Here is a 144,179-nt window from a genome sequence, read left to right as displayed (position 1 = left end):
TTAGTGCAGCTGTTCAAACTATAGTCTCTTCTCAGAAACAAAATATAAAAAGGAAATTAATCTAGAAATGCTGAAACTCTACCATATGCTTTGGTTATTTTGACAAAACTTCAACTGCCACTGCAAAGGTCCGTTTTTCAAGGATTTGTGAACACACCATGAATATCTACAGTTCAGAAAATAGCTAACTATTATTCTGGGAAATTACATGGTGTGTTGACTGCCCCAATAATATTCAGTTGAACTGCTGGTTAAAATGGTTTCCAGAAGTACAATTAATATTTAAAGTCTTTCTGCAGGCAAAAAATAGAGTCCTACAAAAATAAAATCTTTTTTTTTAACATTCAATCTAAACCAGATATTTTGTCTTGTGTTGATACAACTAGTTTTTATGACACTTGTCCAATTATTTCTAAGATAGGTTCTTCTATACAAGCTGGCATAAATATGTGCTCTCTCTACTCGGTAGTAAGAATTATATACCAGCCATAGACGAGGTAATAAACCCTGGAAAAAAATTCTTATATATATTAGAAGCCATATCAGTGCTATTTAGCAGTACTTTAATTAATTAAAATTTCATTAAATCTGGTGTAATGAGATTGGTGTAGAGTGTATGGCTAAATTCATGTTTCACTAATTTTGCACAAAATACTAGTGTCTGGACAATATAAGGCAGAGTGCTAGGAAGCCTGGCTGAGGAGAGAATTCGTCACTCAGACCTGAATGTGTTTTGGGCATAGCCATACCTGTATTTCATAGAGTTTGTGGTATAACAGGAATCCTGGCTCACCATGTTTCTGAATCATAGCTGGGGTCTAATTAAGGGTAGAATATTGGCATTTTGATGGGTCACCAGCTGGTCATGGCAGGGAGATTGGTGCAGCTTGATTCCCTACCTATTAACACCATCCTACATGGGATGTCATTCTGACCTCTCCTTCTCCCTTGTATATGCCTGAGCCAAACGTATTCAGAAAGCAAGCTTTATAAATTAGAAAAATTGCACATCCATATCAAGGCTAATATTTGAAACAGGAGAGACTGTGACTGTAATTTACATTAAATACAGTATGGAACAAAGCAGTTAATGCATTTCTGCTTATGCCTCTGTTTCTTACATCTTCCAACAAAAATTGGAAACTTTTGTTCCATCAGAAGTGCTGCAAACATATATGAAATTACCTTTGCCATCTCTAGACAGCTGACCATTTTTACAGATACTGCATCAGCTCCTTAGCATGTGAAAGAGTAAAAGATACTCAGATTTTAAACATTTGAATGTAACTTAGGTTAAACTAAGCAGCAGATCAGATATCCCCCAAGGCCAATCTAGAATTTCTAATTATTTTCCAATTACATTTATCATTTCCTTCCTGAATGTGAAATGGAATCAAGTGCAGTAGGTCAACAGTCAAACTATTATTTCTTGAGAAAGACCAATTCCTTGTCATCCAACCCAAGCATTAAAGAGACTATTTGAATGCACTTTTTAACTTATTTCAATACCCTCCTATGCAGATTTATTTTATTTTTCATTGCTTCATTTGTGAAACCGAGGATCCTAGGACCTTGGTTTTCTCTCCTATGTTCCTTCAAAGCTCTATATGTTTGCATATGTCTGATATAAACAGATGTAACCATAACTTTCTGCAGACAAGATTATAGAATGCACGTTCTTACAGAAAGTCAACTTTTGCTTGGAGAAATGTCCAGTTACTATAAAAAGATTCTTCAGTGAAGTACAAAATACTTCAGAGACACTACCTAAATTGTTGCTTTAAATCTGTAAATTCATTATCAAATTTATACACAAGGTCTTTGGTCAATAATTTCTGTATCTTCTACTAGCCAAAAAAATCCAATGTCAAGGAACTTAGACCCTCATGAAACTTTCTCTGTTGCTGAAGACGTAATGTTATTATGTCACTGCAAAAAGCCTTATGGATCAATTTTTCCTTTAGTTTAATCCAAACTGATTTGGAACAAACAAAAAAAAAATTCTGCAATAAGCCATTCTTAAGCTAAGCTATTCACAGAGGTTTGGATTTATACAGATTTGAGAGTAGAGGGAAAATGCTGAGACAACTAGTACAAGTTTTATTAGAAAGTAATCTCTAAGAAACTTTGATTTATTTGGGTTAGAGCATATGGCACACAATTGCTCATTGCTTAGATTACAGGGAGGAGGTAACCTCTTAATGTGTTGCAATTTTGAGTATAGGAAACAATTAAGAGCAGGCAAGTGTTGAAACCTCATTGAACAAAGGCTAGGTAGCAGAGAAGAGATTAGCTCTGTTTGAGTCCAGAGATCTTCTCTGCTGGTTCCCCCTTACTTTTAACTTTGCCATAAGAAATGTCAAGTCTCTGATGGGCAGAATGGTTTCTTCTTCTGAGTCTCTTCACAGACTTTTTCTCCACCAGAAGTATTTTTAATACAAAGTTAAATGCAATTCTCATTCATATAGCTTTGGCAAAAGCAATCAACAAATATTTAGCTAACAGATCCCATATCACTTTTAATGTATATTTTGTGTGTACACATGCACGCCTATTTATACAGATATAAGCGAAATGACTAGTTGCTGGGTCTAATCCAATCCTGGTTCATATTCACAGAAATATTTTAGATCAGACATGGACTTAACCCTCTAAATATACTAGATTTAAGATGTTAGAAAGAGTCTATGATAAGTAAGGACACATTTCGTTGCTTGCCATGGCTACTGCATAAACTTGAGTAAGGACAGCATCTCTAAAATAGGAAGAGAAGAGAACACTGTTCCCAGCCTTGCTAACCCAGGCCTGTAGGCAAGTTTGTTTGGGAAGATGAACACCAAGTTAACTGAGTGATAACTGTTGGATACTAATAAAAACAGTTGTCAACTTGATGTGAGTCAGCTTGAGCAAAAGACAAGTGCCAGAAGAATCTTAGGAAATAAAATTTTGACTACTTTCCTCTTTTTCCACATAGTTTCACAAGCTATAGTTAATTAATTAGTTAATAATTCAGAAGCCACACAAAACTTGAGAATGGTTTGTATTAGTAATATATGCACTAAACATCATAAAGGTCTTGTCTAAACAAGGAGTTTTAAGAAATATAGGGTAATCAATTAAAGTTATTAATTTAACATGAAAGTGCATTAAGCTCTTGTTCCCTTTAGAACATCACATTCAGTGGCACAGTGGTTTTAGTTCAGTTTAATCAAATACTATCCAAAAAGAATTAAAGTTCCTTTACTTCTGTAAGAGGTCATAACTAATGGGTAAATCCATTTGTGATTTGTGCATTAGCTCTGGTTGAGTCCTCCTAACTTTTCTTTTTCATGTATAGACCAGCCTGAGCATAATTTTTGCCCCCCCGCCCCAGTCAGCTACATGATTCAGGTACCTGATCACTACGTTGATTTCCAGGCACACCTGCAAGGTGTGTAGGTTAGAAGAGTCCCAGAAAAAAAAGCAAAGTTTCTAGAAAGCTTGCTATAGAGCTGTCCTCCACAAGATCTCTTTTCCATTCCTGCAGCACTGGCATAAATCTATGTGAACTGTAAGTGGATACAAATCTTAGGCCTGCTTAAAATAACAGCAAAATAGGTATCTGTCAGCAATATGTTTTGCATTACATTGGACAGAACATAAAACCAGAAAAACAACATAAATCACTGTATAACATAAGAAGCATTGTAACAGTGCTACAATTTATGTCTGTTTTTCACAGCACTTGATTTCATTCCTGCTAGCCTTCATTTTCTCTTTGCTATGGTGCGTATTCTGCTTTGGAAACACCTTGCTTATTTTAGTATCAGTTTAACAATTAACCCCAGAGAAAGAAATGGCAGTTAGATGCATAAGAGAGGAGCTAAGGGATGGCAATAACAAGGTGAGCCATAGGAGAAAAGAACAAATGCTGATGGATACAGATAGAAAAGGTCCATCTCTTTTGTTTCTCCCCCAGTGAAAGAGAGAAAATGAGAGTGATGAGGAAAGAAACAGGAATAGAGGCATGGAAAGGGCAGAACATACTAATTTTGTTAAGTCTGCATGTTAGGACTTCACCCATAGTTCAAGAATGTTAAGCTGGGTCTACCAAGAAAGTGAAGCACAAAGAGCAATCCTACAAAAAACAGACTAGGTTAAAAGCAGGAATATTTTTCTGAGGGACAATTTTTCTTGCACTTGCCTTTTGGTTTTCTGTTTCCACCCACATTGTCTTAGTGCTTGGAGACAGGAATGCAATGGAATCACAAATTGGGAGATGTTCTCTGATAAATAATATGGCATTTTGTTTTGGAGTTATACATGGAGCAGGAAAAAACAGGAATGAATGAATGAATGAATGAATGAATGAAACAACTAAATATCTAAAGCACACATTTCATTGCAGTTTGGTCACACAAAAGTCACTTCCAATCATGGATACTAAAGATATGGTTCTTTTCTAACACTCTCCAAGATATACTTCATATCTATATATGAATTACTGCTAATGATTCTTTTAGTAACTGGAAATTAGTAATTCCCTACACATTGTTATTTTCCTTCTGACAAGTAACTTTTCACCCTTTTCATAAATTTAACATGCAGCTAAACTTAAACTGTCCTGGTTTTATCTAAGGATGCAGTTTGATGTTACAACTAAACTGATCTAACTGTAAACTTCTGTCAGAAGTAGCAGTCTTACTTCCTCTTTTCTCCTACCAGCTATTTATTCCCACCCCTCCACCCGCCCTTTGTACTAGATTTTCTTTCTTTTCCTTCCTTTTTCTTTTTCCTTCCATTTTCTCTTTCCTGCTTTTTCCCTTTTTCTTTCCTTTCTCTTTCTTTCCTTTTCCTTTTCCTTTTCCTTTTCCTTTTCCTTTTCCTTTTCCTTTTCCTTTTCCTTTTCCTTTTCCTTTTCCTTTTCCTTTTCCTTTTCCTTTTTTTTCTTTTTCTTTTTCTTTTTCCCTCTTTCTTTCTCTTCCTCCATGCCTCCCTTCCTCTTCTCCTCTTCTCCTCTTCCCCTTTCTCCTTCTCCTTCTCCTTCTCCTTCTCCTTCTCCTTCTCCTTCTCCTTCTCCTTCTCCTTCTCCTTCCTTCCTCTGTCTCTTCTTTCCTTCCTCCCCTCCTCCCCTTTCTCTCTCCCTTTCTCCCTTCTGCCCGAACCGCCCGGCGGGGCCGGGGTGAGCGTCATTGCCGATGCCAGAGGAGAGGTGGGAGCGAAGCGGGGGCACGGATGGGGACCCCGGCCGGGCTGCTGCCCCGCAGAGCGCGCCTTGCTGGGGGCGGCTGCCAGCAGAGGGAGCGCGCAGCATGGCTCCGCCGGGGCCCTCGCACTGAAACCTCCCTGTCCGCGTTCAGTGATGGAGTAATGCATGGAGCAAGACCGGGATTGCATGTAAAAGTCCTTTCCCATCTATTACAACATCAAAACTGGGATTTAATGGCTTAACCTGAATACCAGCTTTCGCCTTGTCCTCATAGCAGGTTTCATACTGGTCAATTAGAATAATCACTGTTTATTTAACCATTTGGTCAGAATTCAAATCTGGGATGTGCCGTAAACACACATGAAATCACTTCTAAAGAACAAGGAGGTAATGGAGTAACAGCTTTGGGAGAGACAAAAGTGGCCTTGCAGCTCTTACAATGTCCATAAAGCAAGTAAATTTACGTAAGAAAATACTAGCTGGCTAACATGAATAAAGCAACATGCACTCAAAAGTCAGGAAAGCCAAATGCTAAGCTTTAACTTCCTCAGTTTTAACTCTTCACATTGTATATCCTGTAGTTTTTATGGTAGACCGTAAATAACAAAATGATACATTAAGGTTTCCATTTAATAAGGAAACCAGGAATAGAAAATAACACGTGTACAACTTGGCCAAGTAAACACTGTGGAAACAGTCTTAAACTTTAGTGTTTCCTGAGTCTGGATTGAGGACGTTTTAGACCCACATCTGGATCAAATGATGTCACTTGAGTCCTTCTCAGATATGAAACTATGGCATAAGATCTTTTCTTATACTAGTAAAACTCATCTCCAATGGTTTTGGTTGGGTGGGTGGTTTGGTGGGTTTTTTTGTTTGGTTTGGCTTTTGTTGTTTTGTTGCTTGGGGTTTTTTTTCCAAATTTTAGTGTATTTACATTGAAAAGCAACAATTATAAATTGTACCACCAAAGTCATTCATTCGGAAAAGGTGCAATGCACTGGAAAAGGAGTGAGAAGGTTAAGAAAAAACATCCTGCACTGAGAGAAATTGTGCTTCTTAAGATACTCACGTTCAAACAAGAGAGTGTGCAGTTAATTGCAGCTAATAATGATCTGTCTTGCATGAAATTACATCAGAACTACATCAGTTGCAAGCGAATTTTTCCTCATTTATGCAAGCACAAGTGCAATTAAACAAGACCTTTGGTTACATTTAAAACACAAGGTGATACTTTCCAAGAGCCTACCTTTTTGACATAATCATTTGCTCTGCTTTCATGGTACTCATAGCAGAAAAATCCCAAGGTGAACTCCAGTTATCTCTTTATTTGTATAAAATAACATTATCTTTTTTAGGGCTCAGCTGGAGTCTCTGGAATGTGCACCTCTCACTTTGTTTAAAGCTCTAACTTTGAAAGTGTCTACAGTCAAATTTAAAGAAAGGGCAATATAGGTGCACAAGAGCATAAGTACTGATGAGTACTTGGAGCATATTTTTGAGACACATGTAAGAAAAATCAAGATCTATCTTGTGTACTGTAAGTACACTGTAAAGTATCCTGTGCAGGTAACAGTCTTCAGCAGCTGCAGAATCCCTGAAAAAGGGTCAGACTCAGTCAGTTTTGAACTGTGAGATACTCAGAGTAGGCACGGTTATGGTGACAGCCTCAGATGTGTTATCACACCCACCTTGGCGCATCATACTTTCCTCAGAGAGCGGGACCAAGTAGGATTAGAAGGAACAGTATCTTTCAGCTTCCCAGTCCTTTCCCACCTGGGCGCCAGATGTCCTCCAGGGGCCTTGCAGGTGTTCAAAGTTACACCAGCTTCACTTACAACACAGTGTCCAATATATCATGTAGGGAACCAAGTATATAGCTTCAGCCATTCCGGCTGCCCATGTTAATAGCTATTTTTGCTCTAAGAATGAGGGGTATCTTCCACAGCACCTGCAGGTCTTCTCCATTAGAACATGGGGTTTAATTCACAACAGCCTGAGGACTCTCCAGTTCCAGAGTATGTGTCTTTGATTTGAGACATTTGCTCTAACATTCAGTCACTCAGATCTTTGCTCAGACGTTTTGTCTGAAGGCCCAAGGGTATTTCCATATATACACAGCCCACATTTTAAAACAAAGGCTTTACTCCTACTGATCCAGAACTGAAGAGCACTAGGCAGTTCCAGTTGTCTGGTGGACTGGCGGTTTGGAGATGTTAATGTTTCTGCCTCTGAAATTCTTGAATTAAAGTTCTAACCACATACGTTTCTAAAAGGAATTTGTTTGAGGTAGCTATGAACATCAGAGATTGTACAAAGCTATGAAATACTCACCACTAAAGTTCACTTGGAGCTTTAACTGGATCTGGAAAAAAACAGTTGCAAGTGTTCCAGGAAAATTGGTTATTTCTTTGACATATGGTATGACCTCTCACTCAGTTGGAGCTCAGAGCACGTAGGGATATGTCTAGAACAAGGGTGGGACATGCCCAGAGGCACTTTCCTGAAAGGAGCACCGAGTGCTCAGCCTCTCCAGGCCAAAAGCCTGCAAAAAAGTTCCCAAATACCAGGATGTCTTATTATACCTCTACGTGCACTCTGAAAGCACGGTCTGCTGAAAACAGGACACATGCACAGCAGAGCGCTCAGCATTGATGCACATTTGTCCAGCTACCACAAGCAAAAATCTGCCTGCAAAAGACCACAGCAGTGCAGCTGTGCACACATGCACGTAATACACGCTAATCTTGCCTCACTGCAGGAAAAGGACCCCAAAGACCTCTGGGGAACTGCTACATTTTATGTAAAAATCAGGAACATCTTGTATTCTTTTTGTCTGCTTACTCATTTCTGTTCTAACCAATATTTTGAGTAATTACTTCTTTCTCTGATCACCACAAAAACAGAAAGGCCCTTGGAAAACCTGTCAGCTTGTTGTCTTTCTGTATTTTTCAGATCAACACATCACTCTGATACAAATCAAAACTTCATTATCATTTCACATAAATTCTCTCTGCAGATACTTTCAGGTGGTTCTATTCCTAAATTACTGAGTCATATAAAATATATCCGTGGTGATGCCTGCCAGAGTCTTTGTAACTCAGTGGATAAGCAATGGTTACCCACACTAAAGTTTCCTAAGCACAGCTTTGGCAGATCAGAAGTGCTGAGATTATAAACAAGATTTCATAGTGTTTCAGTGAATAAACGATTTGTCTGGTAGATTTACTACACTATATGCTTCTTGCTTATATTTTTATTTTCCTATATGTTCTGGCAAGGTTCCCAAAATATTAAATAGAAAAACTAAAATACTTCTAAATGGGCAAATATTTTTTCGTCATTTCTTTTTTAAAGCACAACATTCAAAATGAACGCATAGGGTAACTTCCATTTGGATTTTCCTGCTGTTAATAGCTGATACTGTGTGACTTTGATCCAAAGAAGGGAGAGAATCATCAGGGAAGAGACGCAGACCATGCAGGCCAAAACCACGACAGTTTTGCAAGAGTTCACTGGAACCAGTGATGCGTGGTGCTGTTAGGTGGTGTTGGTATGAAGGGGGGGTTTCCCACCCTAACTGCATGTATGCTCCTCCTCCTCTTACATGTATGAAAATTATTTGTTCTTAAGTCTGAGAGGGCTTAGCCCCTGGGCACGTGCCTCGCAGGGTAGTGCACAGAAGATGGGGCTGGGGAGAGGTAGATGAGGAGTCCATGGGTGAGACTGCACCAGGAAGCCCAGAGGTTTCTCCTCAGTTGCACATGGGGCAGCTGCCCAAAGCCCTAAAGTTCCCTGCAGCTTCCCCCCCCCATAAAAAAAATTAACTGCCAACTTCACTATGATCCATTTCAAACACATCATTTAGCTAATTAGGCAATATTCAAGTAACCTCTGAGGTGCATGACAGGATTCATTCACTGTCAGTAAATAATAGTTTTAGCTGCAATTAAAAAGCAATGAGTATGCTAGTGTATAGTAACATAAGATTTATATAAAATGTGACGGAGAAGGAAGGAAAACATTTTCTGGTAGCCAAAACCAACAACAGAATAAAACTATGTCAAGGAATTTCAGATTATACGCAAGTGCTTTCTCAGAGTATGGACACTAACAGAACATATCTCCTGGATCCTCCAGCACCAGCTTGCAAGAGCAGATGGGACAGACACCTCTAGGAAGGACACACACCCTGCCTGGGGTGGTGAGCAGAGGTCTCTCTGCTCCTGCCAGCACTACTTTCTCTGGCTGGAGGGGAGTCCCTACAAAGAGCACCCACCAGACCTATTGCTACCCAATCTTATTTGCCAGGTTATCCACTGTATTACAAATTCTATTTTTATGGGGTCTTCTGTTATTTTTAACGTATACTGACAATGTTCTCTGCAGTATTACCACAGCAGAGGGACTAACCAGCATAAAACAGACATGCACAACTCCATTCTTTTAACTGTGGTATGAGGCATTGTCTGGCTACTCAGCATGGCCTGATTTACCTTGCTCCTCCGGTGGGTTAAGTCTATTCAGAACAGACATATAGGAAGAATCTGTATTTTATTCCCCTTTGAAAACTGATTGGGAACCATTAACACCTACTTATCATGGCTTTTTGTACAATACTAATGAGGTTGCATTCTCAGTAATGTTTCTGAAAAGTCATGAAAGGTTAAAACAGGCTTCTTCAGCAAAACTGCAAGTGGAAGGTAGAAGGAAAGGGAGTATTTTAAATATACAATTGCTTCAGGACTCCCTAGTGCCAGTGTTTCAGAAACGTATTCTGCGTTAGTCTCTCTCTCCCCAATAAAAATTGGTGGGAGTCCAAAATTCCAATCTTTTGTTTTTTAAAAGTATGCCCTTGTTAGACTATTTTACGTAATAAAAAGTTTAAACATTTATTAATAAATAAGCGTTTGGGTTTTTTTTTTCCACAGACACAGGGGATCTTAAGGCCTCAGTTTCACACTCAGTTTTCCATCAGTAGATTTTTGCATCTACCCCAGGAATAAAGAAAACAATAGAAACAGAAAACATATACAGGAATGAGGTGTTGCAGAGCAGCTGTCAATTCTAATGACCAATTTTTGGTGGGTTCCACATAGGACACAAATAACATATATAGTGTAACTAGAATACCAAATATGAAATACCGCATAATGTTAAGTCAGGAAATTAAAATTATGCTTCCTGCAGTAAATTCATCTGTGCTGCAGATAGATACTTACTGAAGGTTTTGGAATTGGTCCATATATGTCAGGTTTAGCACAAGAGAGGAAGAAGGAACGTGTTGCTGGGGACAGAAGGAGAAGGAGGAAAGTGTTTAATTGTTTCAGCCACAGCATTAGAGTAAGGCTCTGAATTTCAGGAGTCGGGGAAGCAGGCAGGGTCTAGAACATCGCAAAGTCCTTTCTTTAGAGTCAGTCCAGCAAACCCTCACTGACACAGTCATAAACACACTTCACAGTCAGAAAAATATGGGTTAGTAAGAGCCCCTTACTGTGGCTAGAGGGGATAGTGATTTTTGTTATCAGCTTTTACCTGTCTTGGATGTCCATGACATTCGGGATGATTTCTCAACTTTATTTCAATCACTCTGTTACAACAGCCCAGAAAATTCAGACACCAAGGAGTGTCAGGCAAGGTGAGATGAAATGGAAATTTTCCATTCCTGTAGTCACGAAGGAGCTGGGATCAGATACTCAAGCAGGTTTATAATCTTTAGGCATTTAGTACTTTAGTTTATCTAACAAAGGGTTGGTAACTCCACTAAAAGTACAGTTTTTTAATGGGAGGATTTGTCCCCTCCTTTTCATATATGAATGGAAAAGTGATAAATCTCCTTTAGGTTTCTTTTGGCTGAGAGGCTAATATGGGATGTTTCATCACATTTTAAGCAACAAACATGTTAAAACAAAGAATTAGGGCAGTTCCAAGTTTGCATCCCAAAAACATAGCTTTTACCACTGAGCAAAATGCATAATGTAAAATAATGCAATTTGTTATCCTGGACATACTGTGAATATTCATAATATAACTGTCTCTGCCAGACCAAAAAATCAAAAAAATATTTTGCCTTTAAAGGTCCTCTTATACCAAGTTCTTTCAGAGTCATATCATAACCAATTTTGACAACAGAAATCCTGAGAGAAAGCAAGAGGAAATTTCAAAAGCTCATTTTTCCAACAGAGTTGGCTCATCATAAGCAATTGTTTCAACTACAATTATTTGACTTATCTGAAGACCAGAACCTTAGAAAACAGGAAAAACTGATATAGCAAAGCTTATATTAAAGAATCTTGTTTGTAGAATTATGGCCTATTGCTAAACCGGGCATATCTTGCAACCACTGGATGATTACCCAAGAGAACTCAGTCATTAACCTGAATTTTTCTGCACTCAACTTTCATTCGTTTATGCCAAAACCCTAAATCTAACTAAACACGTAGGAATGCCTGTTGAGGAACAGACTAAACCTTTTTAACTCCTGCTTAATACATTTTCCTAACCTGTTATGACTGTGAAGTCAAGTAAAACTGCCCAAATCAGTATCATCAGATTCACAACAGGGTTCATCATTCCTGGCCAGTGACCCTGAGTGTCTGTCAGCAAAATAATCACTCATTTGTCCAACCTCTTAATAAAGTTGGAGTTTTCAGTCCTTATTTTCACATTATATTTGGCTCAAGAGACAAAGACACATACTGCTGAGTTGGCAGGCCCTGGTAGATGAGCAATATGAAGTTATATCAGGAATCCCTGAAGAGCAGAAGCAGGACCAACAATAAATAGGAAGGGTATCATTTAGCTTTTTCAGAATAGATTTTAACAAAATAATTTTAAATGTGGTTGCAGGAACACACATTCATTTCTGGAAAGGCTCTTTCCTGTAATTTATGAGCTACAGCTCCTCAGGGGCTGAACGCAGCCCATGGTGGATGAGCTGTACTTGCAGCATAAGCTGTTCTCAGAGAAGGCTTCAGAGTGCCCTGTCCCCCTCAGGAAGCGGGCAGAAGGACATCAATGCCATCTCAGCTTTCTGAGCTACAGATCATTGCCAGTCATCAACCTCAGTGGTCACCCTGCCTATTTCTTCCATGACCAAGCATCAGGTAAGCAATTGCAGCCCTTCTTTTCTAATCTGTCTTGCCAAATCTACAATCCATGTGTTTGGTGTGATCAGTGCAGTTGAAGCTCTCTGCCCAGTCTCAAAGGGAAATTAATATATTTTAACATCATGGTTCCATAATATTATTTTTTAAAATATAATTTTTAAAGTTACAGTCATGTTTATAAATATCTTATGTATGTTATAAAATATAATGTTATATGCATTTTACAAAGAAATATCATAAATGCAAAATAATAATTATGAAAATTATATACAGCATAAACTTTTTTATTTGGTAATTATTTATCTAGAAGGTGAACAAATGTATGCTATTTCACAGGTAGGTATTTACAGGATGTCCTTCCAACACAACTAGGAATTCCTACTTATAATATGATCCTTCCTGGAAATGTTTGTACTAGGTAGAACCTCATTTTTTATTCTTTGCTACATTTCTTCAGTGTCACTAAAAACACATATGTTAAAATATGTGTTATTTAATATATTAAAATAACACATACATTAAAATATGAATTAATTATATTCATTGTAATTAAGAGCAGAAGTGGTTTTCCACCTTTTCTAACCAAAAATGTGTCTAACTTTAGAAAGTTAAATATTGAAAATATTCTGTGAGTTGTTTTTCACCACACTATTGTTTGGTAACTAAGGAAATAAATCGTAACTTAGTACCTAGGTAAATGTCATGGTAACATTTTAAACAATTGTAATTGTATTTATTACAATGAATATTTTAACTATTGATATGATTTTAATTATGAAACTGCAGCTACTAATCCATTTATGTGGCCTTTAAATCTTTCAGACAGATAATGCCAGCGGTCAGGATTTCACAATCACTTTGTTTAGCTAATAATTTCTTGCACAGCTAGATAATGCTGATTCAGGACTATAACACTGGCTATCCAATCTGGGAATAGCATAGGGCTAGTTACCCCTGGGTGGGGTAGCTCTCACCTGACAATCAACAGAACCCATGACAGGTGAGGGTCTTTTAGAGTTTGGGCAAATAGTAAAAGCCATCATAAAACAGTTGGCCATGAAAAAAGAAGCGATCAGGACTTGCTTTACTTTAAATGGAAGGGCAAACAAAAGCAGATCTGCAATGGAGGCTCTCAATTTCCCATAGGCAAACTAAGAAACTCTGGAAGCTAGTTAATGAAGTCAAATGGACTAAAATGATGAGGAACTATATGGGAGACCTGATTTGGTTTTAAATCAGAAGTGCAAACAATATTCATGGTTTGCATTACAAATAGGTAGACCAGTAAACTTAAAGAAAGGGATGTTCATATGTAATCCAGTGAATAAAGAGCTGAAAAAGAATATATGTTTATGGGGAAGAGTGGGAGGAAAAAGACCGGCTAAAATAAGCTCAAAATTCAGAAATGGTAAGTCAAGAAATATCAAAAGTCTACAAGCTATTCTACAGAAGACTAATAGAAATCATAGGAGGTTCTCTAGCCACATAAATGAAAAGGAAATAAAAACCAGAGGAGTAGAAATGCCATGACACAAGATAGAAAATAAAATAAAAATAAAAGTCTATGTAACAGCTCCAAAAATAAACATATACTTTTACTCAGTTTCCAGTAAAAGTTTTGGTGCTGATTACCAGAAAAAATGCACAACCAAAATGAGGGAACAAGAATGAAAAAGATCACAATCCAGGTAGACTAAAAAAATTAATTGAGTTTAATATCTTTTTTAATGGGAAGAAAGTAATCCACAGAATTCTAAAACTGAGATAAAACAAATGTTTTGATTAAAAAAATTTCTGATGCACAATGTATACCTAGTCATCCAGGCATTAAAGTTCTTTCCAAAATATGCAGTATTTTGACTTATGTCCCTGCTTTGTGTGACCAAATTTGAAGTTGATTATATGGCTTCAGTAGAAAGGGTTCCCTGATCACTGAATTATGACGTATTTTGGCTTGGTGATAAAGAATAGTCCCAGTCTGTCATTTCCTCCTTCAGAATCAGTAAGTGAATTTGGAATGAATTTAGTTCCCATTTTGGGACACTGAGTGGAATTTGCTGAGTGGCAAATATTTTGAACAATAAATGGTGGTAAGTGTTAAAACCCCTAGTCCTGAATGCTCTCCACTGTAACTTGACAGTGTCTATGTACTTGTGACCATCTTTTGGCATTTATGTCGTACTTATTAAGTTGGGATTAATACTGGAAATCTCTGTGACTCCTTGTCATGGTTTAACCACAGCAGCAGCTCAGCCCCACACAGTTGCTTGCTCACTCCCCCACAGTGGGATGGGGGACAAAGAGTAGAAGTGAGAAAACTCATGGGTTGAGATAAAGACAGTTTAATAGGTAAAGCAAAAGCTGCACCCACAAGCAAAGCAAGACAAGGGATTCACTCACCACTTCCCATGGGCAGGCAGGTGTTCAGCCATCTCCAGGAGAGCAGGGCTCCATCACGCCTAACGGTGACTTGGGAACACAAACGCCACCACTCCAAACATCCCCTCTTCCTTCTTCTTCCCCCAGCCCCTTATACGCTGAGCATAATGTCATACGGTATGGACTATCTGTTTGGTCAGCTGGGGTCAGCTGTCCTGCGGTGTCCTCTCCCAACTCCTTGTGCACCCCCAGCCCACTTGCTGGTGGGGTGGTGTGAGAAGCAGCAAAGGCTTTGGCTCTGTGCAAGCACTGCTCAGCAGTAATGAAAACATCTCTGTGTTAGCAACACTGTTCTCAGCACAAATCCAAAACACAGCCACATACCAGCTACTATGAAGAAAATGAACTCTATCCCAGCCAAAACCAGCACATTCTCTACCCCTTATTCAATACCATTTGTGTCATGCTCAGGTACAATGCTATCCAATACATCTCATTAACCACCACCCCCCTCCCCATCTTGAAATAATACACAGATATCATTTTCTTTATCTATGTAACATCCCTGTGAAATGTCTTTAAAATGGCCATAAAATGTCCATTGAGTTCATTTCGCCCATGACTTTGGGCTCCATCTGTTATGGTGGTCACTCAGAACAGGAGAGGTGATGTGACGCATGGGAGTTATTGAGCACCAAAGCCAGCTCAGGTGGGGTCACTGCTGCACTTCCACTTCTTCTTGTAAGGTTTGTCCACCATTGGTTCAGCTGGTTCCTGCTGTAGTAATTCCTATAACATGCAACTCAAATCGTGGGTTTAAAGGTATTTCCATCGCAGCCTCCACCCTGGTTCATTTGGGCCAGACCATCAGGTTTAACATTGCAATGAACTCTTCCCCTTGTTCCTAGCCTGGCTGTTTTCAGCACAAATCCAAAACACAGCCCCATAGTAGCTGCTATGAAGAAAATTAATTTTATCCCATCTAAAGCCAGTACAATCTTTTAGGCTAGATGAGATGTACTTAAAAGAATCACTTGCAAATCTAGAAATATGTGATCATTACATGGCAATGGGCATTTGAAGGCACAGTTTTGATTACTATTGAATGATACAATGACATTCAATCTGAAGGCTCCTAGTTCTAGATCAAAGATCCTGCAGCCATAAAGTGTTGTCACATTATAAAATAACCCAGTACTTCAGGTGCATTCCAAAATATTCCTTAATTAACTTGTTATCCATGGAGTTTATGCCAAATGCTGTGTTTCCACAACTAGCATAAGAAAACAAGGCGAGCATACATTCTCTCTCTGTGTTTTGGCTGATTTGACAGCAAGATTCTGTGCCTGTGTCTGGTCTAGAACCTATCTATATTTCTAGGAATTGGACTGTAAAGGCATAGTATGCCAAAAAGACTCATACACAATGATCAGAACAAGATATAGATTCATAGAATCATGGAATGGTTTGGGTTGGAAGGGACCTCAAAGACCATCTACTTCCAACCCCCCTGCTGCGGGCAGGGACACCCTCCACTAGACCAGGTTGCCCAAAGCCCCATCCAGCCTGGCCTTGAACACTTCCAGGGATGGGGCATCCACAGCTTCTCTGGGCAACCTGTTCCAGTGCCTCACCACTGTAACAGTAAAGAATTTCTTTCTAACATCTAATCTAAATCTACCCTCTTGTAATTTAAAGCCACTACCCCTTGTCCTATCATTACACACCCTGATAAACAGTCCCTCTCCATCTTTCCTGTAGGCCCCTTCAGGTACTGGAAGGCCGCAATTAGATCTCCCCAGAGCCTTCCCTTCTCTAGGCTGAACAACCCCAACTCTCTCAGCCTGTCCTCATAGGAGAGGTGCTCCATCCCTCCAATCAGCTTCGTGGCCCTCCTCTGGACTCGATGTAATATGTGATATGATGTAAGCCAATATAAAAATAAATAAGTAAAAAAATATAAAAAAAAAAATCAAACCCTAAAACCTAAAAAAATATTAAAACCTAAAAATAAAAAAATAAAAATAAACAAAACTCTGGGAAAAAAATCTTGATATGTTTGATTGTCAACTCTGAGACAGTACAGCCAAGCCTCACTTTTTCATTTTATCTAATTCAGAAACCTTTTGTGTCTATTCAGGATACAGAGTTACCCCAGTAGGTGTTTTGATTCCTATTAGCTTTTTGCAGTATTTTGCTGCCAGGGAACAGTTGAAGAGATCAGAAGTGCAGGTTGTTGAATATCCAGACAAATTCATGACATCAGGTAACAAAGTTGCCATAGTTATTAGTTTCCAGTATTGCATTTACAGTTAAATTGGAAAAGCCTTTCAGTGTTATCCATCTCTGGAACAGTGACTGGCAATTAAACCAGAAAATTTTATGGGCCTGTAATTTTTGGAAAATTAGTGAAATCAAAATTGGCTTAATGAAATCCTTGTTGGAATTTTGATTTGCACTCAAAGTTTATTTTTGTTAGATTTAAAAGAACATCTGGCTCCTGAAGTAATTCAAGGAATGTTCATTGTAGAAAATAAAATGCTTTGCTACCTCAACTTAAAAAAAATTATATGTTTAGTTTTCTACTTTCTAATATTTCAGTTTGTGTTATGTCTGGAACCCAAGAAGATGAATCAATAGTATCCATTCTTCTCTGTGTGGGAACCCAGAGATAACATACTGCACCAGATGTTATTATGAACCAGCTGCAGAAGCAGACCAAATGCCTAGTTTGTCAAAATTCACTGGAGCAGAAGCTTTCATCAACTTATTTAACCTAGCAGGACTTACCAAGACATGCTTCGGCAAGAGTTACTTAGGAGTAGCACAAGTTGTTCATTCTAGTATTCTTCAGCCACGTTAGTACTAACACCAGTCTGATGATGTAATGTGGAGAAGCCCTGCTACCACTGGATAAGATGATTTCACAAATATCTCAGTGAGAATCATACACATATACATGCTTTTATCTTCTAAGCTCATCGTCAGTCTGTCTGTCAATTAGAGTAAAATGGTTTTAAGCCTCCAGCTTTCTCTTCCAGTTGGACTCTAGTCTCCCTGACCTAGGTAAAAGCTTCTGCTTTACATCAAAGAATAAGCCAGGTTCTGAACTCTGTTCTCATACCTGAAATCAAGTAGTTAGACTACAATAAAGTAGGTGCCAAGGACAGTAGAGAAAAGTAGCTGCTGCCATGAGTCTGTAAAAACATGTCACTTCCACCAAATAACTCTTCAGAGGATGCCAACAAATCCCTCTCTCTTGTCTCCCACTCGAATGCTGTGGTGCCTGTTATGAGAAACTCTGTTAGGAAGACAATTCAGAAGTGAGATTAGATTTGTTGCTGCTTCTTAAGGTATTTGAAATGGTAACTGGAAAACCTGAGCTGTAAAAAGTTGAACTAGCTACTGCTTAGAGACTGTTTGATCTGTTCTGCCTATTATCCATGATGGCAGCAAACAAATTCCTCTCTACATTAATTCTGATGATGAGTTCTCCTGTGATTATGAAATCCAAGGAATGTTTTCACCACACAATTGTCAGACTTAATTTAGTGTAACTCTTTCTTAAAAAAAAGGACTCTCTTTTCTTCAGCTAGCTGGACACTAGTTGTTTCAAATGTACTTACACCCCTGTAAATCATGTTCTGCCATTTTTTGTTGTTGTTAGGAGCATCATGAGCTCATAAATCAGTGGACTTTTCACATTTTTAGGATTATCTCTAGAAAATCTTTATAACCCTTAAACTGACTCCCACAAGAGTGTTTACCACACTTGAATGCCTTATGGGATAGTCTGCCTCCACACATTTAGATCACATGGCCAACCACTTCAAATGTACATTAGAGAAATCCCTGATGCATTTGCTCTTAGTAGGACTTCAGTGTCTGCTACCTCCTGCCACTAGAGAATTTCCATGGTCTTTGAGGCAACTTAAGGAGAAGTGAGAGTTTCTTAATGTGGCTGTGTGACAACACACTGGAGATGTTACAACATTGTAGGACTTAAGTTTTGTTCTCAGTTTGATGCCTCCTCTCTTCACAGTCTCATCCAGAGTCTTCTAAAACCCTTAAAGCCTTTGATAATCTGTGGTTTATTTCATCATGTGGGCGTGCATCCTATAAATGGTGCTTCTTAGTGTATTACTTCATCCAGTGCAGACAGCAAATGCCTAATGGTGATGTTAGCTAGCATTAACAAGGGCTGGTTGATAAGTGTTTTTTATCTTTTCTAAATGAAGAGTAATAACAAAGTTATCACAAGTCCTATGGACCTTACAGCTACCAATAACACATTTTTTTTCAAGAGAGTGTTAGGATCACCTGGATTATTGTTATGTGGAACCAATGGATCAGAAAAGGAGGAACCTAACACTCAGCTCATGAGAGAGTGTTGTTAGTAAAACAAGAAAGGTCTTCAGAGAGACCAAGGATTTCATGAAAGACCCTGGGCTGAAAAATCTTGCTGGAAATGGAGACTAGGTGAAGACAAAGTGAAATTATTTCCCCATTTTGGGGAAGAGAGTGGATAAATGAAAGGTGATTCATAACATAGGAAGAAAGGTAAGATAAAGGAAAATAGTTAAATCAAAATGAAAAATTGCCCTCCTTAAATATTTATGACTTAGATTGATGAGACTCTTATTCCTAATGGACAACTTGCAGACTAACGAGCTTTTAATTGTCCTTGATGCAATTAAGGGTGATGGTCTTTTGCTAAATCCTGAGCTTCAGCCATAGTTTATGTAAAAGTCGTTCACATTACTCAACCTATAATGATGTCCTTGGCTTCATTGTTTGTGGTCTGGTTCTCATTTGTCTGGCATTACATTCTAAGATTGCAATGACTCAGATTTCCTTTAGTTTTACAACAAAAAGCACTAGCATGTATTGCATGAGGCATCTCAAATTTATTCACTTGTTTGTGGTCTTCTTGTGCAGGCTTCTCAAGCAGGTGTATCCAGATACATACCTATGCATTTAGAGGATAAATAGGAACTCCCTGCTGTAGTGTCACTACACTCCCTCACTATATAAAGACTAAGTTATATTTGAAGTCTTTAATGTAATTTGAAAATTTTCAGTCCAGGATGTTCCTGAGAAATGATTTAAACATAATCCTTTATTTTTAATAGAGATTGAGATCTATTTCTTCTTCAAACTTTTTTTTTTTTAAAGACGTGGCGAAGAAGGCTATACTCAAACTATACTATGTAGGAGAAAACAAAAATTGCACATAATCTACTTGGCAGTACTTCCAGCAAACCTTGCTTAACCTTTTTTCAGACAAAGCATTGCAAAAGTTGATAAGTCTTTTACCTGGAGCAGGAAGGAGATGGCCACTGTGGTGTTACAGTATGTTTTCATTTATAAAAAAAGAACAGCTATAAGTATTAATTGGCTTTGAGTCAATTAGTATTTTTGCTGAAGCAATAAAAAGGACTATCCAAATGTTCATGCTGATAAAGTGAAACTGATTCAAGAATTTTAACAGACTTTGGAATATGACTTTTATGTATATTCAGACAGCAGAAACAATGGTGTAAACTTAAGCATATGCTAAAAAAAGTATGTACTCAGATTCCCTCAACAGTCAATACTTAACTTTTTCTGCATGCCCATGGCTTCAATGTTACTGGGTCCAGCTAGGATTATTAAAATTTAAATTATTAAAATTAAACCAGAGAGTCAAGTGTATTCTGTCTTACCTTCACTTTGTCATCCATATACACAACCAGAATACAGTATGTCCAGGAAGAAGAAGCCTAAAGAAAGAAAGGATGAACCATAAGCAGGTACAGAGATTTTGAAAAAATAGAATGATGAGGTTTTTTGCTAGGCCTGGAAATAAGATATTATTCAAAGGGACATTGAATTTAATTCCTGGGCTCTAGGTTCCTGTGGATATTCCTTTGGGTCTATCACTCCAAATTGTTAGGTGGCGGGGAAGAGAGTAGAAGAGTACATTGAAAAGACCTAGCAGAGACACATGATTTTTGAGAGAAGCATGCACGCTTTTCTACTTTGGATGGAGAACATTCTTCCCAGGATTTAAATAATCAGTAGGACCTAGGTTATAGGCTGAGCTCAGAGGCACTGTATAATGATTACAGAGAACTCTGGATTTGATTGGCACTGTGAGAAGCAACCCAGTGAAGCCCGAGAAGTCACATTTTTGTGAAAAACAGATTTTCTTTGCACTTGCAAAGACCCAGTCACATAATATTTTTAGTTCTACATATAATTAAACTGGAGTATTTAATCATTCTCTATTATGTTCAGCTATATTCTCTAAATTAAAAAAAAAAGTAAGAAAAAAACCCCACAACAACAAAAAACCCCAAAGAGATGACCTTGAGATTCTGAACTACAGACTGCAGCAGCTGGATGTGGAGAGCCAAAATTTTGTGGTCAGGGTCTGCAACAGCTCATCCTCTGTGATTAAATAAAGGGACAAACCTACACAAAATACTCACCAGGAGGTTTTGAATAAAGTCTATGTTGAAATAGCTCGATCTTAGTTATACATGGAAAGATTTATCATTGACAACAGGAATTAAAAAAAATCTGTAAGATGATCTAATGATCATTTTGTCAACAAAAAAGACAGTCTTAGACATTTTTGTGTTCTCCGAGTATTGCAATGGTTTTAATAGAAGTTGTGTATTTCTTCAAATATCAAACCATGTTCTATCTTCCTGCAGTGGCCAAAAAATTAACTAGGAAATCATAAGTCTTCCTGACCATGGAGAAAGCTTGTGTGTATGCCTGCAAGCTGTTGTTGGCTTATTCTCTTCCTTTTTATTTTCTTCTTCCATGGTACCCTCAGCACTGACCCCTGAAAACCAGACACAAAAGCCCAATTTATTTTTCTTTTCTATGAAGAAATGGCCAATAACAAAGATAAATATAGAAGACTGGATGGCCATTGCACTGATCCATTATGGCAGTTCATAATAATCTTATGTAAAATTCAATTGGTTCCTGGAGTTTGTATGTCATTATTGATGCATTCCCTGGGGTCCTAGCTCAAATGTGCTCAATCAACCCCCTAAGCAACTCCAAGGATTCCAGTTACTTTCTCCAGGGCACACTGTTCCAAACCCAGTATTTGTTTTCTCAGAAATTACTTTAGTGGCATATCAAGAGAAACTTTACATCCCTGCATGTGAACGTATAACATAGATGATCCTGAGATTTCAATAAGCAATGCAAAGTGATGCTGATGAAAGCAATCAGCTTTCAAACTGTTCAAGTATAGAACACAATGGATTTGCGGCCAGTGGAAAGGCTTCCCCTTCCCTTTCCAAGGTCATTTCAGTTGGCTTTGGATTAGGCATCATGATTATTATTTTCCCATGAGGACAATGAGGAAGGTCTGCATTCCTCATTGCATTATGCAATTCACCTCAACATGCTTTTTACATTTCAAACTGTCCCAAAAATGTAAAATATGATAGTCTTGTTATATATATGTTTTATTTTCAGAACAGCATTAACAGGAGCATTAGAGTTTCAGGAAAAGCAATAAAAGTAAAAACAGTCATTACATAATGTAGTTTAAAGAACCTGCAAAAAATTAGTTGGAACTGTAAATACACTCAGATGGACTGTAATAATTTTGAATCAGATGGAGATCACTAAGACTCAAATTTTGTATGGGCAAAACTCTACTTTCCTAACTCAAATGAGTAGCCCCGCAGGAATCAGTGAACCAAGAGAGGAATAGTTTTGTTTACACAGAGCTTAGAGAGTAAAGAAACATCTCCTGTCTGCATATTCAATGTTTTTTCTTCTTAGGACAGACATGAAAGCTATCCTTCCAACAGCAATTATTTAGAATCCCATCTTAACCTTCCTCCTTCCTGAGCTGACTGATTTGCAGTAGCAGGGGCCAAGAATGAAGAAAATTGAATTGAAAGGACCATCAGTTACCCCAAGCAAAAGTGTAGGATTAGGAAACTACGGCAGCTTCATCCTAGGAGATGGAGCACCTCCAAAGCAGAGAATTTTGTGCAAAGACCAGTCCCAAAGGCAATGCCACCACATTGTCATAAAATCCTTCTCATTTTCTGTGATTCTGCACTCTACTCCATACAAAGTCAAGACTGAAAAAGATACCATGTACTGCTAGCTTACAGGTACCATTACACCCAGGTGAGGATCAGAGCTCCAGTGGGTTTAACTGTGTCTACACTTCACTTAATGTGAGGTCTCCACCCATTAATAGTGTCGCCCACTGGAGAGGAAGCCATTCGAAGATTTAGATCTTTGATCTGAAACGATGGAATTTAAAAAAAAAAAAACCAACAACAAATTTAGTAATTAAGGATATGTTATGTTCCCTTCCCATAACTTTAAGGGGGGTTTCATATTATACAGAATTCTAATTAGTAGCAGCTTGTGGACGTTTTTTTCAAACTGTATCTTTTTGCACGTTTTCCCTTCCTCTGTAACACCAGATGAAAACATGCAATTTTAAATACATTCTGTAACTCTATGGCTTTTCCAGCTAGTACCACAAAAGAACCATTTGTAAGATTAAAAATTAGTATAAATTCTCAGTCTAGCAAGATCATTTAAAAGAAATTATCCTCTTTACCTTATCCTTTATCAAACAGTCAAAGTAATTATTGAAATTAAATTCTTATAAAAATTTATCATATTAAGTATACAGCACACAAGTGCCAATAAACACCAAAAATATAGAATGCCTCGAAAACAAAATAACACTCTCCATGTTGAAACTCCATTACAGAATATTAAAGACCAGAAGAAGAGCTACCAATATAACCTGACCTGCTCTTCAGAGAGAAGGAAGCACTGGGGCACTCGGCCGGGCGGGAGAGGGCAGGGGGCAAGTGGTTCTCTTCATGAACAGAGTTCATCTCTCAGTCCTACAGATTTTGAAGTGTTAGTGGAAGGGCCAAGGTCACCCTTACAGCACTTGCTCCTTGGCTGCAGATCTCTGACTTGAAAGCCCCTCTTTAACAAGAGTATCTATTGCAATTCAGAGGAGATACGGGAATGTATTATCCCTTACTCTAGTCCAGGATGCTGACAAAACCAGCATACCCTGTTCTCCTTGGGTGAAGCTTCAGGCACACAGAGAAACCTCCATGATGGCCTAAGCACAAAAAAATAGAAGAAAAAGAACACCGATCTGAAAAAAAGTCTCTCCCTGTATCATGTGTCCTCCACACACAAAACCATCATAGTCCAATGACAAAGCAAAGATGAAAAAAGGTGATCTTTGAAGATAATACACCCACGTCAGAAAGGGAATACAGAAGTAGCAAACATACAATTTTCCCAAAGAAACACACATCAAAAGTGAGTCTCTTTCTGACAGTATAGAATTTCAGCAGAAATACCAATAGCAAAATATTTTGATACCTATAAGATGTCAGTAGGCATACTGGTCTTCTCTTTCCCCTTTATTTTTGTCAAGAGACAGAGATTCTTAGGGATAAGAAGCAGTGCGTTACGAAAAATAAAACTAACTGAAGAGGTCTGCCTAAAATAAAGTAGCAGCACAAAGCTGAGCAATCATAGGCTTGAATGCTCACAAGGCAGTTCAACTTTTCCAAAGCCAAGATATGAAAGCCTTATTTAAAAAAAAGAAACCAAACAAACAAAAAAAAAGAAACAAACAAAAAAAAAGACACCAAAACCTAATATAGCATCAAAAGTAGACTTGATTAAATTTGTTCATAAAGCTCTGAGAATGATTCTAGCTGGAATCCAAATCTCTAAGCTTTTGGCCCAGAAGAGAGAAGACCAGTAAACCCATGCTAGCTTTTGCAGCATTTTGCTTGTACAGTCTGATCAGAGTTTCATTTGTAGGATCCAAGCACAGTTGAGCAACATTTGATTATGATTATTTTATTTGATTTTCTGAAGTATTTGCACAATATTCTTGTTACTTTGAAGATACTTCACTTCAAGCTGTTCAGCTTTTATTCAACAAAGCCAAACACAATTTCTTTTCATGAAACACTAAATATAGAAAGCTGTAAATTAAGTTGCTTTGGAACAGAGAAAGCAATTTTAAGAGATGTCAAGTGGTATATCTAGCTTTGAAATCACTCTCCACGGGAAGGAACAGGACTTTCCCTATGCTCCTGCCACAACGGGAAACAAAAAGGCTAATTCAATTTCAGGCCAGAAAAAAAGAAAATAACTATGTGTTTACATTATAACACATACCAGTAGATAGAAGAGATACTTAGGAAAAGAAAAATTGTGCTTATGAGCACAAAACTTAGGTGCTAACATAAGTATTAGCAGCACAGTCCAAATTTTTAAAGTTATGAATCAATTACTGTAGTACTTATTAGAATATACACTTCAACTGCTCCTTTACCTAAAATAATCACTTAAAAGCATGTACTATTAGTTACACAAGACAGTGTTTTTGGAACTATCTTTATAAAACTAATTGAATAATTATTCAAGAAAGCACATATATTACAGTACTGCTATCAGTGGGTCTGTTCATGATACGAGCTATTCTTGCTGTTAATATGCCTTTCGTACGCTGCACCATCCAACCATTTCACTCTAGATAGACCTGAAAGGTATTCTTCTGTATGGGCTGAGAACTATTAAAACCTTACCACAAGCAAAGATTTTGGAGCAGAGGATTCCAAATTGGTTTGCTGAGCAAAGAGTTCCCCAAAGAACACTTGAAGCATTCCCCAAACAATGGTGATGGATTACCTGAGTTGAAGCACTTCCACACAAGCAGTTCCACCTCATCCCTACTATGCCACTGCTGCGTGCTGCAGAGGTCACTTCTTGGCAGCCTGTGTAATTTGCAGCTTTTGCTGCAAGAATACAACCAGCACTGGAACCTGCTCTTCAGGCTCAGCACATGGGAGCAGGGCCATGCTTGGAGGAGGGAGTCAAGATGCTCTATATAGGCTGAAGGGTACAATAGCCTTGGCAAGGCAACTGAGTCTGAATGGGAATGCAGAATGAGAAGGCAGGACCTTTGTGGTGGGGTCCTGGCTTTAGGGGTTTGCAGGATAAAGATGGCAAGAAAGGGAGAGAGATGTTGGACTTCCATTTCACACACACATCTTGCATAAAACAGGAACAACCAGATTTTTAAAAAGCCATCTGGTAAAAGGAAAAAATAGAAGGCCAGTTTGGGGATATATGTACTTTTTTTTTTTTTTTTTCCAGAACAAGCTGTAAACCAGTCCTATAGCATGCTGGTCAAGTGGGTAAACTCCTGAGAGGTAAGAGCCCTAGAAAATGTATCAGCTTATTTCCACAAAAATTGCAAAGAAATTTTTATTCTAAGCTTGTCATTACAGGCTATGTAAGTACAGGTACTTGTTGTGGTGGGTTGACCCTGGCTGGAGGCCAGGTGCCCACCAGAGCCGCTCTCTCACTCCCCTCATTCACTAGACAGGGGAGAAAAGGTATAACGAAATGCTTGTGGGTCGAGATAAGGACAGGGAGAGATCACTCACTAATTGTTGTCACGAGCAAAACAGACCGAACTTAGAGAAGGAATTCATCTAATTTATTACTAGGCAAAACAGAGTAGAGGAATGAGAAAATAAAATCAAATCTTAAAACACCTCCCCCCACTCCTCCCATCTTCCTGGGCTCAACTTCACTCCCGGCTTCAACCTTCCCCCCCTCAGCGGCACAGGGGGACGGGGAATGGGGGTTACGGTCAGTTCATCACATGTTGTTTCTGCCGCTTCTTCATCCTCAGGGGGAGGACTCCTCTCCGTTCCCCTGCTCCAGCATGGAGTCTCTCTCACGGGGTGCAGACCTTCAGGAGCAAACTGCTCCAGCGTGGGGTCCCCCACGGGGTCACAAGTCCTGCCAGCAAACCTGCCCTGGCGTGGGCTCCCCTCTTCACGGGTCCACCGGTCCGGCCTGGAACTTGCTCCAGCGTGGGCTTCCCACAGGCCACAGCCTCCTTCAGGTGCCTCCACCTGCTCCAGCATGGGGTCCTCCACGGGCTGCAGGTGGAATCTCTACACCCCCTCCTCCTTCCTCCATGGGCTGCAGGGGGACAGCCTGCTTCACCATGGCCTTCACCACAGGCTGCTGGGGGATCTTTGCTCTGGTGTCTGGAGCACCTCCTCCCCCTCCTTCTGCACTGACCTTGGTGTCTGCAGAGTTTCTTACATCTTCTCACTCCTCTCTCTGGCTGCAAAAGCTCTCTCTAACTGTTTTTTTTCTTCTTAAATATGTTATCACAGAGGCGCTGATGGGCTTGGCCTTGGCCAGCAGTGGGTCCGTCTTGGAGCCGGCTGGCATTGGCTCTATCAGACACAGGAGAAGTTTCTAGCAGCTTCTTGCAGAAGCCACTCCTGTAGCCCCCCTGCTACCAAAACCTTGCCACGCAAACCCAACAGCAAAGTAAGTGTTCAAAAAATTCAGTAAGAAAATGTGCCCAGAAATTGAAAGTGATTGCTGAAAATCCAACTCTATGGACCCTCATATGTATGATTCCACTGTCAGTGAAAAGTTCCCGTAGGTATATACTCCCTTCCAATTATCACTGGTATTGTTCGTTGTGCTTTCAATCCTTCTTAGACACATTTTTGGGGGGCAATATAAAACAGCCAGTCATGGTCTGTAGATTAATAACATATCTAAAAAATATATACATAGGCCTCCATTAACCCAGTGCTCAAAAGAGTATTGCTGTTCAATTTAAATAGATATTGAGTGCAAATCAGTGATGATAGAGCTAGAGCGTTATACTGCTCTAGCAGCATATGCATATAACCTCAGAAGTTATCTCCTAGTATGTTTATGAGTCCTGATGATCAATACATCTACATAATCACATCTGACACCTCTAAATGCTCTACTATTACAGGCCCATACTACAGAGCTTCCTTACTGGAATGAAATTATTCATTAGGACATTATGAGTAAGCATCTCATTAGCACAAGCACATTTTAATCTCCTTCTACCCAATCTGAACAGAAAAAAAGACATACTATGAAAGATGAGAGTGTAAAAAAATGGTAGATTTTGATACCTGGACTTCTGATTACAGCCCATTTTCTACCACTATTCCCTTTCATTTAAACAAAATTATCTACAGAAGTTTTATTTGTGTCCAAATTTGTGAAATCCAAATAGCTGTCTCCTGACTAGGTTTTGCTAGGTTTCTGCTACACTTCTGGTGGAGAGCATTGCTTGATCTTTGACTGAGATTATCAGCAACTTTTAGCCAGATCTGTCAGCTGCAAGGAGATATCTCAAGCCCTGAGCAATTTCTCCTCCTGTTGGGCATAAAACTTGCAGGGATAGTTCCAAATTCCCTCTTCGTCCCTCTGGGATGTTTCTTAAATCTCTTCACCAGGTCCTCAACAAAGGAATGAGCTCTTGGGTTTGGAATCAACAAGAGTAAACTGTTTAGTTTCTTAATTACTGGGCTAGGCTCTCTCCAAAAGGGACTAAGTTTGAATTCTTCTCCTGGCTACTTTTTCTAATCAAGAGCCAAGCATTTTCTGCTCCCTGGATGGGCACATAATTCTTTTCATTTCTTTTGGGCTTCTACTGTCTTTACTTGCAGCTGAGAACTGCCTTATATTCAGGAATACTGTGCTGAAGGCACAGATACAACACCACCGCGATGACAGCTACCTAGAGAGGACTCTGATAATTATCTTTGCCTTTTTGTTAAGGCACAGGAAAGCAAAAGTGCAAAAATAAGCTCTGGGAAAGTATTGGATAATAGAACACTAGCAAAGACAACAAATGTTATTTTTATATTCTGGCATTTATAGTCTTCACCAAGACTTTAAACGTTTAATTTGCAGCCTCCAAATTCCGCACCAATCAAGCTCAATTTATTCAAGTGCAAATCCCACAGCAATTTTTAGCATTGCTTAAAAGTAATTTCCCATACAGAAGCCGAAAGTGACTAGGATCAATTTGGAAATTTAAATACAATCTAGTTCATAAAAATCCTTTCTTCACCAATTCAAATCCTTTTTGCTGGTCCTCTGTCATAAGTCACACAATTATTTCGTACAATGGCATGGCCCACTCATCCAAACTGTATACAAGTCTTCTGTACTCTCAAACCAATGAATTTCTTCCAGTCTTGAGGAAATTTCTTAGCCCTTTCTAATGGTCACTTCTGTAATTGGAGGTGCAGGAGCACCGGTGGCATTTCTTTAAACTTGCTTTCTCTTCCTGTGTGTTGAGGTGTGAATTCTAAATTGGGAACACGCATTTGGATAGCTTTAGGATCCTGCCAGTTCCTACCAAATAGCTCTCCTCTATTCCTTATAAACATTTGAAGTAATCCAATTACTTGAGAACATCTTCCATTCGCAAAAACTTGGGTTAGATCACTTACTGCTGACTGGTGAATCCAAAGAGTGTTCCACAGTGACTTTTTCCTTACTTTAATTATAGCCAGAAACAAAATATATTACCTATTTTGCTCCCAATGTTTTACATTGTCTGCTACAGGAGAAAGCTGTTAACTATCTTGAACTACCTGTGCGTCTGGGATCAGGATCAGCAAGTGTCCTCCAGTTTCTGTCATACTTTTGAAATTATTACGATAAAGGATGTCTACTCAGCTCGTTATTTAGTTTCTTTTTTCTTTACGTGATACACCATAAAATCCTACAGACTGACTTTCTGTCAATAGCACACTGTGGTTTAAGCTTGTCTTAGTAATGCACCAGATGAAATCTGCCAAATTTTCTGTTATTTTGGAAAATATAATAGCGTATGTTGAGAACCGTAGTTACAATTGCTGCTTCCTACTTTTTCATTTCTCTCTTCCAAGGTATCCTCTATATCTCTGACTCATGGCAGGTTCACAGCTCTTGTTCTGCGATTAACTTTGCAGCATAAGCTGCAATGAGCCCAGTATCCTTTGTCTGGTTTCTGGCTAACGGATTCTTGGTCACCTCAGTATTCTCAACCATACATCCCCCAGGAGTACAGGTCTCCTCTACAGAGCAAAAATTTTCATTTCAAACGCCAGTACATTCACTGCCACAATCCAGTGCTATTTTTATGCATTTGCATTTCTACTTCATTTACTTTGGTTTGAGAAACCTTCTCATGTAGAGTTGACCTTTTCTGTATGTTGTCCCCACTGACCCTAGAGGATCATTTTGGCATGATTAAGCAGTATTCTGTATGTGTAATCGCTGCAGAATTCACCTCTGACATGTTCATGACATCCTTCCTCCCCCACCCTGTGTTTTCTTTTATACCTCATGCACCCTGTAAGCTACTGAGCTGCCAGCCAGGGGACAAAAAAAAGAGTCAGCACAAGTATTCTACATACACTTAGACCTTCAAAAAGGCTAAATCATCATTAAACAGTATCCCAAATGGTAAGATTTATGGACACCATTGATTAATTTAGAACTAGACGGGACAGAGAAATTGCAACTACATGAAAGCAACCCCAGGATAAATCTAAAGCTAAATGCCTTAACTAGATAATTTCACATCATTGCTTTTATTTGGTTTAATCAAATCTGAAACAGTATCAGCCAAGAGTGTAAGGACAATAAGAAATTCAGATTCCTTTCTTAAAACCAGCATTTTTGCTAATTTACCTTCTAGGAAGCTTTCATGCTTAGAGAAATCAGATTCTTAGAAACGGTAAGAAAAATCTTGTTCCAAGACTCCGTTGGCGTACTGTTTTCAAAAAGATCTTGGAGGACCAGGTGTCAAGCACTCAGTTTAGGTAAGCTAGAGCCAGTAAGTGTCCTCTGTCAAAGGAGGACACTTTGACCATCAGAAATTAAAGCATTTCCAATGTACTAATAGATTTGCAGGAAGTCATGTTTGGTTTGTTTGGGGTTTTCTTCCCTAGAAAATGAAATGCTTTTGCAAAAATATCCTGTATTTGAAAATTAATTTTCTATGGAAACTAAATATGACCAAACCCACTTGGTTGCTTTTGGCTGCACACATGGTGACATGTAATGAATCTGTTTCTGAAGGCTTCTGACTTACTGTGTTGCTCCCTTGATCATCAAATCTTTGCAGATATCCATTAAGTAATAAATCTAGACATAATTTTAAAATACATTCCTTTAAAAACAATGAAAAGTATGTAGAAATATAAACAGGACAATATTGAATTCTCAAGCATGTAGAAAGCAAGACTTTTTTCTGGGCATTGCCCTGCAAGAAGAAAAACCTCAAATATTCTCTGAAGCAATTAGAAGGATCATACTTAAGAAAACTATACACTCATTCTGTTTAATGTATGAAGTCATCACTTATTCAGAAACAGAAGCAAAGTAATCCCATGTCAGAAAGTTTAATCTCGTCACTATTTACTATTGTTGTGTTCTCTTCATTGAGGCACTAACAAGGTATTTTATCATGCTTAATAGTTGTATTATAGTTACATCCACCACCACAACTGCAATTTAAACTCTAGTGTGCTTGGTGCTGCACAAACTTTAACAACAATACAGTTCCCTTCACAGTCCTACGGTTTCATAATTTGGATAAGATCCTAAGAATACAATTCCCATTTAATTCAATGGTAAGCACATAACTAAAACCCTGTGCAAGGCATTGAACATTTAGCACAGTATTCACTAAGTAGATCCAGATGATGGGCCAAATCCAGCTCTGATGTAGGTGGGCAAAATGCCATTGAAATCATTTGAGTTGCAACATTAGAGCTGAATTTGACCTTATATTTTTTGAACATGATGCCAAATGACCACAAAAACAATGTAGTTTTTGCTCAAGTGCAAATGAATGCGGTGGTTTCATTCTAGCCCCTGGAGAACATGTACTCAGAGCACAAAAGAAGCACACAGTTTGGCACAGCCTGTAACTGCTTTTCCACAAAGATCCAGGACTAGAGTGTTCAGGGCGTTGCAGGTCATGAGCGAAGGAGGCGAAGCAGGATAACTGCATGGACATGGCTGCACACTGTTTGCCTCCTGCTAACCTCTTGCCTGCACTCGTTTCCTCATTTTCATCATTCACTTTAATGTTTCAAGAACAACAGCAATTTGAATTATTTTGAAGTCTCAGTGGATGTGCATTGTTCCTCCCCTGGGCCTACTGAAAGGCAACTCTATAACTTTGTATTTATGCTGATAGAACTACAAGCTGAATTTGTCTTAGAGTGGCTATTAACACTTGGCCTGTGTAATGTTTTACCTTCAAAGATGTCAAGGGACTTTCTGAAGGCAAATTTATAGAAGGCAGTGATAAATGGAACCAGCATTTATAACACATGTACTTGTTAGCTATTCATATTTTCATATTTAGACATCGATTAACAGAATTAGTAAGCATAAGGAAATTTTATTAGCTTCCTTGAGAACTTTATTCACCTTATGCCTCCAGGGACCTCATTCAGGATATAAATCCAAGCCTTTATGGTCTCCTTCAAGTCAGTGGCAACATCTTTAGTTAGCAGAAATAAGCACAAGACAGGTAACAAATGAAAAAACAACCCAAATCTAGATAGCTTGCAAAAAGACTGCCTGGATCATGAGATTCAGCAACTATGTAACAGGAATGTAGTCAAGAAAGCTCAAAATGCTGACTTTAACTTGTGCCTTCTTACTGCTTGATGAGAGTGTTGTGTAAATTTAGAGCCAACATCCCCTGACTGCTGCTTTTCCTATTTACCGTTTCTGTCTTAAGGGTAATACGGAAAAGCAGAAAGATTTCCATAGAAGAAGAAAAAAAGGCACAAAAATATCATGCCTGGGAAAAATTCCTCATTTTGAATATGGAGGGGAGATTGGTGTCTAACAAGTTCAATATTCAATAGAGGAAGAAGAGACAAGCCTCCTGGTTTTGCTGGTATTTCATAAGAACAACTTTTGTTCTGCTCTTTGTTCATCTCATTTGTACTCTTCCAAACTGTACTGTCATCAAATAAACTTCCCTGAAAGAAATCACAAGGATAACACCCCAGGGCCACAGAATAGCTGAAGAAATAATCTGCAGTAGTACTTGTTCTCTTCTCACACAGCAAATGTGAAAGATAATTTGTTCCTCACCACCTTCTCCTCCACTCTCTTAGCAGTTTTTATCACCAGTTTAGTTCTTCCTTCCAGCATTCTCTGATCTGTCCAAATGAAATATTATAGCAGTGTTCATTTTGCAGCTGTGTGGATCCCAACCTGCAGACCAAATCTACAAAGCAAGCTAAAAAACTGAAGTAAACCCAAAGCAGGCAGTACCAGTGTGAAGTGAGCAGAAGCAACTCTTTGGTCATCTAGTTAGACTGTTAAGGAGCAATTATGAAAAACACAAACAGAAGTTGAGGATTTATTGGGAACTTTCCCAAAAGCAAATGAAATTAAAAGTCTAAATCTATTAACCCTGTTTCAACCATCTTGACTCACTGCTCTTCAGGCTTCTGATTTGGGATTTTTTAATTAGGAATACATGCCATTCAATGTTTTCCAAGATATTCTAGAAGACAAAGGTTCAGATCTCACAATTCATTTACACATCTTTCAAAGAGTTTACTCAATCAACAGCACGTAATGTTAAAGCTGCATAAACTTACTTCATCTGGTTGCAGTGACATCATACTTAGATTCTTCACAAAAACTTTTAAACTGCTGATGAATAAATATTTTAGATTTATCTTCTGATAGGTGGCAGATATACTTTTTCTTGCCCTTTTCACTCCAACAGGTATCAGGAAATAGATACAAAAAAGATCATGGAAAACAAGTAAGGTATTTCTCTATGAGCCAAAAGCTAGACTTTTAAAATAAAATTATGTGCAACATAGTTCTTTTTAAAAAGCAATTTACAACCTTTTCTTTTTCTCTAACTCTTTTTTTTCTTACAGCTGGGATGTCTGGAAAACTGTAGTAAACTGGCTTCCAATTCCAGTAACACACACCTCCCCCGCCCCCCCCCCCCCCCAAGAAAGCAGCTTTCAGTTCCAGGAGAAAATTTTTACTTAGTGGGTAAAAGACTTCCAAGTTCATGATCCAGAACAGTCCAAGAGCACTTAAAAGTCAACAACATCATAAATTATCTAAGTAAAACTAAAGTACTGAAGTGTCTGAGGTTGATTTCAGGGATATCAAATAAGAACTTCACTCAGACTTCCAAACCCTATTTAATTTTCTTATAGAAATTCTGTCTCAAAAAACAGTCTGTACCAAAATACTACATCCCACAAAACCCACCACTGAAACCTTGAGTAGGCTTTTGCATTACAAAGGCCAAACATTTTTTTTTCCTTGACCATCTTTTTGCTAAATCAAACTTCAAATAGAGAGCTTTTCTGGGAGGAATTAAAAAACTCACAAACTACCCCCATTTTAGATTGACTTTGACATTTCATAAGGATGTTAGAGCTAAGATTAGCCAAGTCTTTGGTGGAAGACTTCCAACCCAAGACTCTGCAGAGCGTAGGGCTGGTGGATAGGTCAAATTCTTTCCACCAGCCATACAAATTGATGTCCTAATATGGTCCTAGGTGGCACTATTTTGTGAACAAATTATTTTTCAAATAAAATTTAACTCTTCATCACTAAATACCACTGTACTGTTTGACAGAAGTATGCTGTTAACCCATTCTTTGACAAATCCAAGCCATGAGCTACCTTAGTCCCATAGCCATTTCAACCAGCCTGTTTTGGTTCAGTTCAAACAACAAACTTCATGTGCAGCTGCTGTTAGAGAGGATATGGGTCTTCAAGTATATTTTAAAGATGCTTTTGCTTTCAAAGTATGGTCTCATTAAAGTTAAGGAAATCTTTGAAAACGTTCAAAAGAATATTCCTTTGTAAAAACTCTGTGAGATCCTTTAGAAGAAAGGCTCTAGGTCTATATGACGAATTATTAATGAAACAAAATTTAAAATCTTTGCCTTGTGCTGTAGGTAATTCAGACTCATGCTGCCCAACTCCCTAGTCTGCTGATTACTGCAAGAATATATGGATCACAGAATCACAGACTCACAGAATGGTAGAGGTTGGAAGGGACCTCTGGAGATCATCTAGTCCAACCCCCTGCTAAAGCAGGATCACCTAGAGCAGGTTGCACAGGATCATGTCCAGGCGGGTTTTGAATATCTCCAGAGAAGGAGACTCCACAACCTCTCTGGGCAGCCTGTTCCAGTGCTTGGTCACCCTCAAAGTGAAGAAGCTTTTCCTCATGTTCAGATGGAACTTCCTGTGTTCCAGTTTGTCCCCATTGCCCCTTGTCCTGTCACTGGGCACCACTGAAAAGAGTCTGGCCCCTTCCTCTAGACATCCACCCTTTAGATATTTGTAAGCATTGATCAGATCCCCTTGCAGTCTTCTCCAGGCTAAACAGCCCCAGCTCTCTCAGCCTTTCCTCATACAAGAGATGCTCCAGTCCCCTCATCATCTTTGTAGCCCTCCGCTGGACTCTATCCAGTAGTTCCTTGTCTTTCTTGAACTGGGGAGCCCAGAGCTGGACACAAAACTCCAGATGTGGCCTCACCAGGGCAGAGTGGAGGGGGAGGGTAACCTTCCTCAACCTGCTGGCCACACTCTTCTGAATGCACCCCAGGACACCATTGACCTTCTTCGCCATGAGGGAACACTGCTGGCTCATGATTAACTTCTTGTCTACCAGGACTCCCAGGTCATTCTCCACAGAGCTGCTTCCCAGCAGGTCAACCCCTAACCTGTACTGGTGAATGGGGTTATTCCTCCCTAGGTGCAGGACCCTACACTTGCCTTTATTGAATTTCATTTGGTTCCTCTCCACCCAACTCTTCAGCCTGTCCAGATCTTGCTGAATGGCAGCGCAGCCTTCTGGTGCTCCCAGTTTTGTGTCATCAGCAAACTTGCTGATGGTACACTCTGTCCCCTCGTCCAGGTCATCGATGAACAAGACTGGACCCAGTAGTAACCCCTGGGGAACACTGCTAGCTACAGGCCTCTCACTAGACTCTGTGCCGCTTATCACAACCCCCTGAGCCCTGACATTCAGCCAGTTCTCAATCCACCTCACTGTCCACTCAATCTAACCCACACTTCCTAAGCTTGCCTGTGAGGATGTTATGGGAGAGAGTGTCAAAAGCCCTGCTGAAGTCAAGGTAGACAACATTCACTGCTCTCCCCTCATCCATCCAGCCAGTCATGCCAACACAGAAGGCTATCAGATTGGTCAGGCATGATTTCCCCATGGTGCATCCATGCTGAGCGCTCCCAATAACCTTCTTTTTCTCCACATGCTTATTGATGACCCCCAGAATGAGCCATTCCATCACCATTCCAGGGATGGAAGTGAGGCTGACAGGCCTATAGTCTCCTGGGTCCTCCTTCTTGCCCTTTTGGAAGACTGGAGTGACACTGGCTTTCCTCCAGTCCTCAGGCACCTCTCCTGTTCTCCATGGCCTTTCAAAGATGATGGAGAGTGGCTTAGCAATAACATCTGCCAGCTCCCTGAACACTCGTGGTGTGTCCCATCAGGGCCCATAAATCTGTGGTCATCGAGTTTGCCAAAATGATCTCTAACCTGATCCTCCTCGACCAAGAGAGAGTCTTCCTTTCTCCAGACTTTCTCTCTTACCTCCAGGGTCTGAGTTTCCTGAGGGCCAACCTTAGCAGTGAAGACTGAAGCAAAGGCAGCAGTCAGTAACTCTGCCTTCTCTGTATCCTCCATCACCAGGGCACCCACCTCATTCAGCAGCGGGCCCACATTCTCCCTAGTCTTCCTTTTGCTGCTGATGTACTCGAAGAAGCCCTTCTTGTTGTCCTTGACATCCCTTGCCAGATTTCGTTCCAAGTGGGTCTTAGTCTTCCGCATTGCATCCCTGCACACTCTGGCAACGTTCCTATATTCCTCCTAAATGGCCAGTCCCTTTTTCCACATTCTGTAAACTTCTTTCTTCCCTTTGAGTTTTTCCAGAAGCTCCTTGTTCATCCATGGAGGTCTCCTGCCTCCTTTGCTTGATTTCTTACGTATAGGCACGCACCGATCTTGAGCTTGGAGGAAGTGGTGCTTGAATATTGACCAGCTGTCTTGGACACCCCTATCTTCTAGAGCCCTATCCCACGCGATTCTTCCAGGAAGGTCTTTCAAGAGGCCAAAGTTAGCTCTCCTGAAGACCAGGGTTCGTTCTTTGCAGTGTACCCTTCACACCTTCCTTCTTCCTCTTTCTTTGTGGGCATCACTGCTGTACAAGGATCCATGAACAAGAATTCACTGAGACAGGGCATCTATTTCTGTAGGGGACTGAAAGCCAGAAACTTGGACTGCAGTACCAAATGTACTGTTAACATCTTGTGAAGCTTTAATCCCTGTGCCTCAGTTTCACCTAGAAGAAAATATACGGCAATATTCTTCCATGCTTATAACATGTCTTGACATAAGTAATTGTGGCATTCAAGTGTCTCTTATTATCCCTTCCATATTTCACAGATAAACAGAATGTATGTAGGCAAGCAGATTTGCTTTTCAAAAAAAGGTAAAACATCAGTGAGGGGAAAAAAAAATCCCACCTTCTTATCGTCCGATCTTCCAAAATTTCTTTTGTGTCTTGGTGTTGCAGTCGCTTAATGTAGTATTGCTCTCAGATGACACTTCCATCTGTAGTAACTTGTAATTCCTACGTCTCCCCAGAATACCCTTGGGTTTACCAATCTCTTGTATTTAGCTCAACGTCTTACTATAGTCCAAGATTTTTAAAAATAGCAGCACTTGGGACCTCTAATAAAAGAGAAGCTATTTTACATTTATTTCTTGCCATCCATTCTTACTGGCAATTTGATGACATTCTGAAAACATTTGGCACTAGCAAGCAATGTGATTGGGCTAATTAACAGTGATGTTCTTAAATATTGCACGTTACTGAAAAAATCCTCTAATAACATACAACTAGTTTTCATGACAGGAAAGCCACAGAAATCTGTAGACATTAAAGTTATATTTTCCCAAGCATTTCAGGTTCAGCTTATTATAATAGGATATCTGTTGAAGGTGTATTCCCAGGTTTAGACTGTCTTTATAAATAGTATAATATGCTGCAATAGAAAGGTATCAGATTTATCATGAACACATTTCATGGAAAGGAGCCTCTTCTTTATTAACCACCAAATGAAACAAAGAAATAGTTCAAAATCGGGGGAGTGAGGGGGTGGGCACAGTGAGTTTTGTTTTGTCCTTTCCCCACCCCCTCTCTCTCTTTCTAGCTTGGCTATTTTCCTATATATTCTATCCTGTGGAAAGGTATTTTGCATTCCTCTTCCCTGGTCTCCAATTTGTCCATCTCACATGAAAGATAACAAGAATGAGCCAGGTAGCAAAGGCAGAGCTTGCTGTGGGTAAGACTGCAGAAGAATTAGCGGGCAGCACGGGAGCAGAGCCATGCCTCCCCTCCACAGCGCTGCAGCCTGCACAACTTCACCTCCCTTTTAGAGGGGCAGGTTATGGCCGGGAGGAGGGGCAGCCCCCAAGAGATACACTTTCACACTCCAGTCAATTTGCAGACATCAAACAGCTCCATGGGGTTGTTGTACTAACAGTATCCCATTTGTTGTCGTCTTAGGCTCTGGAGAAAACTTTTGAGTAACGCTAAGTTTACTTAGCTGCAGAAAGTTTGGTGAACTTCAGTTCATTCTGAGGCCTGTTAACAGCAGGAAAAGTCCAGCCTACAGCTACAGAGGATTCACTGCTTGATGACATTAATAAGATCCAGATCCAAGAGGTAGAGACAGCTGTGATCTTCCGTATCCTCTGCCCTGCAGGGTGAGTATGCTAAACCTTTTCATCCCCTTTATAATGTTCCCTTGCCCCACTCAAGTGCTCCAGGTGAGGGGAATAAAGGAGAAATTAGTGCCCTAATTTTGTATTGGTAAGAATTTGTAAGCCTCCACTGAGCAGATAAAGCTTAGAGAGACCGCTGTAAAGGTACTCCAGCCTCACCAACCTTTTAAACAGACACACTCATTAAGACCAGAGAAACAGAAGCTTTTTACATATAGCAAAACCAGGAGAAGGTAAACATACACATAGGAGGCTGACACAGGGGTTTCTTTGATAAAGTCAAGATTCTGGAAATACAAACCACAGCAAAAAAGCTGAGGATGCATTAAGCTCTGAACATACTTCATAAAAGTGATTTCTAAGTCTAGATTGTGTATTACATTAAAAACGTGTTTCTCATGAATAGACACAGATATTATCACAACGTTTAATGAAATGTCTTTGTAATTTTACATAATATCAGCATCACAGCTGAAAAATATAACAGAAGTATCTGAGGGAGAAAAAGCAATGTGCCACTTTAGCTTTTTTAGCTTTGTCTTTTCAAAAAAGTCTTCCATTTCTTATGTGAGCAATTAAATTAAGGGCAACAGTCTGCTTAGTGTCAAGTATCATTTATATATGAGTTATATATGAAGCAACTGCATACCATAAGCTATTTAGACTAAACAATTTACATTCTCTATTCAGAAAACCCAGAGGGCCCTATTCTGAAAATCGTGGCTTGTGGGTAGCCACTGATAACTGTTGGTATTTCTTTGAGCAGAGGTTAGCAGGATTAAGTCCTAATCTGTGCACCTGACATCAAACCATCAAGGAAAATCCGCACAGACAACAGATGTTTATCCTTAAGTTTAACGGCAATACACACAAACCACATCAGAGAAAACACACGAGCCCTTTTGAACTGTATTTGTTATTGTCAGGAAATATATATCTTTCATCTCATGTAATGGAATATTTTGGTTTATTAAATGTCACTTGAACAGGTGAAACAGTAAGAAATAGTTCAGTTAATAGCTTATCTTTTAAATTCAGATGACATTGCTATAGTTAAAGGGAATATCAACAGATATCAAAAGATAAAATGAACAAAGTTGTAAGAGGCTGAAAGATACAGTTGTTCCTGCTTTAGACTGTGGCTTCCACAAAATGGTTACTGACAGATGAAAAACTATTATCACTAGAACCCTTCTAGTCATGGGTTGGTTTACTTTCCTTATAAACATGATTAATTATCTGGTTTCAAAATAACTTTCATGGAATACACTGATTTTACTGTATAAAACTTAAGTTCAGAAGGAACCATTATTTCTAAATTGGTGTATTGTCTGTGTGATTTTTGTCTCCCTGCTACAGTACTTGCATTTCCAAACTGTGCATGAGCTACAAGGAATTTTAGCAGTTGTGTAATTCAAAGTTGCTATCAATGCTTGGCCTTGACTTTAATTATCCGAGTTGCATGCCTGTATCATGCCATAGAGTTGAGATGTCATTTAGGTGCCACATTGTTAACATTGGTAAAAAAAGCATTGCTTTCAGCATGAAAGCAAAAGAATAAGTAAGAATTTGAACATGCAGAAATTTCAAATGTTGCAGATGGTTCCTATCAAAAGACCGATACCTGGATATATCTTTATTGGAAAGCTAAATATTTATAGGATAATTTGGGCTTGTATGTAAAGGTCATCTAATTAAACAAATAAGTAGCATTAAATTAGTCACAAACATTCTTAAAATATTGGTTAGTGCCATTTACAATTAGCCAATAGAAAGTTGACTCATACTTCTCACATCTGACAAAGTGTCACTTTTGATTTTTAAAGCAGTAAAAGGTTTTAAGCTGTATCAGGCTACTAATATTTAAATGGGAATTGAGAATTGGCTTTGAGTCATATTTGGCATGATCTCCTACTTTTCCTCCCAAAAGTAAAAATTACTGCTGAGTTTCTCATTAACTTTCACAGCAATGTTCTTTGGACATAACCGGACAAATTCTACCCAGATTTACACTCTGGAATCCCAAGCACATCCAGTAGAGATGCAAAGTATGACCCAGGAGCTATCTGCCAAAAGGTGACATGCTGTGATGTGTCTGTTTGCCATCAGGATACTGCTGTGGTAAAAACTAATATTACAGTTATCCCAAACACCTTTTCAAAGTCACTGCTCTTACTTTGAACATTTAGGCAGTGTTTACTTCAGAGAAACACTAATCTGAATGTATGGAGAGTTAATTTGATCCCTGCAATTTAGCACTTTGTAGTACAGAATTTGTAAAAGAACAGATAACTAAGTGGTTTCAGAGGAAGGATTTTAATAAGACAGGGAGACGTTTGTTTTTTAAAAAAGGATGGCACCAGTTGTATATAATCATTGTAGTACCTACTATTCTTCTGTTGGTGTTGACAAAGGCTATTGCAGCTTTATTTAATACCTTCTTGATTTTTGCTACAGAAAGGGTGATTGCATGCTCAATTGTACTTGATTCCTCTTTTCCATTCTGGACATAGCTCTGCTCCTGAAAAAATTAAAATTACAAGGAAATACAACATATGCCCAAATATTTTTCTGTAGCATATGCCAATAGTAATATATGGGTTCCAGTTCCTGCTTCAATGATAGTCTGCAGCAAGATTCCCATGGGTACAAAACCGCATTGCATCGTATCCTCTTGACACAATATATAACAATATCCAGCAAGCTTAATACTCTACATAATATATTTCAACATCAGAGCCACAATTATTTTTAGACATCCAATTCTCTCAGCCTTTCTGTGTTATTGTAAGGAACTTTGGCCATCACATATGCCCCCTGCCCTGGTCCCCCAAATGAGCTGGAATAATATCTGTTAAGAGCTCAGAATCTGCCACAGAGCAGACTGGGAGATTGCCATCAACCCCAACAGTCTACAGAGTTCCTCCCACTAGTGTCATGCAGAAAGAGGCTGAAATTTTCAGTATGGTACAAACTTAATAGCCTTAAAATATTTGTAAATGTGAATTTGAATGCCATTTTAATTCACCTATTTAATACAAATTTAAATCCATGTAACACAGCAAAATATGCCTACCTATTAAGGTCATGTCCTTCTTTCAAGGATTTCAGTCCCTCCCTAATTAAAGGAAATTGCAAAACTCCTGCCCATTTCACTGGGACAAGAATCAGATCCTTTCAGATCTTTACCAGGGCTACACCCTGCTATGCATGTTTTCACATGAGAATCATCCATATCCAACAGTATTTTTGCAAAGTGAATTACCACAAAAAATGAGGCCCATAACACAGAATCCAGAGTAGACAGTCAGTACTCTTTTCTCAGCCCCTAGCATTTGGCTGTCTTATGGAGTCCCAACAGGCTAGTTATAATCCATTGCATAGGCTTCAGGATGTAGGAAAGATCCAACAGTCAATAACATTTAACTGAAAAAATAACAAAAGTGCGAGTGGAGCAGGGCATCCCGCTTGCTTCACGAGCAAGCCCTAAGCATACATGTGCTCAGCTGAGTGTCACGCTCAATCTCCCTGTTGGACATCATAGCAACCAAAGCAGCTCTCACTGCAGCTGCTTTGTGTCCTTCTCAAACTGTGCTGTTCCTTCTTCCCAGTAAAAATAGTCAAATTCTCCACTTGGGCACACCTTACAAAAGACTAAAGTCTTGGTGTACAACCATTTCTAACACTTCCATAATTAGCTTGAGCTCTGGCTTTGGAGGGGGGTGGAGAAAGAGCAGGAGGAGAGAAAAAGCTGTGTGTTAAATATTGTAAGACTTCCGCCGTTTTATATGTAACATCAGAAAGAGAGAACTTCTGCATAAGGTTGTTCTCATGGTTTTCATTATCGCATATAGTTAATCAAAAACACTTCAACCCCAGGCAACCAACACACTGCAAAGAGAATATTAAGAGGATATAAAAGCATCCTACTCACTTGGAAACTAATTAACTTGGTTAAAAATGAATCAGTTTTTTAAAAAGTACTGTAGTGTCAGGAAGGGCTTGTTGATACCTCAGATTTACTATGTGTGCACACAAATGAAAGCCAATTTTGCTTCTGTTGAAGGTAATGGCAAAAGTCCATCTCCAGTGGAGGCAGATCAGGCCTTTAGCATTAGACTTAAATCTTGAAATAAATAGGATAGCTATATAGTGGCTCAGGCTTAAAAAAATAGGCTTTAGGTGCCTGATGCTAGTTTAAGAGTAATTTGGGCACTTAATTCCAAAATAATAGCCCTGAAAATCCTTCTTGAACAACTTCCTAAACTTTGCAGTGCCTCTGTTATTGTGAATATCTATTTCTAGTTTGGCAGAGACTAAACAGCTTCTTTCTTAAGTGTTATACTGCTCCCTACTTAACTTACCACTTACCCATGGCCAGATGTAGGCTCAACGCTCTGGGGCCAAGACCCTTCCACTGAACTGCAGGGGTCTACAGTGTTGGTGCCCCATTCTGACATGGTCAGCAAGAATCTTTCTATGGTCAAGGGAGATCAAGTCATTGTAGTTAATGGAATTTGGGACACAACTCACCTTCTCCCAAGCTTTGCTCGGAAGAATTATGGTATAGATTCCGCTCACTCTGTCGTCAACAGGACAAGTCCCTCAGACATTGATCATTAGAGGTAGGTAAGAAGAGCTCTGCATTTGGGGTCAGTCTTCCTATTTCTCTTATCAAGCACTCATTCCCTGAGCACATCTACTGAACACCAGCTGAAGCAGGATCTGCATAAAATGCAGTAGCAATTCCTTTCATTTAGAAGATGCCGGAAAGAACTGCGTTGCCTTTTACACCAAGACATCAGAACACACATGCAGATTATGAAAGGAAAGTTTTGTGTCTGAGGACATTTGAATTCATGACCTCAGATGTGCCAAAGCCCTCCAGGTATCAGCTAGTCTGATGACTATGTCAGATAAGGAATTGATGGTTTCAGACCCTCTTGATGAAGCTGTCCCACTAAACAAACAAAAAAACAAACAAAACTTATCAAGGTGGTTGAAGACAGCAGGAAAGAGCAAGTCTTCTTGCAGCATGGTGTGCAAAACTCCAGTCTCCTGAACAGACTCCAGAAGCAAGCGAATGTATACTTGCTCTTCTGCAGGAAACCTACCTGTCAGCGTGAGCTCATACTCCCACCTTTCATGAGATGGCCGTGCTCGAGTGTCCCACCCACTTGGCACCCCACAAGCTTTCCAAATGGAGATTCCTCTCTGAGATCCTGAATAAAATATATAAAACATCCATGAACAGAGCAAAACCCACCTCTTTTCACTGCATTTCACCCAGACTTCCTTAAGATGTGCTCAGCTTCCTTAAGATGTGCTCAGCCTTTGCCAATTTCAGTCCTGACCTTGCACTGAAAGCTTCCTGGCTAGACCCTGTATCTATATGGGAAGCCAATGAAATTCTCAGGAAGTGCCTTAATATATTATGGGACTTTCTGAAGAATGGAGGCCCTAATTTGAAAATCTGCCCTGCTGACATGGAATAAAATTAGAATAGGTAAAATGAATAAATATTTCTGTTTAAAAAAAAAAATCCACAAAAAATCCTACATTAGAGTATTTTTAGACATAGCTTCACAACAATTTAACCACAGAGCTCAAAAACTTAGTACAGAATAGGTCATGAGTCTTTAAAATTTTTACCGATGCCTATTGTGTACTGGGATATTTTAAGAGTTATTCTGTTGCACTGATTAATAATAGATAGGGCACATTAGGGTGGTTTTATTTACTCAGCTTTCTCTCACATGAAACTAATCCACACATACATTATTGATAAATAATGCACACCTCTCCAGTTCACAGCATCTAAATTATGCAGAATTAGGAACAGCTGACAAACTAATACACATAACTGTTAATCCTAGTAGATATCACTGTATTTTTTGCCAGCATACTTGTTGAACCTGCAGTTTTATATATAGATGGTATTTTTGCATAGATGTGACAACATTTAGCATTCAGATTGATAATATTTTAATATTTGGTCAGATAAAATATATTAGAATTAAATATATACAGAAGTATTATTTGAAAGCAATAATTCAGCCTTATAAAAATAAAAAGTTTTGCAGTACTTTAGAGTATATTAACTTGCAAATGTTTCAGTACTGAATTGCACTATAGTTGTTCCATCAACAATAAATAACCTTCTAACAATGCTCACTCCTGCCTTGCTTTTACAAAGCACTGCTTATTTTCATCTAGGAACTAAACACAACAGTGTCAAGCAACATCTCTCAACAGTCATGAAGTATTTAGCACAATATTCACCTGAGAGCATCACCTAGCACAGATTTTCAAAGCAATAATCTTAGGTTACATTTGTGCTGGGTTTCCAAGAGGAAGTATGAGTTTTCCTATGTAGATACACAAGGCCAAATTCACCTCATCAGTTCACTTAATTCACGTCTGGAATGAATTTGGGCTATTCTCTATTCAACTGCATTGAATTAGACTTTGCATCTTCAGCTTTATTTAAATGGAAGTAATTACCTGAAAAAAGCCCCACAGAATATTCATTGTTTAACATTACAGTATTACAGAGAAACATGCAAAATTTTGCACAAAATTCATTACACATTTTGTGTTCTGCCAGTTATGACTGGACAGGTTAGATGAACAATTCATAGGGCCAACAACGTACACTGTGGGGTTTGGGGTTTTTTTGATCACTGGGGCAATACAAGTACGAGACGAAAGCTTAAAACCCTAAAAGCAAGCCATTCTTCAAATACTGAAATCTAAATCCCATTTTATTATGCTGTCAATGAACTGCTGAGATTCTCCTCTGCTTGTTAACATGATAGCATACAGATGAGAAGAAATAAAAAGTACTGGCCTGTGAAAGGCAAATCAAAAGGGGAGATTGAAGGGATTTCTCGAGTTACTCAGGTGAGTCGTTACGCCCCAGCCAGTGACCCAGCCAGTGGTCAGAACGGTGCAGGTTCCGTTTGGTTGCTCTGAACGCTTAGACACGGTATCCAACTGTCTGCCCAAAAGGCTGAGAACTTGCAGTTTCTTTGTAAGCTTACTGCACAATAAACAAAAGAAGGGAATTTGATACTAACTAAACAGAGAATGAATAGTCAATAACATTGTATAAACTTTTTCAAGTCACAAATCTTTATGCAGCAGGAGCGACTTTGCATGTTACTGGAGTCTTTTACTGCAAAGGTTGCTTTTTTTTGTACCCTCCCCTCATCTTTTAGGTGTAAAATGTATTTTTATAAAATGAAACACTCACCTGTTGGCAGATAATGGCATCGAATCTAACGTCTACAAAAGAAAAGGAAACTATAGATTAAATAGAGATTAAAGTGAATGAAGAAAATGGAGAGCACTATGGTTACAGAGATACTTAAATATTCTGCAGAACTGCAAAATAATTACTTTATGACTTTCAACGTGGGTGGCATAATGTTTATGAAATAAACGATTCCAGTAAAAAAATGTATATTTTTTTCCATTGTTGGATCTCTAACTATTACATTTTAAAAAGTATTTAAAGTACCATAACCAACATTTTGAATAAAAAAATAAAACATGTAACAAGTTCCATGCTATCATAACTCAACAACTATGAAATGAGGTGGCACGTGAAGAAGAAACACAGAGAACAAAATGCAAACACAAGGATATTTGTACAACAATTTTAAGTGCAGTTAACTAGAGGTTATAGACCTAAACCTGAATTTTCTTACAGTGGAAACATTATTGTATGCATCATGGTGTATATTTCTCAGAATGCGTTAGCTGTCAAGTTTAAGTAATACCTTACATGCCCTTTTTGTAACTTGCAGAATTAGCTTTATGAAACCCAGCTGTTCAAAATAAAGCCTGGACTAGCAGTGCCATCTAGCATCTTTAAAAAAAAAAAACCCAACAACAAAATCAGAATTGGTAGGTTAACATTTATTAAGACTATCAATCTTTGTAAAAGAACTATGCATCAAGTCATAACCCTCAAGTGAGCAATAGGACATGTTTTGATAAATAATGTTACCAAATGTAACATCTGCACACATCACAAAACATCTGGACAATAAAAGTGTCAGACAAAACTCTTTAGCCTTTGAAAGAGTTGAACTGAGACTGGGAAGAAGAGAGCTGCATTTACTCATGCAGTGTTGGGTTATGATACATGGACAGCATGAAGCTGTGATAAAGACGGGAAGAAGGAACAGCAAGAGGTTTTCTTCCTTAAGCAATATAAAATACGGAGAATGCTTTAGATGACCAAAGAAAATATTTGCTTATGCCAGTAAAGAGAAACATCTGTTTTGCATGGCTTAATAAATGAATCCCCCATTCTGAAATCTAACAGACTTCTGCTTTTCACAGGTATATATTGACATGTAACAATGCATATGAAATATATTCATTTGGTCCCCTCTATATGGAGTTAAAAGGCTTAAGATTTGCAAAAGTATAACAGTGAGCGAAATTTCACCCACTTTTATTGTTTGTTGAAGAGAATGAATTGCTTGGCATTGCATAAGACAAAACATGAAAACAAATACTGCCTCTCAGAGCCTACAGTATAGAAGACAGGCTCTGAAATGACAGGATGTACTGGGAAGCCTTGAAACACAGTCATTAATTATCGCCATTGTTAGGAGCGAGCCTTTAGAAAGAACTTGAGTGCAAACAAGGATGGGAAGACACTGTAGCATAAGGAGCTCAGAGAAACAGAAGTGAGATGAGTTATTATTACAAGCTCAGTCACAGCAGCTCCTTGGCACAACACAGTGTATAGATACAGATATAGGCACACACCTTTGCCCCATAGCTAAGAATCATTTCTATATTGCATAAAACAGAGGAATTAATTACATCACAGGCATGATAAGTAGATTATGAATCTTCCAGTCGAAAGCCCCTGAAGAACCGGTACAAGAACTGGTGAAAAATTAACATCTTGGTGAGTTTCAAACATCTGCCACTGTTTTCCCCTGTTCCTGTGCATTTTTGTGTGGACATTCCCTGAGAAAAGTTTCATTGATCTCGAACTGTAAATTGCAATACTGATTATGCTGTTCACGACGCAAAATTCTTCTCCCACCCCAGCTAAGTTTTCTTGGGAGAGAAACAAAAAAAACGTGCAAAGCTTTAAACAAATACCTCTGGAGCAAAACTAGCCTCACTGAGTCTAGGTACCCAGTCACCCAGCTCAGATAACCAATGTCTCCAGTCACACACCACCAACAAACTTTGTTTCCACACAAACACATACAGAGCAAGCCAATCGAGACAATTTAATATAACATTCTGCATCCAGCTTACATGTTAAAAATAAACTAAGCTATGTCAATGTAACGGTTTGGCAGCCATTGTAAAGTAACCTGCAACTATCTCAAAATCATTGTTCTGTTAGCAGCCCTATTAGAAAAGTGTTACATCTAGATATTTATTTAGATATTTATTTAGGTGATTTTCTTTCAGGGAACAGGTGCATTTTATCAGCCAAAAGCCTCACTTTATTACTATCTGCTTATTACAACTGCTATTACATAAGGTTTTGTGAGCTTTAACTATGGCACAGCATTCAGCTGAGTTAGATACAAACACTAAATACCTATCCATGATACTGTCACTTTCCATGTCAGGGCTTGCACTATTTGATCGTTTATTTTTCCAAACCACTTTTTTTCCTAGATAGAAATGCTACTTCGTAAGAATAGTTATTTTTAAAATACAATGGCGGCAGTACTTTCAAAAAGACCAGCAGATTTTACAAAGAGAAGTGGAAAAACAAACTATAGTCTGATAAAATGTTTTTTACCTTTGTAAAAAAATACACAAATGGCGGCAGCATGCCATGTGTTTTCCAGTATAATCACCTTAACTTTAGACCTACTAAGAAAGAAACAAGATGCACTTTGAAAGACAGTCAAAAGCAAATGTGGGAACATAGGCATGGCAGATGTTTTACAGAGCTCCCTTCTGCCTTCAATTGCTTATTTCAAGCTTGCTAGAAAGGAAATACTATGAGGTGGTAACCCAGAGAATGTTTGTAGGGTTTTTTTCCCCATACTTTTCAACTTTCTGTTTAAATGCAAGTTAGTATCTTACCTTTTTGATGTGTTCTAATTAAGAAATTTTATTTTCCCTTCTTACTTTATTTCTGTTATTGCAGGCTGGTGTGATTCAAAATTCACACCCACTGTGCGAATTTCTGCTTATAGACCTAGGGAGGCAAAGTACCTTATATACACTAGTACAGTTATTTATGCAGATCACAGCAGTTTATTCAGAAGACTCATCAGACCTCTGCAGAGCTCAGGGCTTGATATAAGAGTGCTCCCATTTGTTAAGCACCATTCCTTTAATGTTTACATAGTAAGAATGTTTCCAAAAGAAACCAACAGCAGAGAATAAAAGGGAGGGAAAACATATTCAAACTAGACATCCCCCACAACTAACCCAGCAGCACAAAACTGATTTTTGCCTAAGGCCACTGAGAGCATAGGCACAGGATGTTTTCCTAAAGGGAGGAGGGGCTAGCTTGACCTTTCAATTTATAAAGGGAAACCACACACCCAGGTGTTGCAGCTCTGCTCACGAGGAGCAATTAGGGCATAATCTGGGTTGTTTATTTTGTTGGGTTCAGAGGTCCACGCTGAAAGATCAAAAAAGACTTATAGTCATTCAGTAAACTCTACGCATATGATGTTTTTCAACTGGCTTTTGTATTGGTACTGTCTAGTTATTTGTTTGGAAAGAAAAAACAGTCTCTTTGAATAGGAAATCCCACTTGCGCTACAACAAGGCAAATTGCTCCTTGAAGTTAAAGTTGGATTTTAAAGGAAAAGAAACTTGAAAGGAAATCTGTGCCTGTACAGTCAGCAGCAGCCATTCAGTTAAAGGTGTATTCTTAAAACTGATACAGCAAATCCTTTCTAGATGAATCCACTTTTGCTGAATATTTTGTGACTTAAGATATATTGTTATAAAAAATCTTAATAAAGGGATTGATTTAGTGTATTTTAAACCAGTAACAGGCTTCAGAGACAGAACAATTCTGCTTGTTATATATACAGATGTATAAAAGAAAACATATAGCCATCAATTACAACAGGTGCTTTAATGCACTTTTCTGGACAACAGTGACAACAATGTCACAGCCAAAGTTGCACAATTACCTCTGCAACTTTCCTAGAATGAAGGAGTCAAGCTTGCATGGTTCTTCTCACCCAAACTGTGCCAGTGTGGCAAAGAAAGTTGGGCAGTATTTCAAACAAGCAATAAAAAAAAATGTTTCTCAGGCTGTCAGCACAGAACCAATAGTGAGAGAAATATAGAATATGCTGTGGTGTTCCCAACCTCTGGTCTCTTGAATGTCTCCAAAGATTTACAGGTGTTGTCCTAAAAGTGCAGCCCATTAGTGTGGTCTCAGGTTTCTTTAAAACAGTCCTGCATCGAAGATGTGCATGGTAGACCCTTTGGCCATGATATTGGTTCAAGGGTAAATCCGACTGTAACACCTTAAGTCACTTTTTTTTTTTTTTTTTTTTTAATTGGAGGTGAAATATAGTACTTAAAGGACAATTGCTTGTGTCATCCGCCCAGGAAATGCAGGTCCTTCTGTGGGACAAGACCTATCATTTATTATATGGATATGCAACTTTTAGCATATTACAATGTCTTGGACAATCTTCAAGCAGGAAAGAGATTCTTCCCCTCTACTGAAGTGCTTGGTAGTTGATTTGTCATCAACTACCCACAAGAGAGAAGGAGGGTAAAAATAGTCATTCTTCACAACAAATTCTTTTCCAAATCTTTCAGATTCCCTGTCAATGCCTTTTCTGTGGCTACTGTTATTGCAGCTACAGGGGACCTTGGCCAACAGGATGGCAGGCCAGCCATACAGTGGAAATTCTCTGAAATCTTGAGACTGGCACAGAAAGATGTCAAAACTTGCCAACAGAGTTACATTACTGCAACAACAGGCTGGGATACACCAATCTGGTCCCTACTCTTGCAAAGACTCGTACACAACCTCAAATTAACATACTGTTAGCTTGATCCAGAACACACTCATATTAACAGAGACCTTTTTCCAGCTGACGTGACAGATCTTTGGCTCAGGAATTGTAAACAGCCGCCTTTGTGTGTAGGGTTTCTTTCAGTGTGTGAACGTAAATCGTGAAGGTTATGACAGCAGCACCTACCTGGGATATGTTGGGATACGGCAGCCAAAAGCATCAGAAAGGAATTAATACAGGGTACTTTTTTTCTTGAGATATTCTATTTATTTCTAATGTTTGCTGACTTTTAATCTTACATCAACAAGAAACTTTAAATAAAGACAGACTGGCTGTTTGGTCTTGTCTTCACTATTTAGAAGTTTCCTCTCTAAGATGTTCATGGAAAGAAAATAAAATCCAAGTCTAACATCTCAAACTTCCAGAGCAGCCCATAAGCCTAGGCATGTCCATTTATTTTATTTTTTTTTACCCATGAAAATGAAGCAAATATGTTTTTCTAAAGGAAATAGCACATGAAAAAATTGGCACTGTAAGATCTGATTCACTGCAACATCTTCTTCTTCCATTCCATTCTGACTAACACAAAGACCAGTGATGTAGAAATGTCGGCCCTCATTTTATATGACATTAATATTTTCCACAGCTTTGATACTCTAAGACGAAAATTACAACAGAATCAGTTCTGCTATCTTTAGCTTCAATGAAAAAAAACCTACAGCATTCTGTAAGAGTCACAAAACTTTTTCTTTCATCAGACCTAAAAGCTAATTTGCCATGGCACAAACAGGAAAGAGAAAATCTATTTCTGAATGCATCTGTTGGTTATGAACACAAATTAAGCTGAGTTTTTGTTCTTTTTAACTGATGGAAAAGTTTAAAATCTCAAAAAATAGTTAGAGCAGAAACTAAAATATAGAAGTTTTAACATTTCATTTAAAAATAAGTGTCCTGAACTCAGACAGCCATTTCTTCATTTTTATATAACTGGAACATTGTTTCATTTTTGTTTTCATTGTTTCAATTTTGATTTTTTGGGGGGGTAAGGCTGTTGTACAGATTTGTGAATTTCTAGTCCATAAGCCAGTGGTTGTCATACTCAGAGCTTGTTCCTCCTGACAGTGTTGACTAGAATCCACTGTTGGAGGCTTCTGAAAAGTTACTTTTAACCACAAGTTACTGTACCAGCTGCAGGAATTGTGTGGAAGATAGACACAGGAAAGAGGAATTCTCTGTAGTATATGTTACAACACAAGATGGATCTGATAGCCATAATAGTTATTTCTGGCTTTAGTGTTTATGAAAAAAATAGAATCTTTGTTAATAATAGATGCAAATTTTATTCCATATTTTAAAGAAAGCCTACCATGTACAAAGCTGGTAGTAATTAAAAAAGAAAGGCAAGATGTAATTGAGAAATAGAGAAGAAAATTCAATGGTTTATTTCTTAAAATGTTAAAATACATCAGATGAGCAAAATGGCAAATGAACAAATAAGCAGATGAGCAAAATCTTATTTTGTCAGCTATTTTACAATCCAAAGTAAGTTGATACTATATGTACGGAAAAAAAATGCTGCATAGATGGAGTAGCAGACCCGGATTCTGGAGATTTGGCTTGTACTTCTGCTCCTGGCCTTCTGGGTTGCCTTCAGCAAGTCACTTCCATAGCTTGTACCTCAGTTTTGTAGTATGTAATGTGGATTTCCTCTGAAAAGCATTTTGAGATCTCTTGGTAACGGTCTCATCATTAAATTGTATTGGTTTTGTATTTTACTCTGATCTTACCCTTTTTGAAGGCAAAATATAGTTTGGGCATGTGGGATATAATTTATTCCACAGCACTAACCTTGGGCAACTAATGTTAACCCAGGGGTATTTGCAGTATCCAAAATGGGATTTAGGGCAGCCTTATTCATCTAATCAACTGAACTTTTGAAAACCTTGGCTCAGACATTGTTTAAAGTTCCTAGGGGCCTCAGGCTTCAACAAAGGTGCATTTGAACCTACAGATCAACTTCTACTGTGTAAAAAAGCACCTAAACTTGGACAGTACCAAGCAACTCTGCACACTAGTGCCTACTTTATATCATGGTGTAAGCACATGTCCTGCTGGAATTCTGAAATGAAATCTGCTTATTTCCATGAGGGATTCAATCCAGTGGGTGTTATCATACCTGTGAGAAAAGAGACTTGAATTTCAGTGCCTGCTTGGACTGCTGCTATTTATTTTGCATTAGGCATCATAAAATGCATAAACATACCGTGGAGCATTGACTGGGACCTAGATCTTTATTTTAAGAGGAAAGCTTTAACCCTAGTTAAACCCTTTAACCACAGTTGGTGTTTTTCTGGATATGAGTGCATGCCAAGCAGAAGAATGACATTACAACTGAGTGAAAAGAAGAGAGATTATTTTACCTAACACGGCTCAAGCACTTTGTTGGACTGGAAATGCGGACCTAAATCCTCTTCAGGCACAGCGATTTGAACCGAAAAGTCCCGTCAAGTTAGTAAGAATCTGTGGATGAAAAGTGATTGCCACTTGTGCTTTCACCTCTGTTTGCAAGTACTGATTCCTACTTCATTTGAACAAAGAAGATTTACCTGAAATGTCTATACATTCAAAGGAGAAGGCAGCATCTTCCTCTAGTAAGGAAATAGCACCTAGGTCTTCAACAGAGTGGTAACCAGGTGAGAATGTTTTCTCTTAGATATACAGACAGCAACCTAGATGAAACAGGCTGGGGCTTCTTCTAGAGGAGCAAGCATCTGCTACTTAGGGACTATGATGATGAACATCACAGTGCCGAAATCCTTTCTTATGAACAGATTCTTATGGCAGTTATATTGCACAGAAACAGGAGCTCACTTGTAGACATGATGATGTCTCCAGACACCCAGCAATTTTTGGCGGTTCTTACAGTGTTTCAGTTCAGACTCCAACTTTGTAACTCATACATTTTCTCCAAAAAATATGTAGGAAGAATGTTTTAGACATCTTGCACCTACCCATAAGAAATGACATTCTGACAGTCATGTGAAGGCATAATCAGTAACTAGTCCGACATGAGTCAAACACTGTCCAGGCCTAGTTCAGGTCCTTAGTACCTCAACCCACTGTCATATTTATTACAGCTAATTTCAAGAATGTTGCAAAATGATGTCAGTGAAGGGATAGGGAGGGAGGACACACATTTCTCAAGAGGTTGATTCAGTCAGGATTTGTGGCACTATAAATTACAACTTCCTTAGTTTTTATTATTGAATTATTTGTCTGAATGCTGACGATCTGAGGATATCATTCTTAGTATAGTTCCCAGCTTTCCACATCTTTTATCTATATAAAAAATACCACAAAATCTGGCTCAATAAAAGACAAAGACAAGACTACTTCAAACTGATGGATTATTTACACAGTTAAATCTTTGACACAATTAACATGGTTAAATTTTTGACACAACTTAAAACTGGCAGTAGCTCTACGAGTAAAAAAAAGCTGCAGAATTGGTTAACAATCTGGATTGTTAACGTAGCCTTGATTAAGAGTGACAAATAAACAGCATCATGACAGACTAAGCCCTTCCGAGTCAGGTAGCTTCTCGTGAGATTTTTTTCCCCCCTTTCCATGAAGGATGATAATATCACCAGCAAAAGATTCCTTCCTCTAATGCAGCACCAGAGGAGTAAAAGGAACTCAGTCTACATATTCTCTGCTACCACCATCCCCAGCAAAATACCTTGGTGCACAAAGCACGTGCACACAAAGCTCCTACGCCGTAGCAGACCAACGTCCAAGACAGAGGAACAAGGGTAGCTGAAGAGGTCCTCTTTTTCTCAGCTGTAAGGATGCATTCTTCAGGCTAATTGGTTACAAATGTTCGCTTAACAAGCAAAGTTATTCATATGTTACAGTAATGCAATAGTGAGTCTTGAAGACTTTAAATGTTGTTCACTTGTCTTTCTAAATCAAAATCACCCAGCAATTATTATGGGAAAAAAAACATTACTTAAAGCAAATGTCATTTTTAATCTAGGGGAAATTTGTATCCCAGAATTTAATGGATTGTTAGCATTCTTTTATGTTTTATGTTTCTTTTTTTTTTTTTTTTACCAGATAGCAAACCCTCTATATGAATGGAGAACATAGCTAAAAATCCCCAAGGATTAGAAACAAAAGTAGAAGCCTTTTGCTGCAAAGCAATTGATTTTTTCACTCAGATGTTATCAAATAGTCATACTATCTGACAGGTATTCAGTGCACTGTGCAAAACAAACTGCTAAATCAAACTCCTAGTGGATGTGCACACAACACAAATATACTACACTGGAAAAAATATAGGAAGAATGAAAAAAATCAGCACACACTGAATGAGCATTAATTACTGTCTTCCTTAGTCTACACTGGGAATTTCCAGGGAATTTCTAGAATTGTCACACCCTCATGTATTTTCAGCAGTTTGGTCAGCTCAGGAAAATCACATAGAAGTCAGCTGCCCAGAATCAACCGAAATTTGAGTCCTGTTTATTCTCTAAGTTTTGCAGAATTAAGAGTTTTAGAGAGGATCCTCATAAAAAGAAATGGAAAATAAATTATTGTGAAAGGATGGGAGAGCTTGCTCTGTTCTTCCTTATGCTGTAGTTTCGCAGGAGAAGTCACTTAGTAATGCAAGTATTTTGTTAAGCTTTTAATCAAAATCTATTTGTTTTCTTCAGAATCTTGAAAACTATAGGAGAGAATCTAGCAACCATCTAAACTCATCCCTGCACAAATCAGGTCCACCTAGAACAACCCAACAAATTTCTTTCTAACTTTTGAAACTTCCCATGAAAAAGCTCATGCAACCTACTGGTTCCTTGTAATGCTCATCAAAACCACCAAACATTGTGCCATAATAATGACCTTCTCCTGAAGGATATATAATGGCTACTTTGGTACCATTCTTTCCAGTTATGAAAATGTTAGTATCTTTCAGACTTGGAAAAGTGCCATGCAAAAATAGTTTTTTATTCTCACATTTTGGGTAGGTTTTAATCCCTTAAAAATCTTCAAAATCTCACTCCTGATACCCAGATTTCTACAAGAAGAATTTCACACCTAAGGAACTGTTTATAAGCCAGCTGAAAGTATGAGTAGGAAAAGCTCAATAAACCTGCCCTAAGAGTACTTAAACACACATGTAGCTTTGAACATATGTGCTGTCATATTGAAATTTATTGGAATGTGCAGGTGCTAAAGCACAGGCATAAGAAATTGTCTAGATGGCTGGCAAAGGGCCCAAAGTTCTGTAGGGCCAAGCCCAGTTTTGCTTAAAGATTGCTAACTGATTAGAGGGTCTTATTTATGGATAGTGTTTTCTATGTCATGATTCAGTGAACTGACTTGCAGTTTTCTCCCTGACATTAACCTCAGTAATTATCTCTTCATAGATATGACTTGCACATTCGCTCCTGTTGTAGAGGTCAATACTTTTTACACATTAGCTGATGTTGACTGATTTGCTTTTGTCAGAAATCCAGGCTAGACACAGTCATTCTTGGTGCCAGGTCTCTCCCTACTCCCAGTTCCATTCAGCGTTCAGAAAGGAGATCTACACATGTCAGTCATCAATCAAAAAACTGGGGAGACAGCATCCCAGCCATTACTTCTCTGCAGATGCTCCATGTCAAGAACAGTATAGGCTATTTTCAGGGTCCACAACACTATCCATTTCTGAACAGATCTTCAAGGACAAGTTTCCATTGTAGAGGATGTATGGCTTCTCCCTAGCTCCCATTTGAGGATACTAAGCAATTGCAAGAATGGAAGAACATTTCTTCTGGAGGCCACCAGGGAGCATTTTGTCCAGTGGAGCTGTGCATAAGCTCCCAGTCTTAGACTTCTGAAGGAGCACCTTTTACTGCAAACTGTAGAGAAAAGAAAAGCTTTATTTCCTTCATTCCCCTCTCCTCAGAGGGGTGACTTGTAGTGGCTTATCCAATGATGTGATTTGTTGACAAATTTGAATGCATGTCCATAGGGGACCAGGAAGACAATTTGGTAGTTAAATTGTATAGTCTGAGTTAATACAGTATTTGTAAATGCTTTTTAATTTTTTTCTGACTAATTGCCATTCAGTAACTATGAATCTAACTAGCTGTCTCTCATCCCTAGAGTGTTTTTGTAGGGAGCATTTACCTGCCACTTTACTAACTAACTTACTAGCTAAATAAATAAACAAATAAATAATGGAATTGTTAATTAATTGAAGAGTTTCCTGCCTTTTGTGTATGCCTGACACAAGCACCAACAAACGAAGCTGAAATGGGGCAGGCTGAAGCAAGGGTCACCACTGCTTTGTTAAATCGTTCATCAACAGACTCACAGAAGTTCAGAAGACATTAGAAGAACTAGTGTTGAATGCCTCAGAAATTAAGCAAATATTTTTACGCCTGCATCATCTGTGGATATTGTAGGTTGGCCTATCGATAGAGCCCTTCCATATGCTCTCCTCTGCTTAGACAGCATTTTGTATTAAGTAGCGCTTTTCCACAGACAACAGTCAACATTTGCAGTAACTAATTTGCTTTTTGTTGTTTATATTTCTATCATTCAGATACACAAACAGGGCTCCAAGATGATATTGTTTTCCAAGTGATCACATGAATAGGATACCTTGGTGATTCAGGGCTGGAAGGAATATCGGAGGCAAGGCAGCACCACAAGTAGAGTAGAAGAGAAGGACATGGAGGTGTCCCTCCTTCTTTGGCTTCCTCTCTCCATTCTTTGGGTGCAAGAAGCTCTTGTATGCTTTTGAAAACTGCCCAGAATAAGCTTAAACCATATACACAGGCTTCTACTGCTTGTGATCGGTAATGTCTCTTGGTTTGGCGAATTCCAGCCTGGTTTATGGAGTACATATTCCTGAGCTGCACTGAAAAAAACTACAGCAGGTTTTTTTTAGTATTTAGAAATATCCAGGAAAGGTATTTTATCAATTATTGGCGTGCAAAAAACAATGTGTGTCATTTTCAAAGTTCTTTGCTTTTAACTACATGTAGGAAACATGAAATGTGATGTCGAGTTTACTGAATCTGGCGTTTAGGAGCTAATCATTATCATCAGTAACTGGCAACATGGTTAAAATCTGCAATAATTTGGATCTGTGTGGCCAGTTGTTACCCATATGCTGTAAAGAGAAATAATCTCTTTAAGCCTAACAGAATGGATGACTGGTCTTCAGAGAGTTACTTAAACCTTTAACATGCTGTAAACATTTTAAATAATACTAGAAAGAAGATACCATATTGTTGTTCTTTGACTCTGTGTTTTGATCTCAATAAAAAGCTAAACAATCTGTTAATAAATATAGAACTAATTAAGCTGCATTTCCAAAATCATAATCAGCAGCTGGAGAGTACTTCTATAACAGAAGAAAATCATCTTTAAAAAGATCACAACTAAGCAATAAGCTGACTTTGAGGGACTTGTTCTTTGATACAGAGCCTAGAACAGCAGTAGAGCCTGGCTGTTCCTTTTTAAATCCAGGACTAAACAATAAGAAGAGTGTATCTAGCTGGCAATTATATCTGAGTCATGGTGTTCTTACTAATAACATTAAGGGTACTGGTATGCCCTAAGCTATAAAGTGCTTAGGAAAAAATCCCGTATATTTGAGCTGACTCCACATTTGGTGTCTTCAATGAGATACGTTTGTCACATATACGTGAAAAGGTATGGTCATAGGTGGTGTCCAACACTGCACAGCGCTTCTGTGGAAACACAGGTGGAGTGCACCCTACAGGAGCTACTGTGCTACCTATCTCCCAGACGATGCCATACGTAGGAAGGCTGACAGGTGCCCAGCCCAGCTTGCAGCAGCTCCGGCACTGCCCGCTCAGTGGGAGGCACGGGGAGCCGTCCTTTGCTTCCCAGCCCTGCCCCACACCTCTCGGCTAGCAAAGGGCTCACTTCCATCACCCTTCCTCACAATGAGAGGTGCTTACTCACAGAAGTAATTCCCGTGACTGCTACAAATTAACTGACAAAGAAAAGGCAATGTGTGAGCTCCCCCTGCAATGTGTGAGCTATTAACTAGCTCAGAGGGAGCCCAGCTGGCTACCCTGGTTGCCTGTGGTGAGGCAAGCATGTTCAGCTGTTGGGCTGATGTTCCTAGCTGTCAGCTCTGTTTCAAATAGCTCCACAAGCAATGCCTAGAAGTGACTTCTTCGCTCCCTTCCAGTAGCACTCAAGAAGGATGGAGCCTAGCGGACCTGTGGAGTTTTGGTTTGACTTTGTTACCTTTCTAAAAGGGATCTTGTTTGGATCCAGGAAAACTACCATATAGTTAGCACCTTTCAGGGTACACAGCCCTGCTCATAAAAAAGCGTGTATAACTTTTTTGGGTTTGTCTCAGTTACATGCCACACAAAGACCTTTTCCAGTAAATTAATAGACACAATTCAAAGATGCAAAGATGACATTTAAGTACCAAATTATGTCTATTTCTGGAAAGTTTCCTCCAGGGAACAGGAGCTTCAATGTCACAAATAAGCCAACACCTTGTTTCAGCTGAAGGTTTGGATCCTAGGAATGATTAGTGAAAATATAGTGTATCTTCAGAAGAAGATGTATAAACAGTTAGAATAACCAGTATGGGGAAAAAAAATTAATTACAATCACCATTATCTGTTACAAGGAAAACTCACAGTTATATAGGTTTATGTGGACAGAGGGTATATCAGAATTCTCAAAGTACTTCCTCAGAGTCACAGTAGGTTTCCACATGGAAAAGGTAGGCTTAATGAGATTGAGTGGGGGAAAAAAGAAAGAATCTGCAAAGACCTGACTGACATTTGCTTCTTCCTGGCAGTTTCTGACACTTTTGTCCTCAATCACATATATTTATAGGAGTATAAGTGGCCTGCATTCATGGTAGTTCTGTATGAATTGAGAAAGAAAAACAAATCCTCTAAGATTAAAGTAACTCCTTGAAAATATTGCCTTTTTAATTATGTTTGTGCTGCAGAGTATGCAAAACTGGCTGCCAGCAGACCATTACTAAACATGGTCAGTGTCCAACCCATGCACATAGCTATTTATGGCACCGCAGCTCAATGTCTGGGGGTCTGTAGTCTCCTCTAGCTGACCTCCATAGAATGCATTTCTTTACTCATTTCTTCTTCATTTTTTAATAGTTGTATTTATCAAACAAAAACCATACACATATTTTCAAATGTCATACATCGCTTTGTAATTTCTCTGTCAGCCGTAGCATAACTATAAACATATTCTAAGAGAATAGCCATAATTAGCATTTTAAGAAGAATAAACAATTTTCTTAATTGTCTGCTTGAAGCACAGCATTCAGACAATCTTGCCAATACATCCACGAGAGAAAAACATACTACTAATTTAAGTAATGGGGTAAATCCTGCCTGGTCCTGCAATTTATATGTCTGTTCACAAGAAGATGACCTGTGTGGTCCTAAGAGCTGCCATATTTTGATTCTGTTCCTTAAAAGAAAAACATAAAACAGGGTATAGTCCGGCTAATCATTACTTATCACCAGTGGCAGTGGTAGCCCAGCCAACTCTTCATTCTTCCACCAGAACGAGTACCATCTTACTCTTCCAGAGGCCTCAGCCTGGGCTGGGCACTTGGCCATTTTCAGTAGTGACTCTGTAGGCTGTGTAGAACCAGCTCTGGCTGAACTACATGTTGGTTATCTCAGACTTGTTTTGCACGTGTCTGTTGTTATGTCTGACCTAGAAACACAAGTGGTTTTGAAATAAAAAAGAAATGCTGAAACAAGCATTTTATGAACTTCTGCTAAACTTTGCTCGAGTTCTTCTCTAGTGTCGGAAGCTTAGTTGGAAAGGAGGAGCCAGGGAGTAGGCTCCACACACTACCAAATCCCATGACAGGCAACTAAAACAGTATTCTGATTTTATATGTCTTATTCCAGCCTCATACACACAGATGAGTTACACCACCTTCAGTCTTGATCTTTGACAATTTAAGGGATTATTTTATACCTCATTCTATATATCAAATTGGAATACTATTTTTTAAAATGACATTGGGGCACATGAAAGGATAAAAAATAGAGACAAATACAATGATGGTGATTTTGCAGATTTCTCAGAAGAAAATAGCTCTAACAACGATTTTTTTTCTCAAGTTTTAAGACATACTTTACTCAGATAAAATGCAATGGCCTTCAGTCCCTTTGTTGGTGGGCATGAACTCCACGGTGTGAAGACTTCAGCAAGTAGCACTGCATCTCAGATCAAACAGCTTGTCTCATTGCTGGCTGGTGATTGTGGACACTACGTGCCACTGTCTTTTCTTTATAACCACGATTAGTGTTTTACAACACTGCCAAGTTCTGCAGTTCAGAACTGACATATAGACAGAGGCATCTGATCCGTCACTGGCATTTGGCATTCCTCACCTCAATTCTGGCAGAGCTGTCTCTCTGGAAGTGACATCCCTGGCCCAAATCTGTCTTAGTGAAATCACTGGCAAATTTCCTGACACTTTGAATAAGAACAGACTTAGGTCCAGAAGATGCATGTGCATCTCTCATCATAATGTAAGCAGCAAATGGTCATGATTGCTATCTAGCAATCCAAACTGAGAGGCTGGTGACATCTGAGAGTTGATTATATTAACACTCAAAAGCATAGACAGAACTTATTTACAACACCAGAAAAGATAATGCCTTGCCTAAGGGAAATCATACAAGGCAAAATCTATTCCAACTACCTTAAAATATTCCTTCTCTGATTCATCTACTTTCCAAGGAAAAAAACCCACAAAAAACACAAACAAAAACCCTCCAAAACATACCTCCTTACTGATCAAAAGACAAAAACATGACGTAAGATATTGCTACAACTATCAAAAAGATATTTTCTTTAGTCTATTTTTCATTAAAATTCACCTGTACAATTCATTTCCCTGAACATTCTTTGGAAAGAAAACAGCCTGAAAAGAAAATCCTTTAAATCTATTTTCTACTTTTTGCACATTTTTTTGAAAGGGTTTTCTTTATTTCATTCTGTATGGATCAATGTAATTCAGCATCTATAAAACTGCAGCACAGGAAACTTTTCACAGAATCTTAGAGCAGTAAAAGGCAAAACAAAACCACTGTTTTAGAAGCAGCAGGTACCATTTCTAGTCTAGGACCTGTACTGAAGGTAGCTGCTTTTCAAGTTAGCAAGGGAACAATTAATAAAGGAACCCATTAAGGTCTGATTGTTACTGCTAAAAAGGAAGGTTGAATTTCAGTCCTTTGAAGTAACTGAGAATGATTCAGGCCTCATTACAGAGATATAATCTACATTCATACATTTATGTTAGTGATTCAAATCTGTTGGGACAGATTGAATTCCGTTAAATAGTGCATCTTTCCTGTGGAACTTTTCTCAGGCTTTCTCAGGCTAACCTAAGAGGTGACCTGACAATACAAAGTAGTGGGGTATTTAGGGATTCAACTGTGCTATAAAAGAAAGGCTATACAGAAAGTAGAAAAAAGAATGAGATATAATCTAAAAAGCTATGTTAGCTTTTCATTTGGTCTCTGTTTTGTAAATGCCCTCCCTGTCATCACACAGGATAGAAAAGGACTCTATGCGTTGTAGTAGTTTAAAGTACTGCACTGAATATTGCACCTGCCAGAAGCAGATTTAATACGAAATTCCGGATATGTGGGTTTTGTTCTTAACCACAAGATCTTACAACCAACATACAGCCAATCACAAGCTAGAAATAGGCCTAAGCAGAACTCTTCTTGAGTAAATTCAAGACAGTACCTATTTTTTTTTTAATGAGTAGGGGTTAAATAAATCTGTTTGACCCCCAAACTGCTATTTTCTCTTGCCACCAGAGATCCTAAAATGCCAATTCATTGTTTTTTCCAGCATTTGACAGAAAAAAGAAAAAAAATGAAAGGTTGCTTCAAATGTATAATTTTAAGACATTATAGTAATTATTTCTGATTTAGGCTGTTGGAATCAAAAGAACTTCAATTTTAGAAATAACTTGTTGTACCCTTCGTGACCTAAACAGCAAGCTAACATTGACATCAGATTTGTAAACGTACATGTAAGCTCTCAGGCATTCACTAAAAAGTAGGTTTTTGCTTTTCTTTTTTATTTCTTTTTTTATTAGTTGCCACAAAAGGAAAGCCTAAATCAGATTCACCAAAAAAAAAAAATCTGAAATGCTTTGCAGTCAGTGCAAATACATGCAGAATAAATACTCTGAAGTACCATAAACAACACATAAAACATACTGATTTTAACATTAAATGGTTTCATTTTTAAGGCTGTTTAAATGTCACCCCCAGAAGCTGAACACATAAATTTAAGAGCCGAGTCTCTCCAGAATAAACACCATAATTGGAGAAAATAATTTCTGATTTCTGTTGTGAAGTTAACAATATATTTAACATCCTAATCTAATGAATCAGTCTAATTTTAGAACTATTTCTTCTTTTCTGCATTTTCTGTTGTTTAAATTAAGATTTATTCCAAATGCCAAATGTAATTGCATAGGCAGTTTTCCATTGCATTCCACTGATCTGCATTATAAGTGCCTCTATTTCAAAAAAGTTCTGGTTATATGTATTGAGATACTTACTGTGTTCCCGTACCACTTCTCTGCTACTCCATTCTCTTAGCAAATGTTCCACCTACTTGCATTCCAAAACAGATATTTTACAATACTTGAATACTGAACCAAAATTTAATGTCTTGCATGCTGCCCATATCCTGTCAGTCCCTGATCCCTTATTCTGGTGTTAAAAGATAGCACATCATATGGAAGATGCCTGTTAATTATTGGGAAAGTTGACAGTTCAGTGACGGGCTAGAAATATGAATCTGTCATAACATTCAGTATGTGAAATGACAAATCCATTAGGAGAGATGGAATCAAAGGAAAAACCAACAACATATGCCCCTCCAGGAAAATAATAGCTTGAAAAATCACTTTAAAATAGCCTTGAAAATGGAAAAATTGTTTCTTTCTGGCAAAGAAAACTGCATTAAACAAAAAAAAGGCAAAATATTCAGACATTTTATGGGGAAACCTTTGCAATCCAAATAAAGCCCATTTTGTTTTGAAGTCAGACGTGTGATTCAGTAAATGACTCATGTTAGCAATTAGAAAATGGTCATTTAGGGCCCTGATTTCTTTTGAGACAAGGAGGGTGAGGGTGGGGAAAGAGACACAATAAATCTTGAGAGGCTTAAAAGGAAGAGCAGGCTAAAGTGTGAACTTTTTATTTCAGCAACGGAAGCGAGAAATCAGTGATTCATTAAAGGAGGGAGAAAGACCTCCATGGAAGCTGGCAAAGAAGAAGGAAAAGGAGCTAATTATTTCTCTTCCCTTTTTACTCTCTCTGACCAGTTTATAATCTGCTTTTCCAGGGTCTGCCTGTAGTATACACTTCTTTCCAACCTCTCCACCCAACCCCTCCTCCAGCTGGGGGGAGGGGGAGATCTAGCAGGCAACAAGCTCCAGGTGGCTTTCTCAAGCACTTCACTGCCAAAAAAATAAAATAAAATCCTCCGCTAGAAAACAAGTTTCTTTGGGGAGGGAGGGAGCGAGGCGGGGGGGGGGGGGTGAGGGGGGGAGGAAAGCCTCCCTAGAGGGGATTGGTTCAGCCTGGAAGACAGGGAAATTAGTAAAGCATGAGTCTCCAAGCCATGCTGGTGGCCGGCGCTCCGAGAAGAACGCTTTAGGAGCAATTAGCAGCGAGCCGAAGGCGGTGGCGGCGGCTGCCGCTGCAGCTCGGGAGGAAGCGAGGGCAGCTCCCGAGGCTCCCTCCGCGGCAGGCACCGCTCGCTCCAGCTGCAAAAGGGTTTCAGATGTCCCACCGCTGCTTGACCCACTGCAAATAAGGGTTGACCACCAGAGGCACATCCCACCTCTGACTTGTAATCGCTGACATTTAGGCTACAGCTTCCAACCTGTTTACAACCAAAGGGGGAGGGAAAGGAAGGGAAGGGAGTGAGACAAATTGGGATTTTTCCCTCTCTCTTTCTGGATTTTTAATACTGTTCTGGAGAATTCAAAGCAAAACAAAGAAACTGCCTCCTCTGGGGTTGTCAGTGAGAAAGGACGAGTTGTGCAACTGGTTTGGGATTTGCAAAAAGGCAAGGGGGTGGGGATCAGAAGAAGGTGCAAAGCCACAAAGTGTGAGTGCGTGTGTGTGTGTGTGTAAAGGGGTATGTGTGAAAAATCCCTTCCAGCACCCCTTTCCGCTGGTTGTTATTTATTTTTTGTTGTTGTTGTTGTTCACTTTGCTGTCATCTATTTTTCAGACCTTTCTGCATCTAAGATGGTGAAGAAAGGAGTGAGGAAGAGAACAAAATAACTACTGTGAAGTCTCAAAGCAGGTTGGGGAGTGTGTGTGTATGGGGAGGGGGGGTGGGGTGGGGAAAAGAAAAAGGAAAGAGGATTAACCACAGCAACCCCCCCAAAAAACCCAACAGCTTTTTTTTTCTGAGGGAGGACTCGAAGGATTAAAAGGCAGCAACTTCTGAGGCGATTTGTCCCCTGAGTTATGGATGTTGGTGCACTTACTTCAGGCCAGATCACAGCTCAGAGGGATCTAACCAGAAGCAGCAACCACCGGCTCTCCACTTGCCTTTTACCAGGTTTTACCCTTCCAGTATGTTTCATTTGATAAGACATTTTCCAGCGCCCAGAGTTTCAGTACAATGTGCAAATGGATACTGACAAATGGTGCCTCAGCCTTTTCCCACCTGCCTTGTTGCTGCTTGCTGCTGCTCTTCTTGGTGTCTTCTGTGCCTGTCACCTGCCATGACCTCGGCCAGGACATGCTGTCCCCGGAGGCCGCCAACTCTTCTTCTTCATCATCCTCCTCCTTCCCCTCGTCCTTCTCCTCTCCTTCCAGTGCGGGGAGACACGTGCGGAGCTACAATCACCTCCAAGGAGACGTGCGCAAGAGGAAGCTCTACTCTTACAACAAGTACTTTCTCAAGATCGAGAAGAACGGCAAGGTCAGCGGCACCAAGAAGGAGAACTGCCCCTTCAGTAAGTACCGCTCTGCCGCCGCGCTGCGCCCCCTGAGCGGCCCGGCCGCGGCAGCCCCGGCCCCGGCGCGCCCGAACCCCCTCGCCGCGGAGGGATGGGGAAGGTGACGCCTCGGCGCAGAGGGTGCGCGGGGCAGAGGCGGGGTGGGCTCCTCCGGCTCCCCGCCAGCCCCGTATCTGCAAATCTCTCCAGTTACATTTGTTTTGCAAATGGCTTCGCCGAGCACAGTTTGTTTCTTTGCTTGGCAGAAGAGCAAATTAGAAAGATTTGTAAGGATGTGGCGCGGAGTGTGTGGGGGCATTGTCTCCCGAATCTGAAAATCATTATCCCCTGTCGTTAAAGTGCCTTGACGAGAACTCTATATTGAAACAATGCACCGATTTCCCCCGCGCACACACATGCTCTTCTCCCCGCGCCGCACAAGAGCTGTCTGCTCCTCGCTCCCTCCTCCCCGAGCCTGGAACGTGGCGGGGGGGGGGTTGCTCTCTGTCGTGGGGGTGCCCAGCGGGCGCTGGGAGCCGGTGCGCGGCCGCGCAGCCGCCCGCGGTGAGGCGATGCTGGTGCCTTGGCGTGCGCGCTGCGCCGCTCCCGGGCTGCAGCGCCGCTATACCGCTACTCGCTCCATTGTAAACATCTGGGGCTGGGTTCGCACAGACCTCACACGCATTTCATTGTCACTTTTTTTTTTTTAAGAAATTATTTCAAAGTAAAAGTCATATAGCTGTTTCCATGGCTGTAGTTTCAAGCTTTTCTGTAGTACTAATTAGGCTTTTAGTAATAGCATGCTTCTGGTAATGTATTTTTGGCTGTCAGTGCTAGAAATATAACCTTTATTCGGTTTTCCTGCCTGTGCAATCTCAAATTGAAGTAACTGTAGTAAATCACAATATATTGCATTGTAACTCTTAAGTGACTGCATCCCACTATAGGAGCATGCTGAGAAAGTAAGTTCTGTTAGGCAACTGTTAGAGGAAACTCTCTGACTTGCTTCACTGGTAGAGAACCACATTTTGGTTCTTGGATTGTTTTACATAAATCCAGATAAACCTGGGGATAAATCTTCTGTTAAGTTAAAACAACCTAAAGTGACTTAACTAGATCCCTTGTTAGCTAATGTGTAAAGTATGGAGTACTTCAGCAAGTTGCTATTCTGTATGACAGAGATTACTGTTAATTCAGCTGTACTTCTATTAAATACCTATAACAGGCTTATAAACAGGGAGGAGAGGGCTGCTGTATCATATGCCACTACATTACTTGCTCCACCTTGCAACTTCAGATTTTATCATGCACTTGATGTTTGCAAAAGCTTCAGATGTCTATGCAGCTGAATCTTACCACCTCCCTTTCTACTTCATAGAGAGCCAAATTCTTGAATATGATGAAGGCTTCGCTTCCATGAATTTGTGTGGTATCAAGTCCTAGTAATGTATTTCTTAGATTACTTTTGTTTGTGGAGAAGGACAGCATCATTCTCTTAAAATGGGATTCTGAAAGCTTTGTGTGCATCTCTGAGACCACCAGCTGTTCTGTGTAGAACATTGCTGTTGAAAAGGCTATAAGGAGCTCAGTCTGACAACACCCTACTCAGAGAAGTAACTACTCATCTCAGCAGTCCCACTTAGCCAGCAGAACTGTTCAGTGAGTAAAGTTGCACACATGCATGAGCTTCTTGCCAAGAAGAGGTAGAATAGACTGAAGTATACATATACATCTTCTTACTCCTTCAGTCTGCATGCAGGAACAATCCCCTGTAACTATAGGGTGTGATTCTTTTTTTTCTAGTTCTCCAGGCAGTGCATCAGAAAGAGAATTGGCGTTGCTGGTGATGTCATGGTTATTGTCACATCTGCAGAATATCTACTGAAAAAAGAGGAGAATGTTTGTTCCATATAAAAGCAAATCAATGCCTTTATTATACATAACTGTATACTGTCCCTCAAGTTTATGTGCAGTGAAGAAAGGAGTCCCATCAACTTAAAACTTGCAACTTGCTAACTGCACTTACATCACAAAATCAGAGCTAGTGTACAACATCTTTAAATACCAAACAATTAGGATCTTGCTAGCAAAAGATAAGTCAGAGTTGTATGTTCTTCTTTAATAGTCACTATAAGTTGTAGTGTGAAATTGTGTTTTCTGTAAAAGTACATATTCTAAGACCATTTAAGTGCATAAAGAGTTAGCCAGCCAGCCCACTAAATTGTAGCCTGTTTAAGATTAAAGTCTATTTAATCTCTAGTATAAGTTCCTCTTTCAAAACCACACTTTCCTAAACAAATAATAGTGACTATTGACACACAAGACTTTGAAATATTCTAATTTGGGGCTTAATTTTCCTTTTCTCATATGCTAATGTTTAAAATCCATTTATGCTGCAGTAAAGCCTTATCTGTAGGGCTGTAACATCATGATATGCTGTGTAATTAGACAACAGCTTTCATGGCTGGCTGCCAGTTAAGCACTGTCAAGTAAGAAGAACAGTTGGAGAAAGTCAGAATAAACATTCAGAATTTACTCTCAAGCCTTTAAATGGCTCAAGCAGCATTCATAGATTTGCTCTATAAATATTGTGTAGAGTGTGCTAAATTAAAGTTTACTCTGGCAGATGTTTTGCAACTTGATTGCTTAAAATTATTCCATCAGCCTTTCTGTACCTATAGGGTAATAGCAACAGAGGTGGCTTCTGACTCCTCTGTCAGGAGGCTGGGGGAATTTGCAGTATTTGGCATAGCTGGAGTGTGTCTCTTACTAGACAAAGTAGGATACTTTTTAGGTTTTGTTTTATTCTTCCTTACATCTGGAAGTTTGTCCTCAAAATGCAACCACTAGCTCGACTCATGGCACCACAGCTGTGAAGTCCCTTGCCCCTGCTCTTGATAGAGCCATTTGCACGTATGAATAAGGAGAGCTGTACTGCCTTCTGGTGACTCAAGTACTTTTTGAGAGAGAAACAAAACCAAAAAGCCTCCAAAGAGCAATTACAAAAGCTTTCACTATAACTTGAGATCTGGGGTGAACAAAAGAAGCTTAAGGCGTATATACAAATGGAGAGAGAACTGGACATGTGCAGATTCTGACTTGCACCCAGAAAGCTTTCTTGATGATGGAGAAACTCTTTGGGTTTAATGGATGGCATGCATCAGGCTATATGATATGTGATAAGCTGGTTCAGGAAAACTTGAACATATGTTCGAGTGTTATACTATTTCCAATTGACCTTTAAGGCAACTGTTAATAGTGCTATGAAGCACACAGACTTCAAATTTACAGGGCAGATCTTAGTAACTGAAGAATGGCAACACAATACGCAATGCTTAATTAGCAGCAGCTAACCTGCAGTCCATGCAGGGAGTTCTGCCTGAGCAAAGATTGCAGGGTCAGGCCATTATTTAGGTACGTGTTTAGGGAGCGGGGTCTGTGTCATTGAGCCCGGATTTTAGTGGGAAGAATTGCTGGAGCGATTCCTGCGGGCTTTGGACCAAGCAGTGCTATGCAAAACCTACGGTAGATGGCGGCACAGCCACTGTCTGGTGTCACCTCTGCTCGAAGTAGGTGGACAAGAAGGGGCTGGATCCTCAGCTGTATGAGCTAATTTAGCTCAAGCAAACCTAAAAGGGCTTACACCAGCTGAGAGGATATTAACTGGCCTTCTAAGCATCCAAAATGGATTAATCCAAATAGTGCAAAGGCACTGCAATTGCAGAGTAAGAGTGTTCACTGGGGGAGCTAGCCTGAAATAATTAGCTTCTTTTCATGAGCTAACCTATTCCAGGTTTTTCCTCTGAATATATGGTTGTCTTTTATACATAACCTTAGGATCTGCTGAAGTTCCTTGTAGTCCTTGGTTTTGCTTTAGTTAGTGTGGGCTCAGATTAGCAACATAGTGACTAATAGCCAGAAAATTTTGAGCCTCATTCTGTTGCCCAAAAGATTGTAAACAACCATTCTAATTGCTAGAAATGCTGAACATTGCTATTGAGGCTTTTAAGTGTGTGCATATATACATGACATATTTGTACTATATATTGGGTTATATACCTAAAAATAGCATTAAATGTGTTTTGATTAAGTATACTTAGTTTGATACTCATATTTTTTATTAAATCTCAGGTGTAATAAAATCATAAAGCTTGATAGGTACCTTAACCTCAACGGTAAAGCTCAAACCAGATTAGAATACTTGGTAATATACTTTCTTTTGCTACTGAACATTTTTTAAGCTAGCTGGGATTATCAGCTCCTCATGAGCTGGTGTTTGTAAATTAATGTGAGAACTTTTCTGTTTTTCTGACAACTGATTAGTAGGCATATGTGTTTTGTTGTTTTACTCTCTCTAGAGATCTGGTTTATTTTTTTCCAATCAAAAAGACTTAAAATGGGAAATAATACTGGTTTAGTGAAATAGTTTGAAAACTAGATTCTTTAATATTAATGTATAAGTTCCTATGGAGATGATTTCTCACTTTAAGTCTTCTTTTTTTTCCTTCTCTGTAGAACTCGGTTACATAATTTATAACCAGCAGTATACAACCTTAGCCACTTAGGATTTATGAATGTGGAAAGAATTGTACTATTTAACATCTACATGACACTCTCCTGTTACCCTTACTGCCTTGTGGACCCTCCATGCTGATACTGTAGCCCTGTCATAAATCTGTTCAGAACATACAGTTGTAAGAAGTCTTTTTGTCTTCATAAATCTAACTTATAGCCACTTGCAAAAAAAAAAGGGGGGGGGGGCAATTGGAAGTTTGTTGTTCTTAAAACTTCAGAAGAAAGAAACCTTGGGGCTTGTAGGCTTATAGATGCCATGCTGCTGTTTTAATGGCAAGGTTCTCAGGTAGTGGCTCAGTCAAAGCTTCTCTTGAAGATGGCGTTAGCTGAGTGAGCACTATAGAATGTGCTTACACTTCTGAAACATCTTGGATGCATTCACTCATAGGCTAAGATCCTCTGTTTTGAAATAAGGCATTTTAAGATGACTTTCAGATGTCTTTGAGCTGTGTGTGTGAATAGGGGTCTTTTCACTTCAAATGGAAGTCAGATCAGATCCTGCAATAGGGGAGTTTTAATTTATTCCACAGAGTCTTTCATTTTGGAAAAGGAAAAACCCTTCTATGAGCTAATCTTGTTAACCTGTGTGTGTGTCTTAAACTAAAAATAGCAGGTACCAGTACGAACATAGGGCAACATCTCCTGTCATGGTGGATTCCTGGCTTTTCTTCTGAGCAAGTAATATAATTGTGCAATAAAGGTTCTAAACAGGAAAAGACCACATCTTTGTAAACAATACTGTATTTTTATCCTTAAGATTAACATTAGAGATGATAGAAATAGTGTCAGCAAAGCAGAGAAATTATTTGGTCAACTTGGGATTTGTTATAATACTCCCTTCATGACCTGTTTTTGTTTTTCTCAGTTTTCTGAAGAGCTTTCTGAATCAAGCTCTTAACAGTCCCTTCTTCCCCAAAATAGCACCAAATTGAAATTTCAGTTTGCACATTTTGAACACTTGCTACCATTGATTACAGTCATTGTAAGACACTGAACTACCTTATCCTAATATTCTGAGGTTTATCATCTAATGACCTCTGCCACTTTGAACAGCACAATAGTTTGAATGTTGATCAACATTCAAACTACCAACATCAGCTTGATAGGACTGCATGGAAAAGTAACCTTTGCTTGCTTTGGGCTATGAAAACCAAATTATCAGATCAGAAATGGAGGATGCATTTAGTTAACATTAGCACAGGCATGTTTCTCAGTCGGTACTTACCAAACAAATTCTCCTTCTTTTGTTTCAATAACTTATTTTGATGCAGTATTTTACTATCTTGCAGCCTTGCATTGCTCAGATGCTTTGAACACAGAAAAGTAGTCAATGGTACTTGCAACCATTAGTTCTGTTAACAAGACAGATCCTTTCCTAGGTGTATTAATTGCTTCTGTTTCCAGTGCCAATTGGTTGTAAAACATCTCTGTTAGTTACACCATAGTAAAAAGGAGACAGGAAACCCTGTTACATGAAGTTTTGAAAAGTCAGCCTGGGAAAACACTCTGTGTTTATGAAGAAAATTAAAATCTTCAAGGGTAGGAGTGAGGAGGAAGTGGCTTAATCTTTAATCACTGAATCGATATTAAAACTGAATTCATTAGCTGAGCAGATTATTAAAAGTGATTGTGCTACTTCATGAGTACAGTGCAACAAATGGAAGTTGCAGGGGAAAGAAATGGTTACAAGTGAGCCAGGTCACACGTTAAATAATGGCTTTAAAGGCACTCTTTGCTTTTAAATTAGGTCACTTGTGTTCTTTCTTTGAACATTCAGTTCTAATTGCAACAGTAAATCAAAGAATACACTCAAAGTAGATTCCCATGTAAGGTGGACAACTGGTCAGTGCCTTTTTACTGCTACTAACACGTGCATCCAATTACTGGGTTGATATACTCACAGTGTCAGCTGTAAAGCATTCCCCGATTTTATAGTTAGCCTAAAGAATTACTAGCCTGTCCCCTTTCACATTTACCTCTAAATAATCTGTCAGTAGTGTATATCTTCTACAGTTAAAGAGGAATTTTCACACACATCGAAGCTGACTTTTTCAAGAAAAAGGAAATGGTGAAACTACACCAAAAAGTTTCATTCCTTTTCACCCTCCCCCCTTCCATAATTTCTGGTGTTGTGCAAGAGAGGAAAAGGCTACAGATACCAGAAACATGAATGCTCACGAATTTTATATGAAAACAAAGATCAGATCTTTCATAAACCTTGATTTAGTAAAGCAATATGATGCCTACTCCTTTCATGGTGGAAAACATATGTGAAGGACAATACACTTGGTTTTTGCAGTTCCTGACTCCTCTTCCTACCAGGGGAACAGAGGTGAAAATGTGAGGCCCGAGTTGCCTAGTTGCTCTTCTTTCTTCTGCCACTAATATTACAGGTTCAAACATTGCATAGAAATAAAGGAAATAAAAGTTTTCTTTCAGGTTCCTGATGCACAGCTGTGCAGCTGTCGTCAGTGTGTGTGGGAGTTGGGAGGGAATGCTGAAGCATTTTTGGAAGCATTCAGGATGTTGTTTAATTGGAATTAAGGCATGGTGCTAAGTGGAGGCTGAGTATAAATCAATGATATCGTGCCCGCATTAGAGGAAGGGAAGTATGATGAGTGCCAGAGCAACCCTAGAAGGATGACAAGAAAGAAATAGGGGCAGCATGTGTCATGAGTGGGAGAGAAGTGGGGAGAGGGGGAGCATGGCTTACCCTTTTTGGCAGCTGTGAACCGTCTGTGATGTTGAATTGTCCTGTCTCATCTCGCTGCATCATCAGTTTGCTCACAGCCTGAACCTATGAAGCCATTAATGTGCCTGTTGAATTTGTCTAAAAGTGTATAATCGGCATGGAGATATAAACTCTTCCCACTTGCAATTTCATTGTGTCTTCTCTGACCCTATTCTATAGATACTAGATACTATTTGGTGCACGCTCTGGGATTCTCTTCTTCATCTTACCCTCTTCAAGAGGATTAATAACCTGCTTTATTCCTAATGTCAAAGTCAGTATGGACTACTTGCAAGCAAACTTGCCCTTGGAAGTTATAAGCTATTGAGAGGAGCCACAAGCAAACTGTGTTAAAGAAGAAAAAAGTTGAGGTTTTGTTTGGTTGGTTTTTTCTTCAATTTTTCACTATGCTAGTACTATCCAGTACATTTGTTATGAGAAACATACACCTGAAGGACATCAAGATATCCTAAACTTCTAAGTGTTTTAATCTTTTGAGGGTAGAATAGGGTATTTTTATGACTGATAAGTTTAGTGTTATCAAGTATGTCATATTTTGTAAGCTTATCTTTAAGATTTGAAGTAGTTACATAGTTACAAGTTCATATATTCAGTAACTGTTTGTTACTACAGTGAGCAAGGGAATATATGCTGTAGAATAGGATACCGGATGACTGCATTTAATATGAAGTGGACTTTATAAGACTACAGTTTTAGTGCATTCTTTTCATATGTTTTTATGACATTTTAGGAGATGATAAGGCTCTTGATGTTCATTGAAACAGTCTCTCAACTTCAACAGAACAAAATTTGATCCCTGTGTATTTCCCAGATACTTATTTTTTCCCCTATGGTTTTCATGGAAGTAAACAGTAAAAGTGTAAACCATGTTGATCTGGAAGTACCTCTCTCATCCACATGAAGTATCTTAGTACCTGTGGCACCATTCCCTTGGAGGTAAGGAAGCTAATGAAAACCTTCCCCTGAACTGTAACCTTAGCTGACTAGACTCTGTCCTTCTCCCCTGTCTCGGGGGAAGCACAGCAGCGCACATGGCCCGTGTTCTGATGACAGGAAGCCTTTCCTTTGTCAAAACACTAATGCTAATAACTGCAATACAGAAATTGTGTGCTTGCTGAGAATCTGTAACCGCAAAATTAATGGTAACATGAAAAAAAAGCGGCAGAGTCTAGAGCTAGCCATGTGAGCTGAGCTGTGGCCACTTTTTGTTACTCTGCTTCAAGGTCTAGGCCTGGTTGCTCAGCTGGCTCTTCAGATGCTGAAATGATAACCTCCTCCCTTACAAGATACCTGTGTGGTTTTGGTGCTACCCGTAACGGGTAGCTGGGTCAGCAGTAGGTAGTGTGGCCATAGGCACTACTGTGTCTAAACTGGAACAGAAAGTAAGTATGAGCTGAATTGCACTGAGTGTTCTGAGGTACAACTGCCAGACATCCAAACCAATGCAAGCTCTTTAAATTATCGCTTTACCTGCTTCTGACAGAAACAGCTTGGAAAGTAATATGTAAGAAATGGAATGAAATTATGATTGCTTCAACTTCTTACAGGTGAAGATGCTGGGTGAAGGCACATGTGCAAGTACACCAATTATTACAAACAATAACATTTGTTGTTATGTCTGTTAGCTTTTATTCACAGATCAGCATCACTTCTGCTTCCAAACACCCATGAGCACACACAAGCAATGACTCACTTCTTAGGGCAATGCAAGTTTACACTACTTAAGCAGCTAAAACAAAATTTACTAAGGTTAGCACTAGGAGGTGCAAATTATGCCCTTTCTGAGGTGCAGAAGTGGATTCAATTCAAGCAGTTTTGCTGCTTCACTTGGGTTTTGCTTTATGGGCAGCCCTAGTCCTAGACCAAAGAAGATGGAGGGAGATGCTGAGATCATGCAGACTGGCAATTCTATTCATCCTGGCAATGATGATGTTTCCTGTTGCCAACGTACAGTGGGAGGTACTGCAGGGCAGAGGGACGGTACTAACAAAAATCTCTCTTTGAAGAGAAATGGATCATTTCCCTCACAGTTTCATGTGTCCAAATAACTTGAGGAGTGGTAACTGGAACCCAGTCTCTACATCCCATGGCATTTAGACTATGTAACAGCTATATATTACTTAGTTATTCCTTGGTACTTCCTTTTCTCATATGGCATAAATCAGTCAAGAACAGTGCTGATTGCTTCAAAGCTGGTGACAGTTGTGTACTAAGGAACTACAAGACCGAACACACTGACGTTGCTAAAATATTTTAAGATCACTGTATGGAAGACATAGAAAGATTACTATTAGTAAATGCAGTGTGTAGAATACCTTGCTATATGGCTTTGGATGAGGAAATGCATTTCAGCTGGATGATAAACCTCACAGAACAGCTACTCGGTCAAGGTTGCAACTAAATTGGTTGGGAAAGAAAAGGTCCAATGTGAGTTTTCTTTGTAGAAGAGTTTGTGGTTTTCTTGAACTTTAGAAAGATTCTTAATGACTATGATGGACTTTTTTTTTTTTATCAAAACAAGACTGAAACGCATTAAGGCTGGAATAATGGTGTAGGATTGTAGGAAACTAAAGGCTTATGTCCTTCACCATGTGCTATGAAGATACCCTGGGCATAAAGGAAGTTGAGGGACTCTTCTGAGTACTCTGTGCTCCTCCTGCTGATGGTCAAGCAACACAGAGGAGGAATCTGCTTAAAGGGACAGGGAGGAAGACTGAACAATTTGGCACGAGGATAGTCTCTGGGAACTAAACTTTGAGTATAGGAAGTGCCATAAAGTGTTAGGTATTATGAAATATCAGGTCCTATATATGTTTGTTATCCATTGTACCCCAAAATTTATAAATACATGTGACTCTAATCTCTCTTTGGTTCTTTGCTGCTTATAAAATGAGGATAGTAATACTTCCTACATAAGCAAGGGTGTTATGAAAACAAATTATTTGTGAAACACACCAGTGATGAGTGCCAGGAAAAAAAAGCCCACCCGGAGGGTAATCATTCTCTTTTTACAGAAAGGTTTGGATATAAGGAATAGCAAGGGCAGTTTTGTCCTCTTATAGAACAGGAAAGAGTGGGCTACTTCTCAACTCTAGGAGACATAGGTGTTTGTTTTTTGACTAGAAAAAAGCCTCAAGATTCCCCAGAAAAAAAATTATAGCCTCTCTTGCAAGCACTGTGTCAAGATTACTCAAGAAATTTTTTGCATAGCATAATACAGAAGTTAATGGCAAAATAGCTCCTAACCAAACAGCATGGGCGTTGGCGCAAATTTGATCTGTCCTTCTGTCAAGCTGAGCTCTAGATCTGGTTGTGCTGCATGAACACTATAGCCATGAGAGATGTCAAAATTTATTTTGCTTTGCTGCATGAACATTATAGTCACAAGAGATGTCAAAATTTATTTTGCTTTAAAGGTATGAGCATTAGGATGTTTCAACTCAAAGATTTATATAATTTCCCTGATTAAACATTTAAAATATAGTTGCAATTTCAGTCTCTTCCATTTACTGTCAGGCCTGTCAGTCAAAGAAATTTGAGCATGATGTCCACCTAATACTTATTGTATTTAGCCCTATTATATATTTTTGGGACTGCCTTAATTTCCCTGAAATGTTGTCTATTTTGGAGTTAAGCTACTGGAATTATTTGTTTGTTTTTTATATCTTTTCCTATCATTTTATTATTGATACTTTGCCTTCAGTGTCACGGACATTATTCTTTCATTTAATCTATTACAGTTACTTTTACATGTCACAACTTCTGTTTGAAATGACAGCCATCCAAGTTAAAGTCTTTTCAACTTTAGTGAAAACACATATAATAAGGCTAACACTTGGCTCATGTGGTATTAATCTGGTCTCTTGGTCATTCCTTCTGTGTCTCCTGCTGCAGTCTGCTCTCAAAAAGACATATCTGCAGCTGGGGAATACATAAGATTAACTTCCGCCTCTCTGTGGCTTCTTGCCTCAGACCACACACCAAATAATTCCTCAAAGCATTATCCAGATTTGCTCAAAATTCACCATGCTTGCTTTATTCCTTCAGTTCTGCCACACATGCATTTGTAGACTCTGCTTGCAGCTGATTCTGCTTATGAAACAGGAAACATTTTGCAAAGATGAGGATTTGGAGACCAACACTATTTTAAAATATCTATAATAATTTTTCTGTGGAACTCTTCCCTTTTTGGTTTTGCTGATTTTATAAATGTACACAGTAGATCATACAGGTCAGCAAGATGCAGCCTTTTTGTTTTCAGCTGTACTCAGGGCATAACAAAGACTGATGTAGCTTTTCAGTACAGACTGAATTATAGTAAGTCCCATGTCCAAAATGAAATTAAAACAAAACAAAGAAAAACCCACCAAAAAACCCAAAACCACAGTGCTTAGATGCAGGAAGATCTTTAGTGCTGTCTGAACTATTAAACTCATTAATGCTACAAAAATATTGCCACTGTGTGGATGGAGCAAGTGTTAGTCAGCTCTCTTATCTAAGGATCTCCAAACCTTAATCACAGTTTAAAATACTTAAAAAGGGAGCCACAGATGTGAGGAGTATGACTACCTGTGCTCGCACACCAATGCAGACTCAAGAAGTATCTGTAATGATGAGCAGGAAAACCAGTACGTAAAAAGATCTAACTGCTTTCCGTTACCTTGTGCTTAATACAAGACGTTATACCCAAGGTTACCAGACACTTCTCGTTTAGTCCGTGATGGGGATGGGAACGTAACTTTGGTGTTTGAGTAAACTTCAGTCTGGCATTTTCTAATACTTGTATTGTTGTTTTTTCAACTAAATATTTTTTCATGGTAGTTTCATAATCTTTCTGCTTTTCACAATAGTCAGTCATAAATATATATATGAGCTCTTTATTTACAGATGTGTTTTGTGCACCAAGCTATAGAAGTTCTACATGCAAAACTCCTGTTACACACTCACAGACATACTGATAATAGAAAAGTAGATTGCATGATGATGCAACTAATCTACTGCATAAGATGACATTTCCAAAGAATCTGTAAGGGCCCTAACTGAAGAGCACACTTACATTTTCAGGTAATCCATGTGCAACCATTGCCCTGAACACCTCTGAGTGCTCACTCTATCAACTTTATGATATAAAAGCTCTCATGATGTGAAACATCTTGCGAATAGGTAGAAATCTGTGTCATTACTGCACTATTTGGACACATTAGATTAATGTCCTAAGGAGGACCATAGCATATGCTTTACTTTGCAAAGGATGACAAATGTTGGAGACTTCTAGATATCTAATAATAATTTCAGAGTTTGGTCAGTTAAAGAGTTAAAGAACTTATCTCATTCTTCTGTTCCAATAAATACCTTGCTAATGAATCCTAGTTAACATAACCTTGTAGCAGAGTTTTGAGCTGTTACCTTTTTTTTTTTTTTGCATTCCTCATCCAAATGGTAGATTTGTTTTCTGATTTTGAAGGAGAGCTGATACTCACAAGTCATATGTCACAAGCCACTAAAAGTGTCAAAATCTTACAGCAGGCCCTTGGTGGCTTGTTAATCTTTCCTTCCCCCCCCCCCCCCTTTTTAAAGGAAGCAGACTAATTCACTTAAATATAATGAGACCCATGCTTGCCATAGCCTACTTTTTAAACAGTGTCAGCCCAAGTAAGATCTGTCTTATTTCTTCACCTCCTATTCTTGGCTCCAACAATTAAACACAAAGCTGAAAAATACAGGGGTTTATGGCAGAGATATTTCATATGTCAAATGAGAAATGGAGGCTGCCATTTTCATAACAGAAGAATATACAAGTGTTAGAGCAGGGAAGTTTTTCTTTTCCTTTGTGCCTGCCCCCCCCACCTTCTAAATTATCATCAGCAACACAAAAAGATAAACCTCTGTATTAAATAGGGAAACCAGATGTATGTTTAACCTCTTGCCCTCACTTTTCTAATTGGCTTCCATTAGGAACAAAAAGTTAAAATATCTCTGAACAAAAATAACTGATGTAGTAAGGTGAACTTTTCAACTGGATAAGAACAGGTCTTTAGAAAAAGACAGTATTGCAGAGTCCTGTGTTAGGCCAACAGACCATTTTACTCTAGTGATACATCTATACTTGAAAAATTAACTCCATGTTTATTTTTGATAAGTAGTGACAGAAAATTTGTTGAGTTGCAGCAAAAATGAAAATAACTAGTTAAAATTCTCATGTGTTGAAGAAAAACTAGAAATACCATACTACAGGTAGATCTTAGGTTTGCTATTCAGAGTTAGACTTTTTCATCTCTACAGACAACCAAATCTTGTAATACAGCTGTGTTACTTTCCCCTTCTTAAGAGCCAGGGACTGAGGTGGAGAGTTTAAAGACCAGGATTTTCTCTTTTACTTTTGTTCAAGCTTATTCCATCATAAAACCCTGGACTGATGATTCTAGTCTGTTCCTTATTTTGTGTTCATGATACAAAGGAGGATACTTGTGTTATTAATGGCAAAGGTAATTGAAGGGTAAAGTGTAATACAGTTTATTATGTATAGCACAGTATGTCTCCAACATAGATATACCTGTATGACAGATTAAATGACAACTTTAACACTGAAGGTACAGAAAGTAGAAGAAAAGTCTACAGAAGTGATTGAAAAAAGACAATAGGCAATTCTGTCTAAAGACAGAGGTATTGAAAGTGACTTCTCTTGGTAAAAATGCCTGTCAGCCAGTGCAGTCAAGAAAACTGGCAATGTATGAAAATGAGTTTTCCTTAATAAGCTAGCTAGGAGCTGCTGGTAACCCATAAGCTATTCTTTGGAAGAGTTTTCAAACTGAGTTTATTTTATCATGAAAGACGACTGTTCTAAGAGCTGTTATCGTAGAATGGTTTAGGTTGGAAGGGACCTCAAAGATCATCTAGTTCCAACCCCCCTGCCATGGGCAGGGACACCCTCCACTAGACCATGTTGCCCAAAGCCCCATCCAACCTGGCCTTGAACACTTCCAGGGATGGGGCATCCACAGCTTCTCTGGGCAACCTGTGCCAGTGCCTTACCACCCTCACAGTAAAGAATTTCTTTCTAACATCTAATCTAAATCGACCCTCCTTCAGCTTAAACCCATTCCCCCTTGTCCTGTCACTACACTCCCTGATAAACAGTCCCTCACCATCTTTCCTGTAGGCCCCTTCAGGTACTGGTAAGTCGCAATTAGATCTCCCCAGAGCCTTCTTTTCTCCAGGCTGAACAATCCCAGCTCTCTCAGACTGTCCTCATAGAAGCCCTCCAGCAACTTGTTCTTACTTCTCTGCTGGAGGTTACTAAATCTCACCAACTCATGTTAGCATTCCATAATTTCCCCCATGCAAAATCACACATCTTAGCTTTATTGGCTTAAATACAAGATTTCAGCCATCCTGGCTGATATTATCTCAAGCAAGTGTACACTGAAGTGTTTGGAGAGCAGCTAAGCTCCATCTGGGGAAATCACATCAAGATTGGCTGGTATAGGGTTTTTTTTTCCTTTAGTCATGATTCATTATGGGGATTCAGGATGTTTTAGAAGGAAAAAAAAGGAGTGTTAAAAGGAGTGACTTTTGATATAAAATCATCAAAATAATTTAGACTTTGAATAGAGAGGATGGACTTTTGATTTTGTGCCTAAGTGTTACAGTCCAGGATCTCAGTTTTGCATTCCTCATATTTCTCTGAAGTTTGCAATGTGAAGTAGCCAATTTATTCACACTGCGATTTCAATTTCTATTAAGAGTACCATTTCAGCACCTTGATTTTATGGGTTGTGCCAATCCTGGGAAAAGCTGCAGATGTCACCTTTACAAAAGGCTGAAATAGCCAAAGGAAAAGGTCAGTCATGGGATAAAGAGGAAAAGGAAATTAAAAAATAATTCTTTGTGCTGCAAGCTGCAGTGGGGAGGCAGGAGCACTCTGAATTCACATAATAAGCTCCTCATCTTTTGTGCCCTGCAACTACCTTAGAAGCTCTGTCTTGTCCTTATCTGCATAAATTTCAAAGGTAAAAGGCTCATATTGGAACCATTCCTACTGGATAGCTTCAGCATACAGATTCTGTGGAATAGCAGTCTATGCATGGTATCAATGGCATCTTTACTACACTTCCAGAATGCTCCCTCATACACAAGATGGGCAATTCCAGATGGTCTCTCCCACCTACAAACATCCTGTCTGTGGCAGTTTGAGAGCTGTAGGTAGGTGGGGAGTGGTTTGTGGCTCTTGGCCTACACAGGGAGGTTCTGCAAAGCCATGTAATATGTAACCAGTGAATTTATGGTACCAAAAAAAATCTCTACTCATCTTTCTCTGGCTTCTTCTTTTAACATCAATTTTTGGTGGATCACTTCAAAGTCATCAGGCAGGCCTTGTGTCCCAGGATCAGCAAGCAGCCAGCATTGCTGCGTGGTTTACAATGACTGGGAAGGTCTGCTGTGTGCAGAGCCTTGCCATGGGCATTTGTTACATGTGGTTGTTGTGTGTCCGTTAATTAAAAACATGTCAAGTCACAGGAAAACAGGACCAAGGAAAACCTCCTGGGAACCCTAATACAGCCCCTGTTATATGCTTGTCATATAAATTTGTTCAGAAGTTTATCAAGTTCAATTAAACACCAGGTAGGTTCTGTTCACCGTACTCCTTAGCTGAAAGCTGTTCCACACTCCTCTAAGGGCTACAAATAATTCTTATTTTCAATCAAAAAACCTTCGTAATCAGTGCTACTCTTCCCACTCTTTTGCCCCAGTAGCATCCTTCACTGCCCCACAGCCTTTCTTCTTCAGAGTTCACCACCACAACATACACATAGGAGGCAGTTATATTCTCTCCTTTGTTTTTTTTTCCTCTTCTAAACTTAATATGCCAAGTCGATTGCTAAACAGAGAACAGTATGCTGAGACATGGCACACCATCTTCCTGCTGCTTCTGGACAGAAAGCAACATAGCTACATCCACACAGGCTAATAAGCTATGCGTCTTGGTGGAGCATATTAATTCCTGTGTGGCACCTGGAAACGTAGCTGTTTTGCTTTCCAAACCCAAGGTTAATAGCTTTTCTGGGGTAGTTTAATTTGAAGTATTTCTTGTGGGTCTTCTGTTTGGCCCTGTGTAGACATGCCCTTTTCTTAAGAGATAATGCTTTTGTTCTCCTGCCTTTCTAAAACTGCTTTTAGGTGCCTGGTCTTAAACCAGAACTGTGCACTGCATCCCAGACCTAAAAGAGGAATTCCAAGATTGCCAAAACTAACAAATCCCCCAAACAGACCTCACATCTGCCACTTGGCAAAGGCTGTCCTTAGCCCAATTACTAAAAGAAATGTGGACTATAGAAATGGGTGTGGTTTGCAGTGTGTCTGACAGGGCAGAGCGTTGGAAAGGTTGAAGTACTCTGTTAAAAGCAATGGTCAGAATACAGCTGATGTAGACAAAGGTGAATTGAAACAATTTATCACATAATGTTTTACTCTCATTGATTTGCCTATAAGACTTCTCTTGAAATTTGGAAGGAGAATATTGGTTTATGGGTGTTTTGGGGAAGAAACTTATTTTCCCACTTTCTTAAAGATGTTGAAATGCCAAAGCATTTTCCAATTAGAGTGAATATGAAATATTGAAACAGACTTTCTTACAAAATCAAAGTCCAAAATAATGTCAGTTTAGATGAAGCATGACATTTTGTGGGAATTAGTTAGAAATACATCATGAAACCTCTCCAAATTGAAATTTTAGATTTTTTTTACTACAGTAAGCTTAGCAAGATGATTCTCTTGTTCCTTTAAAAGTATAAAAAATGAATTTTATCATAAATTTTAGAAAGTTGAATTGAAAATTTGGTTTAAGCTCATTATTCCTATGGGAAAATGAAATTAATTTAGTGATAATTTCAAATGCAATAATATTCGGTCATTTACTAATTTCAAAGAATCGGAGAGTGAGCAAATAAATGCTCAGAAAAGAGCTGTAATATTCTTTGCCAAAATAATCAGCCTCTTCACTGAAATGCTAAACACTGAGAAGGCCTATGTTGTGTTTCACACAGGCCTGTGTCCAAGTTCTTGGTCCAGGCAAGTGGTTTGACTGTCTGTAAAATGTCTAAGTTAATACTTGAGGCTCAAGGCACTGATGTCTGTACAACTGAAGGAATAGACAGTTCCAGCCAGTCTTTAGGTAGCTTCAGTCCCTAAGTTATTGAATTATTGAATTAGAAATACTAGAGAATTAGGGCACATACCCATAATGGCTTAACACTGTGCACAGAACTGTTGCTTTGCATGCAGAAACCTGCCCACGGGTCATTATCTCTCTGTCCCACATGTAGAAGGGAATAGGCAGAGCACTACCTTTACTACCTGAGCTTCATTTCCCAGTGTTACGAATGGGTTTAGGGTAAACATTAAGAAATATGCTTGTTTTCTGCTCCCCAAATAAAGCATTGCTTCCCCTGACTTTTTTCCCTTTTCCCTGCCATTTGTTCTGAATACAGAGCAAGCCGAGCAACCAGGCCTTTTCTTCGTGAAGTTGTATCTTTCTTATGCTAAACACACATTTGTATTTAGAAAAGCACTTTAGGAAACTGTGTTTTATGTGGCTGTGTATTTCCATTTGATATAATCCATACAGTTCTCTTGCTTCTGTGCTGAGGAGGGGTGAAAAGAATATGTTGACTTTTTTTTTTTCATGTTGTGACAGATCTTTTCAATATAGTATTTCCTGAAGCCTTTAGGTATAATTTCACTTGTTCCTGCCATTCTAAGATAGATATATCAACCAAAGCTATTCTTAGTGCTCCCCTGATGCATCAAGATGTCATAGGAGAAGTGTGGACTGTTGCAGTTGATATATAGAGATAATGGGCACCACATGACAATTTTTTTTCCTGTTTTCTTTTTCTTTTACTGTCTGTACATCTGGCTTTAATCAGTGACTTTTCTGTGAAATGTTGCAATTGGGCCTGAGCAAACTCTTTGCTCTTCTCTGATATGGACCTGTGGATTATAGGTGAAACTGCATTAAGAGGCTATGGAGGTTAATTATGCCTGAAAGTTTCCAGTACTATCCACATCAGTTGACACTCTCAGCACACTACATAAACAGTCTGGGAGAAGATATCATTAGCAAAACAGGAGAACTGCACTTGCCCAGCCCCTGCACTGTCTGCGTGCATTTCGAAGCCTTCGTACTGGTTGTATATTTTGCATGAGTTATTCATGCATTCAAATAAGTTTGTTGGTCAGCTGCACGTCCTGTGTGTGCTATTTCCTTCACATGTACAAAGCTTCCTGCCTATCCTCCAAAAATTTAACACCTAAATAATACTTTATAAAAGCTTTCTTTTTATTTAAAGTACCTAATCATTCTTTTATTAATAAAAGCTTGAAGTAATTTTGTTAGAACACTTGCATATATTGTACTTGTCAAGAACTTTTGAGGTTCTGTGATCACATTTTGCTAGTTTGAAAAATATTTTTTCTTTGTTGTCCTACAAAAATTCCATATTGAGCTGGAATCTAACTTTCATTGGGAAAATAGTAAAACTAATTAAACAGAAGTGTTGTCAAGAGTGCAATGTAAGCATATTGATAAATCATTGCTCTCTTTTTAATAGAATCCTTGTAGGTGTTAGGATAAAAACAGAAAGCATAAGGTCTTCAAACAAAAGCAGTCCTCAGTGAAATTGCTTATCTCCTATGCAAAACAAAGAAATGAAAGTGCAAGTACCTGCTTCCCTCTATCTCTTGTTATGATGTTTTCCGACATTCCAACACCATTTTCTTTACTCTTTTTGAAGAGAAGAGGCAGCTTTATGCTTTGGAGTGTGCAGGAACAAGTTGAGGAAAGGTTGGAAGGTCAGCCAGTGAGCTCAAAGCGTGGCAATTCACTTCTGTCTCACCTCATTTCTGCTTCTTCAGAGCAGCAGCACAATAATCTTTTAAATCTGTTTGATATGGCTCACATGCTTGAAGCAACTTGGACACTGCTTGCATAGGAGCTGTCTTGAATTTGCCTATATGAGATCACAGCAAAAAAAATCATAGGACACTCAAGGAATTCTCCAGGTTGCTAGATTTAATTACAAGAATTTCTAAGGAATTCTTTTGTACCAAAAATAATTGGATCATCATTTTTTTAAGTGGATTAGATAGATAGAAAAATATAATGTAAAACAGCCATTACATTGAGATATGATGTGGGACATTTTTAGCTGTCAAAATGTGCTTAGAAATGTATAACAAATGCCAGCATGATACTGTGAATTGTGAAAAGGAAAAGACACAAGTTCTGCTGTTTGCTATTGCCAGTAAATGTCTACTTTTGTTTAGACATTATTACTACAAAAGCCAAGATAAGATTGTGATTTGCCAAATGTTGCATTGTGTTGTCCAACTTGGGTTTTGAATTAAAATACACATCTGCCAAAAATTATGTTTATATAATTTAATATATTGTGTAATAAAAGAGAGTTAGGTAGTCCAGTTAATGAAATTATTAAATTTTGGCAGAGTGGTGTTAAATCGATTTTATATTTAATATTGTTTTTGAGGAGAGTGGGTGGAAGGAGAGTTGAATTCTACTTCATATTTATTGAAACATATTAAGCTGCTGATATAATAATGCCTGTAAATAGCAATTAACTGCTATGTGATGGTAGGGTTTTCTAAGAAGACAACTTGGAAAGAGTTTGCTTTAGAACAGAATAGTCTAAAGTGGAGCTTTTATTCCCTGTAAGCAAGAGTCTGTGTAGCCAACTTCCCTTTTGGACAGGTGAGAAGTTGCTGGTCCCACGAGAACCATGTACTGGGGAAAAGGTCTTTTAACTCATAGTGTAAGTCAAAAACTTAGAGTTAACTATTCAGTGGTAGAACATGAATAGCATACTTTATTATCTTCTGTCAAATGAGATATTGGTTCACAAAATGAGTGTGGCCTTTTCCATTTTTGTATATTAGAATCTATGTACAATTAAAGGATCTCAGTACTTATATCAAAACCCTACTGTAGTCACTTGGATAATTTTCTTGAGGTTAAGTATCACTTGGATGGAGGAGTTTGCAGGATCAGCTTTTGTCTGCTTGCAAGTTGCCCAAGCACTTTCAGTTGGACAAAATCTGCACACCCCAGCTTTTATGAGTTATGTTTGTTATTTTTCCATTATCAAGATGACCAGTTATATGTTTCATAAGTAGTTTTTTGATTAAGAGCGTGGCAAACAAGTTCCATTCGTCCCTTGTTTGGTTTGACACCCCTTCTGGATGCTAACACTTAATTAGTCATTGTCCGATCTGAGGAATTTGAGTAGCTGCTTGTTTTTGTTTGTTTATTCCATCCCATCAGTAAGTAGAGTAATGTAAGACATATCTTGAAATAGAACGTGATGTGAAATGCCCATGTTGAAAAATTGCTCATTATGGGTAACAGAAGTTAAACCATTGCACCATTCTTAAATTCATGTTGATTGTGCAATGAGAGATGACAGTCTTCTAAATTATATATAAAAAGAGAGGGATGGTTTGAAATTGTAGCAAGGAATATCTCTGAAGTTTGAAGGTGAAAATAACTGCTGTTCTAGGAAAAAAGAAAGTAAGTCAAAATTTGAAAATACAATGTATGTAAGCCAATTTGAAATAAAGCTGTCTCAAAATCAACAATGGCAGTTGTAAAGGGGTTGTGTTGTCAGTCTAGATGTATACTACTCTTTGAGCGTTAGCTTTCTAGTTTGGGTTTCACTGAATAAAAATGTTAAAAGAAAATTCAAGTTCTAGAAAGATTTCCATGTAGACAAAAATACCAACCCTATTCCTTTTTGAAAGATTCATATAAACGTTTGCAATAACTCAATCCCAAAATGTTCATTAAAGTCAATGTCTGCTAAGCTTCACAATTTCTGGCTTTATTATGAATGTTTCCAGTTGTTACAAACTAGGTAATTGTTTGGGTTTTTGTTTCCTCTTTTACTTAGCATATTTTGTTGTAGCAATAAGCAAAGAGGCAGGTAAAGATATTTTAAAGTATTATTTTCTTTGGATCAATTCAAGCCAAACCTTGACAGCTTCTATTTGCATGAAATCTTTCCTTTCATCTTTATTTTAAGTTAAAAGAACTGTAAAATCTTTGATGCCGGAAGCTAAGCCTTTGGGTATCCACTGATAGTGTCCAAATGTGCATACTTTCTTGCACATTTAAGCATTTCTAGTTGCTGTCCAGAAAGATATGCCAAATAATTTCACTCTGCTCACATATATTGCAACAAAATAGTTAGGAGTAGGAAAGCTGAGACAAGGCTCAGAATAGTAAGATAAAATATAAGAGATCTGGTTATTTAAAATTATAAAAAAAATGTCATCACTGACATGTATCTCATGGGCATTTTCTTAGCAGAAATATTTGTATAAGATGACTAGGTCTGACTGCCCATCTGTAGGACAGTAGTAGGTGTCTTGTAGTGTTGTGGTTGTAGAGAAACCATAAAAACTGAAAAAAGTAGGTGTGAGCATGTGTGTATGTACAAAGATTAGATTAAATAACATATGTTATCTTACTCAAGGTGGTTTACTGCAAAACAGCTTTGTTGGTGGTGAGTTTTTGTATTAATCATTTGGCTTGTTATCTAGCTAGCTGGTTTTGTTCTCAAGGCTGAAGTTGTTTTGCCTAGATACACACATGCATGAACATAGATTGCAGGGGATTGGGAGGAAGGATTTACAGTAATTTACAGAAGTTAGCTACATGAAATAAAAGCAAGGGCATTCCTGTTAGAAACCTGGCTGCAGCTAGTGTCTGCCTAACCACTGTTGAGTCTAATGAATAGCAATGGAGCCTGGTATTACAAAGCACAGGGAATCATCAAAGGTAATAAAATTGAGATCAGACCAAAGCAGCATCTGGGAGTGAAGTTTTAAGTAGCAGACAGGAATGCGTACTAATTATTGCATTGTTAATATGTTGCATGTGTTGGTTGAGTAGAGATGGTGTGACTAAGGGCAGGCAGTAGCACAGCCAGTAGCCCTGGATTTTATCCATCACAGATTCTGTATTAAATCTCCAGCTGCTTTATAACTTTCCTAATACAACATATTCCCATGCAAAACCTGTCTGTCCAGCTGAGCACACCACTTCTTTCAGATGTCACCAAATTTATGTAACAGCCTAGGACCATTTGGCTTCCTGCTAACTGGATTGAAAGCTTAGAAGAGACAGCTGGACAATGTTTCACTGCTACTAAAATATTTGCATTGTATACATCAGACACTCAAGTTCATCGATGTGCTTTGATGGCTTCTTTCCTATATATACAGGACGAACATTTAGTCGAGATGATGTTGCAGCATTGCCTTCAAACACAGCATTCCAAGGTGTCTTTTATCCTTAAAGAATACTGTTCTTCAGTCTGCTCTTCCTTTTTATAGGTCAGGAGGCTTTGAAGAAAGTATTGTTTTCTTTTCTGTACAAGGTGTGCCAAAGAAATACAGAATAAGCACACTTCACCAGCCAGAAAAAACTCTTCCTCCTGAATTTTACAGTTTATTATTTGAAGTATCAAAACTGTGAAATTAAATGTAATACTCATCAACCTGTTGGACAGAATAATATTTAGCATTGGTACTTGAAATTTTCAAAGCTATAGCGGCATAAGCTAATTAATGTTCTGGAAACACAGGAAGCAATAAAAGTCCTGTAGTGCTTTGAATGTGATGTAGCAGGATAATATAATCAGCTTACATGTCTGCATGAGAAATAGTCTTGAGTATTAGGGGGAGTAATAGTGTGGTTAAGTGAAGCCATCATTTTTCTCTATGAAGTCTTCCAAATTTCAAGCTTTTGCCATCAACATCTGTTTAAAATGCAGAAAATTCACTGCAGTTATCATCACTGCTGTCTGCATCATTCTCAGTTTATGTCCTGTTCTGCTTCAGACTTCTTTCAACTATCTGGTATCATGGAAAACCATAGTATTATGGCAGATGTCAAGGGAATTTGCGTCTCACACCTAGTACCATTGTGAAGCTCTTATGGAAAATTTTTATTTCTCATGTCAGTCTGAGTGTTGCCTTCATGTTAGGGAAATATTTTAGTTGTTTATAAGTAATATGAAATTGAATTTGTCTATCAAGGGCACTTGTAGAATGTCGTATTGAATGCTTCAGGGACAGTCTGCTAATGTAGTTGTCAGTCCATGATGAAAAGTTTTGGTTAGGGTTTGTGAAAAGTAGAGAAGCACCTCACATCACCATCCCTTTGACCTGGGAATGGAATTGCATTTATGATTTGATCACGAGCATACATTAGGAACGGTCACATTGTGTTGTGGCCTCTGTCACAAGGTCATCAAGAAAGAAGGCAGCAGGGCACAGGCCACCAGCTTCATTATGGTGCTCTGGATCTGCCCTATGATATTCAGGATTTTCTCACCCCAGTCTTAAACTATCCAATGACCAGATGCTATCACACTAAAGAATTTTACATTTAAAAAAAGAATGGGAAAGTGTGCTGTAGCTCTTCTGGGCTTTGTCCATTCTCCTGTACATTATTCTTGCCAGGATACCAGCACTCCAATTTACTTTTTCCTATTCTAATTTTGCTCTCAAACTCTAGTGGTGAGAAAGTCTGATTTATTTTTTTTTCCAACTCTGTAGGTTTTGAAACCTATGTTGTCACTATCTGTTTGGTTTTGTAACATATTTTACTTTGGACACAAACACCCACCTACCTGATATCAGTGGTAGCAGTAGCTTGGACAGCCTCCTTGGTGCAGAGTGGGAACACTTCTGAAATCCTGAAATGCTTCCTGGGCTAGAGAGATAGTTTCCCACCCAGCTCTCACTAGCAGTCACATATTTATCCATGGAATCCCCATATGGCTTTGTGGGTGGTAATGTGTAGAGGGCAGCTTTCCCACCACAGCAGTTTTCCTCAATACTGATTTATTTCTCCATTGCTCTGCAGAGTTTTCAATCGTAATCACTGCTAAACTTAGGCCTGGGGTTTGTAGGCCAATATTAACTGTATGAGGAAATAGCCTATAGTGAACCTTACAGCTCCTTGGATACCCATTTGTTACTTTTAGTCTTTAAAATTGGATAATTATTTTGAAAGTTTCCTCATCCTGACTAGAGGCAGAATAGAATGTACAAAATCTGGCACGAAGACTTTCATTACAAACTCCATCCTGGAGGCAAACTGGTGACTCTCTGAGGGTTGAAAAACTCAGCCATGCAGAAAGCAAAGACCCAACAAAAGCAGGGTCCTCTGGCTGACTCCTGTAGTGCTGCAGTGCTCTGTGTACATAGCAGGGGGCAGACAGCAGTCAACTTTTGGCATCTTTGTCAGCTCTCAAGTCAGCACTCCTCAGAAATTCATGGTACAAAAGTATGAGAGCAACAGGGTCACCCTGAAATTGATAAATACCAGTTTGAAAATGTCTTCCATTATATAAAGATTGGCCAGAACCAGACTGAGTGTCACATATCTTGCCCTGTACCTTGTGAGGTGAATCCAGGAATTTGAGATGCATACCTGTCTTTTGTTTTTAATATGCTCCAAGGGGCTGAGAAGTCTTTTGGTTCCAGTCCAGTAGATCTTAGCTCACTTAGAAGATGCCCTTCCGGCAAACATCGCTTATTCTCTTACTTTGAGGTAATATTGTTGTTACACTGTAGGGGAAAAGGGAAAGAAAGCAGCATGGTTCATACATCCTGTCATCATTTGAGGCCTAGGGTGCAAGAGGCATTTAATGCACACCGTGGGCTTCCATTGCAGTCTGGTCCAAATGCAGATGCTGTGCTGGAGGCAGCAGGCAACCACCTTTCCTTCTCTTGTAAGGTGCATGGAGTACCACTATCCCACTCCCATCAACCTCTGGGGGCCTAAGTAGACTGTAGTCACCACTGCATTAAGAGTTTTTCTTCATTTGATGGAGCTCATTGGAAGTTTTATACCCACAGGACAAAATCCTTTTTAAAACAGTAGTTTTTAACAATATTATATGATAATCTCATATGAAATGTAAAAGCAGTTAGAGGTCTAGGTGTCCATGCAGAAACCTCACAATGGCACGCCAATGTGTATCATCTGGCTCAAGTCTGAATTTTTGTCTTTTAATTTTAAGATTGCTTTCAAAGTATTCTTCTCCTTCAACTGCTTAAAATTACATCATCATCATCATCATCTCACTATGTTTTGTTATTTCATAAGTGCTACTGCCTAGCATAATAGAAGTACAAACAAAACAAGAGGAAAGATTGGCTGTGTCTAAACTCTGTGTGGAAGTGCTAAACGCTGCCATTCAGACACTGCCATTCAGCTGTCTCTAATGGATACTCTTTAAGTATCCTCCTAAAAAAGGAAGTAAATAGGACTAGTTAATAAAGTACATCAAAGCAAAACAGTCCGTTTTAATTCATAATTGATTTCATTTTGGTTTACATCAGTCAGTTATCACTGTATTTCCAATCATTAGAAAACCAAAGCTGTGAATTAAAACTAAATACAAATGTATGTGTAAGCAAGCACCTAATGAACACAACCTCCTTTTACCTAATAAAGCAGCCAGTAACAGAATTTGATTTTCTGCTGCTGCAGCTGAAAGATTGCCCTAAATTGCGTATGCTGTTTGCAAGCTAAAGACATGAGATAGCTTCTCCTCTTACCTGATATAGTCTTCTCATAAAAAGAACTACTGAATATTTTTTACAGTACACTTAAAAGATGTCAGGCTGTTCTTTCATTGTTTCTAGTTGTTTGGTGGTTTGAGGGGAATTTTCTTTGTATGAAGAAGTTGGATTCTGGGACCACAAAGGCTGCTTTGTGAAGTACTGTAGGAGCCCTTAAGAAAGCATAGTCTCAACACAAGTGAAGCCTTTCACTTGTGTCTCTGGAAGCAGCAAGGAAAAGAGAAGGAAGAGGACATGTCAGGAACTGTCATCAGACTGGGGATTTCAGGATTTGTTGTAATAAATGTAGGACCTTCTTACAAAATAAAACATTTGTTCCTGGGTTGGGAATAACAAAAGGTTTCCTTCTCTAGTTATAAGCTTAGTGTAAGAGAAGGTTAAGCAGAACAACTCCAACATGCTCTAAGCTGTGCCTCAGGCATTGGGTAAAAGGGATAACAAGAGATTGGTTCTTGGTGCAAACTCTCAGAGAATTAGACAGAACTAAGGAAACTGAGCACTGAAATGCACTAGAAAGGGCCCTTGCCCCTCGTTTGCTTAAGTAACTTAGTAGCAGTATATTAGAAACTGCAACTTTGACTACAAAGGAAACAGAAAGTTCAGCAGTTAAGCATATTACTGGCTCTTCTTTAGAAGGAAAATTCTCGGAATAAACCTTAAAAGAGAACAATTTTTTTTTTTTTTTTTTTTTTTTTTTTTTACTTCAAGCAATTAGCATAGCTCTGATTTACCCTTGTTTCTTTGGTGGTAAGTACTAAAGAACTCTTGCTTAAATCCAAGACAAATGTTTTCTTTATAATGTAAATCAAAGTTATTTTCCCGTGACACTGTGGTGCAATCTCTTATCAGTGATAAATATAGAGTAACAAAATATAAGACTTTCATTTTCTTTCCTAAGTTGGCAAAAGTCAGTTTTCTGACAAAGTCAGTATCACATCCTCAGTGGATTTTATGCATCTGTTTGTTGTATTACACCATAGTAAGAAAGTAGCATCTGGAATTGCAGGACATGGTAGTGTTCTCCTTCAAACCAGCAGTAGTTCTGCCATTGAATTCACTGGGAGTAGGGCCAGTTTACATTTTACTAGAGTGTAAACCACTGATTTCTGAAGTAACATGGCACTTCTAAAGCAACCCTTGAATTACCTTTCACAATCTTCAAGTGTTAAGTGTCATGCAGATTTATCTCATGCAAAATAATTCCTCGAAAACATACTACCCTAGATAGAAGTCATTGACAGAGGCATTCCCAAGGGTCTTCTTGGTGCATAGCAGAACTTAGTACAGAAACTACTTCATCAGCAACAAGAAAAAATGTCACTTTTTTGTCTTACAGTGGCATTTTATTTTATGCAGTTATAGCAATAGCACAACAGTGTGCAAACTGACAATTTGACACAGATTCTTGGATGCCTTAGCTCCAGGCTTATTTATCTCTGTTGAAATTGCTGAGGTCTTTTTTTGTGGTTTTAAGTAGCCTCTTAATTTGATGTCATAGATAGAAATAAACAAGAAAAACATTTTCTAGCCCTTAGTTCTTTGTGGACTACTAGCAATGTTCAGCTCTGGGCATCTCCATTTGAAAGTCACTAAATCACTGAAATTCCAGAAACAGAAAACTTCATTAGGCTGTTATGTACCAGCAGTGCCTTTACGTATTATCCCACTCACAAACTCCAAGCTACCTCATATACAAGAAACTAATTAAAGGCTTTTTAAACTGCCCAAATAATATTAATAAACAGAGTAAGACCTCATTGCAGTCTAAAAGAAGATACTCTTGATTCCAGGGGAGCAGCTTTGATATAAAGTAGATGAGAGTTTGATCCTTTTATTTTACTGAGTTACAGAAAGTTTTGTTTGTGAGTGGGAAAGACTTCATAGTATTTTTGCAATTTTGTTTTTGGAATTAAAGTATTTCCTTTTATAAGGTCAAATAGGAAATGCCCCCTTACATATGTTTGCTGAGAGTTGTTGATAAAGTGATTATAATTATTGTTTTTTGAAGAAAAATATGTCCTTCATTGTAGATTGATAAAAAACAACTGTTGACTTTATCTGGCACAGACATATCTGATCTTCAACATACATTAATACATAATTTTGGTATGTTTTACTTTACAGATGTCTTCTGTGTTGTGTGTATATTTTCAGATTGTGATAAAGTAGTATTTATTTTGATTGAGAGTTGAATTTGAGTTGCAAGGAAATGGACTTCACTGAGATATGTGCCATTAAAGAGTCCATACTGAAGTTCATGGAAGTGTTTCCACTGACTGCAGTGAACTTTAAACCTGGTCCTGAATGAACGTCAAATTAAAGATGCCTTATTTTCTTAGATGACTCAAACATACTGCCCTGCAGTTTTGCTTTACAACTGGAAGATAACAACAATTAGTTTCAACACAAGAATTTCAGTTCCACTGTGTAAATCATTGTTTTACATGAGAGAGGTTGGTCCTTATATTGTTAAAACATGGTGTTAAGAAGCAGGTACTTCTCTGTGAGGTGAGGAGAAGGAAAATCTTTCAAACATATAGTTGACTCTTATTTTGTTTTATTCTTAAGCCTCTTGTCTTCAAGAGCTACTCTTTACCTTAACTTTTAAATGGGAGTTTTTAAATCAAGTTTAAATGCAGTTCCAGATAAATCAACTTCTAACATGGCTGTCTTGGCAGAATATTTGTTTTAAGTACAGCTAAGAATAAAAATGTGTTTTAACTTAGATAAAAAGGTTGAAAAGCCCAGAGTTTGTTATATCACTGTTTGTCGGAGTAACCCAGAAGATTCCCATTCTATGTTTCCAAGCTGTAATGATCCATAAAAATTATTGTATGCTTGGGATGGATGACAAAGTATCAAATTTCTTGCTTTTCCTTAGAGACAAGCATGCATCCCTCTGAAAAATGATCCTGGATAACAATTTCAACATGACTTTGAACTCATCCTTGACAGGATCTTATTCTGAATACAGTTTTGTCTCAAAGGGCCCTACTGGACACATTGCTGCCCTCAAAGATTCAGGTCTCTGACATCTGGAGATGATCTCACTGTGATCACTCTCTCTCATCTCCCACCAATCTTCCCTCAATTTCCCACTCGTTTTTCTCATGCAGGCATTATTATGCCCAGAATTCATCTTAGGAGTATTTTTATCCGCACAAAGCTATGACTCATTGAGCAAAGTCTGTCAGTATGAATTCTGAAAACTGTTACCTTTAGAAAGCTTTGTTTGGCTTCTGCTAGCCATGTTAGTTTTATTGAATGTTCACTCCAGCTTTTGCAAATGCCATTGCTATTTCTTGTCTGTTCCTTCTCACCTTTCTCACACTTTCAAAAAGTCTGTAAAAACCATTATACCATCCTTTCCAGTCTCTGCTTCTAATTCATGTATCTCAACACACACAAAAAACTGTTGCTGATTGACCTTGCCACACTGTCACAATGTTAACTTGTGCTCTGTTATCCTATTTGTTGCATCTTGTTAATATTTTTTTAGGGTGGAAAATCTTGGGACCAGGGTCATTTCAAGAATGAGCGTGAATATATAACTCTGCAAAATAGGGAGGTAGATCCTGCATGAGATCTCCAAGCACCACTGCAGCTAAACAGAAATACTTTTTATGCATGCACATTCATACATTGCTCAAACTTTCCATGTTAGGAACTCTTCTGGTCATTGTAAAGAAGCAAGGCACATGCTGTAGACGGTTTGTGAAGGACCATGTAGAGATATGGTTATGGACAAAGATCTGGTGTAATTCACTCCTATGCACAAAGCCTTGTGTATATTAATTTCAGCTTAAGCATATCTACAAGGTAAGAGGAATCATTTTGTCTTGTTTTTCCGTTAGTATATTCATGCCCTACTTGCATGTGCATTCACCCTTTCAATTGCATGAAGACAGCAAGGTTGTAATTTCACTTCCATCTGCTGATAAAGAGGGACAATGATTCTTTACAGAGTCTTCTGTGTGCCCTCCTGCTTGCATAGGACGTAAACTTTTTTTCCACAAGATGGATTTGAGCTTTTTTTTTTTTTTTTTCCAGAAAAACACCAATTGGTGAGCTGTTTTTCAAAGGACATAGGGTCTAAAAGGCAAGTTTTAGGAAAAAAAATTGATATCTTGAGACTTCGGTCCTGTGGTAGCTGTCCACACCAGTCCATTACATATTTTTTACTGAGTGACGTCAAAAAAAGAAATGGGAAGCTTTGCTACTGGCTATTATCAGGCAGAAAAAATAATTAGCAGTGTTGGGAACTACTGCTGATTCAGGAGAAGGAAGACTCGTCTTAGTGATTCTGGCTGCTCTTAGTTTGTTCTGCTCATTTTTTCTTTTTTGACTCTTCCACACAACTAAAAATCAGATAATCTAAAAATCGTAAGATATAATTATTCTCTTTTTCAACATTCACTTTAAATGCATGGAAATAAATAGATAATGGGATAAAATTTAATACAGATTTTCCAAAAGGGCATAATGTCAGGGTAATCTGATATCTTTCTTTGATGATTGTTTTGTTCTGGACAAGGAAAATAAAAGAGATTTCATCTATCTGGCTGGACTTCAGGAGAGTTGATACATTTTGAATGCTTCCAGTAGTAACTTGGACAACAAAGCAAGTAAATTTGGTGGTGTGACATTGAGAAATCTCAAAAATATAAAGCAGTAGTAGTATATAGGAAGAATTTGATTAAATTGGTGAGTGGAGAGGTGGGAGGTAATGTGACAGTTTAAAGAGCAAGATATACCATTATGTACTAGTAACAATATATAGTATAGGCAATTATTGATTAATCTGAAAGGAGGATTTCAGCATACAGCTTCATCACAGAATGAATAAGAATTTCTAATGTGATGCAGCCATGAAAAATATAAACACAAGCCTCTATGTTCTGCATTAGAGAGTTCCTGTAGAGGTGGAGTAATTGTGGTTCCGTTCTGGCACTGTTAAGAGCTTATCTGAAATAAAATGCATGATTCTTGTCAAGAAAAAAATGGAAATGGGAGCTAAGGCAGACATGAATCTGTGGATAGGTCTGCAACGGAGAGGTAGTTTTACCAGGGAGTTTCAAAAAAAACTTGCTTGTTTAACTAAGCAAAAGAAAGGCTGAAAGAGGATGTAAGACTTCTCTGTTAATATATCTAAGCAGAAAGATAAAAAGGAGTAACCCTACAGATGTGGAAAGACACAAGATGACTGCCTACACTAAAAGAGACTAATGATACAGAAGAAAATAGGTAAGAACTGACCATTTAAAAATGCTGCTGGAATTTATATTTTTTAGCTGTACAATACAGGGGATTTTTGAAATGCACTTTCAACAAAAACCTAAGCAGGAATTAAGGTTTATCAATTTATGAAATTACTATATGATATCACACATCATATAGTAACACATAACAAGTAACTCAGCTTTATTACTCCACTTTATACTACCATGATTTAAAGCATCCAACAGAAATATTTAATTTAAAAATAATCATTTTGCATTTGTTTGTTTTAGTCATTTTGTCGGTTCTCACTGCTTCATACAGTTTAACACTCCTCTTTGCCAACCATAAAGTATCTGCAGAATTGTACGTTCAGTTATATGGCTTAATGAACAGTTATTCAGATTTGTAATTTTTCCTTTTGGAAAAATGGTGGACAATAGGTTATTTACTTACAAGATAATAATTTACATATGGCTTTTGTCAAGCCACATTTTGAAAGTGTCCTGGTTTTCAGCTAGGGTAGAATTAATTTTCACAGGAAGCGGGGTGGGGACACAGCCAGGACAGCTGACCCAAAGTAGCCAAAGGGATATTCAATACCATATGACATCATCCTCAGTATATAAAAGGGCCTGGCTGGGGAGGAGTGGTGGCTACAGGATGGCCTGAATGTATGGTCCTCGGGTGAGAAACTGCATTGTGTATCACCCGTTTTGTATATTCTGAGTACTGCTGTTGTTATTTCCCTCTGCTGTCCCAGTAAACTGTCCTTATCCCAACCCACGAGTTTTACCTTTGTCTTCCAATTCTCTCCCCCATCCCACTTTGGGGAGGAGTAAGGGAGTGGCTGCCTGGTGCTGAGCTGCCGGCTGGAGCTAAACCAAGACAGAAAGAATTTAGCAAAAAAAAATTCAAAACCAACAATTTAACATTGTTTTGTTAGTTAAATTACATAAAATGACATTATGTCAGAAACATAAAGAGTAATTTGTCAAAATATGCTTTGCATTTAGTATGAACTAATTTATTACGCAAAAGAATTGTATGCAGTTAGTATACTAAACTGGCTGTTTCTGGTTACTGTTTCCTTTGGGTTTTTAAAAGTAGTAGAACTCAATTTCTGACACCTTATTTTTAATCATTGATTTCTTTTCTGTTAAAAATTTCTCTATCTTTCAAAATCCCAATCACTTCTTAACTTTGAATGGATGACTTACTGACATAAATTAAGTTGAATAAATCATAGTGAAGAAGTTATTGTCTCTGCTAAAAGTCTGATGCAATGTGTTTCATTCATGTCCTTAACTACTCAAGTGTTTGACTTGTAACTTCAATAGCAAGTGTACTATTTCACTTAATATCATGATTTTAGTATCAGTCTTAATATGTTGTCATACAGCTGAACTTTCTCATTAAATAATATTTACTAAATGAAAAATAAACCAGATAAATATCATGTTAAAAGTAAAGAACATGTTAATGTTGATTCTTTTTTAAATAAAACAAATGCAGTGCTACAGATTTGTGTTTTTCCAAGTATGCAAAAGAGAGACATGGTGGACAGTTTAATAATGGGGAGTGATGTAGCATTGCCTATAATAATTACTTATGCAACTTCCATGATTCAAAACTGTCATGGTTTAACCTTGGTAGGCAGCTAAGCTCCACACAGCTGTTCACTCACTCCTCCACTCAGTGGGATGGGGGAGAGAATCAGAAGGGTAGAAGTGACAAAACTCATGAGTTGAGATAAAAAAAATGTTGGGTTTTTGTGGGTTTTTTAAAAAGGAAAAAAAAAGAAACAAAACTAAGAAAAACAAGTGATTAAAAAAAACCCCGAACAATTGCTCACCACCAACCAGCTGATGCCCAGCCAGTCCCTGAGCAATGGCAGCCCTGGCCAAACACTCTCTCCAACCCTGTTTTATTGCTGAGCATGATGCCATATGCTATGGAATATCCCTTTGGTCAGTTGGGGTCAGCTGTCCCAGCTGTGTCCCCTCCCAACTCCTTGTGCACCCCCTGCCCACTTGCTGGTGAGGTGATGGGAGAAGCAGAAAAGGCCTTGGCTCTGTGTGAGCACTGCTCAGCAGTAACGAAAACATCCCTGTGTGATCAACACTGTTCTCAGCACAAATCCAAAGCATAGTCACATATCAGCTACTCTGAAGAAATTTAATTCTATGCCAGCCAAAGTCAGTACAAACCTCAATACTGTATTCAGACTTTTGTATACCCCACTACAGTCAAAGTAATATCTGTTTATGTATCTAAAACCCAAATGGTCGATCAGTAGATACTGAGGAGGCATAATATCATTAAGGGATAGGGGGATGCAGGGTTGAAAGAAATTCAACATTGATTTTAGTGGAAGAACAATTTAGCACAAGAACGAACTGTTTAGATTTAGGCCAATCTTAAATGTCACTGTGCGTTTCTTATTTGCCCACTCTACTGGGCAATAAAATATTACTGCAGTAAACAAGGTAAAATAATGTTGCCTTGGAAGTTGTATGATGAACTGTAAATGTTCTTGTGTACTGTAATATCTACTAATTCTGCAAAATTCACTAATCTCTGATTTTTATTACTCATTATGTTTTCAGGGACCTGAGTCTTTTTTCAAGCAGTAGATTGTTTCCAGTGTTGGCAAGACTTCCAGGCTGTAAAGAGAAAGTATTTTATGTGGAGAAGTCAGAGAGCAAACTTGAGATTTAACTATAGCTGACACATCTCTACTAAAACTGCTGTCACCGCTGTATTTGCCAGCCTTGCTCATGGCTCACAGGAGGAAAAACTATAAACTCCAGCCATTTTGAGCGCCCCTTTTCAGACACTGCATTTCATAATTACATTTCACAATTCCTTTTCAACAAAGCCAGCCAAATGTTTCATTGCAATCTCTTCTTTATTAATGAAGTGTCCCTCTACAGACAAATTTTTTGATGATGCATTTGTGATGTATCTGCGGTTAGTCTGTGAGCACACTGTGTGAATAGACTTCAGCCCTGTGCTGAAGTACACACTGCAACGTAGTCCATCAATTTCAGTTCTCATTATTTATTCTCTTTTATGTCACTTGACGATGCTTCTGGTTACTTATACTGAAAAATCATGCATTGGGACATCTGGCAGACAATTTCTGCGGTGTGGAGAGAGATGCAAAAACCTGCGTTAATGAGTTTAGTATTCATCAACTAGATTAATATTAGTAGATATTATTATCTTTAGGGATATATTAATGTAAACATATGTGTTATCTGATGTCACCAAAAATAAATCGTGTTTTTCATAGATGTTTGCTAAAAGTTGGCTGAACACAGTTGAGCTGAAAAGATAATCATAAGTAGTGAAAAGTTTGGAATACTTTTTTAAAGACATCCTTCTCTGGTTCTAGCTGTTATTTTTTGTGTTTGGCCTGCCTCCAGATGGAAAATAGCTTAGACAAGATCTATCCATTAGACAACATTGACATCTGCTTTGTGAGTAGAAATATGAGAAGGGAAGATGAATGGTGTCTCATGCCTGTGCTGAAATATATCAAATTTTAAGAGAAGAAAATTCACCCTGTGCCCTTGGATTATATGAAGTATTTACAAGAGGTCACTACTATTTTGCCTGCATGTAGAATCCTGTAATTTTTCTTTTTCTACATCACTTTCAGCAATATTCATTACTAGCTAGTGCACTTTATACATGTTCATTATAACTTGAGAGTACGAACAATTTGATAGCTATGCAGCAATTTGGCTTCAGATGGGAAATATACCAGGGATTTCACATACAGTGAGATGTACTTCAGAGTTTAGGAGTACATTTCTAAATTATATGTGAAAGGCTCAATATATATAAGAAGTCTTCAAAACCAGTATTTTAGTAGCTAACATTCATATGATTAGATCTGTACTTTACATCAGAGACATAGTAAGGTGTATATATATATAGACAATGAAATATATGTTTAGTACATACACAAAAAAATACTTATGAAAAAAAACAAACAAGATGAAAGTACATACTTGCAGATACTTAGATAAAGATATGACCTCTATCGGTTCAGTTTTGTTGCTGAACTTAAAAGTCATTTGTTTTTCTGGTGTCTTTTAAGTAAAGGGACATGTAAAACTGTTCACAGCAACTTAGCCTTTAAAATCAAATGCCAGTTTATAAATACTAACCAAAGATATGATAAGATAGGAACAAAAGTGGAAACATCACCAGTCAACTGGACCAATGGCCCACAAAAAGATAGTATCCAATGCAGAAGAATGTCTAAGCACAGAGAATCAGAATGAGACAAACATAAAGGGTGAGGTTTACTCTGGAGAACAGACGAAGTATTTCTTCACTATGGTATTACAGAGCTATTCAAACTAGCTTAAAACTAGCTAGGCAGAGTATCAGCAGCAATAAAGCCTCTGGGCTGAATCACTCTGCAGACCTAACACATCATTGCTGAGCACCTAGAGATCTGTGGCACTAATCCTGTTATGCTAAACACAGTACAAGTGCAAAATAGGAGATAGTTCCTCTGAAATAATGTGATGGCATTAAACATATTATTTGCTTGGGGTTTATTTTTTATTAGATATGGTGTAATGCCTCTAAAGGTGTTACACTCAAATCAAATTATTTAAATAAATCAGTGCAGGCTCCTAGCCTGCATGGGAGTTAGTCACGCAGGCAGGGCTGCTCTCAGATGCAGAGATGTCTAACAAGCAGACAAATCATGTTTCCTTTTAAAAAATTCTCTGTAGTGCCTCAACTGTTGCAAAACCTCTGTAGTTTTGTTTTAATTGTTCTGGTAAGTGATGTTACCCAAGTTTATCTCTAGTCACACACACTAATGAATTCCAAGGATTTCAGAAGAGCTGTTTTCAGTTTACACTGGTATTTTCATTTCTCTTTAGCAGGCAAATTCCTACCTCCAGCACCTACACATGTGATTATACATATTGTATCTGCACATCATACATATGTATTACTACAAATTTTATTGTCACAGATGTTCGAAAAACTGTATTTGAAACCAATGCTTGTTCGAAGGAAATGAATGCCAAAGTTACTTTAGTTTAAGTGTAAGTCAGCATTAACTATTTTAGCCTTATGTACCTAGAAGTAATTGTAGATGTGCTGCTTTGTTTACAATACTAATTTATCCTGTGGTTTCAGGCAAAGCCATAGCAGGAGAATGGAGGAGAATCTTAACAAGTAAAGATGCAGAATTAGGCACAATTTCTATTTATCTCAAAGGAGCATACATACTAAATTTTGATATTAAAATTAAAGCATATACTTACAAGATAAATCTAGTAAGTTACTGATTAACTTAATTAACTTAAAAATATGTACACTTGGGGAAGGAGACTGTGAAAATGTCTTGCCTCTCAGATTCTGCAAATTATGTTCTCTCTATCCTCCTCCACCTCCTTTTGTGGGGTGATACTCAACAGTGGCTTCAAATTTTTGCATCTATTTGTAACTTTCTTAGAGTGTTACCTATATTTAGTAGTTTCTTCATACATGAGCTCTGTGTATGGCTTTTGTGAGAAGCAATGATACTCAAATACAGTTGTAGATAAAATAATTATTTTTATCTTGAACCAAATTTTTGCATGCTTAGGGTTTTCTGCTTTCTTCTGGCTGAACTTGTTACATTTGATTTCTATAACTTAATTTTTCACAATAAATCCTGTAGCCAGTATACAGCCTGTATACTCCTGATGTCCCCAAGCATCTATAGTTTATTTCCACCACCCTCATTTATTTTTCCTGTGGTAGATAAATGGTCACCAACTAACAAAAAATGTTAGCTCAAATATTATAGCACGTCTTATAAATTCTAAAACTGTATGTGGCAGTTCAAAGCTGCTAGGAATCTTTTGTAACAATTAAGCCTTTTTATAATACGTTTTCTTTGAACTTGCACTGCAATGGGGAAGATGAGGAAAAGGCTCTACTGATACTTGAAATACATCAAAGACTTAAGAAACTAAACATGCAAGACAGATGCTTTTGTTAACGTGTGCTGTATCTCATTTCACCATCTTTAACAGGATATACAGCTTCATGATTTGACAGAATTACTATTTTGCTACTTATTGATGTGAAAATTTGATACAGTAGGAATCACTTGTTTCTGGAGGACAATCTCATTTTTTACAACAATTCTAATCTAAAAATACAACTTTGAAGAAAAATAAAAAATAAATAAATTGATAATAAATTGATAATATACAGCAACTCTTAGAGTTCTTAATTGTTTGGAAAGATCCATAGTATCTAGTCTGACTGCTTATATATGGCAGCCTATTGCATTTCCTACAGTTAACACTGCAAAGAGAAAAGTAGCTTCTACTTCGAGCATAACTAATATTTGGCTGATCACATATCCCAGACAGGTGTTAGTCTTAATTTAGAAACATCAATTTATAGAGAATCTTCATTTTTCCTTTGATAGCTGGTACCAAAGCCTGATGAAAATTTTTCATTAAAATGTTGTGCTTTCATTCGTAATAAATTTTCCTGGATTCAGTTTCTACAATTTGATCTCTGCTGAGTCTCCTGAGTATTTTACATTAGGCAGTCATTGTTTTTTTCTTTAAAAATGAGCAGAAACCTCAACACAGAAATAATCCTAGAAATGAGCAAAGTTTACCAGTACGATTGTAGGAGCAAATCCTTCCTAACATAGGCCCAACTTTAGACTTGAGTTCTGAAGTTTGAGTTGGAAACAGTATGTGAAAGGGAGTTTGGATCTCTCCATTCCCACATGTGGATAGCCCCAGCTGCTTTTCCCCTCGAACTCCTGTATTACCAACTTCTGACTTCTGGTATTTTTTCTTGAAGTAAAACAGTAATGATAGTGATAATAATCTAATAAATTGGCTAATTAATATGGAATAAATTGGCCAATGAATGCTGCTCTCTACTGCATCGACTGCAGGGTATGTATAGGTCTAGTCTGTTTACAACTAAAGACAATTCTTGCGAAGTTCAAGTGGTAGGGAGGCCTGTTAGAGCAGGAAGAGCTGTGTCCTATCTGTACTTCTGCTTTGTAACCACAAATTTGTTACAGTACTTTACACATACTGCTTTCCATTTGTAGACCTCATTGAAAATACTCATCTCTAAATATTCCCAGCTTTCCCTCTCATTCAGAATATGATATGCCACTGGGATTTCCTTACCTTGTTTAAACTGAAAATGGGCATGGACTAAGACTGTCAGTTTTGGTTTATTTCATTATAGTTAAAGTAGCAGCCTTTAATCATTACCAGCAATATTAGTGCCACAACAGTGTTTACATCTCAAATATGCTTCTAATTTTCCCAGTCAAAGGCAAATTGTTGGTGATATCTTAATGTTTTTTTAGGTAGCTAATGCCAAAATGCAAGGTTATGATCTTGATCTGAATATTTCCCAGATGTGTGGTAAGGTGAAAGGTGGAACAGCTAACAGAACTTGACTTCCTATCTGTGTTAGTCTAAGTTAAGTGAATTCTAAGTCAGGCATAATTAGAGAATGAGACCCCCAGAAGCCTTCACCTTCATGACTGTTTGAGATGAAAGCTTAGCGCTTGGGTGGATGTAACATAATCCACATGTTGGAAGAGAAATCAGAATCAGCTGTCACTGTCTTCTTGCATATGTTTTACAGTGCCCCATTAGCCACCTTCTTGTCAAAAGTCAGTGATCTTCTCTAAACTTAATGCTTCTAATTCATTTACAGTGCCATCAGGACCAAATTCTAAATCTGATGCCAGTTCTACCCCAGTGACTTCAACTGAGGTTTCAGTTTGCATATAGCAGATCCAATTTTGGAAGAGATGGTTGACAGACATGGATTCTAAGGATCCTCAGTAAGGGAAATCACTTAAATCTTTTCCAGGACAGCCACATCAGAGATTATAATATAGTTACCAAAAAGAAGACAGAACAACTTAACAACTTAACAGGGGCATGTCTGTTAACAGTAAACAGGTAATATCCTGTTTTTAATGTACATGATAAAAAATATTTTATGAGGGCAGAGTGGGAGGACATTATAGAGTGGTCCTATAACAAATCCATCAGTGATTTGCTTTAGTCCACCTGTTACTAAAAGGTAAGATAGGTTTCTTGAAGAAGTCAGGTTTAAGTATTCATGCTAGTTGTCCTAATACCTTTTGCATCTGCTGGAAATTTCCTCAGGTTTGTTAATGAATAGTGGGGAGTTTTCATGTAAAAAAAGGTATAGTTCTTATGAGATAATAAGCAATCAGTCAGAGAAGTGACAGAGAAGTTCTGCACTAAGAAAAATGGTCGATTTAATAAACCACAGGCCACAGATCTGCAAGAATATTTTTTGTTAGTTTTCAGAGATATGTGTATTTCGTCAGAAGCAGCACAGAAATAAGGAATTGCTGAAGTATCAGCTAATGATTGTAGTATATTTTGGGACAGTACTGATCACTGTCTCTACTTAGAGAAGAAGAGATAAGGCTTCATAAATTAGAGCATACTGCTCATTAAAATCTTTATTTCTGAGCACTGGACTTAAGATGTTTTTGAGCAAATAATGGTGAAACAGCTGAGAACTGTGTCAGTCTGGTCACTTACCAATTCATCTGACATCTCCTGTTGAAATGGGATTTGAGGAGGGATAGATCTGGCATAAACTTAGGTCAGCCTTTGGAAACTTCCAGTCTTCCTGGCTGTTGGTAGTCTGCCTCAATTTGGGAATGTGGCCACAGATCTCCCCTTTATGTGCCCCACAGCACTGGAATTGTTACATTGGAAATCAGAGATTGATATTTGAAGAGTTAAGATCAATTAGAAAGGTCTGCGTGATTGCTGAGGTCAGTGGGTACTGGGTCTTGTCAGCTGACCTTTGCAGCAGGGGCACTGGCAGCTTTGAGATCCTTCACACAACCTGCTAGAACTCCTTGCACCAGGACTGTTCCACTTTGATACTAGCGAACTGAGAAGGTAGTTTGCCAGCTGGGATTTTGTCATCTCTGTCTTATTAAAGATTTTACAGAGCACTAGCTGTTGCTCAGTATTTACGTGAAGCATATGGAAATTAAAAATCACCTGCAAATAGTGTGAGTAATATAATGATGTTCCTCTATTGTCATAACAAAGGAAATATTGCAATATGATTTCTATCCTGATACAAAAATTTCTTCAATATTTCCTACCAGAGACTGGTTTATTATCTTCTGCTTTCTCTGAGGGTTTTCATTTTTTCACAGGCAGCTGACAATGCAATTGGTGGGACTGAGTGGGGTCAGGCAGTCTAATTGCTTTGTAGTGGCATGGAAGTGAATTATGATTGTGCAGATGCATGACAATAGAGTTAGCAGTGTCTTGTAACTGTTGATTATTGTGTTAGTTTATACACAGCAAGGAGCTCCCAGAGCGTGGTCTTGGCACACACAGATTTCAAAAAAGCAAAATAAATAAAGTAAATAAATAGACTGACAGTTTAAAGGCAGCAACTATGAGTCTTAGTCGTATGTTTCAACTTAGTCTTTTTCTATCAAGTTGTTTTGTTAGTGTCTACCACAACGATAGTGGAAGAGATTACAGTGTGGGCTTGAGGGGAAAAAGAGGCACCAGGAAAATGGTGAATAGAAAGAAAATCATTCACTAGAGCAGGGCAGAGGAACATGGACATTAAGAATCAAATTTTCAGATGTGGTTTTGTTATCTTCATGCTTTGCTTTGTAGAATACTTGCTGTCTGAGAGCTTGATTTATGAAAGAAGTCCCACAAATTTGTAAGTCCTGCAGGAACTACAGTTGGGAGTGCAGCATTCAGATACTGAATCCCGAGTTCTGTAGGATTTACCAGTATGCAAGCTCGTTGGGGTTTTTTTGGGTTTGTTTTTTTTTTTATGTAGAGGTCCCTTCAAATTTCAGTATAACAGGCCTACTACTGTTGTCATAATTATGCTTTTCATTACAAAAATAAATAGATGTCTCATTTCTAAACACCAATGACTACAGTGTTTGAATGGTTTCTAATAAAAAAGAATTATGGTTAGCATTCCATTTGATCAGATATCAATTAGGATCAATAAGCACAAACCTGCAAATGAAAAACATGAGGATGAGGGATGTGAAGTTCACAATTTAGAGGCAAGATCACCGAAGTTGATACATAATCTGTAAAGATGATGCACTGTGAAACAATTTAGGTTTTGAAGTTTTTGTGAGCAAAATCTAAATGATCACACTCCTACCGTTGCCTAGAGCTACCACATATCTGAACTGATCTCTTCTGCTGCCTGGCCCTTTTAATGACTCTTTGCATTTCTTCTGGGATTCCAGTGCCTTGATCAGACATACCATACAGTAGTTCTGACTGGTTTCTGTGTAACCAAAAATCCTGGATATTTCAGGACATCAGCTGCATACCATGCACACTCTAAGTCCATACACTTCCAGAACTCTTTGACTTCCTATGCAAATGCTATACAGAATACTGCTCTGTAGCATAGTAAGTTCAACACCTTCAGAAACATTTGATTCAATTCTTGTGTGTGGAAATACAGCTTTATAGGCTTGGAATAAATAAGAGATCATGTGGTGCATCCCCTTGTCCCACAATGTACATATGGATGATACCTATTATCAACTCTGCTGGACACTTTTACCACCTCTCTTAAAGACTGCACACACTCCAAAGCACCTTTAATGAATACAGAGTTTTTGTCACCCATATTAAAATTTTATTATTCTTAATATCCTCTCTTACTCTTCTGTGCTGTTGAGCCCATTATTTCTGTTACCTCTTGCATGGAATATTCCCCTGCTCTTTCCAGATCGTTTTTAAGTATTTGAAAGTTACTGATATGCTTTCTCTTCCCATATCTCCTCTTAAGATAAACAGGATGAATTTGTTTAATCTTCCATTGCAAATCATATTTTCTAGACCTACGGCCATGCTGGTTGTCCTTAAACATATATTTATATGAGCATAGAGCCCAGATGAAGCTTTCCAAGTGCTGGATTGTGTGGAAAAATTTCCTCTTGTATTTCATACACTTGTGTTTCATACATCGTTAGACATGTTAAGAAGATATTTGCTTTTCATGTTGTTCACTCAAGCCCAAGTTGTGGACCACTAGCCACCCAGACACTTTTCTGCAAAACAGATATCTCATTCTTCTTCATCCTGTATTGGCACTTCCTCAATACTTCATTTCAATTTGGCAGTGAATCATTGAGAATTATTCTCTAAATATGGTTTTCTAGCCTGTTTTTCATCCTATTTAAAATACAGTTTTATATGAAACTAGTGTATTTATGATAAATAATGTAATATGATTGTGTCAAAAGCCTAACTATACACTCTTTTCATGATGTGACCTGTTACGTTGTCATAAAATGAAATTAGATTTAACAGAGTTTGCTCTTGACAAATCTTTGTTGACTGTTTCTCTGCTTTCCTCCATTTCTCTATATGAGGGGATGTAAAGGTAAGAATTAAAGGGCTACTCCACTACTTCACACTAAAGGTCAGTCTGGTTTCCTGTCTCTGGCAGTAGCAGAAGCCTGAAGAGGAGCAGAACAACCATATAGTGATAACTGCCTATTATACTTTCCTAGTGTCCATCAGTATGCAATTCAGAGACTAATGATGGTACCTCTTTCCTTATCCTAGGAACACATTTTTGGAATTAATTGTTCTGATTGCTTTTCAGTTAGAATCATAGAATCATAGAATGGTTTGGGTTGGAACGGACCTCAAAGATCATCTAGTTCCAATCCCCCTGCCATGGGCAGGGACACCCTCCATTAGACCAGGTTGTCCAAAGCCCCATCAAACCGGCCTTGAACGCTTCCAGGGAGGGGACATCCACAGCTTCTCTGGGCAACCTGTTCCAGTGTCTCACCACCCTCACAGTAAAGAATTTCTTCCTGACTTCTAATCTAAATCTACCCTTCTTCAGCTTAAGGCCATTACCCCTTGTCCTATCACTACATGCCCTTGTAAACAGTCCCTCTGCAGCTTTTTGGTACTGGAAGGTACTGGAAGGCTGCTGTGAGGTCTCCCTGGAGCTGTCATTTCTCCAGGCTGAACAACCCCAACTCTCTCAGCCTGTCCTCACAGGAGAGGTGCTCCAGCCCACTGGTCGTCTTTGTGTCCCACCGATCATCTTCGTGGCCCTCCTCTGGACTCACACCAACAGCTCAATATCTTTCTTGTACTGGGGCCCCCAGAGCTGGACACAGTACTCCAGGTGGGGTCTCACAAGAGTTGAGCAGAGGGGCAAAATCATGTCCCTCAACCTGCTGGTCATGCTTCTTTTGATGCAGCTGCCACGGAACCTCACAAACCTACCCAGACCAACTAACAGACTAAAACAGGATTTATTTTTACAAGATGGGAACAAAATAAAACTAAGTTTTACTCTGACCAAAACTGCTTTAAGACTCTGACAGACATTAACAATCCACAGGTTCAGGATGTCGATTGAGACATTAATACTACACCACTGACTTAAGAGCTCCTAAGGTTTATGGTTGATGACCCAAAATGCGCATCATCACTCACCCATGTAGGATGAGGTCTCTCGATCTGTACAGAAAATGAACCGTAGGTGGCGTCCCAACCCACATGGAGAGCCCCCAACCGCAGAGTTGCTGCTCTGAAGGAGACCAACTTAAAATGGCCCTTTCACAGGGCCCCATTTATACGCAATTCGAATCTGACCTGTGGTCATATATGGTCATGTAGCCCTCCCATTGGCTGAAGACACCAACTTTGTTGTCTTTCGAACAAAATGACCACCACCATGTGTGCGTAATACAAACTGTGGTGGGAAGTTTTGTCAGGTCTTTGTTAGGTTTTCGCAGGCTTTGTCAGGGTGGGTGCATCTGCCACAGCAGCTGAGGATATGGTTGGCTTTCTGGGCTGCAAGCATTTATTGTCAGGTCATGTTGACCTTCTCATCTACCAACACCCCCAAGACCTTCTCAGGGCTGCTCTCAATCCGCTCTCCGCCCAGCCTGTAGTTGTGCTTGGGATTGTCCCAACCCATGTGCAGGACCTTGCATTTGGCCTTGTTGAACTTAATGTGGTTCACATGGGCCCACTTCTCAAGCCTGTCAAGGTCCATCTGGATGGCATCCCTTCCCTCTAGCATGTCAACCATGTCATGTAAACTGACATCCCACCAATGACTGCTGTAATCTGACAAGTGTGAAAAAATACCTTGTTTCATTTTAAACATCTGGCCAACAATTTCATTTGAGATTCAGTGCATAGTTGTTCCTTCTTCACTTTCTCAGGGTTGCCTACAATTTTATAGATTCCCCTTCCTCGAGCCATTTCTGTTCTACCTCGTGAGCCCTAGGTTTTAGTTATTCCTCAAACAATAGTTAATCCTTATTTCTGATCATGCATGCTGCCCTTTCCTGTAGCTTTTCCAGTTCTACTCCATCTTTTATGAGATGAGAGACTAGGGTAAGCATGCATTTTCAAAATGCAAGCACACATGGATTTAAACTTTGTTGCTGTATTTTCTGTTTCCTAAATATTCCCTACTCTTGTCCTGTACACTCCTAATTTTTGTTTTGCTATTATAAGATTAAGAAGTAATAGCTGGGCCATAAGACATTCTGCAACACTTTCTATGTTTATAAACCTAACATTGCTTTCCCTGTGTGCACCACTTTTTACAATATTCACCTACATTGAATTTTATCTGGTATTTTATTGCCTTGTCAGCTTGGATCCTGAGATTCTTCTGCAGTTACTCCCAGTTCCTTCAGATTTACTACTCTGAACAGTTTTGTATAATCAGCAGGGTTTGTCATGGCATTACTGTGGCTCATTAATGAAAATGTTGAGCACAGACAATGCCAGGACTTTGCTGATTACTTTCCTGAGAAAACTGATTACTTTTATTCCTGATTTTGAACCCATTCTTTCTTTATTATTATTTATACATCAGCTTCACAACATGTGTCTAGAAAAGTTGATGGTTCTTGGAATATAATTGTGGAATTGGTTTATGCACAAGCAATAATACACTGTACATAGATAGTTTTATATTTATTGTCTATGTCCAGGCTGTACAAGCAGCACATGCACCATTGCTCTGACATTGCTCCAAGTGTCTGTCTCCACATGCAAAATCCCAGACAGAAATATGGCATCTCTGTTCTTCAGCTGCTCTTCTCCATAGCTCTCTAAAGCTAGGTCTACACTGTCAAATAACTTAGCTGCCCAGGTGGCTTTTGGATCCAGCACTCCTGATCCTTTGCATTGCACATGTTAGTTGACACTTAGGGGTTTTTTTGGCATGAACTACTTCCTCCTGAGATGAACCTCCACAAAAATCTCAGTGTAATTCACTGCAGGGACCACTCCTAAGATGGGCTATGGACAAGACCAAGCCAGGCTTGATTCCTTTGGTTTTACACACTCTCAAGCCAGGCCCTGCAAGAGGATGTCTACACAACCTTGACATAAGACTGTACAAACAGCAAACTGGTGGGCTGCCACAGTCTTCACATTATGTAGAACAGACAAAACACAGACGTGTCTGAGGGCTATGGGTAAAGTCTCTAGAGGTAATAGTTTGAGGAAAAATGAACCAAGCACTCCCAGAGATGCACCAGACCACCCTAGAAGGTGCGAATATGATTGTCAGCCAGTTTTCACCAAATGGCCTAGGGGCAGGTGCTCTTTGCAATGTTAGACAGTAGTGTAAGCAAAGGTATCTCTGAGCCTGACATAAAAGTACATAGAGAAGATGGGAGGTTCTTTGCCTGCCCTCTACACATCCCCTGACACGGATTTTGTTGGGATCACAGCAGAGCTTGCACTTACTGTCAGTTCAGTGGTTGATTGGAGTTAGTTGGCTGATTGGGATTTTGTGCTGTTAGATTCCACTGAGCAGAAACCCCAATTTAAATACAGAATGTTGAGTAGAAAAGCTGGAAAGAATGTATCAAACCTTCTGAATCGTATTGTCTGTTAATTGTCCCAAGCATAGATTTATGCAAGAGTCTTACATAGTTCAAAGAAAGGGAAAACCAAAAAGATTTCAGCAACCCAGGCTAGGGAATCAGACTTTGTAGAAAAGGACAAGACATGAGATGCAAGCGCATGCAATTACATCACATAATTTTGTGTGCAAAACATGCTTGTTAGCTGCTATCTGAGGATGTCAGCAGGAAAGATGGGAAACAATATAGAAGGAGACTTGAAGATAATGAAAGCAGAAGGGTGTGAAGTGATTGTGCTCTGCAGATCAACCTTTTATGTATCTGTGCAAGATTGATGATTTTGTCATCCTGCTTTTTGATGAGGTGTTGAATGAATGTTTAAGAAGACAGCACTTATCACTGCTCACCAGAGTTTAAAAATATATTGTTTGTACTAGAAGACTGAAGATACCAGGTCCAGCCAGGTTAGGAGACAGTTAAGTATTAAAGATGAAAACACTGTGAAAGACATATATCAGGTGCTTGCACTATAGCGGGCAATAGTTTACATCTGCATGCAAGAGCACAGACGTTGTTACTTGCTTTAGTGTTTCAGCTTACCTTTCATGATGAAGGAAGGGTAGATAGTATGTAAGACAAAGTACAAATCTAGCATTAAAAAATGAGAAGCTGATAATATAACATTGTAACAAGAATAATACGGTTATTGAATGGTTGATGTCTTTTTGACTGGTTGTAATTTAGGATGAATTAAGTACACAGAATTATTTCTGTCAGAGAAAACAAAAAATGAATGGACAAAGCAATTAACTGGGTATTAGAAGTCATCGAGTTCTTCTCAGTTGCTAAACTGTTGGCCTTAACATCTTCTCATTTGGTAACAACTTGCAATTCATTTCTCTTTATTTACTCCAAGACTGTCCAATAACAATTGTTATAGTAATTGTGTCTTTCAATAAATATTTTCTCTGAAAAAGTTTAGACAGTAGTTTGTTTGCAAAGTACCCACTGGGGTTATGAGTTATTCACAGTCTGTGACTGGTCATCTTAAATCATATACAACATTGACCTAAACTATATAAATACGAGTATTAGGGTCAGAGACCTGCCTTTTATTTGATCACAACCAGGTCAGTTAGAATTTGTAGAGGAAAAAAGCTACAAGGGGCAAACCACAGACTGGAATTTTAAGATATACTGAAATATTGTTGGCAGTTATTTTCTTAATACTGATCACCCATACCCATATATAGCTGCCCTAATCTACACTTCTCAGATATTCATTCTGTTCTCACAGTCATTATAAAGTTTCCTTTAAAAAAGTGATTATTGTGACCAAGCAATATTAGGAATATTTGTGGCATTGTAGAAGAACACTGCTGAAAGTGTTGATGAGTAACTGCCACCAAAGATATTTATGTGAAAAAGAGTCATCATTATAGCTGTCCAGGGGTAGCCTTACATTACAAACATGTGGATCCCATGTTTTAAAATACCATGGATTCCTTTTTCCTGTGTGAGGCAAAGACAGTCATAAACCATTAGAACCAACAACTAATTGATGTAGTGGATTAGTGTGTTTGGCAGCTTTCTGATTTGCAGGGAAAACACTAAAACATCCTTTTCTTCTGGCAGTAGCAGGGTGTTGCTAGGAACTGTACCTAGCCATGGTCCCTTAAAAAGGGGCCCACAGAATTTCATAATTTTTCTATTTTACCCTATTACTAGGTCATTGTGCCCATACAGATTTAGGAGAGGATCCTACCTGCAGTGCAATGTGTGTTGCCAAGTTTTGTGGTTCAGTTATGGATTGAGTTTCCTTCTGTCTCCTTCCTCCCACAAGTAGATAAGTATTTTAGACTAGCAAATGAGAGACCGTATTTTTCCAGTCTTCTTGTCTTGCACAATAGGGAGTCAAGTTGAGATCTATCCTAAGAACAAATGAGGCCCAAAATTAAATACAACTGTTGAAAGAAACTGTAGCCTCATTTTGATGTGCAGCTGAGCAGCCTTAGCTAGAACAACAGCTGCAGTATGTGTTGGACAGTCTCAGCAGAAGGCAACAAACCTGTCATTTGGATAAACATTGTTGACAGACAAGTGGCAGAGGCCATCTGCAGTACACTGAGTTTCATAAGTCTCACAACTTCCATACAGCGTCTCATAGAGATACCTTTTTTCATCTGTTTGCACATACTCTGGCCACTTTAGCACCCAGGCTCACTTCCATGTGCTCGTATCTGTCAGTGCCTAAGTAGCGATTGGCTCCATTTAATTATAATTTGTGCCCCATTTGCAAATATATGTACTCTATCTGCTAGAAGCTCCTGACTGAGCAACAGCTGACTGCTTGAGCTGTGAAGACCTGCCCTTCCTGAGATTGCAGGTGATGGACAGCTACTTGTCCTGGCAGTCACTGTGCATTTTGACTGTTTCTTCTGCAGTGCCACTGCCTATGTGTTATCCCTTCCTTGTGTGTTAGGATGGACAATTAATAGAACAGCCTTAACTCCATCCAGTTTCTTCCAATTTGCAATTATTCTCATTGAAACTTATACAAACGATAAAATGCACGAGGTGAACATAATGATCATGAATGTGAAAGATAACTTGGGATTCCGCCCAGGTTGAAATATGCAGCTCTGCACACCCCTGAGAAAATTTACGGAGCTGTACTAGTTTCTTATTACAAGCTTTCCATTCTCCTGTGTGTTTCTGTGGAGACCTAGAAATTTAAGATTTGGCAGAAATCCTGAGTGCCTGGTCCTGTCTACTAAATGGAAACATATATGGACTGCCAAGTTTCGATTAGGATTTGGATTTGGATCCAAGTTTCCTTATAAACACATGAAGTAATCTTTCTGCTCAATTCAGTACCCATCAGGCCTTTGTTAGAATATTGGTCCAGTCTTGAGCACCTCACTTCAAAAGAATTAACCAAGTGGAAAGAGACCAGAAAGAGAGCGATAGGAGGTCTAGAAAACATATACTACTAGGAATGACTGAAAAAACTTGCATTGTTTAGTCCTTAGGGTTTTAGGTTGATTTGTTTTCTATTGAGAGTTATTTCCAAGCCAGATCATTCCAATGATTTTGTTTACAGTGCTGCTCCACAAACAGTTGTATTTGAAGGGCTGGTGAACTTCAGCACAGAGGCAGGAAAAAGTATCTGGAGGAAGGGAGGGCTGAAACTCCTTAGGCCATTTTTGTCAAGAGATCTAACAAATCAGATAACTACCACCTTCCATCTGACTATATAAACTAGGTGGGGGTGTTTTGCTTTCCTTTTTTTCTCTTGGCATATGAATTACCATTCCTTGGTCAGTATAAGTTGTCAGTTGTAACTCCTCCATCCCAGAGACAGATCAGATAATGAATTCTGACACTATCTGTGTCTAATCTACAAGTTATCAAATCTTGCAGTGTTGGGGTCAAGCAAGCTGAGATGTTCAGACCTTATATTTTCCATCAACATTCATGTAGCTGGCTATACGTCTTCCTGTCTTGGCTCAAAGCATGGAGCTCAAGAAATCTGAGTTCTGTTTAACAAAGCTAGGTACAGTTGGCTCTGCCTGTAGCCATCCCATCTCCACAGCATGAATTAAATCCATGTGAAGGAAACAAACCTGTTTATCTTCCCTCCTGCAATATAGTTCCAGCACTTTGGCTAAATCTGATGACATGCTTGCATGTTAGTGTTGAAAGTGATGGACAAGGTGTCCTTGAGGGCAGGTCTGAACTCAACTGACAGCGTAGATATGTCCTCAAAGTCACTTCCTGCATTTCATTTGCTTAAGTCTAACTCATCTGACTTTGGACATTTAACAGAAGGAGTGGTGGTGTTTAGAACTGTTCTTTGGAATTTCTCCCTTCACTGACAAGAGGGAAAAATGTAGGCTAACTGTGCTCCTGAATTAATTGTTTCTGTTACATGTCAGGATGTATACTAGCTAAATTGATTCCTGCCATTCTTGTAGCTAGACTTAAACTCCTCCTTTGCTAACCAGCAGCTCTCACTATTGCATCACTAATGAGGTTCTCTCTTCCTATGTACCCTGCTGCTGCCACCCTTCCATTTACTTGGTCTACAGAGGACCATTGGTTGAGTAGTCCTCTGCTCTGAAATTAAAGCCATAAAAACAGTAGATAAGGAAAGTAGAAGTGGTTTGTTTTCCTTTAATCCCCTATGGGTCTGAGAAAGGGCTCTAATAATTTCTATTTCACGTGGTCTTTATGCACCATGAAGATTTCACATCTTATGCTAATATTGTGCTAATGCATGAAGGCTCAGAGGTCCTGTTCCCACAGCCTTCCAGAAGTCTGGATACATATCTCAGGCTTATCCAAATGCATCAGATGTGGGAATTGGACTGGAAAGCTCATGGGACATTCAAATTTTAGCTATAGTTGACCTAAATATGACACATCAGCAGCTTGCTTTGTGGTCTTTCAGTACTTTCACTTCTGATTTAGGGCAGGAAGGGTGGAGGTCTCAGAAAATATTAAATAATAATAAAAAGCACCAAACTGATTTTAACTTCAGAAAAAGTTTTAGTTTTAAGTCAAAGCTTAGGTTATGGTTCAGGTTAGTTACTATTTGAGATTTCTGCCCATAACTGTGGCATCGTGAGTTGTGAGATTTGTATCTTAAGCTACCTTCCAAAGACAACTGTAAAGTCTGTAACATTACATTTTACTGGAACTACTTTACTTCATTGAAAAAGCTTCCAAAGGCAAGCCTTGCTTAGCCCATCTTCAGTTTCCTAGGTTCATTTTATCTTCTACTCTACCATCGTCCTCTTTCTGTTGTCAATAATTCTTGCACAAAACAAAAGACAGGAATAACAGTATGACTGTTTTTGCAGCTGTTTTCAGCTTGCTTTGCACAGGTGTAAATAATGAAACAGAGTGGAAACAGAATCATATTGCTTAGCACATCAATCTTTCATGATAACATCCAACAGTCTTCTCATTTCTTCACCCTTTTTCAAGCCACCTACTAAGAGCAGCTTTTTGAACATCATACCTTTAACATTATGCCTTATCACCAACTTTGATCCAAGCCAATGCCAAAGGTACCCCTTCAGAGAAGCTCCCTGGAGGGTGCATAAACCAAAGCTCTAAAAAGTCAGTTTAGAAGAGTGTTACCAAGTTCTGCCCTCTCCAGTTAGCCACCAAGAGCCACAGCTGCCTTCACAGCCCCAGCAGCTTCTTGTCACCATTTGGGAAACTGGAAAGTTTCAGAAGCTCTCAGTCATCATCACATTCCATCCAGCTGAACTCACTCTCCATCTGCGATACTTCTGCAGACAGAAGAAAAGGCAAGGGAGGGAGGAACTGCCTGTGAATTGCCACGTATATGGGATAATCTCTGAAAGGGGGAGGAAGATGCAAGGTGCTCCTGCTCCTCTACATTAAGAGGATTGCAACTAGAGTTACAGACGTTTAAAGTGTCCTTTAAGAACTTATTACACAAATGACGCAACTACAGAAAAATAGTCACTGCCTCACACTACAAAGAAGTTGAATATGGTCCCAGAATCAAGTGGTTGTCATTGCAGGGTATGTTTGGATCCATTGCAGTAATGCCTTGATAATATATCTGATACTCTATCAAGTTGTGTTTCCTAACAAATTACTTGACATTATTTCACTCAAGTTCTAGGACATTTTGTAAATTTTTTGTTTCATATTACCAGCATTTTTATAAAAACAGATGACATTTGGAACTAGTGTACAGATTTATGTAAATGCAATTTTTCACTTGTAGTTTTGACAGTCCCTCTGTGCAGAACAAGACAGCCATTCTGTTGCCTTGTCATTTATATAATGATCATTTTTATAAACTATAAAAATACAGTTTATTTAAGTTAAATATATTTGGGTTCTATTGGGAATATGTTTCTAGCCTTTGGGACCTGTAAAGAGAGCACATGCATAGCTACAGGGCACATCGCAAGTTGATATCTAAAATGTTTCTAACTATAACGAGTTGGCAATGGTTTGGGTATTGAAAACTATGGTTTTACAGTGGATGTGGTCGAAGGGGATTAGTTGTAATTGTTGAAGTTTACAGAGTTATGGCTGTAAAATAATAGTGTGCTATCTGTTTTAAAACCATAATGGAGGCCACAGCATTTTTTTTAATTATTTTATTTTCCTTGCCAAGTTCCTAAAAAGCATGGAACCAGAAATGAGTAACTACTAGTGAGAATTTTCCCTCCAAGAATATTAATTTTTTGTAGTGCTTATTATCAAGCCTAATTACAAGTCACATTATATCATGGACATTATTTACTTTACACATTTTCTTGGAATGAAAAGTTTCAAAGCATAGAAATGCCTGAGCCCAAGCAATGGTATAAAATCAGATACAAGAAACATACAAGGAAATATGTTGAAGTGCCTTTTTTGTTTCAGTCTTCACAGAAAAGAAACATGAGCTCTAAAGAGAAGCTAACATTGGTTGGAATAGAAAAAAAAAAAAGAAAATTAGTTGGACGATTTATCTGGTTTTTACTTGATAAAATTTACTCAGTCTGCTGAGTAGGTTGGCCAAGTCTCTAGAGATTCATTCTGAAAACTTGAGAAAAATGACTCGCCAGATAACTGAGGAAGTAGTAAATATCTTTATGTAGTAAATATTAGTAAATGTCTTTAAAAAGGGAAAAACCAAAGGCCTAGAGACAAGTAAGCATATACTGAGAAAAAATATGGAAAAAGTAATTTTTAAATATACATTTGTAAACACCTAAGAAATTATCAACCAAAATTAATAAATCAAAGAGAAGTAATACTGAACCAACCTAATTTTCAACTGTGATGAGATGAAAATCTTTATGTATAGGAGAGAAGCAGTAGATAATATAAATTTGGGAAAGATTTTTGAAACTGTCTCTAATGATATTCTCTTAATCAAGATCAGCAAGCAAAAGCTAAGTGAAAGTCTTGCAGGCCACATGAAGCTTGGAATAGTTGCAAGTATTTTGAAGGACTTAATAAGAACTCAAAACAACAAATTAGACAAATTAGAGAAATTATAAAATAAACAAGAAGCCACTTAACTGGGGCATGTGTAAAGTACATTTAATTGGGACTAATCAAATTCAAAACTACAGAATGAGGAATGATTGTTTACATTTCTTCTATGTATCTGAGGGTGGTGGATCACAAATCAAACATGAATAAGTACTATCATTTTACTGTTAAAAAAAAAAAAGGAAAGATGTATGCATAAATGTATGACTACGCATATGTCCTTTGCAGGAAATATAAAATGTTCCTTCATGTATCAACACTGGTAAGATTTCAATAAGAGTATTATGGCTATGTAGTGGGCACAAGCAACAGGAGTGTTCAAAGGTCTAGAAAACTTGAAAGCTTTAAGGAGAGCACTGAAAAACTGGGCTTGTTTAGAGAGCAAAAGTTGGTAGGTAGATAGGTAGGTGTGATAATAATTCCAGAATATATAAAAGGTTTCTGCAAAGAAAACAAAAATATCCCTTCTTCATGTTAGTTTACAGTTTAAACAAGAATTAGTGAACTCAAATTACAAGAAAGCCATTTAAATTCGATACTAGAAAAACTTTCCAATGTAGATAGTGGAGTAGGTTACCCAGGAGGTCATAGAATCTCTTTTTTTTTAGGTGTCTGACAACAATCTTCTGTCAAGAATAGCTTTCCTAACTAAGGTCATTGGAGTACCCAGAGTGGTCTGGCTTCCTTTCAGCCATATTGTCTATGACAACACATGGGCTCTTACCTCCAAGCCTGCAGCACTTGAAGAGTATGAAATTTTACATAGTTAATCTTGAGGGCCCATGGAAATAATATTTTTTATTGCAGTAGTATAGAAGTCCAATCATGGCCTGTGACTCTAATACATAAACCTTGATGAGAATGCAAAATTTTTTGTGTCCTTGAAGGAGTCAGTTTCATTAGATGGTGAAAACACTGGAGTTTTAGGCTTCATACTGTATGTCTCAATTTCTTTTTTTTATACATTCCTGCTGACTTTAATAATGAATCAAGAAAAGAATAATCAAATACATATTTTCACCCTTACATCAAAGGCACTTTATTTAAATCCAGACTGTTTCAAAGTTCTGAAGTCCTTAGGACTTCTGCTTGTAGATCCATGTCAGATGAGTTGGTGCTCTCATGCTGACCTTTAAAACGTGTGTCTACCTCACTGACACCTACAAAAAGATTCCTATTGCCTTCAGCAGATTTCTGTCCAACTCATGAGAGAATCTCCTCCTGAGAAAATCTGTAAATAATACTGAATAATTTGCAATCTAGACAAAAGCTAGTTCTGTGCTTGTAACTACCATGTAACTCCAGTGAAGTCTCCAGGGTGTAAAGAGAGTAGCAGGGTAGATAAGTACCAAATTAGGTCCCTGTAACCCAAGGGGCAATAGATCAAGAGTATTAAATTCATTTGAAAGAAAAATAGCAATTAAAATGTCCCCTTCTCCCCCCAAATACTGCAGAAGTTAGAATATGAAAAATTGTCACTGAAAATTCTACATTTTTCAACTTCCATATACACAGAACACAGTCAGTGAGAATAAATCCAGGATCATTGGAGATGAGATCAAACTGATAATTGTTCTGAAGAATTCAGCTACATTTGGCACCAATTAAATATCGTAACTAGGTATAATCAAACTAGTTACTGTGGATATAATGCAAATGTAGTAACATTTCTCATGACCTCCTTTCAGCTGCCCCACTGGGGATATAATGGAATGTGCGATTGCAAAAAAACTTTACTAGAAAAAATTACTATATTTTCGTGAATTATATGAATACTTCTGTTACTTTAACTTAGGTATTTTACTGAAGAGCAGAGTTTCTCCATCATTCAAGTGCTAAACCCTTAAAATGGCTTAATTCAGTGCAAGTTTCTTATTCAAGCACTGTTCTCCTTCAGCTGCCAGTGTAATAATCAATTGAAATGATCTAATATGGCGTTATTATTACAAAGATAATATGACAAAAATTATGACAAACCATAACTCAGTTTAATCCATTTCAACATAAAAATCAATAATAGCACATGTCATGCCAGTATCTTGATTTTGTTTTTTTGTTGTTGTTGTTGTTTTGGGGCGTTTTGGTGGGCTTTTTTTGTTACCGCTGTTATTAGAAATGGGCCCAGTCTTGTTTTACTGGTGCCACAGTTTGGGTTATAGTAATTAATTTCTGTAGAAAGAATTAACTAAAGTCTTCTCATCACTTTTTATATATCTTCATATCAAAATTTATGTAGTTTATATAAGTGTAGAATTTTATGTATATTTAAAAATGCATCCAGGAAAGGCCACCTCTCCTTTCTTTAGAATAAAAGGAGGTCTTTCATGTTAAATTCCCTAGTTTGATGTTCTCTCCTTCACACGCATGAACTATGTCATCAGTTTATTTCCTCATAAAACCCAGCTATTATTTTTTCATGCTGGATTCACAGCCACTGCCCAGCTAACATCAAAGCTTATAGTCACAGAATAAGTAACACCCTCACTCCTGAGTTGCGTAGATCTGTTCAATGGCCATACAGAATGCCTTTGGTATCGTACATAAAGCAGCCATTTAAAAAAAAAAAAATTTACAATGAAAGAACTTTCTCCTTACCTCCTCTACACACTAAAGTCCACGTGGTTCCACAGTCTGAACAGACTTAAGTAAATGAGAAAACATGGATTTTCCAGTACTACCTTGCTCTGACAAAAAGCATGGAACATGTTTAGGAGGAAATTATTGCTTTTGTTTTTTTTAAACAGGTAGCAACTCATCAATGTTTTTCAAGCTGATCTATTTGTCACACTATTTGTTGGCTCAGTCTAGGATGTTCCTTACAATTTCTCAGTGCTTTTGCCCCTCCTGTAATGTCCTCATTAGCGACCTCTGAGTTAGAAGGGCTATTGTTCTGACTACTTTAGTATCTACTTTAATATCCAGAGCATTGCTGGAGCCGGGCATACTACCTAGATAAACCATTTAGAAATTATTTGGTCAGAGCCATATTTATCCTGTATTAAGACACAATGCCCAAACATAGCCATTCAGTTACTCTAGTAATAGCTGAAAAGGGATCTCTAAAGTCACTATGTAAGTTGTAATAACTTCTACTCCTCCCAAATCAGTATGCTCTTGGGCAGGAAACATAGAGATGAAAAGCTCTGTCACCCATTATTGGCCCCTTTAGCCATCCAGTATCACAGAAAGAGTTTGTTTTAAAGAAAAAAAAAATTAATCATATTTATTACAAACAGAGCAAAATGTTTCTGATACTTGAAAGACAAAGATAATGTGGTCGTTAGGGTTAGTCTTACTATATCCCAAAATGTCAACACACTTGCCAAAAGTGAATTTATCAGCTCAGTGCAGCCAAGAGATTTAGTTTATCTAAATGTCCTACAAGGAATAAATAGTTTACCACTGGTTTTGAAGATTGGGAGAAATGTAACATTCTATTGACATATGCTATAGATTTAATTTAATGCTGTGGTTCAGATGTATCTTCTGATAAATTTTAGTAAAATCTATGCTAAGAAAAATGGAGCTGTTTCAGTATTTATGGGGTTTAAAATGCAGGGTTAGCAAAGGAAACATGTTAATTGAAACAGTGTTTTTGTATATTCTTGCACTGGTTTAGAGAAGAATTTTGCTGAAGTTTGTTGGTCAGTTGGTTCCGAATATTAGAAGTTTAGTATTTTTCAGATTTATTGTCTTTTCTATAGTGAGTAAATCCTCTAATGAAGTTATTAAATAGCTCAATTTTTATTTTTAGGCATATTGGAGATAACATCTGTGGAAATTGGAGTTGTGGCAGTTAAGTCCATTAAGAGCAACTATTATTTAGCCATGAACAAGAAAGGAAAAGTCTACGGCTCTGTAAGTATTTGTTTACCTTCCAAATGGATTGCAGTAGTCAGCATAGTTCCCTCTCCTACCCACCGAAAACCCCACATGTCTGTGTATTACTACTAATTAGAGCTGAAATGAGTTGTTAATCAAAATTTCATCCACTGGTAAACCAGCAGCCCCTTTCTCCACAAGCTTCCTGGTGTTTGTTAAGCTCATATCATACCAAAGCTAGGATTTATCATGCTTACCACTTCAGTCAGGTTTCTTATTAAGTAGTGGCCAATGCAGAACGTCCTACAAAATGTAATCTTCAAAGCTATTTTTCCCTGGTTTTCTGCAGTACAGTCACATTTAGCAGTATTTTGAGGGGTAAGAGAGAGATAAAGTGTACCTGAAATCTTAGAAACCACAGCTGATGGAGCATACACACCAAATTATCAAACTATGACTTCCAAGAGGAAGATTGCTAGAATAGCCAGCTTTACATTGACTGTATTAATTAATATACAAGATTATGGGCAGTACAGAAAGCTATATCAGCAGATAAGCTTTGATTGAGCAGAATTTGGGTATCATTTGAAAATTGTCCATAGATATGCTATTTGTATTTGTGAAAGTTTGAGCTTACTGATACTATCAGGAGAAAAAACAAACAATAATAAAAAAACCCCAACCCAATAAAACCCTGGAACTATCCAAATATTTTTAATAGGAAGCAATATGATCTATAAATCTGACAACTACACTAAACTGAAGTGTACCCTCACACATCCACATGATTACACAAACACCAGATTGTTCTAGTATTACATCTGGTTTGGTTTATAATTTTGCAACATTTTACCAGTTCCAGTGAGTTTGAGCCCACATAAATGTAAACATATTCAAGTACTCTGCAAAGGTCATGAGCCAATCTACAGATTGCTCAGTATTCAGAACATCCATAGGTTTTAAAGAGAGCAAGTCACAGATAGGTACTGGTGCTGGGTTATCCTCGGGCAATATAGCTATGCCTCCTACCTCTGCTGAAAATAGTGAAGTAATGCCAGTCTCAACTGAGATTCAAGGGGCTTGAAGTCATTTGGCCCTCTTTTTAAGGAAGCATTTCTACAGAGTGGGTTTACTTCATACAAACTATATAAACTGTCCTCCTTCATCTGCATTGTGGCTAGTCATTCCTGGTGAGGCTACTTCTGACTTTCTAAACTCCTGGGCAGTGTCAAAGAATCACATTAAGGAAAGACCAGAACAGAGAAATGTTTCTTAAACTCCTGTAAATTTGGATTTTAATTTCTGGAATTACATTGGTAAGAAATACACAATAAGCAGTGCTCAGTCCTGCAAGACTGAGAGGCATAAGGGTATACTGAGTTGCTGACAAAGTTACCATTTGTCAGTTAAGCTACACTCATTGATCATGGGTATGCTTCTGTACACATGTGAAGGTGTTAGCATACATCAGTATCTTCAATTCACACATCTCAGTTTACAGAGTTTAATTTAGTCATTTTTGATGGTCTGTCCCAAAGCCCAAGATAAGTTTTCCTACCCAAGTTGTTAGCCACAGCTGGTGTGGTGAGAGTCCATCCCAACCCTATATACACACAAATTAAGTCAAAAGCAGCCTTCATGTACCATAGGTGGAAACTGCTGCCATAAGATTCAGTAATTCATAATGTATTAGAAATAGTGTTGACAGGAGGATACGAATGTGGAAAGCCTTTTTTTAATTCCAGCTGAGATAATTTTTCAATATTCACATCATAAAATCACAACATAATGACTTATCAAAACCTATTCCATAATACTTCAGAGATTTCAAGAATGCTTCTGTTATTATTTTTCCCATCCTCCCAAGAATTGCAGTTAGACTCATATTACTACAGTGTGGCAGCTTGCAGATGGATATGAAAAGCAGAACCAATAAAAATTTTAAAAACACTCTTAAGCATGTGCACAATAGACATTGGTGCAGGGTTATGCTGAAATTTGTTTGAAATGAGTAAAGCAGTCTTGGGCTAACACTCAGACCCCTGCCAACAAGACTTCTTAACGACATCACAACATCATCTGTTCTCTCTGTATTATCTAAGAATAGAGATAAAAGTTTGGATTCGACTACAATTCTGCATCTGGGAAAACAAGTCAAGTAAGACCGTTTCTATGTTTGTCAAATACGTTTCCATTTGACTGACTTTGGTTAGAATGAGGGAGCAAAAGAAGACTCAGTATTTGGTTTCTTTAACAAAATAAGCTCCTGGCAGATAGAAGTTACTGCAGTTTAGAACTGTGATTGATGGCCATCTGCCTTCTTAATACCTTGATGCCAGAGGTGGCAAATAAATATTAAATTATATATATGTAGCTTTGTGAATACAGGCAGTATCAAAGGTCATTTTGTAGAGAATCTTCTCTTGATAGTGTCTTCCCCAACATTCATTGCTCCACTAACTACTAATCCCAAAGTCAAAGAGCATTTTGGGAGCCAAATTGAGTTTAAATATGCACAATTATGTTAGGAAAACCTAAGCATATATTCTGTAGTCTTAGCAGCAAGTAAAACAATATTATAGACAGAAAAACTCTTACTGTATCAAAGTAATGAATATTAATTAGTTTAAAAATTCTAATTTAAATTAATAGGGATGGAAAATGTTTTTTTTTAATATTCTTATGTCCTTTTTTATTAATGTTGATACTTTCTATATCTTTACTAGCTGAATATCTAAGAATTTTGAAGGTAATAAAAGATAAAACATCACTGAAATTCTTATCTGTACCATGAAAACTGTTTTATGATTCAGACATATTTCTCATCTTGTTCGTAGACATGTTAAAAATACCACATGTAGTTAGTATATCATGCTCTGAGATTCTGACATGCTTCTGCCTGAGCTGTGAAATAACATTTTTTTTCTGAAATGCAGAAACAATGAAATGCCAATTTTTGGTTATAACCTAAGTATACTGAAAACGTCCCACTTTCAAAAGCCTTCTAAATGGAATATAAGTAACTTGATAAAACTGGGGAGGGGAGAGGAGGGGCGTTATATGTAGGAATTACTTGTTTGTGAAAACAAAGCATTCTTGTCTTCATTATAGAGAAGCAGATCTGAGTAAAAGTGCATTTAACACTACAGAAAAAAACAGCCTCCCCCTACCTGCTTCCACATGCATATATTTTTTATTCTTTCTAACAAACTGATAACTAGTTCTCCTTTAAAAATAGAAAACCTGAATCCCTGGTACCATACACAAAATTGCTTTCAAGTTTATTTAGTCATTAAGATACAGGATCATATATGATTCTTTTTTAGGCTAAGTCCCTCTTCAGATCAGCAAAGTAAACAGGCCTTGTATCCATTCTAACAGCAGCATAAGCGACTTGCACCCATCCAAAAGCCTTTTTTCATGGTCAGTGTGGTGTAAAGCATCTTTAAATAAGAAGTAGGCCTATGCCACGCGTATTTGTTTAACATATGGTATCAATAATCTGGTTCAAGATATTTAAGGGTTGTATTTGTTAGAACTGAAATATGATGAATGACTCCAAGATTGCTACCTCATACATTGAGTTTATGACTGAGAATTTGATTTAATATTGTTGCTATATTCCAACACAAAGAAGTGTAATTTCAGCTGTGAATGAATTAAAACATTTCACTGCTATAATTATGCACTGAATAATTGATTATATCTTTTTTTTTTTTGTTTCACTTTTCACGTTCTAACTGATGTTGCTTTAAATGCTGCGGACACAGTGAAACTTTTCTTTAAACACACTGTACAATCCTATAAGGGTTTCATATATAGAACACTGAAATCTTCCAAAATATTTTTTAAAACTATTTACTTTCAGTATGCTGCAACTCTGAAAGGTTATGTTTATTCCGAATTTGTGTATTTGTTTTCTTCTTTTAACAGAAGGAGTTTAACAGTGATTGCAAATTGAAGGAAAGAATAGAAGAAAATGGATATAACACTTACGCATCCTTAAATTGGAAGCACAATGGAAGGCAAATGTTTGTGGCCCTGAATGGAAGGGGAGCCACAAAGAGAGGACAGAAAACAAGAAGGAAAAACACTTCAGCTCACTTTCTTCCAATGGTAGTAATGTCATAGATAAAGGAACTATTTTATCGATGCGGTTGAACCAAAGGCTCTTATGTCAAGAATATTTGGTAATCCTCTTGAAGAGTAAATGCAAAGAAATAGTGCAGACATCTGCTTATTTGAAAAGAGCGCAGGGGAAGCCTTTGAAGGTTTTGTACTTATTGCTGGCACATGAAATACTTTTATTTAGTTCGGTGTCATATCGTATAATCAAGATAGAAGCTGGATCAAATGGGATGGAAGTTATTGCCAGTGTGAACTTTTTTTTTTTTTTATCTCTGCAATGGAATTTAGGGGATGAGACAATCTGTTGAATGATTTTCATGGGGAAAGTTATTTATGGAATACTAACTCCTATCAAAGAACTTAATTACTCGTTCAAGCCTAATGATCCAATGAACAGTTAGACACACAAGCATTTACTGGAAGCACTTGGGTCATATGCACAAGCAATGGCATTTCTGGAGAAGCCTTGTGGAAGAATGGATAGGATAAGGAATATAAGCAAAGTAGTGTAAAACTGTTCTAACAAAACAAATAGTATGGTTTGCTTGTATGTTCTAACTTCATTTCTTTTGATTTCTAAGTTATTTATTTAATAGGATGTTAAATATCTTTTTGATTTGAATTGTTTTCCTCATTTGCTTCTTTGTTATTTTCCCTTTTTCTCAGTACTTCACACAGAGGTTGATAGGCTAAAATGTCAAAACCTCAGAAGTACTCTGAGAATAGGTATTATACAAGGCTTTAAAGGCAGAATTTAATGTGTATAATCCGTTTTTTTCCTAAACTGTCTTGCACTTAAGCAAAAAGACCAAACAAGCAGTGCTTGGATTTATGGAATTGGGTGTCCTTATGTTGGAGAAATTTTTTTACTTATCAGCACTCAAGAACAAACGTCAAGAAATACTTTGTTCGAAGGGTCTTTCTGCTATTCTGAAATTGAGAGAAGGGGCCACATCTGTACTTGGGTGTCAATGCATCCGTATGTGTATATTCATCTGACTTTGATTTCAATTTGGAACTAAGATCTAATGCATTGCAATCAGTGTGATATTCTGCAGCAAGCATTGGGCTGGAACCTAGATGTGGACAGACCTGTTAAAGTCACTGAGATTGCAAATGTTAAAATTGAACACTGTGTAATTCCCAAGTGTAAAATTTGGCCTCTGAACAGTAAGTAAGAAGGCAACACAGTCCTGCACTCTTTATTCAGTTAATACACCCATTCAGCACATTTGTCCTTGTTACGAGCTTGTAGAACCATGGGGATATAGTGAGAACAATACCTAAGTAAGGACTGAGGGACAGAAGATCCAAAATCATGCTCATGCATTTATCAGAGACTATTACTCACATGTATATGATATATGAGAGCCAACCAAAAAAACTGTGCTGGTATTCAGCTTTAGCATGCCTTTCATATCCATCATAGTAACTGAAGGCTCAAAATACATAATATCCAGCACGTTTTTATGAAGTGTTACTAGTCCCATGGCTTAACTTGAGCAACTGCCGTATAACAAAGTTAAGCATAATATGAAGTCTGTTCAATTAAAGGTACATAAGGTTTGTTTTATGTTTTGCTTTACTCTGTAATTTTAGAGAGCTCTGGATAGCTCACCAATGTAACCATATTGAGACTCATTTTGTTAGAGCAGATAAATAGAAAACAATACATCAAACAATTTGTACCACTGTTTTCACATTGTATTCCACTAAGTAAATAAATAAGCCTTTGCAGTGTCTTTAGTAAGAAACAAAAGTAGTATAATATTATTTTGTTCTAAATACTTTAAGTGATAACTATGAGATTATATTGATGCTGCAGTTTTATCTTCAATATTTCTTGTTGTGAAAAAGTTGGTTTTATTTTTATTGTTTGGAAACTGTATTTTGGTACAAAGAAGAGCCTTGCTTAATGTGTCTTTTTGAGAATGTTTAACCTCTATAAAGGCTGGTGGTGTTGGAATCTTCTGTAACTTATTTAAGTCAATGTTTAACCAGCACTTCAATCTTAATCTGTTATTTAAATATTAGCTGTTAAAAAAAAAATAGCTTTCCCATAAAATACAAAATGGTCAGATTGTATTTTCTGTCCTTAAATAAAATCAACTCTTTTAAACCCAGGAATTCATTGAGACAACATTTTAGCTCATAGCTAACACTGTATTTCATGGTACTTTATCTCCAGCTTTTTTCTTCACCAATGAAATTTTTCTAGAAAAGGAAATAAGAATTTCAGATTTTAAATGTAATTGCACATCACAGCAAAACTTAACTACCATGATAAAAGTGAGTTTCTGTTGTTTCAAATTTGTAATCAATAATTAAAACTGGCAAGACATAATGGACCACCCACAGTGAACATTCAATGTGAGCTTGGGCAAATGCAGTATTGGATGACCAGTTAAAGAACATTTAGGTTACAAATGAAATTCCTTTTTGACAGAATTACGTAGATCACTTGGTCAGGGGAGGGATTATGCATAAATACTATCATAATACTCAAAACATCATGCTGCTCAAAGGCCCAAATCAGGAAATATCACTTTTCCAAAGTGAGTCAGGAGCCATTAGTGACACGAATAGTGGTTTCTGAAAATCAACCAAAATAAAAAAAAACCTTGAAGGAATCAATGATTCCTGTGTGTTTGGTATACTGTAATACTCACTGCAGTGGGAGCAAACTGCAGACATTCTATCTACCAATATCACAGATCCTCAACCATATGCTCTGTTTTCTGTCACCCTCATATACTTGAGCAAAAGGAAAAGAGAGGGAGGGATTTTAAAAACAAAAGGGAAACAAATATCACTGAGCAACAATGTATAGTATGTTATATTTAAAGAAAAATAATAAAATGTGGGGATAGACAATAAAAGTATTGTCCTTGTTTGTTTTATTACCCTGAAATTATATTGCACAATAAAAATAAAAAGGGAAAAGATAGTTGTACTACAGGATGTGGTTTGGTGCTGTATAGCCACAAAACAAAACAAAAATCACTTGAACATTTGTAAGTTTCTTTAATTTTTTGCATGTGTGAGTCAGCTATCTACACACTAATAACAACCAAATGCTTTAGATTCTTCCTGGAAGTATTCAAATCCACCTAGTTTATACAGTGGAAAAAACAATGAATTTAAAGCAAGCACATTTGATGAAAGAATGAAGTGGTTTAGGAAGAAGAACATGTAGTCACATTTTTAAAGTAAACTTTAGATATGGAAAAATAGTTACTTTTTATATAAGACTTCATTCAAGACATTTCAGGTTATAAAGTTCACTAAAGGTTGGTAAGTTTTAGTAATACAAGAATCCAGTGTATGAGCACAACTTTGTAATTCATGCCCCTGCTGAAACTGATTGTTTCTATTCACACAATCAGTTGTAACTGCTTCAAGGAGTGATCTTGATACTAATGCATGAAGACAGCCCCTCTTTTGAAGTATCAAGTATCATTATTTACTCTGTTAAGTTAGATTGTGGGGCAGAATTCATCCTCCTAATTTCCTATTAAATTGGAAAAAGAAAAGTACAAAACAACACAAACGCATTTTCTGCTGCAGCTAGTCAATGTGTGATTACTGATGGTATTTTTCAGAAAAACTTCATTGACCTGAAACAATTTCAGTGCAACTGCAAAAATACATCACACATTAAAAAAAAATTGTTTCCCATCACATTATAAGCAAAAAACAGAATATGAAAAATTAGTTGGTTTTGGACCTATCAAATTATGATTTATAGTTATACTTACCTGCTCAAATATTTGAATGTCATGTTTAACTATATGGAAGCTTTCTCAGAATAAGTTTTGGGATTTCCTAATGAAGCATGGTGATTCTCGGATATCTGACTGATGTCTTTGCACTCACTAATCCCACAAAAAAAATGTAGTGTCCTTTGCCCACCCCAACAATATAAAGAAAATATGCTCCTGTGAAAGGCAACATAAAGGAACCATGTAAGCCTCAAGTAACTGATATGGGAGCACTGAGCTCTACGTTACAGTAGTACAAATGAGGAGAATTTGCACTCCTGAAATTCCTCACCAGGACCTTTAGTAATGCCACTGTATACTGTTTCATTAATGCAAAATACTAACTTATGCAATTGAATAAATGGATATATTGGTGGTGACATCAGAAATACATGTTCTATCAGACAACTGTCCAAATATGAGGGTATGAGCATCACAATTTCTGAAAAAAAAAAAAAAAACAAAAAACACAGAAAGTACCCTACTGTATAGTTCTGTGCAAAATATTTAGGGCTCTGATAATATATAGATAATGTACCACAGTGGAAAAAAACAGTCTATATAAGCTCAGACTCTAAATTTGTCTTGCAATAATGTAGTAAATGAAGAATCAAGGTATTACAGGTTCTTTATTACTACTGAAATGTAAAGTGTGCATACCTTTGATGTAGCCATTCATCCAAGCTCCAGATGTAGTATTTCACCAACCAAACTATTCTGTGGCTTGGTTTAAATTATGTTATATCATCTTTTGATTATGAAACTGTTTTACTAATTTTTCAATGAACTTTTAACCCTTTCATTTGCTAACAGTCTTCACAGAAGTCTGGGAAAAGGCCAAACACTGGTCTGCACCTGAATCTGTACTTTTTTCCCAGCTATAAATAGCTAAAAAAAAGAGATTACATTCAATGTTGTACATGTAGGAACTTGCCTTATTCGGTGAGGTGTGCCTGAGTGGGATGAAAAATTAATCTCTCCAATCCATTATTTTCATGATGCCCCGGTAATTTGTAAACATTCTTGCATTAGAAATAATCTTGAAGTCTCACTTCCCTATGTTTCCAAAATGTACATCACAAAATTGTACGAGCACTTTAGCTTTCTCTTCTACCTCTTTTTTCTTAACAAGTTCTTATTTTCTTCTACCTCTTTTTTTTCTTAACAAGTTCTTAACAAGTCTCAACTTTAACAAGTTGAGACAGGAGTCAGAAAAGGCACTGACTTATCAGGACCCTGTAAATACAATTTAACAGTCTTTCCAATTTGTACTGGAATAATCCATTCAGGACAATCGAAATGTTTTGAGCTTGGTCTTCTAGTATCCACGTCAGTAGGCTTCAGATACTATTAACTACATTAAAAAAATGTTTTATTTATACTCAATTATAGAAAGACTAGTCCAGGAACAGCAGAATCTTGAAAAAAAAAAACCCCTCAATAAACACTTTCTAGATGTTAAAGTCAATAAGCTGGGATCTTTCAGGCTACATTTCTAACAAATCAAAATAAAAAATAAGTATACAGGGTGTAAATAAAAATCACAGCGTAAGTTTTCACATGAGGTATTTTAAATTTTAAAATTTGCACTAAAAAGTGAGCACAAGAAACATTCTTCATTTAATCTTCTTGAAAAATATAGTTTTCAGTTTACTCTTGTACTGCTCACTATGTGCAATATATTTCTTGTCCAGTTGTGGTAATTTCCTATGCTTTCTTCCTTCTTTTACATGAAGTGATGCCCCCAAACATAAACAGTTCACTGAGGGAGCTTGCAAAACTGATGTCTGCAGTACGCTGTGATTAATGCCATAAACATAAGACTCTCATTTCTGGTTCCATGTAGAACACGGCACAGAGATCCAGTGATACTGTAGTGTTTCGCTAACCCTTGGCCCCCCTGAAACTACCCATATACTTACTAGTAAACGTCCAAATTAGGTTCAAAAGTTGTATTGGATAGTCAAAATATGTATTGTGAGGATAGCTTGGCTATTATAACAACCACCATGCACAAGATACATTGCAAATGGAAATTTATTTTTCTCCGTTCCCTTTCCATGGTTCACTCAAGGAAAGGGAAACAGAAGGAAAGAATATGATACTATGACTGTTATTTACGGTCTTCATTGCTTTTCTTAATTGGTAGCCAATATATGACCTATGCTGGTCTTCAACTGGATCTTACTTCAGTGATGAAATAGAACAGAGATATCAGCAGTCTTGTAAAAGAAGGGTCAGCCTCTTCCTTATAGTCAGCCAGTTTGACTTACTGAGTGCTACTGATACAGCATACAGTTTATGCTCACTTAAATATAGATTAAGCTAAAAGATTCCAGTTTTGGAAGAAGAGATATGGCTCTGCTTATCCTCTTAAATGAGTACTGTATCCTTTGCCTGACAGAGACAGATAAAATTTAAGTCATTCATTTAATTAACTGATTGCTTCTTAAATGCTTTGAGGTGAATGATATATAGTGTGAGAGAAAAGTCTTGCTAATAGCCATAATTAGTACATTTCTATGGCAATTGAGAGGTGCAGTGGAAAGTTGCAGTGTCAAGACAGTTAAAGTATGTCAATACAAAATCCTGCAGCAAGGTTCAGACTATATTCATACTGAAAGCCACCATCTAATTGTAAATGAATGCCTGGAGCTCCAGATTGAGGAATCAGTTATTCAGAAGCAATTGCAGGCCTTTTGCTCCCCTGACTGCTCTAGTGTCTTAACCATTCTCCACATTAAACTCACAACAAACTTGACTCTGATTACGCTTACAGATGTAGAATGTGAGGCAAATTCTATTCAGAGTCAGAAACTGACAGCGGCCGAGTTTAAGTTGCCTACAGCAATCACGTGTTTCTTCCCCTTCGCTCTTGTAACATTTTCCTTGAACTTCTTGTCCAACTCCTGACACAAATGCATTTTCTCCTCATTGCACCTGAAATGCAATACAGCATGAGGTTTCTAACACCATGTCCTATGTATACAAGTACTAAGGATAAAAATTCAATTGGGAAAAAAATCAGTGAAAACTGTCAGGTGGTACCTTGCAAACACAACCATTGCTGAAAACTGCCTGTGACACACAGGACTGGATGTAAGAGCAGACTACTCTTCAGTACTTATGTGCAGGTGTTCTGCTTGGGTTTAAGCCTTACATATATTACATTTTCCCCAAGCTTGTCATTTATTTTACCATAAAGGACTTCAGTGACCTTTGGACAGTTGTCTCAGCTTGTCCACTGAGGACTATTAATACAAGACACCAGGTTTTGTCCCAGGACATACTTGAGCTTCTTAGTGCTGGACTTTGGAAGTGTATTTTAAGTAAATACTATAAAAGTGCTCCATTCTTCTGCTCATCCCTTGTGCCACTGTTTCATGCTCACTGTTGAAGGCAGAACGTTTTAGAGGATAGGTTTTAGTCTGGCACAACATGGCTGTTCTCATACTTCATTTGGCATGCCAATAATTCCATTTTGGCTTCTATATTTAAAAAAAAAATGCTCAACTAGCCACTGCTCTTAAGCAGATGATGCATAAGCAGTACTGCAGTAGCTAGGCGTGGCCAGCTCCATTCAGACTGCATGTACCTAAGTCATTTATGAAACATAGACACGGTACATAAAACATATCCCTGAAAGCCAGACCCTCAGCTTCTACTCTACATGTAATATCTGTGTCCAAGAAAATCAAGATACTATGCCACTATGTAAGAAATACTTAAACATTTCTGCCCAAAATGTTTATATTAGATTACTAAATCAAACTGCAATGAAAGAGGTAATCAGTAGCAAATTCTGCAAAGTAATCTTGGATTGATAATCCTAGAGACTGAGCTCTTCTCAAAAGCTGCAATGCTTGTGACCATCATATGAGAGCACTTCCATATCATCCTGTACATCTAGCCTCATCTTGATTTTGAGGTAGAACTGCTACTACTGAGGAAGCTGTTCTATTTCCAGAACCATTAGATTAGACTAGTTTTTCAAATTAGTCAGTTGTGTTGATTTTTTTATGCACATCCACGTGGGCTATTCTGTTATGTTGATAAATAAAATATTTTCACCACAGATAGTTTAACAAATTATCAAATTGAAGTAAGGGAAATTTAAGTTTAAATATTTGGAAACACCTTAATACTAAGGGCTCTGAAGTAAATTTATTAGGATAATTGTACAACTTTCTTTCTCAGTTTTAAGCATGTAAGAGCTATCAGGAATGGTTTACTTTGTCGATCCTGCCACACATAGAAGAATGCACTAGTGCTCTACCAAGGTCCCTTATAGCAATATTTTAGACGATTCTATGTAGCATCAATTGAATCTATATAAAACACTAGGCAGTCAGCTGCAGTCATAACTTTCAATTACCACCAACAGACTCAAACTCAAGCCAGTAACATGTAGAGATCCGCTAAAAAAATACCCAGAGCCATCCAGTTCTCCCCACCTCAATTACAAGTGTGTTGCAGTACTGAACAGGAAGGAAATGTAAGTAGTTAAAATCTTACTAACTAAAAGAAATCAGAGTGAGTAAAAGCAGCTCAAGTGTAAGGTTTTTTTCAGCAGAGCACAACCTCTTCCAGGAAATGTCAGCATGATGGTATTTGGTCCCTTTTTACTAACCATTATAGAGAGATGCAATCTGGGTCTGACTCAAGCTTCCATTGCACACTGATTGCAGGAAACGAGACTGACCCAGGCAGTTACATTATGCAAAGGTCAATATCCACCTCCTTTTGACATTTAGTAACTTGCACAAAAAGCAAAAGATAATTTTCATAGATAATTGCTATGTTTATCAGTGGTCCTTGCAAGAATAACGCTACAGTGAATAAACTTCTCCATTAACCCACTCCTCCTCAAAATGTGCTATGTCCTAATACTGGCTGACATGGATACTGTCCAAGAACCTTTACTTATTTCAGCTATCACTAACAGCACTATAAATTAACCAGTAAATCAATTTGTTCTTTATAATGCAAGTTTTTGATCTGATGGGAGCTTAATACATTGCAGTGCTCATTTTACGTTTATTTTCTTTTGTTCATTTTGAAAGTAAGTGTGGTAGTTGATCAAATGAGACTGACCCTGCATTATATAGAGCCCTCTATTTATAATGGGGACAGCCGTTCACAGTTCTTCTCACACTTTGTATCACCATTTTATGTAAGCCCTGAGGAGAAGGACTATTCTAGGGAAGAGGATAAATATACAATGTTCATGACTATTCTGTTACTGCTTAGAGTCTGCAAGCGTGGCAAGGATTCAGCATAACTAAAATACAGGGAGAAGAGGGTAAAATTATTCTTCCAGTTAATTGTAGCACTAACAAGATACGGATATATCATAAAATGTATAGTATGCTAAACATCCTAAACTCCATTTTCTTAAATTAATTCTATGTTAACGTATATAACATGTAACAATATTTATACCCAGTACTCAAAAATACCACACATATGCACACAGTTTCCTGCCAAACTCATTATGTTGTTTTCATTTTTTTCACCCCATAGGAGCACCAATGTTATCCCCTGCTGTTGCTCCTATAACTTAGGTAGGAAGTTAGCTTAATTAGCATCCTCCAAAGATAATGCCCATCTCTAAAATTCACAGCTCTTACAAATCCATATGACAAAGCCTCAAAGTCATTAAGGCAGGTGTTCTCATTTTTCTGTATTTTTAGCAGCTATCAGTTTACTATTCATAGCGAAAGTACAATTTTTAGCTGCAGTTACTGCTGTTATCAAAACTCCATTGCTTCAGTGCCAAACAATAAAAGGTAAGAGAAGACACGTTACTGCTCCAGTATGATTACAACTCTCTTGTCTGATATGTGGAATGTGACATAGAACAATAAATAGGTGAGTGTTATCATGAAAGTATCATTATGTATACCTCTAATTCATATCAGGGAGGATGAGGTTATGGTCCTTACTGAAGACGTGGAATTCAAGGAGTGATTTATGAGAAAATAAAAACTATACAGATTTTCATTTGGAGGATTGTTTTCCTCAGTCCAATGGAAGGAACATGAACAAAACCCCTGCAGACATACTGAAGGCAGAGGCGACAATCACAGCTAGTATCACGAGACCCGTAAATCATATAAGGCATATCAGTAAAAGGCTCAATGGAGCCCTCTTTAAGTGTGGTCAAAGACAGAAAGACAATGAAGGGGTGCCAACCCCTGTGATAGAAGAATAATTTTAGCAGCTGTGTCCTTAATACTCATAATGAGTGTACTCAGCACAGCTGGTGTCCAAGCCAAACAGCAATAGGACATAATCCTTAAAGTATGTGATCATGATGGTCTTTTCAGAACAAGGCACATCTTTCTCACTTAAAAGGTTCAGGAAGGAATTAGAAGTAAATTGATATTTACCTGTTTGAAATACAGTCTCTAAACAGGAGTTCATTATTTTGATTTAGAAAACAAAATTACTGAGAAAAACATAGTAATCAAGCAAATACACTTGTGCTTTGGAAGAAAATACCAGATGTATTTCAGAGGAGCGTAAGATTAACCTTGCCAATGCACCGTAATGACCAACATAAATGCTCAGTGCTGTTCAGAAGTTGCAGAATCAACTGTGTTGACCAACAGCTGCAGGAAGGGGAGAGTGGCTAGATCTAGAGCCACATATGAAACTTTTATTGAAAATGTTTTACCTGTTCTTTAAACAAGTAGTTAGCTCAGAGCTATATTACATGAGAATCAGCATTGTAGAGCAAAATTAGAGATTTAATCTTTACTTAGAAGGTATGCCCTAAGTGCAGCAAGGTGATATAAGGAGTTTTATGCATAGGGGATCACTGCAAGAAACTGCTGGACGAGGACAGGCGGCATATCACAAAAGCAACGGAAGAATTTAAATGTGGCTAGACCGGGAAGTACAGCAGTGGAAATAAGGAGTATTGGGAAGAATGAGTTAAATCAACTTTGCAGAACCTCACAGAAAAGGTTCAATTTAAGTTTTGGGCAGTGCCTGAGCCTGAGGGAGAAGTTCAAATTTTCTTCAAATCCAGTCCTAGAAGCACATTGCTATTTGGTTCTAATTATTAAATTAAATGTGATTTTTGTTTGTTTCAGTCCCTCCCAGATTGTCTGTGTTGTAAACATTTTACTGGTAACATTATTGTGTTTTATGTAAATATGGAGAATTTTCTTAACTTGAGCCAGATCGCATTTAAACAAGCACCATATAACAAGGATGGCCCTAATTAGACAGAGGACAGCTGGCAGTACTATTGCAATACATAGAGATCTCGTGCCATTTCCTGTCTTTTTTTATTGAGCATGAAATCCACAACAGATTTCTTGCCACCTAGGTAGAACTGAACAAGACACACTCTCACTCTTATTCTTCCCTGCAAATGCATATAGCTAGTACTGTACAGAGGCACAGCATTGACTGTGGGACTGTGCAGCAGTCTCTGTTTACCCAGACACATGATACAGAGCCTGTGCCAACCCAGGGGCGTCTACAGGGAACACTGAGACAGTTTAGCATGGATAGTAAACCAGATCTCTATAACTAAACATGCTTTAGAAAATCCATTAGGGAAGGAGTTCTTCACTTTGGCAGCTGTTCTCAGTTGCCACACAACATCAGACTTCACTCTTCGGAAGAACAGCAACCTGAAGCAAGAATGGAAGTAGTTTACACAGTGGAAAAAGGGCATGTAGAGCTGATGTAGTCAGTGTTTTATATGACATGTTCAGGTAGGGGACTCCACTGTGCTCTAAATATTGATTCCTACAAATACCAATATAAGCAAGAGGAGAGAAAAGATCAGAAAAAATTCTTGAAGCCAAGACTCAAGAGGAGAAAGGCTGAAGTAGAAAATGAAGGAGACTGGCTGCACAGTGCGCTGGCAGGCCTGGGTTGGTGCAATTATCTGTACTTTAGCATACTGTCTGCAGTGACCAAGAGAACTCCATCAGTACAAGAAATGATCTAATCATTCACTGCAGACACTTGACACTCTTCAATGAACCACTGCTGCCACATTCCCATGACTATTGTGCTTTCAATCATGAGTAATTATTTTACCAATAGTTTTATACACATATTCAGATATAGAATTTTTCAGTAATTGCTCTTGCAAACAAGACAATTATCTTGTTCATCTTTCCCTCATGTACCCAAAATGCATGAAACTAGAAGGGAATATCACTTCATCTTCACAAATTTCTCTGTCATTGTAGCTATATTTAGCTCAATCAGTTTGCAACTGACTACAGCCTAATTTGTGTTTGACTAAAGCATATTCTCTTGAAAATGATCTTATCTTGACAGGAGTATCTGAAGAGAGAGTGAGTCCAGTTTTGTCCCAGTTACATACTATATTTAAAATTTGTGGTTTTCTAGCTTTAATGCGAATCTTAGTTTTAGTTCTACCTTTTTCCACTGGAGCTAAAAGGCAGCGATATACAGTGTTTTACTCTCTGTGAAGGACTAGATCAAGTCACTCTCAACATTTCTGAACAGACAGAATTCTTTCAGTTGTTCAGCATAACGCACATCACTCCTCCTCTGATAATGTTTACAATCTTTTTGTGTGGCAGTGTCTACAGTGTCTACTGTATCCTACCATACAGAAGAAAAACACCCTGCTCATAAGTCTGAGATAAGACTAGTTCACCTTTTGCCACAGAATGCTTTTTTATGAACTTAGTTTTTACAGATACGTAAGTTTATGTTTATGTCTAGGTCACTAATTAAAATCCTGAATAGCATCAGGTCTAATGTGCTCACTTCTGGTACTCCTGTCTAAACACTCTATTCAGCTGTTTTTCTCCAATTGCTACTTTTTGCCAATTGATACATCATTTAACGTGTTTTACTGCTATTTCATAATGTTGATTTTTTTAACTGCAATATGATATGATGCTAAATGGAAAGTTTATAAAATGTAGTGTATCTGCACAGTTACTTTTATCTATCAAACTTGTTATCTTATTAAAAGAAAATCTAATTTACTTCATAAGATCTAAATTTCCTTTGAGGTCTATTAGCTATTGCTATGCTTTCATTCTCTGGTTCACAAATCCTGTGGCAGAAATTATATAATGCTGGCTTATATACCCCTGAGTTATCCCACATCTTTCTTATGATAATTACTATTTTGTATGCTATGTATGAGGAATCTGATTTAATTCCATAATTTTGAATGTCCTCTGTGTGTAGAGTTCCCAAAGAATCCAAAGGATTGAGAAAAACATATCTACCATCAATATGCCTAATCTGCAGAACATAGGTTCACATCTCCGTTTCCACTGAATCTGCAAATGGGCTGAAAACTATTCATCTAATTATTAAGACAATGGATTGCTGTAGGAACATAAAAAATAAGAAAATCCATGCTGGTTTTGTTGCTTATGAATCATTAATAATGAGTCATGTAGGAAGTTTGGAAGCTTATCCAGTAAAACAATGAAACAATGAATTACTGAATCTCAGAAAATTTACAGTTAATTTTCTAATTGCCTGGTACTTATTACTTTTATCAGTGAGCTGGAGATATAAAACTGTCAATTATCTATTGCAGACCTTTTGTCTAAGGTATAATCCATTATCTAGACCATCCCTGACAGAAGTTCATCCAACAGTTTCCACGTACCTATTTATGGAAATTCTGCTGCTTCAAGTAGCCTGCTTGGGTGTTGAACTGGCCTTTTGATGTGAAAGTTTCTCTTAATATCTAATTTAAATGATCTGTGCTACAAATTAATCTAACTAATTCATGTTCTACCTTTTGCAGGCATGAAAACACTTGATCACCATCTTTGCAGTAATCTTTTACGCATTTGAAGCCCGTTATCATATCCCTTCTTCATTCTTCTCTTTTCCAGACTAAACAAATGAAATTCTTTCATACTTCCTTTGGAGGTCATGTTTTCAAAACTGCTTATCATCCATATTATTTATGATAAGTTATCTCCCATTTCTGTGTCTTTCAGAAAAAGTGTCCCCTCCCCCAAAGGTGCTCACCAATACCAGGTAGCTTGAAATAAACACATCCTAAATCTAACAAGAGACATGCTTTTAATAACTTTCCAGAATTACATTTGCCTCTTTTATAAATGAACGATCACTTGCATCTGTGTTCCCTACTTTTTTCCTACATTTCCCAAGGCAGTCCTTCCCCATTTCCTATTCATATGGTCAGTGAACAACAGGTAAGATCGTTTTCCATCATCTGTGACCTCACGTTATATTAGTTTCACTGAGACCATACACCCCTAGCTTGCTTGATTATAGAACAGAGGACTGCATGGAAAACATCCAACCAGTGCAGCTAAATATTACCCCACCCAGAGCCAAAATTCATATAAACTAAGAATCTCCTCTCTCTGCCCTCCAACTTTACTCTCTACAGACTCCTATCTACTCCTGCTCTAACAATTTAGTTAACAGGTTTGCTTCTTGAGACCCAGACAGTAAGAGCCAAGCTAAATTGGCTGGGTTTTCATATAAACCTCATATAGGCAAGTGTTTACTTTAGTTAGTTTACTCTAACATGTAACACGTGTAACATGTTTACTTTACTCTAACACGTGCCAAGCCTGAGTGTCTAACAGACAGCTAACTGCATCTATAATAATCTAAAGCAATCCTACACATTCGTGTAGGTATCGTGTTTTAAATATCTGGAAATAAGTAGTTAGCCTGTGTGTTGTAACAGGCCATTTTCTGAAAATTACCTCCAATATTATATAATACAGAAAAACCAGGAACATCTGTCATGGTTATGAGAAGCTAATTAACTGGGGTCAGTACTAGAAAGCCTTTTAGGTTTATGCTTCTCTGCCTTAGGACAGGAGTGATCAGGATGCAGTACATCCATGAAATGCACCCTATACAGCTCATGAGCATGCCCATGGTTATTCTTATATTTAATAAAGAAACACAAGTCATATGACTCAAAACTTCAGCAATAATTCCTTATTTATCTCATGAAAGGAACAGAAATTTCAAGATGAAATAAAGTAATACAAGAGCAAAGAAATAGCTGTACGTGGCCACATCAAAAGTCCTTCTTTTTTGAAACACAGGTACATCATAACACACAGGTACTGTGCATCAATTAAATCACATTATTCATAGGTTTTTCATAAAGGCACAACTTTACCTCTACAGTATCCACATTGTTCTCCTCCCTTCTTACTGTATTTTCTTTGTATCTACTAGTCCTACTTGCCAGTATAGTTCTACCAATTTGCCTCACATGGTTCTTCTTTCACCCATCACGTACAGGACAACCAGGTGATCATGCCCAGACAGCATGGGTTTATGAAAGTCCCGCTTGACTAACCTGATCTCCTACTATGACAAGGCGACCCACTTAGTGGATGAGGGAAAGGGTGTGGATGTTGTCTACCTGGACTTTTGTAAAGCCTTTGACACTGTTTTGCACAGCATTCTCCTGGAGAAATTGGCTGCTCATGGCTTGGATGGGCATACGCTTTGCTGGGTAAAAAACTGGCTGGATGGCCAGGCCCAAAGAGTTGTGGTGAATGAAGTTAAATCCAGTTGGCACCCAGTCACAAGTGATGTTCCCCAGGGCTCATTAGTGGACCAGTTCTCTTTAATACCTCTATCAGTGATCTGGACGAGGGGTCTGAGTGCACCCTCAGTAAGTTTGCAGGTGACAGCAAGTTGGGCAGGACTGTTGATCGGCTTCTACAGAGGGATCTAGACAACCTGGATCGATGGGCCAAGGCCAACTGTATGAGGTTCAAGAAGGCTCAGTGCCAGGTCCTGCACTTGGGTCACAACAACCCCATGGAATGCTATGGGCTTGGGGACGAGTGGCTGGAAAGCTGCCTGGCAGAAAAGGACCTGGGGGTGTTGGTTGACAGCCAGCTGAAGATAAGCCAGCAGTGTGCCCGGATGGCCAAGAAGGAAGAAGGCCAATAGCATCTTGGCTTATATCAGAACAGTGTGGCCAGCAGGGCTAGGGAAGTGGTTGTGCCCCTGTACTTGGCATTGGTGAGGTTGCTCCTCGAGTCCTGTGTTCAGTGTTGGGCCCCTCACTACTAGAAAGACACTGAGGTGCTGGAGCGTGTCCAGAGAAGAGCAATGAAGCTGTTGAAGACTCTAGAGCACGAGTCTTATGAGGAGGGGCTGAGGGAACTGGGGTTGTTTAGCCTGGAGAAGAGGAGGCTGAGGGGAGACCTTATTGCTCTCTACAAGTACCTCAAAGGAGGTTGTGGTGAGGTGGGTGTTGGTCTCTTCTCCCAAGTAACAAGCGCTAGGACAAGAGGAAATGGCCTCAAGTTGTGCCAGCGGAGATTTAGTTGGATTAGGAAAAATTTCTTCACCAAAAGGGTTGTCAATCATTGGAACAGGCTGCCCAGGGAAGTGGTTGAGTCACCATCCCTGGACGTATTTAAAAGGTGTAGAAGTGGCACTTAGGAACATGGTTTAGTGGTAGACCTAGCAGTGTTAGGTTTATAGTTGGACTCGATCTTAAAGGTTTTTTCCAATCTAAATGACTTTATGATACTATGATTCTATGATTCTACAAGCTTTTTATGAAAATTAGTGTCACATTTCAGGGTACTTATCTTGAACTCAACAGAGGAGACAAATGCAAAGAGTTTTCATCATTGCATGCCACTCAAAAGTTTTGAGAACACCTTTTTCTGCTTTTTTTATCAAAATTCAAATTAGTAAACAAAAAGCCAAATGTCAGAAGTGAAAAAACATTGTTCAAACAACATTCCTCATTAAAAACTGATGTCTTTAAAAGACATTATAGCAGCTTATTTTGAGCAGCTGTAGCACTGCTATGCTTTGAAGAAGGGATTAGAAGGTTGGCAAGAATTTTGAATTTCATTCTGCCATTCTCCCCATGATCATATGTCCAACTTGAGCAAATTTATAGCAGCTATTATGCCTACATCAAGCCGGGTTTTAATGTAAAGAATTTCCTGGAACCAAGGAGCAGAACCTAGGACTTTCTGTCTCTGAACACATCCTCATCCTTGAAATGGATGCAAGTTTCCCCTTGCTTGCTTCCCCTCCAGCCACGCTAATTTTGTGTCTTGGCTCTACAGTAGCAATCCTCATGGTAAGAGATGGGACAATAGCCAACTCATGCACACCTTCTAAACTGATGGTTATGTCACTTTCTTAGGAGCCAGAGGATGGTAAATGCCCTTATATTATTATAAGAAAGGTGACTGGTGGGGCTATCTCCTTCCCTAGTTGTGTTTTAAAAGAAAAAGTAGATGCAAAGTCAATAGAATTTGAGGTATAAAGCCTTTAGCCAAACTCTTACTCTATCTATAAGGCGTGGGTTCTGCACTGTGAACCCTACTCTCACACACACATTGAAAGCAGAGGAGATGTATGTATGGCCAGGAGACCAACAGGATCTGGGACACCTCTTCCTTGAGTCAGCTTGGACTCCAGCACACTGATATGCAGGCCATCAAGATTTCCAGTACACCCCAAATTCTTCCCCTTCATTTTCAGGGAACTCATATTCTTTATTAAGGTTTTGAATTCTACTTGCAAGGCCAAGTACAAGAAACTGTATTGTTTACCCGTTCTCCAGAACTGGGCACTATGTAGTTACTAGGTGAATTTTATAATTAGTGTATTACTTAGCTTTCTTTTCTTTAATCTCAGACCCCATACACTTCTACACCTGCAACGTCCAGTGTCAATCCCCCATATGCAGAGTCAGAGCATCATTATCTCTTCACATTATTCATAGATTCAAAGAAATACTATCTCTGACAAAATAAAATTTTTCTTCATTTTCTGTTGGTTAGTGATAAAGTATTCTTTTTTACTCTAAAAAGATACTTG

The 144,179-nt window shown here is 38.1% G+C and overlaps 1 protein-coding gene across 4 annotated transcripts; it reads left to right on the top strand.

The window, feature by feature from the left end:
* Positions 1-64,072: 64,072 nt before the first annotated feature.
* FGF10 (fibroblast growth factor 10) lies at positions 64,073-128,654 on the top strand. Of its 4 annotated transcripts, none has more exons than XM_054810888.1 (5): positions 64,073-64,323; positions 64,711-64,785; positions 64,882-65,446; positions 122,387-122,490; positions 126,388-128,654. In XM_054810888.1, the coding sequence occupies exons 3-5, from the start codon at positions 65,110-65,112 to the stop codon at positions 126,583-126,585; spliced, it is 639 nt and encodes a 212-aa protein (XP_054666863.1). In that variant the 5' UTR covers positions 64,073-64,323; positions 64,711-64,785; positions 64,882-65,109; the 3' UTR covers positions 126,586-128,654. The 4 variants fall into 4 exon arrangements, with proteins under 4 accessions (XP_054666863.1, XP_054666862.1, XP_054666859.1 ...); XM_054810887.1 differs by having other exon boundaries at positions 64,086-64,323; positions 64,897-65,446; XM_054810884.1 differs by having other exon boundaries at positions 64,086-64,584.
* Positions 128,655-144,179: the final 15,525 nt, after the last annotated feature.

Source organism: Grus americana, chromosome Z (genome assembly GCF_028858705.1).
Source record: "Grus americana isolate bGruAme1 chromosome Z, bGruAme1.mat, whole genome shotgun sequence".
NCBI lineage: Eukaryota > Metazoa > Chordata > Aves > Gruiformes > Gruidae > Grus > Grus americana.
The sequence above is the reverse complement of the archived record's forward strand: the minus strand, read 5'-3'. Positions and strand labels throughout refer to the sequence as shown.

What these genes read in the sequence shown, in the direction of transcription:
- FGF10 (XM_054810888.1), top strand. Translation starts at nt 65,110, where the DNA reads ATGTGCAAATGGATACTGACAAATGGTGCCTCAGCCTTTTCCCACCTG. An exon ending in GAAGGAGAACTGCCCCTTCA is followed by an intron (nt 65,447 to 122,386) that starts GTAAGTACCGCT and finishes TTTTATTTTTAG; the next exon opens with GCATATTGGAGATAACATCT. An exon ending in AAGGAAAAGTCTACGGCTCT is followed by an intron (nt 122,491 to 126,387) that starts GTAAGTATTTGT and finishes TTCTTTTAACAG; the next exon opens with AAGGAGTTTAACAGTGATTG.